Source organism: Sabethes cyaneus, chromosome 3 (assembly GCF_943734655.1).
Source record: "Sabethes cyaneus chromosome 3, idSabCyanKW18_F2, whole genome shotgun sequence".
In the NCBI taxonomy this organism is placed as follows: domain Eukaryota; kingdom Metazoa; phylum Arthropoda; class Insecta; order Diptera; family Culicidae; genus Sabethes; species Sabethes cyaneus.
Genome location: NC_071355.1, coordinates 60,383,545 through 60,527,723, shown reverse-complemented (window position 1 = coordinate 60,527,723; position 144,179 = coordinate 60,383,545). Strand labels below are relative to the sequence as shown.

Genomic DNA, 144,179 nt, shown 5'->3' with positions numbered 1-144,179 from the left:
ATCAGGTCCCACATCGATGCTTTCATTACAGTCACCAAAAAGAACTTCACCGTAACAAAAAGGTTAGACCTTGCCAAGAATAGCTCCGAATTTTGCAGCAAAGAATTCTTCAACACCCAATAGTACATATCCAGTGTTGATCCTAAATATTCCAACCAAAGGTAGATATTCGCACTCAAAGGTAGATGCCCCGCAGCGCTAAATTCTAAGTTGGGAGCCGCTCGAATGCCATGTATCACACCCACGTGATCACATATATCCAAAACGGCTGCGTCACTGATAAACTTTCCGATGAAATCTGCACCCGACTGGCACCCTTCTACAGCCGGCGCTAGCTTCAGAAACACCTCCATACACTTATGTCGGTAGTTCATCTCGCGAGAACTACACTGTCCTAGCAACCACACAACCAAGTCCTTCAGTAAACCACCACGAAATGTGTTAGGAATCACCCTTGTGTCGCTCGATCGGTTGAAAATATCCTTTCTCACGATAAGCACCCGCACCAGATGATCGATGGTGGCTGATACCTGCTCCAAGTTGGTCGTTGAACTATCGAAATCTTCAGTAATCATGAAATTAACACAAAACACGTAAAACAACTCGAACCAGCTCCGATCTATGTGACTTTCCTCTTCACGTAGGACACGATAAATATTATTAAACGCAAGGGCTGCTCCCTGCCTACGATTCGGATTCGAATCCAAGCTGAAGGTTCTCAGCTTCTCTAGGATTACTTTCAAGTTAATGGCAGCCGATGAAGAAACGCTACTCTGCTGGCCGGCTGGAGTCTGTTTGATGCTCCAAACAAGAAATTCGCGAATACAGCGAGCTGCCAGATCGCGCACGCTCGTATCCGTTGGGTGCGATATTGATTCCATTAGTCGGTTAGCCAACACTTCCGTTCCCTTCAGATTGATTTTGGACGGCTGCGTTAGGTAATGTATGACCTGAAATATCAATGGTTCGAACATTTGACACACGGGTAGGTCCGAATCGGTACCAAGCTGTAACATGTGGGAGCACAGCTCGGTCCTGTAAATAGAGGAAAATTTCAAAATTACATCTTCCTAACAAATTTGTCAAAAAATTACCAAAGCTTAATCATCCTATCCTGGTGCTGGATACCAATAACGTACAAAATCAAAGCATGAAGCAACTCACAAGCTGCCATTTTGGTTTTCCGATCGCTTGAACTCACGGCAAGCGTGCAGACTCGCGCAATTATCGTATCCAGCTTGATGATTGGCCGAACGCCCACTCTGCTTAGCAACTGCAACGATATGTTACAATTCGAGTCCAAGTCCCACAGTACCAACGGTCTGTCGGTTTCCTCCTTACAACCACCCTCAGTTTCCACATCTTGCAGTATCATTTTCGTGCACAAGTTGGGTTCCAGCTCGCCAAGAAATAGCAAAACACGACGCTGAAATTTGACCAACTCGGTTTCGGAACTATTCAACGCATGTTGTAATTTGATTTTTTCGATTTTACTCCGAGTTAAATTTACACTGCGCTTCTTTTGAAATTTAGCCAGCCGACTGTTGACGATTCCCGCGTCCTGAATAGCGTCACGAGTTTGCAGATAGCTATCCAGTAGGGGCAGAATGCGTGTGAGAACCTTTTCACGACCAGCCTTCGAAATGGGAGAATCATGTGCGACAACGCGTTTCGTGCAGCTCAGGGCAGCATTAGCCAAAGCGAGCATGCCCTTACCAAGCTTGAACGCGATTTGCAGGACCTCAATCAGTTCGCTGGTATCGTCGAGAAAACATTCCAGGAGCGTAATTGGCGCACCCAGAACAAACCGCAAGCAAGTCAGCTGTAGTTCCCCGGTAGAATGACGAGCCTTGGCGATTTGCAGTTCCATGTAGCACACTAACAGGTTGGTTGTAGCGGCTTTGCCGGACGAACGATTAACCTGCAAACGATAAAAGGAGCGTTAGTCGTTCTCGCAATTAAAATAGACTACAAGTGCTTGTACCCTTTTAAGGTGAAATTAGTGATCATTAAGATATCATCATTTTATATTTGTATTGTTTTGCGAATAGAATAGAAACTGTAAGCGACAAATAACCAAACGCATTGTGTGTGTACATGCAGTTTGACGAGAAATGTTATTAAAAAACGGGAGTATTGTATAACATATGATGAACATTTCAGCTAAAGTCACGCGAGAGCTTAACACAAAATTCGCCTGTATTCTTTACCCAACGTAATGTTGCCATATCTTCCGTTAGATTTCTTTACTACATGTCGAAAAAGCCACAATCTTAGCATTTTGTATGGCACCACTGTGTTACTACGAGCAAGAGACAAAAGAAAGAATACAAGAATCCCCCTGCCGCATGAAATAGATGCACGCTGAAAAATCGATCCGCTCATTTACCGGAATGATTTTGGAATCATCTGGTTTGCAGTCGGCATGCATTTCGTCTTATGTTTAAGAATAAAGTAAATAAAACCTGCCAGATTTTTATATGGAATGGCTTATATGAGTAAAAGTCGTTAAAATGCAAATTTTTGGTGAAAAGTTCGGTGGATGAAAACTGCGCAAGTTTTTACGCCAGTTGTACATACATATTTTTCATAGTGCATGCAGAGTGTCTTTTGCATGCGCAAATGTAGATTAGCTGCTCGTGTGCTTTTATATTTTGTAAATTTTTGCCAGCTGCGGAGATATATTGACAGAAAGTGAGCCAGATATGGATGTGCTACAATTAAATGTTTCCAACTACTGCTTTTCAAGTGAAGTGAAGGGCCGGTTTTGTTTAAAATATGCAAGGAAAATGCGATACGCGATGAGGCTAGTGTTGTGTGTGTGTTTTATGCTTTATGTTTTATGCTGAGATGATGTTGAAGGGCATGTGCTCATAAGCAGTTTTTTCATCAGAAAAGCATTTTTGTCGATGGAACTGAGTTGCATATTAAAGATTAGCGATAATGTGAGACAAATAAACATTTATCCTAGCGAATCTACTGTACTACATTTAAAAAATTGCAACTAAAGAGCCATTAAGACCTATTTACCAACACACTCAAAGCAATCAGGGTAGTCATGAATACATGATGAGGGCTAATTTCTCGTTAACTGTATGTCAGGGTCGGTATAAGCTAAGCTGAAAACTATAAATTTCATTCAGTGTCTTACCTTAAAGTGCTCCAAACCGTCTGCTATCAACAGTCCCAAATCTATCAGCTTTACAAAACCACTAACCAAGGGATGCTTAACTGACTTTTTCACCATATAGTCGAAATAAATCGGTATCCACTCTTCGAAGTACTCGTTAACATTCGTATTATAACGTAATAAATCCTGATACAAGTCCACTAAATTAAAGAATATATGAAAATCCTTAGGTTTCACAGGGACTAGATCAATATTAGGATCACAGAAAAACAGCTCCTGCATTTCGCCGGTTTCATCCTTTACAGTACGCTTTCTAGTGCTCAAATCCAGTTTGTCCAGAATAGCAAACAATTTCTTAATCACGTGCGTATGGACAATTTTAACAAGTTCTCTTCTATCCAGCAACCGATTGGCGCCTTGCGATAATAATCCCTTCCAGAGGGGAACGTAATGCTTATAGGTGACATAATCTTTCCAGTCGGACTTTTCTTCTGTTGCTCTGTTCTGATCGGCATCAACCACCAGCATATGAGAACAACTCCAAATTATGCCTCTCATGACAACTTTATCGAGCAAACTCTCCAAAACCATACCTCCTAGTTTACTCAAATTATCGAATGTTTTCATTAAAGAACTAACAATAAGCTCATGATGCGACGTGCTCAAAAAATGGAAATCTTTAATCAAACCAATAACAATATTCTGCAACGAAGCCAACTGAACACCTGACAGCTCGCTTACATGGCCCATTATGTCGGATAGTGCCTGGACAAAATCGGGTAAATGCTCTAACGAATCTCTTGATTTGTCATCTGCCATATACGCTGACTCGGTTCTTTGCATCACCAGCAGCAGCAACTCGTTCATGTACTCATCCGACATCATTTTACCGCATGGTTCAGCCATCGCACCGAATCCCCGTATCGCAATGCGTACCTCGAAGGGCTTCGAGTCCGCGGCAACAAGTACACTTTTGAAGTATTTCATAAAATGATTTAACACAGCAATGCGTGCCTCCCGATTATCAGGCAAACTGGTTGAGCTGCTCCCGTCGACACTTAATTTATCTCGACGTAATAATTCTTGCGAAACTTGGTAATGAAACGAATAGAGAGCGTATATGCCCACTTTGCGATCTTCGATAGTTGATCGAATCCATTTAGTGGTCAGAATTTTTTGCCAATACTGATAGTCATTGTAAAGATAATATGAAAACAGGAAACCATGGTTTTCTATTATTCGCAAAGCATCTGTAAAAAGCGGTAAATTAACCCAAAATAGTTGATAATCTAGACAAAACGATAATTTACTTCTGAAAGCTTGTCGCTCTCTAACGGCATCATCCCAATCGGACAGCTTCTTCACCAGCACATAAATGCGTCGATACACGTTGGAATCGTCGTCGTAGTTGCATTCTACGGGAGCGAAAAAAATCAAATAGTGATTCAACCCATGCAGAGCACCAGCAATTGAAATCAACGATGGATAGCTCTCTTCCACCAGCTGTTTCTCGAGCACAGCCATTATGATGTTTAAAATCGTTCGCTGTTGTTCCTCAGATACACAGTCGGGGTAGTCTTTCGTTAGCAAACCGATTAGCTCTAGCAAGCTTTGCTGAAAGCGATTGGTCAGCTTCCGTTGATCGAAAATGGCCAACAGATCAGCCAATAGTTGACCTATGTCGCAATTGTCTTTGTTTATGCATTTGTACGTTAGTAAATCTTGCAGAACGGCAGTTGCCAATTCGCGCTCTCTCGCGCTAACCGACGAAGGTTGTATGAAACATACAGATTCTCGAACGATTTCCGGAACATATTTGCAGACTAGCTGATTATGCTTCTGTATAAGCTTGCGAAAGATGTCGAAAATTTCCTCATTTGCTTTTTGGAATCGGCCAGAAGCTTTTATAGAGCACTGAAGAAAAAAAATTACACCACTCGTAGAATTGAAGATTGTATCACACGAATACTCTGTAGGAAAATTGAACATTATTTAACTTCCGGAGACCAATTGTGTCCAATACTTACCGGCCTCAGCAGCGGTGTGTGATTCACCACCAGCAACTAAATCCGCTATGATAACGACAAAATCCTTTGCCTTAGCACTATGCTGTGTATTCAGACAGTTCTTCAGTAGCACAAGATATTTTTCTAAATCAGCCGACATACCGATGTAAATATATGCACTGTGGTGAAGAAACTAATTATTTATCTTTACATGAAAGTGCTTTGCCAAACCATAAAATCATCAAAACATGTAAAATCACGAATATGTATGAAATTGAGAATGGTTAGTAATTCGTTAGTGTAGCCTTATGTTATTTCTTATTGTTTACTATTTACGAATGAATGTTCCATCAGTATTGCCGGTGTCGATATCGATTCTGGTCAAAACTTTAAATATTTTGATATCGATACCAAGGATCCGTGCCAGAGCTGCCACAAATACAGATATTTGTGCATGCATAAATTTGGGACCCATCAATTATTTCAGTAGCTGTGATATCTGGCTCTACTAATGTTCCTGAAATATAAAGTACTTCATGAACTATTTATGTTATTTAAAAGATTAGATCGAGAAAATTAAATACTCCGGAGAAAACAGTATGGTCCCAAATTTATGCATGCACAAATATCTGTATTTATGGCAGCTCTGATCCGTGCCAATATTATGCACATCTGAATATTGCGACATTTGCCCCTATTTAGACTACCCCGATTCACACGATTATCACCGTCGAATCTCGCACCACGATTTCGCTCAAGGAAAATAAAGGGAGAAAGAAGGACATGAAGGAAAAAGAAGTCAGACTCATCAGTTGATTAAGGGAGAAACTAAACGCCACTCTAGTGTCAGATTAACAAAGCAAAATGCGGAATGTTTCATTAAGGGGAAACCGAAAGTGGCTCAAAGATGGCTGGATAAATGGCTACCTTTCGAAGCATGTATTGTTTTGCACCTTAAAAATGCATCTGTATTGGCAGAGCACGCTTTCGCCACGGAATCAGTGCTTCCAGTGCTGTTATAATTTCCTAAAACTTGTCATTCCATTTATCGATCTGCTACACTCAAAATATTCTGCACATAACTAATGGTAAATTTCCATATGAAATTCCAGATGATTATCATGTGCCGCATATAAGCACAATCCGCCTAGAAATACACATAAAAATTATACGGATATGAATAGTATGTGCAATTATACACATAAAAAAGATACGCATATGAATAGTATGTGCAAAAGTCTCGCGTGCTCATAAATTATAACTGTTTGGCATATAAATTTCATTGACTGGGCACATTGCAAAAATCTATGTGTGGGACACATAGAAACTATACGAAAAGTTTTCTCAGTGTATATATCAACAAACGCTCAGCAAAACATAATTGCTAAAGGAAAATAAATTTAACTGATCATATCGATCATTACGTATTCATAAAATCGACCAATGTATAATTTGGAATTAGTTAATAGATATTTTGTTGCGCACATATTTCATTATACCGTGTACCCCCGTTGGTATGACCTTCTTTAATCTGAACATTTTTAATCTGTACCCCGGTGGTATGAATGCGTTCACATTAAAAACCGATCAAGCGTCACACACAATTGACGTTAAAGTTGACCGGTAAATTAAAAAAAAGCAAAAAAATTTAATGCGTTTCCTCTTGCTCAGGAGCTTTGGCAATATAGCTCATATGCAACTTACCTCTCTCCAGCACTCAAAATAGACCATTTTAGTCGAAACTGCCGAGCCCATTTCGTCTTCTACAAACCGAATGTTTAGAATTCGCGCATGTTTGAAATGTTTTCAAACCAAAACCAAAACAAGTTTATAGGGTGAGCGTCTTGCGCGTGTGTGAAAATGAATAGAGTTACCAAATATTCAGATTAAAAATGAACTCGCCTAATCTGAACGAGCTGTTTTTCATATTAGCGGGGGTTGAGTGTACTAGCGGTTTCCGAAAAAGCATCAACACAGTATCAAACTTTCGTCACATCAAAGAGCTTTTAAAGAGCTTTCAACTTTCGCCGCATCGATAAGCTTAGAGTGATGTAAACAAACAAAACGCTAGCGCAGGAATCAAAAGCTGGCCTCCGATATTGTCAATTGCAAGGAAAATTGTACCATCCAAAGTGCGATATCGCTCATAAAAGTGCTATTTTGCATTAAATCGTTTCGGTATCTTCGGCGCACTTTTTCGTTATCTTCCAAGCAATAAGTGCGCCGAAGATACCGAAACGATTTAATGCAAAATAGCACTTTTATGAGCGATATCGCACTTCGGATGGTACAATTTTCCTTGCAATTGACAATACAAACGGATTAATTAAACATCCTAGTGATCCTACACATTATTCAGTTGCTGCTGTTAATCTTGATTGAATCGGAATGCCTTGATAAAGAAAACAAACCATATTTCGGGATGTTTGTAGTCGATGCGGTTGGCTGCACATCAGCTGTGTTTATGTTTGCAAGCTCCTCTATTTGACATATGTTACCAATACTAATGCAATATTCAAATAAGCGTTTAGGTTTTTAACGAACACATGAGATGTACAGTACAGTGTTTGTCGCACTAACACAATAACGTTAGCCACTTTCGGTATCGCCTTAAATGATTATCACAATAGTCTAAATAGTCATAAAGGGAACAATTTTGCTGATTGCAAGAAAAATCCTCACATTTCGATTATCCTGAAAGCTGAACCAAACTACCAAAAGATGTCGACTAACATTTGAAAGGGACGGATAGGCCAACTGTCAAACAGAACGAGTGAGAGTTCATTTTCCTATAGGGCTTTTGCTACACACACATTCAAGACATCTGTTAGGCATACACTGCATATTTTCCTATTCGATGCAGCAAAAACGTGCTGGATAAACTTATCATTTTTTCTAAAATTATTCATCATTTTAAAGCAACTAATAGTCAAAGTAACCGACAAATGTTCCCTGAAATATATGCTGACTTTTGGTAACTAGGGTTTCGGTGCATTCGCGTTAAATCGGTGTCCCAAATATACTGTTTTTTGAAGCAGTATACGGCATAGGCCAAGTTGAAAGTAACGTAATATAAAATTGGTTTTAGCATAAATTGGTTTAGCATAATAATTGTTAGCCGAAAGCAACTGCTGGTTATTGATATTTGTTTAGTTTTATCCCGCCAACATAGGTCATAGTTACATTTTTGATCATTGCTACCGCGTCTTAGCTTATTTGTTGAAAAAATTGTTTTTATTTAGAAAACAGATATATTACCTTGCCATATGTATGAAGCAATTTGTAATTTCTGTTTTAAATGAAGAAAATAAATCATTTAAAAAATTTTGCTCTTCCCAGCCCGTGTATTTTATATGGAGCTGTCACTTTTGCCTGCCCAACAGATCTCCAATACATATGCACTCTGCAAACACCCTATGCTGCTCCAGCAAAAAATAGCTCACTGTTCTGTTCTGTTTGACAGTTGGCTTATCCGCCCCTTTCAAATGTTGGTCGACAGATAACTGCATGATTTATTATATTGTCAGTTTCCCACCCTTTCGTACGCGATGAATTATAACCGTCGCGGGCGAAACCGTCGCCAAAACATTTGTCATGCCGTCAGCCGTCTTACACAAATGCATGCGCGTTAGCTTCTTAAATATTGGTGTGATTTTTAATTCGGACGTTGAAAAATTTTAACGGACGGATTTTAAAACGGTACGATGAATTTAAGAAATAAAGTCAGTTGCGTAATTTCAATAATATGCTTTGAAAATCGCTTTTCAGTGATTTCAAAGTTCATGGATCGGAAGGTAAGTGTGTTTTAGTCAAATCAGCACGAGAACTTTCATTAAATCCATCCAACAAATGATGAAAATTAGAATGGCTTTACTTACTAAGGCGAGAATTAGAAATAGACCCTAAATCAATAGCTTACGTGCTAGACAAGCATAATATATACTTATAACTTACATACAGCCAAGCAGATTCTTTCTGCGACGATTTCAAGCTATCAAAAAAGTGAGCAGCGCGTTTTGTTACCAAAGAAACGGACAATACCAAAAGCATTCCTGGGAACGAATTTGTATCAGTGTTTCTTTGTACTTGTCATTCCTCTTGACAGCAGGGGTACCAGCTATACATATTTGATTGAAAGAAAGAAAGAGATTGAGATTTTTGGAACCCGCTTGCAGATTTCCTCGTAAAAATGTTGATATTTGCTGATTTGTAAGTTTCTTCCAATTTATGGCGACTTATTCAATTTGTGTTCAAATTTTTACGGACCATTTTTTGTATTTTCGATCGATTTCAGCAAGAAATTCAAGCTTTTCTAACAATTTAAAAAAATATGGCATCTCTGGACGGCTGATGTTTACATTTTCTCGACCCGTGAACGGATGTTTTTTTTTTATTGAATAACACAACTTCCAATTTTAAAAATTTTCATTTGCGTCGCAATATGACCGTGCGCCTCTAATAGGAATAGTTTTTTACAAAAGTTAATACAATGAATGATATTCGTCGCCTGAAGGAACAGCAACGAGAAAAACATCCTGGTTTTAGTTCGTACTTGGAATGCATGACACGAGCTTTGTTCACCGGTTTAGCAAGTTTCACTCTGGGTATGTACGGCTAAAGTTAAACAACATTTGGAGTAATTAACCATCAATTTCGACAATCGACAGGTTTTTCAGCAACCTATTTCATTCAGAAGCTAATTGCTCAAAAGCTGCCTTACTCTCAGAAGTCAAGAATATTAGTATCGTCCCTCATAGCAACTGGGATATCTTATAAAATTACATCAGATCGTACTAAAGCTTGCCAAACCGGTTGGTTAGCTGAAGAGGGTAAACTTTCAGCTCCCACTGTTGATAGTAAAGAGCAAATTGATTGAAGAAATTGGACAGGATGGCATCATTCATACGACGAATTTCACCACTTTTCCATCGAGCTGTAAACATTGGCATCCGATCAACTGGTACCTTTGTGACTACTACGAGATATAAATACACTGACTCCAGTAAATACAAAGACTATAAAGGGAAGTTTAAGAGTACCAACAGAGAGATCGCTGGTTCGACCGATGGAGCAGATTCAGATGAGTTCAACTTTGACGATGCCGACTACGACACTATTGCCAACAATGCCATGCGAGTGCAGAAAAGACTGCACAACGAACAAAACGTGTTTATCATTCAACCATACATAAAGTGGGGACCGAAAAAGTCTTCCAGCAAACCAGAACATCAACTTGCGGAAGCGGAAGCGTTGGTTCGTTCAATACCCAAATGGACAGTAGAGTACGCCCTGAAAGTTCCGCTGGAATCGCTAGATAAAAAGCATCTTTTTGGCGTTGGGAAACTGGAAGAAATTAAAATGTGTTTGCAAAACTTGCAAACTTCTGGGACGTTAATCACTTGTGTATTTGTCAGTAAGGGCACTTTGCCTCTGGTGCAAAAGCAGATACTAGAAGAACATTTTAAACTTCCCGTAATGGACCGTTATTCTGTAGTAATACAGATTCTGCGTTTGCATGCCATAAGCACTGAAGCTAAACTGCAGGTTGCAATGGCCGAAATTCCATACATTTGGAATCAGATGAAGGATCATGACTCTATCAGTACTAAAAGTCGTATTTACCTTACCGAATCACAAAGGCACATGCTTCGCATTCGCGAAAGAAAGCTGAAAAATGAACTGGCATCTATTCGGTCGCATCGTGATTTGCTCCGCAATAGGCGCAAACAGAAAGCTTATCCAATTGTTGCTGTCGTGGGCTACACCAATGCCGGTAAAACCTCTCTGATTAAAGCCTTTACCGAGGAAAAATCACTCGAACCGCGTAATCAGCTCTTTGCCACGTTGGATGTAACGGCTCATGCTGGCTGGCTTCCATGCAAGCTGGAAGTACTCTTTATGGACACCGTCGGTTTTATGGCAGATATCCCAACGGGACTGATCGAGTGCTTCGTGGCGACACTGGAGGACGCCATGCTTGCCGATGTCATCGTCCATGTACAGGATGTGTCGCACGAAAATTTTACCGAACAGAAGAAGCACGTTGAAAGTACCTTGGCATCGCTTCGCAAGTCGATTGGTTGCGATAGGGAAACAGGGTCGATTAATATCATCAATGTAGGTAACAAATGCGACCTGATAGAGGACCATGCAGCTCTGCTAGAGCGCCATCCAGACATGTTGCTGGTTTCGTCTAAAACGCAGAACGGCATACACAACCTGTTGCAAGAAATTGAGCGGCAAATTCTGGTCGTTACCGGTCGCCAAAAGATTATTATACGCGTTCCTATGGGCGGCCAAGAGGTGGCTTGGCTATACAAGAATGCAGCTGTAACGGAAACGGCTGCCGATCCTCGGGATAGTCAGCGGCTGCTGGTCGGAGCGGTGATTACCGAAGCCAAACTGCAACAGTTTCGGCATCTGTTTGTTTAGAGAAGGGCTGCGTAAGCCTACGCGTAACTTCATCCATTGATACAATGAGTTGTCCATAGTAATTAAGTCTAGTTTTTGTAAATAAACACACAACTGGTTGATAGCAAAAGAATGAAAAAATATCTTATTGAATGAAAAATTCGACTTTTTGTATTCACGAACCAGGTCCATAACGCTTTCAAAGCGCTCGAATAAATGAAAGTGCAGCCGATTGCATTTCAACATTAAAATTTACGACCACAAAAAAACTTAAATCAATAATTGTTGGCGTCTAATTTAAACAAATCTATAGCAATGGCTGTCATCCAAGCTGTAACATTAACCGAATAAACCGGCGAGTTGTGTCTTAAAGCTAACAAGTAATTAATTTTATTTATCTATTAATTCGTTTAAAGTTTACTACAGTCACAAACACTCAATTCAACCTAACCGTGCTCTACGCTAGGTAAACTACCCAAGAAAGTAACAGATTGAATTTACGTTTTACAACTAAATTCGCGTACTTGCAATAGGGTACTGATTGGTAATTTACATTCGTAACGTGATGGGCCGTTTTTCAATAATTTCTTTGCAGTAAACGTTAGTTTGAAAATACTTCAAAATTGACTGATTGGCCGTGCATAATTGCGCGCACGAAACAAGAGACAACCCAGTGATATTGTAGTTATTTTTTGCGTGCACGGAATGACTTGATTCTTGAACTATGCTGCTAGTACGCCTTATTCTCCCATTTGGCATTAAACAATGGAATATCGACTGGACACTTACCGGAGTATCGCCCTAATTAACAGTTGCAAAAGTACACTTAACTTTCTCGAACACTTCATCCGGCCCAGCAACTGCATCGATAGTTTTCACCAAATCCAGCTTCCTGTAGTGCTCCACAATGGGCATCGTATCGGTGATGTAAGTGTTAAAGCGTTTCTTCAAGCTTTCCAGATTGTCGTCCGAGCGACCACTGCTTTCGCCACGCTTCAGGCAACGGGCGACACATTGATCTTCGGTACACTCGAAAAACAACACAAACTGCAACTGAACCTTCTCGGACATTTTACGATTCCAGCCCTGCAAGTTGTCCTCGTTCCGAGGAAATCCATCGATCAGGAACTTTTCGTTGCCTGTTGTCTACAAAAATTAAACGCATGTGTAAACATTCTATATATATCTATGGAACCTATATAGCTACATTTGCTAACGGTATTGTATTTCTACATATCTGTGAGAATGTGTGAAACGCATGCGCTAAATTAACTTCCGATCAGACATTGTAAGTTTTATTCAAACATGAAAATTAACCAATAAATCTAAAAATAACAACAAAGTGTCGTCACATCATTCATGAAATGAGTAAAGTGAGTACTGAATGACACTCTGCAGAACATAAGATCGTTGCGTTACACCTTACGCAAAGAAAAACTTTATTCTCCCTGTAGGTAGTCAAGGTCAAATCACTTCCTGTTTGGAAACCAAACTAATTTAATTTCTACATCCATGACACCTACCTCTCGGGTTTTATTCATTGCATTCTCCAGCAGTGCACAGGTAATCTCCACCGGAACGATTCGCCCATTGCGGATGTTGTCTTCAATCAGCGCTCCGTACTCGGATCCTTCCCGGTTCCGTTCCTCCCGCAGTAGGTCTCCAGCCGATAAATGCGTGTAACCAAAATGTTGCACAATCTTCTCGCACTGGGTGCCCTTGCCAGCTCCGGGAGCTCCCAGAACGAAAACGATTTTTGGTTTTGCTGAATCACCATTCATCTTGCAGGTACTACTAGACACGGAAACGGTTGATGCACGCTTGGCAAAAGCACAAACACTACTACCACCACTGTAACTGCTTCGGTTGACTAAGAATCGTACGACAACGGCGGACAGAGACGTTGATGATGGTGACCTAGCAAAAACCGTCAGCTGCTGGCTTGGCACAGTTTGCCTTATCAAATGATTGATGCCGGTGTTGCTCACTAAGCGCAGCAAGCCGATGTTGGTCATAAAAGAAATTGTCACTTCAACGATACCACTTGGACTCGGATAAGTAGCTGACTGATGGTATTTTAAGTTTTTGTAACAATTAGTATTCAAAAATATGTACCGAAAAACAGATCTGTAAAAATTCAACACACGAGAACGAGAACTTACAAAATGCCAAACTGTGATAAGTAAATTCACCAAGATGATGCCAGATACTTTTGAAAAAATTTCGACTGCTCGAAAATAGAGCTCTTTGCTCGAAAATTAATTTGTCAGAGATTGTACTAACACGGGGAAAAAATGTAGTTCCTTTTCAACGGTAGTTATGACTGTTTTGCCCTCGGTTTTACCAAAAACTTTCCATCAACATTAGAAATAAGGGCCAATAAGCCAAACGTCAAACAAACCGCGTGAGGCGTGAGAGTAATTTCTTGCTGGAGCAGCGTACGAAACCGAACTCTCACCGGTCTGTTTGAAGTTTGGCTTATTGTAGAGTGACCACACGTCCTGATTTACCAGGTCATGTCCTATTTTCGCGTGCGTTGTCCTGATAAAGAAATTAAAGTACAAAGGTTTTTAAAGTCCTGCTTTGTCAGTCTCTCTAGAATCATAGGTTATCTCGTCTTCATAAATATTTCGTTGCCCAATTTTACACTTTCGGTTTTGTACAGTGGACCCCCGTTCGTTTGAACGATTCCTCATGCAAACTAACGGGGTTACTTTTTAATTTGAACAACTGGCCACCCTAAATATGCTGAAACTCGTATGAACTGGCCGCCCTGCTCTTTGTTATTGTTTTGGTGGTTTGATTCAGTTGGCAGTGGCAAGCAGCGAATATTTCATTCTCCGATCGAATTTCTATCGTAATTGTTGGGAAACGGAATGTGAAACTGATTAAACATACTAGATCAGTACAAACAAATCGTGTTCATGTGCATTGTCTGCATAAGCAAATGATGCCATGTTGAGAATGACATTTGAACCATTTTTAATTTGCACGTCGTACAAACCAACGGGGTTCAAATTAAAAAGTGTTCAGATTAAAAACGGTCAAACGAACGGGGGTCCACGGTATATATAGCATACTTTCAACTGTTTAAACTGCTGTAGACCCGACTACGAGACGTACCACAGTTGATCTCCATGGAACATCAAGATCGTCATTGGGATTATGAATGCCCAATGTTAGACCGGTGGTCAAGTCTATTGCCTGCACACCGACATGAACGAATACTTTGCAGCTTTTCGAGTCCTGGTGATCGGATGTACGTTTTTCCAAGCATAACTATCCACAAGCCCACCTTGGGATCACCTGATCAACGGGTATGGAGCCTAATCTCCTAATCTATAAAATTCTCATCGACGGCCGGTTTTTTCTCAAATATCATCAATATTCGTTCCCTACGAGATGCGGATACACCCTGAATTATTACCTAGAACCAGTAACTGTGCGCTCAAACCTAACGACTGAATATAAGGTACTCGCAGATTTTGTTACGGCGTCTTTCAACAAATTCAAATTGCGTAGAGCAGCACTAGGCGAGCTTTACGGGAGTCTGTGCTACTATGGGTCAAATTTTCAAATTCAGACAATTCCTCCCGAGTTGTTGGGAGTACAACATGCCCACGATTTATACTGTTGTGGATTCCAAGGTAGCATATGATACAGGTAAACGTGAAGAGCTGTTGCAGTTAGTGCACAAGATCGGTTACCCGGGCCAGCTAACGCGGCTCAGGCCTTTCGAATTGCTCTTTGTCCTTTGGGCTGTTTGTTTAGCATCGTTATTGATTTTGATATCATTACTAGAAACTTTGAGACGGTAGTGAGTTTTCGCCCTACGCACAGATCACGATCCGTACGGTATATGACAAACAGTGAATCTGTAGCATAGATCACAAGATTTTGTTCTCTAAACAGTCTCATCAGTCGATCACAGTATTATATCTTACCAGTAGCTGCGAGAAAAAAGGTTATTCATATTGTTCGTATTGAGATTTATACGCTGCACACAACCAACCGTCTGTCACAGAGAACAGACATTTATGTGAGTGGCGTTTAGTGTAATCAACTTATAAGTCGGACTTCTTTTTCCTTCCTTCCCTTCTTTTTCACTTCATTTTCCTAGAGCGAAATCGTGTGCGAGATTCGACTGTGATAATCGTGTAAATCGGGGTAGTCTTAATAGGGGCAAATGTCGCAATAATTTAAGAGCCGTTTTGTTGTGTGACCAGCTTGCGGTAAAATATTGCGTTTTTATTGAGTGCTACTTCGTTTGTCATCGTGTCTTGGTTTGGATTCGACCAGTTTTGTTTCCATTTTTGTTGCGGGGCTAAGTTAAGTTTGTTTTAAAAAATTTGTTTGACGCAGCAAAAAATACGTGTGTGAAGTGTTCGCGATCTCAACCGTAAATTTTATTTAAATATTGCTCTGCAAAGAAAAGTGATTCTTGTAAATATCAGGAATGTAAGCACATGGAAGTGTTCAATTTCGGTGCCTTCCCAGAACCGATATCTATACCTATAAAGAAGGATTTCTGTCTGTCTGTCTGTCTGTCTGTCTGTCTGTCTGTCTGTCTGTCTGTCTGTCTGTCTGTCTGTCTGTCTGTCTGTCCGTATGTTCCTTATAGAATCGAAAACTACTGAACCAATCGGCATGAAAATATGCATGTAGAGGTTTTTTGGGGCCAGGAAAGGTTTTAGTGATGGTTAGAAACCCCTCCCCCCACTAAGAGGGGGGGCTCCCATACAAATGAGACACAAATTTCTACATAACTCGACAACTAATCAAGCAAATAGAACAAAATTTGGCATGTGAGCGTTTTCGGTGACAAGAATTTATTCTATGGTAAACTGAGACCCCTCCCCTCTTTATAAGGGGAATTATAACTCCTCTCCTCTTTAAAAGGGGGGGCTTCCATACAAATTTCCTCATAACTCGAGAACTAATCAAGCAAATGGAACCAAATTTGGCATGTGAAGGTTTTCGAGGGCAAGAATATTTTCTATAGTAAATTAGGACCCATCCCCACTTTAAGAGGGGGGGCTCCTGTACCAAAGAAACACAATTTTCCTCATAACTCGAGAAGTAATTAAGCAAATAGAACCAAATTTGGCATGTGGGTGTTTTTGGAGACAAAATTTTTTTCTATGATGAATTGGGACCCCTACCCGTTTTAGGAAGGGGGGCTCATATACAAACGAAATACAAATTTCCTCATAACTCGAGAACTAATCAAGCAAATGGAACAAAATTTGGCACGTGGGTGTTTTTGGAGACAAAATTTTTTTCTATGATGAATTGGGACCCCTCCCCACTTTAGGAGGGGGGGCTCCTACACAAATGAAATACAAATTTTCTCATAACTCGAGAGCTAATCAAGCAAATGAAACCAAATTTGGCATGTGAAAGTTTACGAGGGCAAGAATATTTTCTATGGTGAATTAGGACCCCTCCCAACTTTAAGAGGGGGGGCTCTCATACAAACGAAATACAAATTTCCTCATAACTCGAGAACTAATCAAGCAAATGGAACCAAATTTGGCACGTGGGTGTTTTTGGAGACAAAAAATTTTTTCTATGATGAATTGGGACCCCTACCCACTTTAGGAGGGGGGCTCCTATACAAATGAAATTCAAATTTCCTCATAACTCGAGAGCTAATCCAGCAAATGAAACCAAATTTGGCATGTGAAAGTTTACGAGGGCAAGAATATTTTCTATGGTGAATTAGGACCCCTCCCAACTTTAAGAGGGGGGGCTCCTATACAAACGAAATACAAATTTCCTCATAACTCGAGACCTAATCAAGCAAATGGAACCAAATTTGGCACGTGGGTGTTTTTGGAGACAAAAAATTTTTTCTATGATGAATTGGGACCCCTACCCACTTTAGGAGGGGGGGCTCCTATACAAATGAAATTCAAATTTCCTCATAACTCGAGAACTAATCAAGCAAATAGAACCAAATTTGGCATGTGGAGGTTTCTGGTGGCAAAAATATTTTCTATGGTGAATTAGGGCCCCTCCCAACTTTAAGAGGTGGTGCTTCTACACAAATGAAATGCAAATTTCCTCATAATTTGAGAACTAATCAAGCAAATGGAACCATATTTGGCATGTGGGTGTTTTTGGAGGCAACCATTTTTTCTATGATGGATTAGGACCCCTTACCTTTTTAAGAGGGGGGCTCTCATACAAACGAAATACAAATTTCCTCATAACTCTAGAACTAATCAAGCAAATGGATCAAATTTGACATGTAAGTGGTTTTGGACGCAAGATTTTTTTCTATGGTGAATTGAGACCCATCTCCCCGTTAAGAGGGTGGGCTTCCATACAAATGAAATGCAAATTTCCTCTTATCTCGAGAACTAATGTATCAAATGGAACCAAATTTGGCATGTGGGAGCTTTAGATGGCAGAAATTTTTTCTATGGTGAATTACGACCCCTTCCCCTTTTAAGAGGGGAGCTCCCATACAAATGAAATTCAAATTTCCTTATAACTTGAGAACTAATCAAGCAAATGGAACCAAATTTGGCAGGTGGGAAATTTTGGAGTCTTGAATTTATTTTACGATAGTTAGAGACCTCTCACCCCTGTGGTAGGGGGATATGGAATCTCATACAAATAAAACAGAAATTTTTGCGAAACTCAAAAACTAATCGAACTCGAGAAATTCGAGACTCTTCCATAAAACATTAGTCAATACAAGACCACAAAAACTATCTATAGTAACACTAGATCATTCAGGACGAGACGGTCGCGAGTGTTGCCGGTGACCCGCCGTCGGAAGCGCCGCCCACTGGGGGGCTTGCAAAACTCGAGATTGTGACAAAGATCATCCGAGATTCATGATTTATGTACAACACAGGTTAATTTGTGGCAATACGAAGTTTGTCGGGTCAGCTAGTTCGCCTATAAATTGATACACAGTGGCAACGAAACGACGGCTGTTGTTACTACAGCAACTTCTTTGTCCAGTTCCGGTTCCTCGCCAGCACCTAGTCTCGCATTAGCTAGTTCAACTGCAGTCAATGGAAAGGCAGACAAGAAGTGTTCGTGTGATCGGCAATGATACCGAAACCGAAATCATGTGTGAATCATGATCTTATGTCGAATTTGTTTATTCCATCCGGATTGGAACTGGATGAACTTTTTGTGTTCATTTGCTCCTATCTGACAGATAAAATTCATCCAGTTTCAACCCGGATTAAATAAACAAATTCGACATTAGTAATAGCAACCGGGTAGTCGCTGTAAGGCCACCACGTAATGGGATGAACACCGATGCACTGTATCCGTTCGGACGTCGTATCGGCTAATGTAGTTTTGTTGCAAGATAAACGGAGCTGTTTTGCCTGTATCGCCGAAAATATTAAACGCTCTGAATACTGACGTCGAAATTGTAAATTTAGCGCAGCAGTAAGTGCTTTTCTATTTGATAATTGGCAAAATATATATTTACCTGCGATGATTGTATTACAGGAAGTTAAAACATTCGTTAGTGTTGGTTCGGCCTAGGTCTCGGCCTCGAGTATGAAAATTCAATTCTCAAGGATGGTATGGACAACTAAATTCAATTAACAAGGTATAAATAACAGTGTCTTTCCTAAGGTCAATAAAGTAAAAAATGCACACGGTTTTCAATGCTTTTTTATTGTTTTTTTTCTAAATTTTTATTTTCTAAAAGCCTTGAATCAGTGTGTTTAAGGTGAAATCCACTAATTATTGGAAACAGCGGAGACAAACGGCATGTTCATACACACTAAAACAGTTCGGTAAATTTTACCGAAATCTAAACAGCTGAACGTTCGGTAAAAATTTCGATCGTACATATCGACGTTTACTGATCTTTAGTAACGTTTGGTAACATAAAAAATTTTACCGAACGTTCTGGTGTTTAGATTTCGGTAAAATTTTACCGAATTCGTTGCTTTTTTCTAAGTGTGCTAAGTGTGTCATGCTGCACATATGTACGTAGCCGGGCTTTAACATTTCTTCTGTTTTGGTACAAATTTTTTTTTTAAATTTTTCTTTGAAGCACGTAAATATGAGTATTCCTATTTCATATAAAACGTTGTTTGGGATGGTAACTTTTTTTTGCGATATTGCAGCTTTTAATTTTATTGTAGTTTTTAATAGTCTTTGCTATTGAAACAATCGTCGTCTTCGCGAGCGGTAAGCTTTTTTTGCACTTCTTGTGCGGCAGCTTGCTAACCGCTGCTCCTAAAACGTAAACTAATGCGTTCACCTCTTTTTTAAAGACTTCATATGATTTCAAGGATAGTGGATGTTGTTTGTAGGTAAATGCCGGTCTTTCGTTCGACTGAATGCCGTCAGTATCGCATTCCCTAAGAAGTGTTCCAAATTGATCTTGTTTACAATTGGTTCCTTCGGCAAAGTTTTGCTCTGTAGCGCTTATTATCGCATATTTAAATGCGCTGCTAAACTGAAATAAATTGGGTGTGTCGTTGAAACTACAGCGTCTTATCTCCGAGAAGAAATTTTCCAGGCAAAGAGCGTTGGTACACAAGTACTAGCTGCTGTATTCCCTTCTTAAAATTTCCCAAATTTTCCGTAATCCGTGGATATTACTGATCCACCCTTTCAAGTAAGGTGGTCGTCTTTGTAATATAGTTAAGTACTTCGATTCTTGATTCTATGACAACATGAGTCGTGAACCATTTTCCAAAGTTTATTTATTACAGCTGTTACCACAACACCAACAACACTGTTGCTACAGTAACTATATGATATGATAGCATGTTTTGATGAAAATGTGACAAGCGTATAGATGAGCTTTGCAACCTTTGACATCAAAGCTCGATTTGTTAGTGATGCGAACGCCACGTAGCGGGAGCATTACCATCTACTCTCAATATGGCGATATTAAGCTTTTAAACATATTGCAGAATTAAGATGAATGTCTGTTCTCTGTGCGTCTGTATCTGTTATATTTCTCAATATTGTCAATTGCAAGGAAAATTGTACCATGCAAAGTGCGATATCGCTCATAAAAGTGCTATTTTGCATTAAATCGTTTCGGTATCTTCGGCGCACTTATTGCTTGGAAGATAACGAAAAAGTGCGCCGAAGATACCGAAACGATTTAATGCAAAATAGCACTTTTATGAGCGATATCGCACTTTGCATGGTACAATTTTCCTTGCAATTGACAATACAATCATGCAATGAACATGATCTGACACGAGGTTGATCATAATCTGTGCAGATCGCGACAAAGTATTTGTCGCTTACAAGCGGTGATGTCAATTAATCTGATCGCTCATATGATCCTTGATCGCTAGAGGCGATATTTTTCCATCCCTGCTTGTGAGTCTTGGAAGATAGATGTGCACTTGAACAAAAGGTGTAGAGGACTATTTTTGGCGAAGTATTGTCAATTGCAAGGAAAATTGTAACATCCAAAAATCGATATCGCTCATAAAAGTGTTATTTTGCATTAAATCGTTTCGGTATCTTCAGCGCACTTATTGCTTGGAAGATAACGAAAAAGTGCGCCGAAGACCCCGAAACAATTTAATGCAAAATAGCACTTTTATGAGCGATATCGCACTTTGGATGGTACAATTTTCCTTGCAATTGACAATACAAAAAAGCAGGGATTGGCGCGCACTACTTGAAGAGATTTCTTTCGAACGTGATGAAAATCGGGAGGCTACGGTGGGCCAGCCATGTCGCAAGGATGCACCAGCGGCACTAGAAAAAGAGGGGTCTCACGTGCTGGGTAGCTCAACCAGATTGCAGCCGGCTTGCGAGTGTCAAGATGCTCAACGAATTGGTGACGAAAAGCCCAGGACGAGTACAATGGAGAAAAGCTCTTGATACAGCACGAGCAACCCCGGACCACAGACAAACAGACATAACACTCTTTTTCCATTCTTCGTACCGATTAAACCGTTGTTTCAAATTTGGGCTTAGTTGGGAATGTCTCCGTTTTGGTCAAAGTGGCGCTTTTTGACGAAAGAAGGGGAATTCTTCATAAAAAATACTTGCTACTTCGAGAGATACCCATGTTGCTATTTGATATTTGGGAATGTCGGCCATAGATGGTGCTAGTGTTCAGGCTAAATGTGAGGTACGATAATTTTTGTTGACTACCCTGCAAAGATGGTGTTTGCCGCAAATCCGGTAGGAAAAAGACGACCAGGAGCGAGTAAGATGGTTGGACCAGGTGGGGCGAGATCTGACGGAGAGTACTCGGTGTCCGAGGAATTGGGAAGCGGTAACCCACAACCGAGTTAACTGGAGAAACATTGTTCAGCAAGCTGTGTCTTAGAACAGCAACCCAAGTAACCAAAAGTTCGAATAACGGTGTCTAACGAGGGCTAAGCAGCTTTATGTATATTGATCTATAACTTGTTAAGCAGCTTCACTTTTAAGTAATTAACCGAACTTTCAAGTTGTTTTGAGTTCGCTGCATAGAACACTAAGCAGCTTCGAAATAAACTGTCAAAAATAAGGAAAAAGCTAATATTTAGCAGCACTGCTATGTTCTATTTTTATACTGCTACCTAACTTCTATATTCGTTGCATTCGCCTGCTGTTGGGTTTGAACCCGGGCGTTCCGCGTTGTAATCCTATCCCGATCCACTGCGTTATATTTGCCGTATACAAGTGGTGTGAACTTTGCCAATAAGTTATTCTTGAGTATAAGTACGTTTTAGAACTTTCAGCAGCTTTGTGCAGCGTGAGTTAATTATAGAACATTAAAGTTCGGAGTCAGGCAATCAAGTAATAGTGAAATATTTACCTACACCCGAGCCTACATCTATGTTTTTGATATGCGCATAGTTGAAAAATAATGAAAAGCATTGCATTCTAATTTATTATATTTACTGATAAGACATGTGCTCTGATTAAATTTATTTGAGTGATGGAGTGAAATGAAAATGTTTGCTGGTTTGATCACTAAAAATGTAAACATAAAAATAATAACAATCATTTCGTGGCCAGAAGCATACAAGCAGAACTTGTTAGCAACTAAGGTTACTTCAAAACTTCATGTAGCATCCTAAAAGCTTTGAAGTATCTATGAAGTACTTACAGCACTTATTAAAGCATTTAGTTCTACGTACACTTGATATACACTACTAATCAGCAAGGAGGGTTTACGGAACTGAAAATGAACTAATTGTGAACTTTTGAGTTCGCTTGTCAAGTAATATTCGAACTTTTGGTTACTTGGGAAGCCACTTAAGTAAGTAAGTAAATCTTCATCAGCATGTTTGGGCAAAAAATGTCCTGATTTTTAGTTGGACCGATATGGTATTGGCCCTTAGCCCTTTTCTAATGTTGATCGACATCTGGTCGGGATGTCGAGAAATTGTTGTTACCTGTCCGAATGGCACGGTTATTTTATGACTAGCTGACCCGACAAACTTCGTATTGCCACAAATTAACCTGTGTTGTACATAAATCATGAATCTCGGATGATCTTTGACACTTCTCGAGTTTTGCAAGCCCCCCAGGTGGGCGGCGCTTCCGACGGCGGGTCACCGGCAACACTCGCGACCGGCTTGTCCTGAATGATCTAGTGTTACTATAGATAGTTTTTGTGGTCTTGTTATTGATTAATGTTTTATGGAAGAGTCTCGAATTTCTCGAGTTGGATTAGTTTTTGAGTTTCGCAAAAATTTCTGTTTTATTTGTATGAGAGTCCATATCCCCCTACCACAGGGGTGAGAGGTCTCTAACTATCATAAAATAAATTCAAGACTCAAAAATCTCCTACATGCTAAATTTGGTTCCATTTGCTTGATTAGTACTCAAATTATAAGGAAATTTGTATTTCATTTGTATGGGAGCCCACCCTCTTAAAAGGGAAAGGGGTCGTAATACACCACAGAAAAAAAAATTCTGCCATCTAAAACTCTCACATGCCAAATTTGGTTCCATTTGCTTGATTAGTTCTAAAGTTATGAGCAAATTTGTATTTTGTTTGAATGGGAGCCCCCCCCACCCCCCCCCCCCCCCACCCCTCCTAAAAAGGTAAGAAGTCCTAATTCATCATGGGAAAAATGGTTGCCTCCAAAAACACCCACATGCCAAATATGGTTCCATTTGCTTGATTAGTTCTCGAATTATGAGGAAATTTGTATTTCATTTGTGTAGACGCCCCCCCCTTGAAGTGTGGAAGGATCCTAATTCACCGTAGAAAATATTTTTGCCTCCAAAAACCTCCACATGCCGAATTTGGTTCTATTTGCTTGATTAGTTCTCGAGTTATGGGGAAATTTGTATTTCATTTGTATTGGAGCCTCCCCTCCTAATGTGGGAAGAGGTCCTAATTCATCACAGAAAAAATTCTTGCCTCCAAAAACACCTACACGCCAAATTTGGTTCCATTTGCTGGATTAGTTCTCGAGTTATGAGGAAATTTGTATTTCGTTTGTATAGGACCCCCCCTCCTAAAGTGGGGAGGGGTCCCAATTCATCATTGAAAAAAAAATTGTCTCCAAAAACACACACATGCCAAATTTGGTTCAATTCGCTTGATTAGTTCTCGAGTTATGAGGAAATTTGTATTTCATTTGTACAGGAGCCCCTCCTCTTAAAGTGGGGAGGGGTCCTAATTCACCATAGAAAATTTTCTTGCTCTCGAAAACCTTCACGTGCCAAATTTGGTTGCATTTGCTTGATTAGTTCTCGAGTTATGAGGAAATTTGTATGGAAGTCTACCTCTTAAAGGGGAGAGGAGTTATAATTCCTCTTATAAAGAGGGAGGGGTCTCAATTTACCATAGAATAAATTCTTGTCACCGAAAACACCCACATGCCAAATTTGGTTCTATTTGCTTGATTAGTTCTCGAGTTATGAGGAAATTTGTATTTCATTTGTATAGGAGCCCCCCCTCCTAAAGTGGGGAGAGGTTCTTATTCATCATAGAAAACATTCTTGCCTCCAAAAACACCTACATGCCAAATTTGGTTCCATTTGCTGGATTAGCTCTCGAGTTATAAGGAAATTTGTATTTCGTTTGTATAGGAGCCCCCCCTCTTAAAGTGGGGAGGGGTCCCAATTCATCATAGAAAAAAATTTTGTCTTCAAAAACACACACATGCCAAATTTGGTTCCATTTGCTTGATTAGTTCTCGAGTTATGAGGAAATTGGTATTTCATTTGTACAGGAGCCCCCCCTCTTAAAGTGAGCAGGGGTCCTAATTCAACATAGAAAATTTTCTTGCCCTCGAAAACCTTCACATGCCAAATTTGGTTCCATTTGCTTGATTAGTTCTCGAGTTATGAGGAATTTTGTATGGAAACCCCCCCTCTTAAAGGGGAGAGGAGTTATAATTCCCCTTATAAAGAGGGGAGGGGTCTCAAATTACCCTAGAATGAATTCTTGTCACCGAAAACACCCACATGCCAAATTTGGTTCTATTTGCTTGATTAGTTCTCGAGTTATGCAGAAATTTGTGTTTCATTTGTATGGGAGCCCCCCCTCTTAGTGGGGGTAGGGGTCTCTAGCCATCACTAAAACCTTTCCTGGCCCCAAAAACCTCTACATGCAAATTTTCACGCCGATTGGTTCAGTAGTTTTTGATTCTATAAGGAACACAGGACAGACAGACAGACAGACAGACAGACAGACAGACAGACAGACAGACAGACAGAAATCCTTCTTTATAGGTATAGATTAATAGATTATTACTTTTTGCATCCAATCCAGCTTTCCACGAGCGATAATGGCGGATATTGAGCACAAGTGGGCACAATCTTTTGACATTCCTTGGAGGAGAGTCGAGTTCGCCCTGACGGAGTTACTATGGATACATTCATGATTGTTTGTTGTTCGTCTGTAAAAATGTAAACATAGTTTAATTTTATAGATCAGCTAAAGAGGAACATAATCTTTTGACATTCATTGGAGGAGCGTCGAGTTCGCCCTGACGGAGTTACTATGGAAACATCCATGATTGTTTGTTGTTCAAGTGTAAAAATATAAACATTGTTTCATTTTGCAGATCAGCTGAAGCGGAACATAATAGAGGTTTTCCGTCAAAAATTTTTTTTTCACTAAATGTTCGGTTTTGACTCTTAGAAATGATACCCATATAAAACTTTCTTTATTAAAGCCTCTAACTACTGTAAAAATGAAAAACTAAAATACGTATATTTCAACCGGTCACTTCTCGGATGTCTTACATGCCTTTTTGTACCAGTGTCCTCTATTTTCACCACTTCGAAACCATTTGTGCCACTCTTTACTCTTGTGGCAAGCAACAAACGAAATGAAAAAGAAGGTAATCATTAGCTTTTCATTCGTTTTATCCTTTTCACTCTACCGCTGATACACATATGTCAAAAACTGTTATGCAATGCTGCCAGAAAATCTGAAAATTTTGATAAACAGTGCAGCCGAAACGAATTTTTTAAAACTCAACATTCGTGATTTGGTGAAAAGAAACTCAACATTCTTGCAATTTGCATTGTTTAAAAAATCGTAGTAAATTCTAGAGTCAACGAAAAAAATATATTTTTGCACCATTGTCACTCGTATTGGGAGTACTTTTGAGAAAAAATAAGAAAAGGAGGGGTATGATCTGACGGAAAACCTCTATTGAACGGATTCAAACTTTTGTAGTGGTTTGTGGCCATAATTTCCTGAAAGCACCGGCTCAGGATACTTTCTACAATCGTGCGAATTAAACATTCGAATGCACTCAGAGGCAAACGTGAACATTGAACTTCATATTAGTCGAACCGTTGCCAAGTTTGCTCTCGAACAGCGTCTCGTTATGATAAGAAACTTTCCGCTGCGTATTTGGCCATTCTCCCTGAAATATCCGAAAACTGCGAAGCCACAATTCATAAAACTTGTTGTCCGTTCAATTATGTTCCTCTTTAGCTGATCTGCAAAATTGAACAATGTTTACATTTTTACATTCGAACCTTGATTCGAACAACAAACAATCATGGATGTTTCCATAGTAACTCCGTCAGGGCGAACTCGACGCTCCTCCAATGAATGTCAAAAGATTGTGCCCACTTGTGCTCAATAACCGCCATTATCGCTCGTGGAAAGCTGGATAACCAGGGGGCTGATATGACGTCACATTTTCGTTGCTCACATGAAAAAGGCGGCAAACGCAAAGCGATTTCACAAAACGAATTTATCTAACCATTTTCACAGTTTCATGTATTTCGCATTAATTGTCTGCCTGAAATTGGCTATGTGATGCTAAAACCTTGACTAAAATCGAACTAAAACTAACAAAATTTAACAATTTATACATCCGACTCGGTTGTCAGCTTGAGCCCATCTATGAAGCTGTCAGCTTGGGCCCGCTCTATGTTGGCTACGTTTTTTTTTGTATAGGTTGGTATTGGAAGTGTCATTCCCGTGTGGATAACCTTTTTTTTTGAAACGGCGATTTGAAAAAAAATGCGTCAGCATTACATAATATTTAAACGTGTCCTTTGTTAGGCATGTTGCTCGTTTTTCGAGCAGAAAAATTGACTTCGACCGATGTTCGACTTATCGGGATGGCATCTCTGTTGCGGTGCAATTTTGATTTGTTGGAATTTTAATCACAAAAATCAAAACAAACACATTTACCTACTTATTAGCTTCGCTTGATAGAATTTAGCTGTGAAAAAGTAAATTGATAATATTCGCCAATTATGGATGACGTTGCAACACTAAAAAGTGAAAACGCCACGCTACGTAAAATTCAATCCCGTCTACTTCAGTGGGAGCAAAAGGACAATGCACTAGCTCCACTGAGTGCTGCTCAGAATGAATTTATTAATCAGCTTGCGGAGTCCCTTGGGGCCGGCAGTATTTCGGTATGTATGTTTGCAGAACTCAAAATCCCCACTTTACTGATAGCTACTGTCCTTTTTCAGAAAGGGCCGACTGAACCGGTAGATGTGTCGTTCGAAGTTAAAACCTCACTGGATGAGTTTAAGCAATCCGGTAGTGCTATCGATTCCACGCAGGATTTCCTTTCCTGGTACAACTCGGTTGATTCGGAAATTTTGGAGCACTTTGATGACGTTTACTTGGATTACTATCAGCAACTTAAGACACGTTCCGGTGAATGTGACAATTTACTGCAAGAAATCGATGTTTCATTGGACGCTCTGAATAAACTTACCAGTGAGTATCAATTTGTGTCGGAAAGAACTTCTTCGCTGCACCAAGCTAGTGAGAATTTGCTGCAAGATCAGACAAAGTTGAACGAAATCGGCGAAGATATTCGGAAAAGATTGAAGTATTTTTCTCAAGCGGAAAGTATTGCCCAGCGATTGCAGAATCCAACGTTTTCCGTTTCGAACGATACCTTCGTGGACATTCTGAACTCGATCGATGAGTGCTTGGAGTACATGCGCATGAATCCCGGTTTCAGTGAAGCCTCTGCCTATGCAATGAAGTATCGAAACTGCCTGTCCAAGGCCACGCAAATGATGAAGAACTATGTAAATAACATTCTTACCAATGCGACGGCACAGATTATGGGCCCGCGTGGGGGAATGACAGTTACCCCGAAGGAAACGGAAGAGCAAGCACTGGAGGCCGCATTCGCTCTTTTCTACGGAAAGTTTCAGGCTTCGGCACCGAAGGTCAAACGAATCACCGCCACCATCGAGGAGCGCTTGGAACGGAGTCCCGAGTATGTCCAGCTGCTTGGCACCTTGCATCAGCACTTTCTTTTGCAGAGAGCGATGGTCAGTGGAAGGAAAGGTTCACGAAAACATAATTATTAATTGGAATTTGCTTTGTGCTTGCAGATTATGAGTTCCGGAGTTGAACTAGCAATTCGGGATCTCAGCAAAAAACACAAAGGCGATCACTGTGCACTGGTTCGATCTGCTTGTGCTTTTATGGTGCATGTATGCCAAGATGAACATCGGTTGTTTTATCAGTTTTTTAGTAATTCGAGTCCGCAGCTAACGTAAGTATAGTTGGTGGGTCCAAATGCAGCGATTTTTGAAAGTAATTACAGGGAATTTATATTGCAGGGCTTACATGGAAGGACTGTGTACTATCCTGTATGACATTCTGAGGCCTTTCATTATACGAATCGATCATCTGGAAACGTTAGCAGAAATTTGTAGTATCCTTCGCGTTGAAATGCTGGACGAACACGTCAGCTATAACCGTAAGTTTTCTCGGTTTAAGTTTGGGGTAAGTTGATTTTGTACTGAACTTTGCCTTCCAGCCGAAGCCTTGGAGGCATTTTCCAAAATAGTTTACCAGCTGCTTCAAGATGTCCAGGAACGGATTGGTTTCCGCGCTCAAAGCTACTTGGAGTCTGATATACTGAACTATCGACCATCCGCCGGTGATCTTGCCTACCCGGAAAAGCTAGAAATGATGGAAAGTATTGCGCTGTCTCTACAGGAGAATTATTTGCGACGAGCGGACTCTCGCAGTTCAATCGTTTCGATCGCTTCACTGGCATCGCAGGAAGTGGAAAGCATTAATCAGCAGGCTGAACAAGCGGCAAAGGCTCGGGCTGGCAATTCACCGGCTGATTTGCACGGCATGTGGTATCCGACGGTACGTCGTACGTTGGTGTGCCTGTCACGACTATATCGTTGCATTGACCGCAGCATTTTTCAAAGTCTATCCCAACAAGCGCTGGCATACTGCATTCAGAGCGTGTCCAGTGCCGCAGGGCAAATATCCCAAAAGAAGACCAGCATTGACGGGGAGTTGTTTGAGATCAAACATTTACTCATCTTGAGAGAACAAATTGCACCGTTTCGTGTTGATTTTACTGTAAAGGAGACAAGCTTGGATTTTAGTAAAGTAAAAACGGCTGCTTTTGAGCTATTGCAGAAAAGAAAACAGCTATTTGCGCTTGGGTCCAACAATGCTCTGTTGGAGTTTCTACTGGATGGAACTCCTCAGGTAGGCTGTAATACCTGGACGGTATGTTACGTAGAATAAATATTAAATAAATATTTTTAAGGTTAAAGAACAGCTACTAGATTCACGAAAAGATGTCGATCGCCAGCTGAAAAGCATTTGCGAACTGTTCATCAAAGATGCTACCAGGCTGTTGGTGGGTCCAATATTGAATTTCGTTGAAACAGCACAGAGCCACTTGAAGCAGACTGCGAGTTCCACCCAACCACAACAGCAGCAGCAACAGCAACAGCAACAACAAGGCATGGCTCTTCGGATGGCAACGTTCGCTGCTCCCCAGCAAATCAGTTCTATCATCCAGGAAAGTATCCGAAATATCAAAACTAAACTTGGTGCGCTTCAACGTTCGATGCAGCTGTATCTTTCCAACAAAGATACGGAATTTATATTGTTCAGACCGATCCGGGTAACCTAGAACTTTGACAAAACAAACACAAAATAGATGTTAAAAGTCTTTTTGGTTTTAGAACAATATTATCGGCTCGTTTGTCAAGTTGGAACAGCTGCTGGTGACAAACGCTTACAGCAAAGATGATCTGACGATCGTCAGTTGTCCCTCGGCGGAGCAGATATCGGTACTACTTTCAAGCGTAAATTTGAGTGGTCTTGGCGAGAATGCTACGAGACCATTCGAATCCAGCGCTCAGCGAAAGGTTAGTTCTTCGTCGCATAGCAGTGCGGGTGGCGGAAGTAGCGGTGGTTCAAAGCCACCGATTGAGAAGAAAGTTAGCTTCGATAGTGAAGCCAATACGATGGTGCAAATCGATGCTCGCTCGGAGGAAAGTGAGAACAGCGAGGTAACTGTAGTTGCAGCCCCCGATAGTAGCCCGTAATTGGTTGGTAGGTTCCGACGGTTTAAAATATAACAATCAATATTATAATATAAATGCAAGCCTTTTGAGAGAACTTCCTTTGCAACATCATAATAAACAATGTACATTCATAAAATTTCATTTGGTAGCTGCACTGGCACTGCTCTATCAAATTTTTGACGATGAATGCAAGCAGAAAAGAAAACAGGAAATAGAGAAACTGAGAATGATGATAATGATTAGACATTAACGACGCCAAAACCTACAGGGGCACTAACATTGATTCGGATCACTACCCAGTGATCCTAGGTCAAAAACTATCTGTTGTGAACAATATACGATATCGGCGCCCGCCACGGTATTATCTAACGCGACTGAAGCAACCGAATATCGCCAAAAGATACGCGTTATATCTCGAAACAGCGCTGCCTGAAGAGGATGAGCTGGATGAAGCCCCTCTTAAGGACCGTTGGAGTGTCGTGAAAACTGCCATTAATAGCGTAGCGGAGAACATCTTGGGTCGTGTGACACTTAATCGACGCAACGAAGGGTTTGACGAAGAGTGCCAACAGATTTTGGATGAGAAGAACGCAGCGTACAAATGCTGGGTGGAGCCACCCGTCTGATTGCGGAGTTATGCAAACAGAAGCGGAAACAGTAAACCCTAAACTCTTCCAGGAAAAGAAGTGTCACCAGGAGGAGAAGCAGTGCGAAGAAATCCAGCAGCTGTACCACTTTCACGACACACGGAGGTTCTTTCAGAGACTCAACGAATGTCGCAAATGCTATGTGCCGTGGGCCGAAATGTACAGAAATAAATATAGAGGTACTTTGACTGACGACCGTGCAGTGATCGAAAGGTGGAAGCAGCAGAACGATAAACACCTGAATGGCACGCAGGTAGAAGGCCATGATAATGCAGCGGAGATGTGCCACCACCATCGATAAGCGAGGCTCAACAAATCAGCAGAAAGGATGACAGTGGAGCGGAACTTTTTAAAAAAGTTCCGAACAAGTTTCCTAGCTGTTTGCAAACTCTGCGATTTTGGTCAGACGGCTGAGCCACACGACCTTGTTAGCAGGTAAGCCTAATATGTTATTCTAATGATGAGTTTCGTTTTAGCTCATCAAGCCCCTCCTACTGTACAGTAAATACATTAGCCGTGACAAGGTTAAATAATGCACATGGAAATTAGGAAGAAAAATTAAATTAATTATTGGATATTAGATGCACTAATGGAAACCCAAATGACGCAATTATATTTCATTCGACGGATTGCTGGTGAGATTGTTCTACTTTTGCCCATATATGCTCCATTTCATTTTATTTTTACACTTATATTTACATATAATATTATAATATTATTTTTATATCGTATATTACTGAGTACCTGAACACCTATGTAGATTGCGTGTGTTTTTGCGCATTCTCTTAAAGTAGGTGTTCAATCAACGTACCCATTTCTACAATCGTAAGGACATGGCCAGGTGTATGGTGTACTTACGGGTACACCGTGTTAGCCACCCATGGTGTGTACGGTTGTCTATGCTATGCATCACTATCCTGGATGCCGCCTACAAAGTGCTCTCCCAAGTCATCTTCCATCGACTGTCGCCAATAGCCAATAGATTTGTAGGAAGTTATCAGGCCGGTTTCATGCAGGGTCGGTGTATAACGGACCAAATCTTCACCCTGCGGCAGATCCTCCAGTAGTCCCGCGTATTGCGAATCGCCTGTTCGAACGTGTAAACCGACAAAAGCTATGGAAAATTCCGGACGAAAACGGTTTCCGGGTAAGATTACTAGACTTACCATGGATACGATGGATATGATCCAGTGCTGTGTAAGAAACTCGGGTGGTGTCGGACCCATTCGAATCTCGTAGAGGGCTTTGACAAGAAGATGGTTTTTCCTGCCTACTATTCAACATTGCGCTTGATGGTGTTATAGGACGAGCGGCGATTGAAATGCGGGGCACTACTTTCAATAAATCCAGTCAATTTATCTGCTTTGTCGACGACGAGGATGCTGTCGGCAGAACATTTTAGGCGGTGAAAGATGTGTACATCAGACTAAAACGCCTAGCAGAGAAGATTGGCGGGTTCTCGCCGAATGAGTCTTTGCACACGCTCAATCCGCAAGTTCCAAACGAGCCGGTACAGAGTCCACACATACATGAGAAGGGAATCCCGAGCCTCGGAGTTGCCACCTGGTGGAACCGTTGAAGAACAATGGCCCGGCATCAAGAACGCCTTCATCACGACGAACCCTCGGCAAAGCGCGCAGCGGGTGGAGGGAGTGAATTTCGGAAGAAACTTGGAGGAAGATCGACGGGCGGAGAAAGGCAAAAGCCGGCATTGAGCGACCGGTTTAGACAGCTATCTGAACGATACGTCGAACTTAAGAGGCCTGTTAAACGCTTGTAAGAAGCGATGGGCGAACAGCTCACGAGCCGTTCAAATGAACCGATTCACAGGAAAAAGCGTTCAACAGGAGGACTCCTGAAAAAGAACGACGGTTCTTCCAACCTACCCGAAGGTTACCGAAAGTGGCATGAAGCTTGGTTCGTGAATCGCAATTTACCGAAATGTCAACCTGGCGGACAGACGAACCGTGAACCATGAGCCGCTTATTTGAATCGGTTCGCGGTAGCAAATGAACGGTTCAGAGCCGCTTACACAAAAGAGCCGTTTTGCCCACTTCCTACAAGCCTTGTCACGGGACAAGAGAGCCCGAAGAAGGACAAACCGCTGCCACCAATGCTGATATTCGATTGTTGTGCTGACCGTACTGAACAGCTTAAGCGATAGACTGAACATTTTAAACCACTTTTGCTAGTTTCAAATGTCTGAGACCAACAAAACCAGCATCGTATGACACCAACAGTTCGTCAACTCGGAGGTACCAGCGCTAGACGAAATTGAAGCAGCCATCTAGAGAATAAAACCCATTACAGTGCCAGGGATAGACTGCATTTCAGCCGAGAGGCTCAAAGCTCACCCGCCTGTGTTAGCCCAGATGATGCAGAAGTTGTTCTGCAGTAGGTATATGGGAAACCACATTTTTCAAGATAGGCTGGATACAGGTCATTTTGATCAAAGTCCCTAAAAAGGAGACCTAACTGAATGCGGCAACTGGCGTGGTATCACGTTGCTCTGTATTTCTCTTAAAGTATTCTGCAAGATAATTATTAACCGGATCCGGGAAAAAATCGACGCTACTCTTCGGCGGCAGCAAGCTCGATTAGGTGCTGGCCAATCATGTTAAGACCATATCACAATGCTCCCCGTTATATGGGAGGAGATCAACGAATTCCTAGATTCTATTCTGCTGGTCTTTAGTTACTATGAAAAAGCGTGTGACCGACTCAATCGCGAAAGCATACGGGTTCACTCAGGCAAAGAAAAACTCCAGATAAGCTAGTCTATCTCAACGAGGTTCAGTAGGAGGCGTTTTCATGCAAGGTGTTGCACAATGGCTTCTTGTCTAACCCTATAAGGGTTACTGCTGGTGTGAGATAAGACATTGCTGCACTTTATCACCGCCAGAGGTGGTATAAACCGCAGCGCAGACCAAAAGACACACATTCTTAAACAACACAACACTCGCCATGCGGTGTGTGTTCGCCCACAAATTCCCTTCAGTGTCTCTTTTGCTAAACACGCTCTTTCGTGTTTTACGCGCACCAGCAAAAGGCAGTCGCAAACGCAGAGTGATAAATTTGCTGCGTGCTTTACCACACCAAGAGCCGCACTCTGCGCTGGGTCAGTTGAAGTGGTGTGAATGAAAAAAACATTATTACTGTTGCGTCGCCTGATCCGTACTAACTTGACATAGACCATATTAGTTGTTCAGTGCAGCGTGTATTTTCACTTTTAAAAGGGCAGAAAATTTGTAAATACAAAACAATTTTTTTGCATTAATTCCGCACGGAGTGTAGCAAAGGGCAACACCAAGTGCTGTTGGGATGATCACTCACTGGGCGATTTTCACCGAGTGCTGTCGTTCGCTCCCACTCCGCTTTCGCTCGTACGCTGTGTGCATATTAGCTGTAGAGGCTTGTTGCCGAATCGCTCTGTGCGACAAGGCATAATATTGGAACATTGGGCGCATAGTGTGAGGGAATGACAGCCCTGATCACCGCTACTGTTTGTCATATCATGGATGCGATAGGAGCCATTGACAGTAGAGCAAATCGAGGGTAGCCTGGGAAACCTATAACGATGGAGCAGCTAAATGATCTCACCTTCAATTTGTTCCAAATCGATATGCAGAAAAAATCAAATGATCGTTCTGAGAGGTACCAAGCAGCAGATTTCACAGTCTATGCAGAAAAGACTAGGTAGTGAACACTGACAATCCCACCATTTTCACAGTAGCTGGACAACAGGTTGTGCAGGTAATAGCCTTTCAATATCTTGGTTAGCTAGACAACAACCGATAGTGGTACCAAGGTTGATATAACCACACGAATCAGGAAGGTCAGAGGTGCCTTTACAGGTTGCAAAACATTTGGCGCTCAAACCAGATCACTTCGTATCAAAACCCGAATCTTCAACTTGCTGTACGCCTGGAACACGTGGTGCATCTTAACGGAGACAATCCAAACACTGCTGGTATTTATCAATCGCTGCCTGCGATATATCGTTCGTGTCGGTGACCTAACAACTGGATATTCAACGAGAAACTACATCGTTGATTGACTGAAGTTTTTGGAGCGTCTTAGTAGAATACGAAACCTAAAAATAAAAAATAAGAAAACTTATCCAATTTAATTCTACTATGTGTATTTTATTCACGACAGATATGTAAGCGTCGGTAGGCTCCGCTATGAAGGTTGTATGGATTTGTTTATTTTATTCGTTTGTTTCTTGTTCTATTTTTAAAAAAGTGAGAAATGCTTGTTCTTGTTAATGTTAACTCCCACAAGATATCCCACAACAGTTAGAAATAGGGCCATATACCCCAAGTACGCAGCCCACCACCCATCGAGTTTCCACCCGCTGCCACCAGGGGAAAACAGGCAGAAAGCTGGACACCGCTCACAGATGATCGGAGGCTGTAGGTGGCGAAAAGATGGCGATCGGGGATTGTTTATGTACATAACGGGGGCAACGTCCTTTTGGCTAAGGGGAATAACCTGCAGGTATTAAAACGGTTTTGTCAAGACACAATAAGTCACTTGTGAATATAATCCCGGTCGAGACAGTCGACAACTACACGTTAAATACGTTAAAGAAAGTGACTATACAAATTGAAGTACCAAGTGACAATTGTTAATAGGACTGCAGGTAAACCTTTTCCCCTTGCCTCTCGATAATTTGCCCTTCGTCAAGTTCCCCGTCGCCAGCCTACTAAAGCCGGAATGCTCATACTTCAAATTACAGAACCCCGCTGGGTCATCTTTGGAAAGCCTTATCGCCAGCGTCGGAGTGTGATCACCGTTACACCGCCAGTAGAATTGGATTGAGTGGCTCCCGATCCCGGCAATAGTGTCCGTTCGAAGATACACTTGGCGGCAAGGGCCGTAGTGTATGCGGAGAGAGTGTGTTGGCGGAAGCAGAGGAACGGAAACGGAGTGGCTGGAGTACGGATTCTGGAGGAGTAAGGAAGGAGTGTGTGGTGGAAACGGGGCCCCGTCGACGAGAGAAATAGACAGGTTAGATAGCTTAAGAAAGTGGGAAGAGTGAAGACAATAACCGTTGTGAACGCTGAATAAATTTGTGAACCTGTATAAACTTGTATTAAGAGTTTTCCATTATCTATCACGAGCATTTCTTTACCCGCGAAAACTAGGATAGGCAGGCCGACCCTGAGGCATTGGTTCAGGGGGTCCATGCTACGCTCGTGGCTGTGCTTAGCGATAACTTACAGATACGTATTTCGCCTACGACTTGCAGGCTTCCTCAGTGTCTGTTTTCGAACTAACAGACACTGAGGAAGCCTGCAAGTCGTTGGCGAAATACGTATCTGTCGTGAATAAAATACACATAGTAGAATTAAATTGGATAAGTTTTCTTATTTTTTATTTTTAGGTACATCGTTGATGCCGTCAACGGCCGATAGCAACAGAAATTTGAAAACGTAGCTGGAAGTGGATCGGACACATCTTGAGGAAAGCAGCAAACGAGATGTGGAGAGAAGCTCGCGACTAGAATTCGCAGGGACAACGTAGGAGAAGCACACCCAGAGGTTCATGGCGACGCAGCTTAACCAACAACATCTCGGCTGTTAACGAGAACCTGTCCTGGAGACAGGTGAAAGCCATGGCGAGTAACCGTTGGCAGTGAAGGTTTCTGATTTTATTGCTCTGTTCTGCCGAGTCGACCGAAACGGACCAGTAAGTTTGTAATAATGAAACCATTAGCAGAGTCTTTCTATCTTTCCAAATTTCTTGAAAATTTTCGAACAAATTATTGTTGTTTTTATATTGGGACCCAGGTAACCAATAAGCATTAAAATAAGCAGTAAATCAGTCGTTTATTAGCATCCCTGGCGTTTTATACTGCAGGTTGTTGTTTATCAGCTTTTTGACTGCATAACTGTTGCAAATTGGCATCCAAAATTCTATTTAAATTCTTCTTGTTGGTAACTAGCTGCAAATAAGCATTGTTAGCACTATAAGAGGGCTAGCAGTAAAGTAGCCGCATATTTTGCCAAAATAGCATTTAAGTAGCATTTAAGGCAACTTAAATGCTTATTGGCTTGCTTTTAAATTGCATTGGAAATGCTTATTGGTTACCTGGGGAGTGTGCTTTACATAGTTAAGAATGCGTAAGACCGAAAAAGTGCATTTTGGTCATTTTGGATTTTACGTCAACTATGAAACCATGGGCAGTATAGCCGAGAAATTTAAAAATTTGCATGTCTGATAAACCGAGTTTATCATACTACAAGCTAATCCTTTAAAGAGAGAACAATTCAGCAATCTGAGAAAACGAATTGGAGTTACCTTAGGAAATTACCGGGGTACATTGAAATCATGTGTTAAATTTCATACGCTTGGATATTCACTATGTCAAATTGAAATGTTCTATTTTACACTTTACACCCATCTCAAATAAATCAAATAAACGGTTTACAGTAAAACAGGATGTTGTATGTGTTCCAAAATGTCAAGCAGACAGTTTTTAACACATTTTTCATATAAAATTTTTCCTAAAGATGGTCTTAGCGGTTCTAGCGCTAAGTGCATTATTCTTTTCAATAATTTTGTCGGATTATTTTAAAATTTATATCAAAATAAGCGCATAAGGTAGGTATATGGAATTAAAATCACTTCCTACCCACTAGCATAAAAGTTATTTATTCTTCGATCATGCTAGTTATGACTATTTGAAAAGTAATCAATATTATTTTTTAACAGGTTTTAACACACATTACTACTCGGAACTTTTGGGCCACGATAGCATAATTGCCCAAATCGTGACCCAACGCAAAACGAAAGATCCTCTATTGGCAGCACTGGTCCGGCATTCAGCGAGAGAAATTACGCACGACGAGAGACGTCGAGAGCGTGAGTGCCGCATATTCTTCTGAATACTGCTTGAGGTCGCTGGTGGGTTTGGTTCGGCTTACGAGTGAAGCAAACGATCCAAGCAAAACCAGCCACTAGCCAGAGCTGACGGTCGCATTTTGTGGTGTTCCGCCGTGGTACTATTTTCGAGTCGGATCCTTTTGGCAAAAATTAACACATCCGGTGCCAGGTGTAATGCAAAGCTGTTCTACCGGTAGCCGTTAGTGATTTTCGACGGGAACTGTTGCCGATATCCTTGGGAAAGTGACGAAAATTGTGTTGTAAAAGTGACCCCCTTTGTTTCGTCGCGCAACCATTGAAAACCATTCCAGAAGCAGTCTTCGTGGTCGTCGTCGTCGTCGCCGTTGTCGCTGTAGTGAGAAGGAACAGAAAAGGGCAAAGAAGAATAAGAAGCAAAAGTCGCTCACCACATCACCTTAATTTTTTTTACCCGTGTGCTGAAGCTTATGCTGAGCGGTGTTCGGCTGTGTGAAAGAAGAAGAAGAGTGAGAATCGCGTATTATGCTGCACTCTCGCGAGATCCCAGTTTTATGCTAAAGTGTGTTGGTACGATCGTGAAGCTGCGAATGTGCGCCTATGTGAGTGAGCAAACCGTACAGCATAGTTTCTATATCCTAAACGAAGTGTTGCCATAGCTGGAAGGAAAATACCTTACGATACACGAAGGCTGATGAGCTGCGAAGTGGCCGTTGGAAATTTTCTACGATGAATGGTTTTGCGGTCTATTGTTATGCTGCGCTAGGATATTAGATCAGCGGAAATGATACCGAACAAAGTGGATATTTCTTGCGGTTGATAGTATCTGGCATTGATAAAGGTTGGTATCGTTCATTGTTTCTTTTTTCTTGGTGTCCCTGTTAATAGTTTCCTTTACTGACTAGCACATTGTGAAAATGAATTATAATGCTGGAATGAAAGATTTTAATTACCGATAATTTTTATCACTGTGTAGAGTTCCACGGGCAATAAGTCGTTAGAAAAAATATCCAATAGTATTGTTTTGTGATAATCAAAGACGAGCAGTTTCCAAGGACTTGAAATTGATTAAAAATCAATGTAGGTATATCCAATGATATTATCCATATTTCATACACCTGAAATTTTGTTTGCTTTGGTTTCGGAAAAAAATGATACAATCTCCTCGTCCCCGGGATTATTTCGACTGAAGTTGATGTCTTGAAAGTACACAATGTTATCAAATGATGTAACATTTTACTTTATATTTTGTAACATTTTGTATACTTTGAAGTAGTTTTGATTTCAAAAGCAGTTTTTGTGCTAAATAATAATTATTTTCATGAAACTAGTTTCATTACATTCTTTCTGTCCGCTAATTATTGGTCTGACAGTCCGCAAATTTAATTCTCTTGTAAATCCTATTTGATTGAAATCAACAATATTTAATTCTCTTGTAAATCCTATTATTTATTGTTGATTTCAATTTATTTAATGGAAACAAATCGCAGGACCGACTAGCTAGAATTACAACATATTGTAGTAGTTCTATCGTTTTCAATTATATCGCTTAAGAAATTATCCAACTTTTAAACTATATTATAATTGCAATCAACAATTTAAGATTGAAAGTCTCAGAAATCGTTTGATACCTCGGGGAGTTTCTTGATAGTAAGCAAGAGCAACTTGTCGTGGGCATGTCAATTCCCATGGGCAGCCGAGTTCCAAGCTAAAATTTAAGCAATTCTAGTGCATTTTATTTTGTACTGCAGCAGGCTTTCACCCATTAATAAAGAAAATTATTATTATTTGTGCTTGCATAGAAACTATAAGCATTCGAATGTCAAGTAGCCTTAACCTGTATCAGCGTAGAATTAGTTTTCAAAATCATGAAATTTTTGTTACTTATGTAGATGTAAAAAACTGGATATGCCTTGTTCGTCATTATGTATACTTTTACCTTGTCGACAAAATTTTTATATGCTTTTTCTGGTCTTTTCAGTCTAATACGGAAATAACTTTCACTTCACTTCAACGTTTCGACCAGTTTAGAAAAGTTTTGAAAAATAGCATTGAAAAAGTCTAAAATAAATAGTCGAAACGTCGTAGTAAATTCAAATAGCTAGATCTAATTTCCGTATTAGACTGAAAAAGCAAGAAAAAGCATAGCAGTAAAAATTACTTTGCTACTAAAGGAATTTGCGATTGAGAAAAAAATATTTTAAAAGGAACATAATTCCCCAGAGCTTTCTTTGGACCTTTCTACCACCGTAAAAAAATTAAAATTTTTAGCTAGTATTTTTGCTGGATTGCTTAAAACAATTGCTTGTATTTTCATAAAAAATGTTTGTTTCGTGATGTAGCTTTCAAACAAATTGGCTTCATCCAGGCATAGCTTAGGAACAAAAAAAAAAAAACGCCATCGGTCAACTTTGGACTTTTTTTGTAGTTTTCCACCGCCGTGGTACTGGTAAATTTTATATAAGCTTCAAATTATATTTTTATCTGACTACAGTAATATGATATACTTCTCATTAAAAAAATTGGTTCAAGAAGTATGAATTTTTCAATTAAATACTGTGCATGGTTCATGAAAATCCTAAAATTTCCATTCTAATTCTCTGGGAAGAGGTCCACAACTTTTTGACTATTATTTCGTTTATAAGACCATGTGTTATGCCCACGTATGAAATTTTTGCGTAAACCTGCACAGAACTGTATACTAATTTTGAATAAATACTGTCATAAGCAGTAGATCAATCGCTTATTCGCATATCTGGAATTTTTACAAGCATATCGCTGTATATTTGCTTTTTAACTGCATATCTATTGTAAATTGGCATCTAGAATTCTATTTTAATTCTTATCGGTAATTAGTTACAAATAAACTGACAATGTACTATAACAAAAGGTTAGCAGTAAAATAGCCGTATATTTTGCCAAAATAGTTAATAAGTAGCATTTAAGGTGACTCAAATGCTTATTGGTTTGCGGTTGAATTGAATTGATAATGGTTATTGGTATCCTGAGTATCGCTTTATTGATTTAGGACAAGGCTAAGGCTGAAAGTTTTTTGATTTCCTTGGATATCGTTTATTTCATAACCAAGCTTCGCAGAATAAGCATATTTTTATGAAAATATAAGAGAATTTCCTCGGCCAAGTAACATATCAGTAAAAAGTTTTTAAAATAATTTTCTTTCTAAAGAAAAGTTAGACAATTTTCGTTCTACCACTGAGTTTGCACCATCATATATATAATTTACTTGTTCCTTATCAACAAACGATACCAATTTTCTTAGTCTGAGAACCATTATGCTAAAGCTATAGCGTATTCTTGGTTTGCCGATCCAGAAAATCACGCAATAGGATATTTCAACCACCGTAAGAGTATCCTGGTGGACGGTTAGAAGAGCTTTAGACCTTGAAAAGGTTGGAAGGGAAGTTGTAGAGAGAAAAAGAACTTGGAAGTGTTATCATTATGCAAAACTGGGCAAAATAACAACGAGTACGGAACGAGCTGGCAATGCTCCTGGGAATCAAAATACAAAACAGGAGGACAGAGATCATGAGGAGTTAAACCAGTTTTTCTGTGCCAATAGGCGCAAGGTTTATGAAAGGATGAACCGATGAACAAGGGTTACACACCAAAGGCTACATGCCAGCCTGAGAGGTCAAGAAGGAAACCTGATCGTAACTGAGCATGAGGTGGTTGACAGATGGAAACAGTTTTTCGATGAGCACCTCAATTGTGATGTAACAGAAGGAGGTGGAACGGAAGTTAATCTAGGAGTGCCCACGGACGACAGTAGCGTCCTATTTCCACAAGGTTAAGCGTGAATTCCGGGGACTGTAGCAAGCGCTGTAAACACGGTTGTGAAAAACTAGCAATTGCTCGTTACTGAGTAATTTCCAGGATCTGGGAGGAGCAGAATAGATGAAAGCAGCTGTTTGTCTCATCTACAATAAGAGTGATCGGCTTGAATGCTGTAATTATCGCGGCTTAACGTTGATAAACGCTGTCTATAAAGCACTCATGCAGATTTTTTCACGCCGGCTGCCACCGCTAGCCCTATATTTTCGCAGGCCTTATGTGCCTTTCCGCAGAGTACAGATATAGTGAGGGCTTATCCTGCTGAACAATCTATAATGGAAAAAATTAATGTCCTTAAGAAGGATGGCATGCAAGCTTAACAGCGTGTGTGCAGGGCATCGCTAGCGGACACTTCAGTACTGTGTTATACTGTACCTTTTTGGCTGACTGATACTTGCTGGCCGCATCGAGGACTGAACACCTGCTTTACCTAAAGTTGCTGCGTTGAGCATCTCCGTTGATCGCTGAAAATGAAGAAATAAAACACCAAGTTTTCGATCTAGGACGCTTTTGATTTCTATATTGGGGTGCACATTAGAAGTACAAAAAAAGGAACGTGTAACAAAAGTGGTAGATTATATATTTCCTTGGCAAACTTTTAAATAATTTAAAAATATTAGACATCGTCTAACTAAAATTCCACGCTCTTTGATTGGTTGGAATAAACATCGTTGATTTGCCGTAGCGCTGATGTTTCCATGACACAAGGAGCGCGGTTGCACAACCGTGAGTGGGAATTTACATTCATTTCAGTTTGAACTCAAGTGATTCCAGTGCAATCGACATGTCCGCTTTCGCCATCGCTCAGGAATGTAGCCACAAGGCTTGGTTTTAGAACGGACTCGGTACTGCACGCTTTGAGCGTCAAGTATTACGGTTCAATTGCAGAATGGCGCGGCAAATTTTGGTGCTATAACCAACACAAATATCTAAAGGAGGGAGCTAAGCTAACGACCGTAATTGCGAAATTGAAAGTCCTTATCAAAGCTTCCCAATGCTGGTAATTGCATAAGTCTTGTTCCATTTTGCTCATTATCGCGGCCATCGCACACATCTAAAGAAGAAAGGCATGTTTAGTTGCCAGGAAACCAATTTCATGCAAACCCCGCTGTCATCGCTAAACGTTTCAAAGTCAATCACTCTATCGGAAAAACCATAATTTGTCATTAAAGACTTATTGAAATTTCCATAACGAAAAGTTATTGGAAAATTTTCAAGTATGAAAACAAATAGTTATTGAGAGGTAAACCTGGTCACAAATCAGCTCGAAGTGGTCGTTAGTTGGAGGCAGTTCTTCGACGGGCTTCTGAATGACGATAAAACAGAAGGAGACGGAACATAAGTTAACATAGAAGTGCCCGCAAATGATAGAGCCGCCGGGAAGGGCCGACTCTGCAGAAATCAAACTCTCTACAAAAATAGCAAAGAACCACTAGCAACGGGACTCCACTTTGGGAGGAGTAGAAACTGCCGGAGGTGTGGTTTGTCCCATCTATATTGGCTCGATTGCTGCAGCTACTACGGCATTACGGTGATCAACGTCGCCCGCAAGATGCTCTCCCGGATTTCGTTACTTCGTCTATCCCCAATTGTAAGAGTATTCGTAGGGTAGCATCAGGCGCGTTTTACGTGGGCCCGTGCTATTACGGCTCCAATTTTCACTCCAACAAATTCCTCAGGATTTTTTTGCGGATTTCAGGGTAGCATACAATACAGTCGAGCACGAACAGCTTGGCAGATAATGAATGAAAATGGCCTTTCGAACAAACTGATGCGGTTGATCAAAGCTACACTGGAGCGACTGATATGCTACCTGCGTGTTTCGGGACCACTCTTGAGGTCCTTCGAATAACGCAAGGGTTTCGGCAAGGGAATACATTATTCTGTATGTTATTTAACAACGCTATTGTAGTTGTGATCCGGCAAGCGGACATCGAAACGAGATGAACGATCTTCAGCAAAAGTAGCACAAGAAAAAGAAAAGTACAAGAATCCTTGGGAGGCTGTAGGCAATTCACGCTAGACTCAAAACGGAGGCTAGAACAATTGGGTTACAAATCAATGCGCCGAAAACTAAATATATGGTTTGAAGAGGTGCCAGAGAGTGCCTCCCAATTGGCTAATAAGCCAGTCGTCGTATGTTCGAATCTCGGCTGGGAGAGGCTGTTAGAGTCAATAGGATCGTAGCTACTGGCCCTGCAATTGTGCTGCACTCTAACGCTGTGAAGATTCAACCACGTAAATGGAAGTGGTTGTTGAGCTCATTTATTTGGGATCTTTGGTCACCGCCGACAATAATATAGATATGGAGATTCAGTAACACATTCAAACTGAAGGTCGAGTATAATTTTTCCTCCACAAGACGTTTCGATCAAGGATGCCGCAGGCGCAAAGCTGACAAAACGCTAATCAAATCGGTAGTCCTCTAAAGACTTGAGACTGTAACTTTGCTTACAAAAGACACACATACACTTGCCGTATTGGAATGGAAGGTCTTACTCAAGATTACATGCCAGCTGGCTCGGCTAGGTTAAAGCCAACTTGCGTGTGTCGCGACAAATGAATTGGCGACGAGTAGCACAGGACCGAGTACAGTAGAGAGGAATTCTTTGTTCTTGAATAATCTGGCGCAATATAATAAAATTGTGACTTTCAGCAACTAACTACTGACTAATGGTCCAATATGCGTCCAACAATCAACAAGTATTCAGTGGTATGATTTTAGCCAATTATGCTATGCCAATTACTGTCGCTAAAGAAGAAGACGGCAACGCTTTTAGTTGCCGAACGGACGGCGGTGAGGTGAGCTATGGCGCCTTTGCTATATTCAAGTCAATAGCAGTAAGGCCCGCTTCCAGAATAGAGCTACCAATATTGATGATTGAAGACTTATTTAGTCTTCTACACTTGCATTTTTATGGTTCTTGTTGCATTTTGTTCACTATGGCCATAGCATATATCTTCGCTGGCAACTCAATTTCATGCAAACCTCGCTGCCATTGTTAAGTATTATAAAATCAATCAGTCGATATGGAGGGGGTACCATATTTTGTCATTGAAGAACCTGCACTCGTACCATTAGACACGGACCATTCTAATTTTGACGCACATTAAACATCTAGCATTGGACGAACAATGATTACAACTAGTTATCGCGTCATAAAATATATTTACTGGATATGCTATTCCTCTAATGACATATTGCCCGATTCCTTTCAGAGCAAATAAATTTATTAGCGTTAGAATACTGTGAAGTGCCATAATTTTTCGTATTCAAAGACAAAGCAAGTGGCTTTTAGAGCTACCGTAAAATACCTACAAAGTGCTTTTATATTTTACTTACCATAAAAGAAGTGCATTATTCTCCATAGAATTTTACTATGCACTTGACATTCAACGTTGCAAACGCAATACAAATGAAAGATTTCCATTACGAACAAACAAAGGGCTAATTTAAATCAAATTAGCAATGCAAGTAAAATCAAACCACGAAGCAGACTTTATTGCGGTGCACTTGCACGGAATGAACAATCTAGAGCATGATGCTGTCATAAAACTAAACTTTCCGGGGCCACACTCAGTGAGCTCCTGTATTTCCATCCGACTGGAATAAGTAATCAATCGTAAAAGTGCAAATTTCCAGATTATGGGATATTCTGTTTTCCGAGGAGCTACCATTTTCTCTGATTTTTTTTTCTCGCCACTTAAAATTGCTCCTAATAAGTAATCCTCCGTTCATCATGATTGCAAGGAGATTAAACAAAACAAATTTCCGTTTGGCTTGGCTCAATCTACCAGCATCCGTCAATTTGAGGAGCATAAAAGCATTTTTGAGTAATTTTTCACCCATCGACACTAAAAATATCATTTCGTTTTTTTACGGGCCAAACAGAGTTGACGCGTGTTACTAGGTATCGCTGCGGCTAAACGATGGCTGGCCATGGCACACAGGATCCCGTCGCGCGATTCGCATACCCAGCAAGACAGCAATGTTTCGCAAGAAGCACTAATACCGAGCTGTTTTCTTTTCTTTTCCCGTTTTGTTCCAGGTCTTGTGCGGTCCCACCACCGGAGTCTCCCAACAGATTGCATCGAGAAAGAATTGAAACAGCGAAAATAATAATAATAAAAAACGGCACAAAAAAGTGAGTGAGATTCCCGTTAGGTCACTGCCGACCGTCCGTCAGCGCGTCCAGCGGTGTGTTCACGGCGAGCTTGTGTCGGCTTTGCCCTTTTGGCTGCCCGTGAGTGGTCCCCATGAAACTGAACCGAACTGGCACCAACACTAGTAAGTTGTTGGAGCTCGCAGAACGCATACCATACCACTCGGCCTGATGGGCGGCCATCAGGCAGCAGAGAGTGAATGAGTGTGAGCCTGTTGGCCTGAGTAGCAGCGGCAGCATCATAGCTAGTCGTTCGTTGGCAGGACGGAGAGAGCATAAAAGTGATGGATTAACACATAAAAGGTGCTAAAAAATTCTTGGAAAACGCAAAGCGGGTTTTCCACTTTGAAGCGCGGTGAAAGAGAAAATGGTCCCGGCGAACTGTGGAGAGCTGTCGTCATCGTGTCACCGCGACCGTCAGGACCGAAGAAATTAGCGTCGTTTAGCCTCTGGAGACCTGTGCAGTAACGACTAGACAAGAGATTGTAGAAGGTGTGAAAGGACGTCGTATATTTCCCTCGAGGGGAATAAAAGGGATTCATCTAGAAAGTGCTACACAATAATCCGTGTGGTCCCGCACGGTTGATTCGATTCGGTTCGGTACGGTGAAAATACCTAAGACAAAGCCGTGTGCCGGTGTGTGGAAGTGGCTAGTTACGGTCTGTGTGTGAATGTGACACTCACGATCCGCCGTGACCACCGTCCCGTGTCGACGGTTTGTGATTCTGTATAGTCAGAGCAGCTAGCGGGAAGGTAGGAGCGCACTACTGGTGGATTGGAAAGTGAATGAGAAAAAAATAGAAGAAGAGAAAATGATAGTACTACCTATACTAGCGTGTAGTGATGAAGTAAGCTCAAAAGAAAGTTGATTTTTGTTGTTATTGCCGTTGTTGGTGTTGTTGATGTTTTGCGTGTTCGATTGCTCCCTTAGCGAGGAGTTGTATTTCGGCTTGAAGGTTTTTGCCTGCTGTAGACGACAATTGTGACACCGAACGCTGTTCCGTGCCGTACCAATCTAGAAGCTACGAGACGAGAGGCAGTGTTTGAAGTTATGTAATCCTTCGGGCATGGATTCTGCCGGGCCCAGTGATTGATGAGCGAACGCAATTCGCTATCGGGTTGGCGCTGTCCAACGTTAGCAGGCGTTTCCGCCATTGGTTTTGCACCAGTAGCGACAACAGCAGCGGTCGCCGCACAGCAGCCGTAGCAGCAGCAGCAGCAGCAGCAGCAGTAGCAGAACTTCAGCAGTACTAGTGTACGATGGAGATTCAACGATCAAAACAGGTATTTCAGTTTTTCGCGTAAATTTAGGTCACTCATCCCTTCTCTTTTTCGTGTTTCGCGTGCACGGCGAAGTCGGCTCTTTTTCATTTGCCTGTGCTGTTCGGTACAGACGTTCGCTTGTTTTATGGTTGCAATATCGTGGAACGGCGGTTGAATCGGCAAGAAAGCTTCTTTTGGGCAACCGACAGATTTGTTGCCCTGCCGGCGGAGGATGAAGGGAATACCGCAACGAAATATTTGACATTATTGTACCCGACATGTCTATGGGTCAAAATGTTTTACCTTTTGCGATGAAGATATTTTATTGTTTGTGTAATGTTCTTTTTTTTTCTAAGGAATGTCCGGGTCGATGACTATGACCATTAAACTTGAATGCAATAAGTTGAAGATACAAACGAAAAAAGGAAAAGTCATCAAAACCACCCTTTTCTTTGTAGCGAATGGCATTACTATCAATTTATATGTCCACTTGTGAATATTGAATATAGAAAAAGTTAATGAAGGAAACAGTTGTTATATTATTGCGGAATCATCATACTAGTTAATAAAGCCAAAGGTATTCATCTTCCAGTTTTCGTTTGCTTGTTTGAACTCGGCTGGAGAAGATTTCTATAACCTCTTTGGTTTTCAAACAAAACATGCTTAGAAATAAGAAAAAGAAGATAAAACTTTATATTTTTAATCATCTTATTTTTCTTTATTTTTATTTTTCATCAGCTCGTTAACAGAGTTGAACTTCAAACGCCTACCAACAAAACAAAAAAGGTTTGTTCCAGTACGTTGTTTAGTAGTCGAGAAAGAGGTACATGAAGTTAAAAAAATACGATTTTACACGAGCGGCGTTTCATAATTTCGAGTTTGTTCCGCGTCTCACTGAAATACTGAGGCGTATGATTTTCTTCATACACTTATCCTGTTCGGATAGTCATAAAATTAGTATCAAAATAATCGGAAAATTCTATAGGGTCGAGAGCTGAAGTAAAAAATTGATGTTTTTTAATACGCAATTCAAACTCCAGATTGTTTACAATGATACTGCAGTAGTACCTCAAGGAAGTCATTTGGGCCCTCTGTCTCTTCATGAATTGTTCCAATATATCGCTTAAAAGATTGCACGAAAGATGTCCTATTTCTCATAGACGTTGTTTCGGGAAAATACATCACTCTATACTTGTTTGGCAAGAAACGAAATATGAAGGCAGAACTAGCTTAAGAAGGTCGTTCCACCTGTCAAGCCGGTTGCAGAGTTACACCCAGAGCGAGCCTATGGATCGATTGATGCTTGTTTACAACGATCTTTAATTCGATCCTTCATGTCAGTTGATATATAAAATGTTCAGTTGAAATTTAGTGATAGAGATAACTGTAAAAATCAAATTCTTCTGCAAGTTACGTGTACATAGTTCCGCGCACTAATTTATAACTTGATTATAATTGATTATAATTCCGCTCAAACTTGTACATAATTCCACGCACCATATTATTATCGTAATAATCACATACACAGAGTGCTATAAAAGCCCTTAGGACAAATTAGTCCTAAATTGCATCAACTACACTATACGTCCGGGCATCTGATACAAATTGGAACCATAGACAAACAGATTTAACAACACATACAAAAAGACGTAACATCTTGGAACATAAGAGGAAAGAATGCGAATGATAAAACATAGCAACAACTGGAATGAGAAATTGACTGCATTTATCACCACCAGCAGACTAAATCTATATCGAAACCGGAATATGGTTGAAGCAGAAATGTTGGGACAAATTTATTCGGATAGTCTCCAGGTCGTATTTACGTTACACGATCACTGCATTTTAAATTTTGTTGCCAAAATCGGTCCGTGTCAAAATCAAGGCATGCCAAAATCGAAATCCCACTGTATACGAAAATTTAATATGAGCCTTCGCCGTTAAATGACGATTTTGTAGGGTTTATTTCTAATTCCCGTCGTAGTAAGTAAAGCCATTCTAATTTTCATCATTTGTTGGATCGATTTGATAAATACTCTACAAGTTCTTGTGCTGATTCAACTAAAACACACTTACCTTCCGATCCATGAACTTTGAGATCAATAAAAAGCGATTATTAAAGCATATTATTGAAATTACGCAACTGACTTTATTTCTTAAATTCGTCGTACCGTTTTATAATCCGTCCATCAAAGTTTTTCATCGTCCGAACTAAAAATCACAACAATGTTTACGAAGCTAACGCGCATGTATTTGTGTAGGACGGCATGACAAATGTTATTCTGCAAAATTTCTGCAGGTCAGGCAAGTTTTCCTGGCTGTAGAATAACGACAATGCCTCGCATGAGTTATTTTCATTTATGAATGACGGAAATTAAAACGATTAGTCGACATTTTCTTCGTCGCATGGAAAAACGTAGGGAATTTGGCTGGTAGGACTTCTTTAATGATAAAAAGCATTTAAATAGATCTCAGCTCACCTTGATTGATCGCGTATGATAGACAACAAACTAAAATATTAGGGAATAACTTTCCCTAATAGTTTTCCATTGTGTGTGTCATAAAAATTCTGATATTTTTAATAATTTGTGTTGGATAGGACGGGAATAGGCAATTACGACGAAGCAGCAACATACAAGCTTTTCCAAGAAGTTGCTACGAGAAGAGCTTGTTATATCTCGTAATCTAGAAGCAATATTTCTCTATTAAAATATTGCGAACATCGGTAGCCGGAAAATGTGGATCTGGCACAGAAAATAGATATTCAAGCTAGAGAGCACTCTTTGTGTAATTTTTTGTAACGATCATTTCGAAATAACCGTTCGATTGCGTAAGTTTTGGCGATTCGCATATTTACTATTGTGGCGCTACATGTATTAACATTCGCCTGATGACCCGCCCAGTTAGCTTCGAGGTACGATGGTGATCTAACAAGCCATTCGTCGTATGTTCGAATCTCGGCTAGGCGGTGCTTGCTAGATAGAGCCAGTAGGATCGTTGCACTGGTCCCGTAATTTTCCTGTACTCTAACAGCTGGCTGCGAAGTCTGTCGATAAAGAAGGGTAATGTCTAAAGACGGTATAAACCCATGGCTTTGCTTTGCTGATGATCCATTTTAGTTTGATGATACCGACACCAGGTAGCTGTGATTCCAAATTTCACGCAAATCTGTAGCCTGTAAGTCTGCTCTCTATTGATTTCTGTATTTTAAAAGGGAATTAAGGCCATTTAAAGTGAATTGAAGCAGTTGTTTTATGTTTCTGAAGACTCACCATTGCCGTTTTAGTTTACAGGCTTGTGTCTAGAGATGGACAGAACAGATCAGAGCTGGTTTATTTAGTATAAGCATCTGGATCTTCGGAACGGTTCATCGGATCTTCAGTTGTTCAGGCAAAATTTTAGAAAAAGCCCCAATATTACAACAAACTTAACAAAAGCGTTTCCCGTACAAGGTAGTATTATGAAACGGCTTCTGTCTTATTTTGTTAAAATACGTTATTGTAGCAGCTACGAAGACATCTCTATTCAAACCTGAATTTGAAATTATTGTTAATTTCAAGCGTGCGAAGAATAGAGCCATTGTCTGTGATCTCGTTTAATCTTACCTCGTCAGTAGTCTGCCTTCGCGACACCAACCTGAAATAGGGTGAAGCTAGATAAGGTATAAAACGAAATTCTAGATAGAACTATCGTCGGCGAAATAGCACTTAGTGATATTCGCAGCAGACTAAAATTCGCAAAGACCCGTGTCTTAAAAGAGAAGATCCACGAATCAGTCATTTTTTACGGATCCGGATCTTTGACATGGATCAGGAGCGGATAACCCATCTCTATTTGTGTCGAATCTTCATGAACCTTGATGAAAGTTCCATGAAGCGTAAGAAGTTGGCTATATTGACAGCTCTGACTCTGGAACCAGTCAATAAGGAGGAAGGTCATATGTCTTCTCAGACCTATTCAGTCCTATTTTTTTTAATTTACACTATCAACAAACTAGTACTATGCCCTAATGATGTTTCGTAACGACTTTCGGGTAACCAGGGGGTAACCAGGGCAGGGTAACCGGAATGTATCCCTTCATGGAATGCATCGAAGAGCAACACGCACAAACCTCAGCTGTACAGCTTCAATACGATCAATTTGGTCATGTATAATCCAAATTTGTATTTGACAGTAATACTCGAGTGATAAACGCAGCAGTGAGCAGTATAAAGGCTCCAGGCAATTCATGTTCCTGAAGTTCTTAGCAATTCCCAACATGAAGCCTGGATTTTTAGAGGCCTTCCTACTTTCTTTGGCTATATCTTACTAAAATGAAATGCTATCTAATAGCCTAGATCAGTGATGGTCAAACGGGCGGGCCGCATGCGGCTCTTGGATATGGTCCGTGAGGCCCGTGGACTGATTTGATGGATGGTGGACGAAAACTATAGGTTAAACTATAGGTGTTCAGGAGCTTGTAGTTGAAGGAGAATGCTCACACCAGTCTGCAAAGCTGTCTAATTGTTGCGATAGCATATGGTTACCGGGGATAAAGTTGATTTGATTGAAGATTTTCAAATCGTCAGCGAAAGACAAACGGAAAACGGACAGTTTAAAATTTGCACCATTGGTATATAAAAGAAATATCAATGGTCCTAGGAGGCTGCTCTGAGGAACAGCAGATGCATAATTCAACGGAAAAATTATCACCAATTTTGATTGGCAGTTTGCCAATTTTCATAGGCAGTTTGCGGAGATGCTGCTCTAAGTGCAACAACGTGCCGTGATGAGTTCTTTCACTTTTAAGTTGGTGGTTTCGATGTTGATAATTGTGCGCATGAGGAAATGCCAAAAACCTTCCAAGATGATGAATTGGACGTATTTAATGCAAGAAGAGCTTGCTTCAGCATTGGGAATTGCGCACCAAACCATTTCCAAGCTAGTGCATGCATCCGGAATAATTCAGAAGTAAGCAACTTGGGATTCTTATAATTTAAATTGAATCCAAGAGACGTTGAGCGTTTAAGAACGACTGCTGTTGCTGCGAAAAAAGATAGGTTTTCTTCATCGCATCGTCACGGTTTATGTACAATGGATTTATTACAGAAACCTAAAAAAACAAATTATAGGAACTGCCCGGTTACGCTTTTACATTGCAACTATACTATATTCTATGACTGTTCAAACGGTACCAACTATAGCTGTCAGTAGGTGCCAGTCTAGGGAAAAAATACTCTTAAAAATAAGAGGAATTTTTTTTTCTTAAAACCAGTTTCCAAGCAACATACGATATTTTTGTCTTCTAGAAAATTACGTGTTACAATGACATGGATAAGTTTCTGTTAAACATATTAAACCAGTTGGAAAAGTCGTTTATATCTCGCAAGCCGCAATGTAGATACTAGCCATGGACATAATTTCTAAACTGCTGACAGTCTTTGTCTTTCTCAATTTTCTAGCCTTAAAACAATTCATTCATGATTTGCAGTGCTGAACGATTTGCTCCACCAACCTTTCAGTCAATTTTCTTGCTCTTGACTGATTTTAGATCTCAAAATTTAGTGTCTTACACTAACTGCTTTTTGTAATTAATCAAAACCTGACTGAAGGAAATTAATTAAAACTTCGGAGCTTCGTTTATTGTAATTTCGTTTGCCGTTGTCGGCAATTCATAATGAATTAATGGTTCACATTCTATGTCATTCACTTTTGTCGAGAGTTAATGAATGTAGAGCAAGTGATGCACTCGAATTGTTGATTTTAGGTCGGCAATGCTGAGTTCATTTTATCTGTAGTAGAAACAGCAAAGAATGAGCAGTACATTGCATCAATTCTAGCGTATTGCGTAAATTGAATATGAGATTTTCAAGCACTGATGAAGGATTTTTCGCGTTTGGTACGAGTTAGACTCAGATTGTACCAAGTTAACGTGTCCTTTGCGTAATGCACTGAAGCCAAACCTGGCCAAAATAATATTGGGACATTATGGTTCCGGATCATGGGCAATAAGTGCCAAAGCAATGCAAAACCTTTCCAAACGCATTCAATTTCGAAACTTGATCTTTTGTTTTTATACGCCAGGCTTCGCAGTTTACTTACTTACTTAGGTGGCTTGCCGTCCTAATACAAAGCCTGTTGAACAAAGTTTCTCCATGTAACTCGATTGAGGGCTACCGCTCTCCAATTCCTCGGACACCGAGTACTCTCCGCCAGATCTCGCTCCACCTGGTCTAACCATCTTGCTCGCTGCGCTCCTGGTCGTCTTGATCCTACTGGATTTGAGGCGAACGCCATCTTTGCAGGGTAGTTGTCCGGCATTTTTGCAACATGTCCTGCCCATCGTATCCGTCCAGCTTTAGCCACCTTCTGGATACTGGGTTCGCCATAAAGCTGTGCGAGTTCATGGTTCATCCTCCGCCTCCATACACTCCGTTCTCCTGTACACCGCCGGAGATCGTTCTTAGCACTCGTCGTTCGAAATCTCCGAGCACTCGCAGGTACTCCTCGAGCATTGTCCATGTTTCATGCCCGTAGAGAACAAGCGGTCTAATAAGCGTTTTGTACAGGGTGCACTTTGTACGGGGACTTAGTCTGCTCGACCGCAATTGCTTGTGGAGCCCATAGTAAGTACGACTTCCGCTGATAATACGTCTCCGAATCTCACGGCTGGTATCATTGTCCGCCGTTACCAGTGAGCCAAGGTAGACAAATTCATCGACTACCTCAAACTCATCGCCGTCGATCAATATACTACTGCCCAAGTGGTGTCGTTCGGCCTCGGCTCCGCTGGCCAGCATGTACATTGTTTTAGATGTATTTACCTTTAACCCAATCTTTTCTGCTTCGCGCTTTAGTCTGGTGTACTGTTCAGCTACCGCCACAGATGTTCTGCCGATAATATCCATGTCATCGACAAAGTAGACGAATTGACTAGATTTGTTGAATATCGTGCCCCGCGTGTTGATATCCGCTCGGTTCATAACACCTTGTAGCGCTATGTTGAACAGCAGGCATGAAAGACCATCACCTTGACGAAGCCCTCTGTGTGATTCGAATGAACTTGATAATCCACCCGAAATCCGAACACAGCACTGTGTATCATCCATCGTAGATTTCATCAGTTTGATGAGCTGCCTGGGGAAGCTGTTCTCGTCCATGACTTTCCATAGCTCTTTCCGGTCGATGGTATCATGTGCGGCTTTGAAATCAACGAATAAATGAGGCTTCGCAGTCAGTTGTAAGATTACAGAACAATTGGGGGGAGAGTGCTACGATCCTATTGACTCTCACAGCAACAGCCTGTGACCACTGGCTTGTTGGACTTGTGTTGTACCTCGAGCCCAACCGGGAGGCATTCATCGTTCATAAATAGGCACACTGATCTTCCACACAGTTTACCACAGTTTGCCCACAGTGGTCCACAGTTTACCAAATAACTTATGGGCCCTTATGCTGCACTTGCTTTTAGCTTTTTTTATTTCTTGTATGTCTTTAGTCTTAGCACGTTCAACGTTACTCTACAATTTCCTTGGTCTTCTCAAACGGCAGCACACTTCTTACTGTCGAAACTTGTACGATTTTCTAGTTAAGGTTTTGGCCCGGTTTGCGTTCAACATCCTTCAGAGCCACGTTAGGAACTGGTCCGATGCTCACATCTTGATTTTCCCCAATTGATCCAACAACACGCTGGGAATAGTGTATCATTTATGCGCTTTTTGGGAGAAATGCTACACAGTTTCACTAAAAACTCCGTGAACCGGCAGTTAAGACACACAAACTTGAAATGTAAGCAATGATAAGCAGTAATGGTCAGCTATTAAAACGGTCATATACAAGGAACAAAGCCTTTTTTCGGATTACCCAACTGGTCGCTTAATGACGTCTAAAACTCTGCGCTGGGCCCTTTTGTGATGTCAACAAAGTGTCAGGGAGACCTCAAACATCAGTTCTACTTGACGAGACAGGCAAGCAAGGCAAAGCCGTGAGCTTAAACCGTCATTAGACATTATTCTTCTTTATCGACAGACTTCGCAGCCGGCTGTTAGAGTACAGGAAAATCACGGGGCCAGTGTAACGATCCTACTGACTCTACCTAGCAAGCACCGCCTAGCCAAGATTCGACCATACGACGATTGGCTTGTTAGATCAGCATCGTATCTTGAAGCTAACTGGGCGGACGAAACAGGCAATTTCGCCCACTAAAACACTAGGTAGAGTCCCAAGCATAGCCGACTCGCCTATGCCCGCAAGTAGAGGCGTTCCGGCCCCGCGCGGACTGCACGAACTGACTCTGAGTTCTGAGATCTCTCTACCAAAGGTCGGAATGTCATATTGTAAATATGATGATGATGATGATAAGAAGAAAAATGATAGATCGAATTTGTAAATGTGCTTTGCCTTGGATATTTTGTACTACTTGAGTTGTAAAATGTAGTATAGTGAAGAAGTGGATGATTCGTCAGCCTCAGGTCCTCAGGTCCTCAACCGCGCGCCTATTATCATTTTTCCAACACAAACAACTACAAACAATCCAATAGAAAGGCAAATTTTGGACCGTTAGTGGTTATGAACTTATCATGGCAAATTTTATCTTACATCCCCCCAGCATTGATGCACTATCCCAAGATAGGTCTACAAATTAAATTGAGCGCAGCTTGACTTGGACGTTCACGGTAGTCGATAGAAACTTTAAGATATAGAGTCGCACCCGACTAAAGAGCTAGTGCGCAGTATCAATAACGGGAATCCTTTGTCAAACCCAAAAAACCGATAGCTAGAAATTTTATTATTGTGAATTAAATGCAATAAAATATAAGAATTTACTTAATTTTCCCATGCCATGCTACCTTAGCATCTCTATGGTTGTCCGTAATCCTTGTAGAATGCGCCGTCGGCATCCCGCTTACATCTCCTTACTAACTCTAAGCCTCCGACTAATCCAATCAAACCGGCATTTTTGGAGATATTTGTGACAGTTGTGACAGATAGGGATGAGCCCCAGAAACATTCATTCTTAAAAGGAATAAAAGTACTCTCTGAACAACGCAACAATCACATTTGGTAAATTTTTACCCCGAGTCCCACTTGAAATCTTAAAAGTATTTTGACATATGCCCACATTCAGAATTAAACGTGACCGCTGTTCATTTACTGATTAGTTAAAAAACCCTACACCACGTCAAGGTTCAGTTTTATCCAACCCATCGACATCTCTATATCGAACTGCAGTAAACGTCAGCGACAGCATGTCCGGGGCTCAAAATTTGACAGCGGGCACAAATCAGACTGCTGGCAGTTGAGTGAAACGCAGTGCTGATATGCTATCTCATTTTCGCACACGCGAGATGTTGGCGGCAAAAACATGGTTGTCTGCCGATGGGGTGGTTTTATCGTAGGGATATACAAGGAACAATAGCGTACCAAAATCATGGTTAGCCATTCTTGATCGCCCTATACCACAATATGAACTCAGAATTGTATTAAACACGCGTGGAAAAATCTGAAAACATCAGAGAATTTTGTTTTTCGCATCGAGTTGCCAACTTGTCCTAACTTATCCTGGTAAGAGGTCATATCGTTGCCAATGTAGAATCCAGCATGAACGAAGGGTGTAAAGGAGTTTGAGAGTACACTCATGCTAATGTCACTTGACATCGAATGACCTGATTTTGCCGAAAACTCACCACCCTCCGTTTGTTACACTGACGTTATACATAATGTCCGGCAACGACGAACCGAAAATATTTGTTTTCTTGCCAGATATATCAATTTCTGTGCGAATAAAAACAAAACACCGTGCGCCTCCATTACATTTTTGCAAGTTTATTTTTGAGTTGGAACCTCAAAACGTGGAAAACCAGAAATATGTTTTTTCAATTATAAAGATATTTTAGTTTCAAGCCGATGTTCTCGCTGAAAAGCTCATTAAAATACCTTTTATTTAATACCAAAAAGTCACAGAATGAAAAATGGACAAAAGTGTGATCATACTTCAGAACTTAGGCATCTAGGCGCTAAATTAAAAAATGCATCTGAAATTTTATGAAACGAGCAGAATTTGAGTTTTTAATACACAGGATATGAACACAATCGGAGCAAATTTTGATAGTAATTTTTTCATGGAATTGCAATCGCAACCGAAATAAGCGGATATAAAAGCGCCTGAAATGCCTGCATTATTCTACAATATATTTCAATAGCCATTATTGTATTGTATCAGACTAATAGTTAACACTCAACGCACAATTTCAGTTTCATTCTATTGCAATGATCGCTATCGCATCGAATATCGCACGGGCGCCAGTTGTCTGACGCGATGTGGTAACAGTCGGCTAGCCAAAACAAAAAAAAAACCATCGTACCAACCACATGGTGCTAACTTATGCGGAATTCCCAAGGCAAAATCACCACATCGGCATCGCTCGAAATGATGCGAGCCGGGCGGTGCAGTGGCATGGCGCAGGGTGGTGGACCTATCTCATGTATGCAATGCAAACCAAAACCAATCGCACTATTCGGATGTGCCGAAAGTAATATTTATTTTGACAGCCAAAGCTCTGTCCCAATCGGCTGCTGCTGGTCACATTAGCGGCAGTCACTGGTAAGATAATAAATAAATTGGTGGTTGGAAGAAAATGTAGCGGTGTTTATTTTTATGAAAACAATACTGTGTGAAACAAATAATTTTGTAATGCTGCTTCGAAACTTACAACACTGATGCACCAATTCGGGAACACAGGAACGTAAATCGAAAATGTCATTTTCTTTCCAAAAGCTTTTCAAGTCAGGATGTTCACAATTGGTGCCACAAACTCGTACATTGTTAGTTGCTATTAAAAGTTGGCTTCATTACTTTGTTCTTGAAACGAGTTCTGAACTGTTTTGTTTTCGATTGTCGCCAACTTTATAACTTCTAGTCAGTCGTAGCTTAACGCTGATGCTCGAAAACGATATAGTATGTACCTATGTACTTAATTCAGCGATCGGGTTACAAATGAAAGCGGTTTCATTTTCGGGAAGTTTTAAACACAACGACCATGGCGTCCCTCTAGGCGAATGAGTCCCGGTTATTGTTGTTGCAAAAGTCCCCGGTGCGGTGTACGAACTGGCTTGGCTTGGCTTGTGCTGTCAGAGAAAATCGAACGAGCCTCGGTTCCGCAAGGCTTGCTCATACATTAGATTTTCGCACTGTACTGGTGGCTGCATATCCATGGGCCCACACATATGAGGTCGGGCAGTCTTCAAACGAAGACGCGGTCTGACGTGGATGAACGGCAGAGCTCGGCGGAGGCCGGCTCTGGTAGAGAACGAAGGCAAACTTTGCGCTTAAACTTTTTAATTTGTTTGGATATGAATATGGATAATGGATTTCTCGAGAACGGCGTACAAAAGCGAGGACAGTTCATTGCCTGATTCGTGCGAAATTGAATCGACGTTGAAGGCTGGTGGTACATGCAACCGTTCTCGTCAAGCAGCATATTGATTCATCATCGGGGATGGTTTTCGTTTGGTGAAAAACCGATACACTCGAAGCGAGACGAATTTTATAACATGCACTCGAATGTATTGCTGCTGGTATTGTTTCTGACGGGAAGATGAAAACTTTGTAATTGGATGTGCTAGTATTAGTACATAGTGTACACATTCGACAACCGAATATGTTTGGCTCACTCGAGAGAAACGACCGTGCTGTGCATCACATACAACTTTGTGCATTTGCAAATTGAATATATCTCGAAATGTTGGATTGAATGCTATTTCATCGATAAACTTGCTCCGGGCGATGCGTTTTCAATCAGAAGTTTTTTTTCTGCTTATCAGCCTATTAGTTTGATTATTTGGAATGGAAAATGTTGATGACAATCGCCTGCAGCGTTCTCAAGCCAATGCTCGAACTATCCAATTATATTTTATTAATCTGTTTTGCCTACTATACTTCCGATGAACATTTCCAATCATACTAATTTCTAGAAAGCAGTTTTTTTCTGGAAAGGTTTTGTCCTTTGTTTGATTCAGTTCTCTGACTGAGTAAAGTTCCAATCAACTGTGTTGTGCAGTATTTCAACGGATTGAAGGATCAATTCCTAAATGATTTTTGAGCTGTTTGTTGCGTTAGATTTGTTAAACCTGTCCCCCAAACCATCGAGGACTTCGTTGAACCGCATTACCATAAAACGGATAGGTTCTGAGGTGTCGTTCGGGAGCCTACAAGTTCTGTTGACTCAATATGGCACTCAATGTATTCGAAAATCATTCAAGCCAGGAACATGACTTGAGCGTTGGTACGTCGTCTTTCAATAGTCTCCAAATTAACGGCCAAACGGCAACGTTAGGTTTCTGGGATCACGCCATGGAAGAGTAAAAAACAGACCTTACAAGTGAATAATACAATGATTGAAAACAGTCTGGGTCACGGAACTCCTTAGCGATTTTAAAAATAAATCCGAGTTGCCTATTGGCTCTGGAGATAATGTTATTCGAGCAGCAATCTTCAAATTTGTCCAGTAGGCATTGCAGTTCAATGCAGTCGCAGTTCATCTTAATTACCTTAAAGATTTTATACGTCGTTGACATAAAAAGATCGGCAGAAAGGTTCCCGGAGAGCCGATGGTTCATTTACAAAAAGAGAAAAGAACAGTGGTCCAAGATTGCTCCCCTGAGGTACGCCAGAGATGTTGCAGAACGAGACGAAAAATGCGGGCCCGATCTTCACACTCAGCCTACGATATGTTAAGTACGAGTGTAACCACTCGCAGAACGGAGCGGTAACTCTCAGCTTCTCAAGTTTTGCAAGCAGGATACCGTAATCCACCCGATCAAACGCTGCTTTCAGGTGTATAATGCATCAATTTGCATTCCTTCATTCATGTTACGCTGGCAGAACGAGACCAAACTAACAAGATTCGTAGAGACTGATCATTTTGGAAAAAAACCCATGCTGGTCTGAAGAAATGTGGTGCTGACAGCTGACGAAAAAAGCGTCGTTCATGATTATTTCGAGCACTTGAGAGCTGCAGCACAACGATGTAACAACGGTGCACATCAAATTGCACCGCGGAAGAAACGCTGTAGAAAATTACCTAAATGACCGATCCTTTTCAAACTTGCAGACAACAAAATATAACCCATTAGTAAACTTTTGGCATACACTGAAGTCGCTTTTTACGCGGCTTTTTTGACCGCGACTATTTTTACGCGAATTTCGCAATTTACGCGATTTTCGGAATTTACGCGGTTTTATTCGCGAATTTCGGAATTTACGCTGTGTTTTTTACGCGATTTTCGGAATTTACGCGGTTTTTTCACGCGAATTTCGGAATTTACGCGGTTTTTTTACGCGATTTTTGGAATTTACACGGATGTGCTCAAAACGTCTATTTTTTCGCGTAATGTTGAAATCCACAGTTTTTTTTTACGCAAAATTTTGGTTTTTACGCGATTTTCGGAATTTACGCGGTTTTTTACGCGAATTTCGGAATTTACGCGGTTTTTCTACGAGAATTTCGGAATTTACGCGGTTTTGATTTACGCGGGACGAATCCTTCGCGTAAAAAGCGACTTGAGTGTATTTGTTTCATTTAACTTCAATACCATAACCGAATGCTCGCACCTTACGCTTAACTCCACTCAAAAAGTTTTTTTCAACCTAGCTGCAGCTTCATCTGTACGGAAATCCACTTTTTCTTCATGTCTTCCTCAGACTTGACCTCCTTCGGATGCTGTCGTGGTGCCTGCTTCATAATAGCGTAATATTTTTCGATGGGCCTTAGTTCCGGTGCGTTGGAGGCGTGCATGTCCTTGGGTACGAAAGCGACTCCGTTGGCTTCATACCACTCCAATGCATCCTTTGAATATTAGTACGAAGGTAGATCCAGCCAGATATCGTAGGGCCCTCGTGTTGCTTCGACAGAGGAAGCAGATGCTTCTGTAGACACTCCTTGAGGTTGATCTGCTCGTTTACAGTCCCGGTAGTCACGAACGGCGCACTTCGTTTGCCACATGATGTATTTCTTGGCCAACTATGAAAGTTCCTACATCCTTACTTTCTCCGGAACATCAAACTTGTGCTGGGTGGTGAAGTACAATAGCCCCGGAAGCTGCCGGCAGTCCGCCTTGACGTAAGTCTCATCATTCATGATGAGAGAGTTGAGGATTTTCCAGGTGCATGCGCAAAATAAATTCGCGACGTTGCTTTTCGGGTGACGCCATTTTTTCCCATTTTCGAAAAACTGACCACGATAAAAATAGAGTCTAAACAATGCACTCTAAACTACTTCTACTCAAATTTTCGATTTTTCAGTGGTGCAATTTGATGTGGGACACCCTTTAATCCTTCGATATTTTCATACATTGCGCTTATCGCCCTTCTTGTGTACAGGGAACACAAGTGAATTTTCTCACGGGGCAGGGACGTTAGACTGCTGGATTGAAGCACTGAACAATAGTGAAAGCTGTCTACCGAAACCACTTTTTGAGAGTGCAAGACGGAATATCGTTAGGTCCTGCAACTGCAACTTACCCAATATTTTAATTTTCCGATTCCGAAGGTATCATTGCATTCATTGAGTACCCGGGCAAAGTTCCATAACATAAAAAATAGCAAAATTTGTTATCCTGTGATCAAGTTTTGATAGCAGGATTTGGTAAAAACTTGTATGAATTAAGTGACAACATAACAAAAATGACAATAAACATCACTCGGCATGATATCAAGTTTATACTATACACAGTTATCAGTGATAGTAAATGAAGTCCAAATTTAGTTATCGAATTTCTTCACTATTGAGAACATGTGTTGTTATCATGATGTTATCTAAATAACAAAAAAAAAGTTCTTTACCATAGTCTACTATATCGACATTTTGTCTCGGCTAACTGCCAAAAAACTAAAAATAATTCTCGCGTAACTTTTTAAAAGGACCTAAGTAACTCTCCTAAGAGACTCTCTTTGACGTCCCTCTCTTCTGATTATTACAGCAACATGAATGCATTCCAACACAAAAATTCCTCACGTTTAGCTAGATAATGACGCTAGCAACCGATTCATGCGAAGCTGGTGTTTTAAGGTGCATTTGCATTACCGTGGGAGGTGAAAGAGAAGAGGCACGAAGAGAATCTCTCGTTGTTACTTGGGTCCTTTTGAAAAGTTACGCGAGAATTGTCTGGAATTTCAATGGAGGTCTCGCAAAAACCTCCACATGCGTTTAAGTGTGTGATGCGTGTCCTGCGAGCTACAGCATTGGGGGAATAAAACAAAATTAGGTACCTAATATAGCCTAATATATATAGGTAGTTTAGTTAGTAAAACAATCGGGTACCAATCGAAAGAACGTGCGTGCGAGTCCCACCTGCCATCTCGCCGTCATATTTTTGGTCTATATCGCAATTTTCCAGTTCATCCTATTAATCATTCTTCGCATCAGCCACTTCCTCCCTCTCCAAGCTAGAAATTTTACCGACAGCTGCTCAAGTGTCTCATCAATCGGGGATAGGTCGATTCGATAGAACAACTCAGCTTATAGAATATTATTTTCTGCTGTTCTAATGCTGTTACGATCACTTCTTAAGACGACAAATGCGCTCCGAAAAACTGTTGCGAGTGAGTCTTCTCGTCAAGCCAGGTCTCCGCTAAGACGAGACGTGACGACTGACTTCTTTGTCTTCTTTTCAGCAAACTTTCGATACTTTTCACACGTTGCCTAGCAGTTTTACCAAAAGTTATGAACATGTTGTTCTTGACAACACTGCTGAGTGTCCTTTTTGTGTTTTTCATGCATGCAAAGCAGTCCAATTCCGCCAACAAGGGCTGGTCTAAAATGGTCTAAAAATCTGCTACGAGTTGACACGTCTCGTCTTAGGGATTCCGTTTAAACGAATACATCGAAGTTGCAGCAATAAAAAGGAGATCGATTTTAGTTCGAAATCCGCGCACGTTCTGGTAGTAAATCAGTAGCGGATTGCACATCTTAGCTGCGATACAGAGCCGGAAACGGAGTCTGCGTCATAGAAAGCAGTGATATAGCAGTTGTTGCACTTGCCGGGTGTGGAATCTCGGGAGCTCCATTCCGTACACCCACACACGGGCCCGGGACGACTGTTGTTCGTAGACAGGAATGATTCGTCTGCGGTAGGAAGCTCGGGGGCTACCATAATACCGAAATCATTGCATTTCGGTGCAATCTCAGATGTCGCCAGAGATGCGATGAGCTGTTCAACGTAAAGCCGGTCATAATAGATGGAGAGATCGACGTGTGAGCCGACGCTTAGGCAACTAGAAACAAACTGTGTATCAGCGATAGTGAGGAAATAATCACACTGATACTTGGAAGTTTACGTTTTGAAGGCTTCGTTCCGTACAACTGCACGCAGGGCCGGGCCGACTGATCAGCTTCTATTTTGGTCAAGGGAATGGCCTTGAACGGTTCATCGCACTGCAAAGGGGAGCATTTTTAATTACACCTTCAGAAGACGTTGACCTCTAAGGGGCAGGTTGGCAACCCTGAAGTGCTCGTCATGAGGACGTTTCGTCGGACGTTCGCCAACAGCAACTCTAGGGGCTAGTGGTGTAGAGACAGTCTCTTGCACTTTCTCAAAAAAAATTGTTCCATTTGCTTGCCGTTAATCAAGATGGCCTGCTGCAAATCACTAATGGCCTCCTCATGGGTGGCAGACATAGAAGACATAAAAAACGAGTCATTTTCATCAATTCCCACTGGCACAGACAAGAGATTCTTATGCTTATGCAGTACTTTCATAACAGATGACTTCAATCGTACACATTTCGCACTAGTGACTTGCTCGCAAAAGCCCATGCTGGTGATAGTTCCATCAATCACTTTGACCGGTTTATCGCAATGATCGCAAGCAGCCCTCATAGCGAGCAACCCCTTGCCGTGATGAACGACCTCAAGTCAAATTACTTTGAACACAGCAGTAAGCCACCTCAAATCAAGTTACTTTGAACACGATGCGATGCTAAACCACCTTAACTTAGTCTGTGTTAGTCGATGTAGTGGAATCGACACCTGTAAATAATAAGCACGATTAAGCGATATTCCACAGCCTCTGACAAAAGCAAACTTAATATTAAATATCACTACAAACAGGGCCGCTGCTAGCCCATTTGCCGCTCCAAGTAAATCCTCAAAATGGCGCCACCAGAATTTACTCGTAAAAATAAGGTAGATTTATTCGGATTCGGATTCGGATATCCCGGAAAAAAATAAAAATAACACGAAGATGAAAATTATTGTAATAGTTGGATACAAAATGCAGTAAAAATAATAAAATTTATCGTCAGAAAAGATAACCAACCCGAAAATAAAATAAGAAACAAAAATATGAATAAAATCCCGGTGTAGTGGTTAGTACTCACGCCTCTTACACCGAGGACCTGGGTTAAATTTCCAATCCTGCAGAAGTCATGAATGTGTTAAAGTGACACATTCAAAAGTGACACATTCACATTGTTAAAGTAAAGTGACTAGAATTAATCAAAAAAAAATTCAATGTTCAATGTTCACAAAAAACCGTTGTAGACGCATTGCTTCTACTACAAAACTTAATGTAAATTTTTTTCGGGTATTGCATTTATAACGACGTCAAAATTACAAAATTGTTCATTTGACGCTTTCTGTCCGCCTTTAGAATTAATGTTTGCTTTGTTAGGAATATTGCTTTTTATTCCTAACCATAAAACAAATAGTAAAAGTATCGCAATGTGTCAAATGCTTATCATTCGTCAAATAATATGTTTAAGATTCCTGCAGGCGTTTTAACGATTCTGTCGAAAAAGATTATTTTTCATGCTTCCAATATCACAGAGAAAACTGAGAGCATTTTTCGATGCTTCTTTAATTGTTCGAATCTAAACTTAAAACATAGGTACAACATGTAAATGTTGATTTCTAGTACTTTCTAACAATTGGAAAAATGTTTCAATAAAATTAAATACTAAAACTGAGTTAAAACCGTCTACTTTAAATTTCAGAGTAGAATTGGTTTGTCATTTGCTTTATATGAAAAAAGTTTCTTCTTGTGGCAAGAGTGGATACAATCCTCGAAAAGAAGCGGTACATCAAAGTTACAGTTAACCACCATTGCTTTTGCATAATTGTCGGATTCTTGTAATCCATTATCAGAATTATAAACTTTTAAAAATAAAAACGTTCCGTTCAAAATTCCTGTTGTTTCAAAAACTTTGTCCTCAGGCCTTGCTGCTTCATCGAATGATAAATCTGCTAATTGCTGATTTTAAAGCGATTCGAAAACCTCTCCCGAAAAATTTGTAAATAATTTAATAGCGTTAAACGACTTTCCCAGTCCGGTTATCTGAGTGTTTTAATTGTTAAGCGTTGTTACAAATAGGTTTTCATCAGAATAATCAAGGCTGTAATGTTGTAGCACTGCAATTAGGATTTTTTGTCGGAGTACAAATGGAAAGCGGAGAATGGTGAGGCGTATGAACCATAAACTAAAAATACGAGATCCGCTAGAAGATTTAGCGTAAGTTAGCTAGCTAGTTAGCTAGAAGATAAATCGGGGGAATACGGTGGGCCGGTCAAGTCACAAGAATGCCAAACGACTATGCAGTAAAGTCTGTTCTCTTCAAGACCTCCATTGGCATTAGGAATAGAGGGACTCAACGTATCAGATGGCTCGACCAAGTTTAAGCCAATTTTCTTCTGTCTAGATGCTTAACAAGTGACCCCGCGACCAAGTACAGTGAAAAGTAACTCTAGATACAGCAAGAGCCATCCCGGCTCTATGCTGCTAAAGAAAAAGGAGGAGAGTTTTATATTAACCACTTATTTATTTAATGCTTCAGTTTTTTTAATGTAGCCGAAATGGCGCCCCCCTCAATGTGGCGCTCCAAGCAGCTGCTTGTTTTGCTTAAAGGAAGCGCCGGCCGCGACTGCAAAAAAGACGGTTTATTATAGAGCCGTTAGCAAACTCAACGCAAACAAACTAAACAGAACCTTGAAGGTTAATAATATTTTAATTTTTGGTGAAATGGTAGTCGAAAAACATCAACAATTTCTTTTTTTTTTTCAAAAATTTAAAATGGCGTCCCACGCTGAAGTTAAAATTCAAGAAAGTTTGGTTTTAGGCCAACACTCATCAAAAAGTCATCAAAAGAAGCCAGGGCAGAAGAATAATTAAGAAACTGCTGTACCGTGGTACCATTTACCTTTTTCAGCATTACCATATGACCAATTATTTAGAGAAACAACTTCAACAGTGGTTGTTATTTGCAGCAGAACTGGGATTTCGTTTTCAAAACTAGAGTACTATGGTTATAGCAAACAGATGATTTTCAGGTGCTCACGCAACAGTTCTAAAGCCACTTGATTTCATCGCAGCAATAACCATTGCCTATAAGCTTAATGATAGTCATACGATACGAAGTAAAAGGGGACATAAAAAATACTTATAACTGACCGTAAAACACCCACAAAAGTATTCATAAAGTTGCGAAAATTTAGCTTTTGTCGCTGGAACGATTCTGTAACTGTAGTAAAGAATCCCGTGAATTTGAATTGCCGAGCGCACAATCAAACTGAGCGCTTGTAGGAGTTATTTAAATCACCATAAAGCAGACCTAATTAGTTATGTCACATTTCATACAAAACAGTTCCAACGAAAAGGGACCATTCAACAGTTCCTTGAAAAAAAAGAACTATCGAATATTGAAGATGCTCCGGTTTTGTACTTATGTATTTTACTTTAAATTAAAAATTAGATTCGTATTTTTTATTTGGCGCTTTTAGGTTGGAGTGATCCCATTGTTGCTTTTAGATATTTTTCAAATTCACGTCTTTTCAACCACTGAACCGATTACATCATAAAAGAGTGTGTGGTACATTCAATGACATTGAAATTCACAAAAGCATCGATAATTGTCTCGATACTAGTTTTGAAGAAAAAGCCCGATCGTTGCCAAAGTACGCTTTTCTAAGGTATCGAATCGTTCGGAAATATATTTTTTGTTTGCAAAAAGCTGAAAAGAATTCCATCGTTTATATTACAATCGACATTTATGAAGAATTGTAGTGCTAATTGAACCATTTTGCCCCAAATCAATACGCGCATAGAAAAGTCAGTTTCTGTAAATGTCCCTGAAAGTCCCTTTTTTGTTTGTAAACAATGCTCCAACCATTTTTTTTTGTACTAAAATTGGTGATCAATGCTTCCTACTTGAGCATTAACTGCGTTGAACAAAAGTATGAACTGAGGATGAACTAACCGGAATGCCAAAACGACTATAAACACTAGTAGTATAGTTTCTATAACGAGTCTGATGATAAAAGCGAATATGTTTTCATTTTCATCTCTCGCGTACAGATCAAAGAAACGTCTGCAACCTCGTGAAAGCGAATTGCTGATATTTTTTATGAGAAGTAATTTTTCTCTTGTGCACATTTTGATGGCTAGTTGCGAGATTTCGAGTGGACAAAAGATACGATGCTGACTACTTTTATAGGTTTTCACACTGGACTTTGCAATCTCAGTCAATAATAAGGATTGCTGCTATGCGACTGTGTTGGTGGTTTGTTGGCATTGGAAAAAGATTTCGCTGCGAGATATTTTTTCTCGATGAAAACATATAGCATCCCAGTTAGCATTTTCGTATGTATATAAAAGATAACAGTCAGCACTACGTACAAATATATATGCTAATAAATCGTATTTGATGCGCGAAATTGTCTTATTCGTACTATTTTGGATGCGATATGCGTTATTAGGAATATTTTCAAGCTTTACGACTATATAAGTATTTATATACGATAATATCCGATTAAGTGCGACTCGCTTCGTACTCCTATACAATTTTGTAAACTCGTATGTATGTTAGTTATTATCGTCATATTCGATAGAAAATCAACTTGGGCCCACTTTTTCAAGCTTTACTTGCGATTTCGAATTTGTTGAGAGATATTTACGCTAATTTTCGTACATTGATATACGAGTTGGTGCTAGCTGGAATATCACGTAGGGTATGTTGTTGCTTCGTCGTAATTGCTTATTCCCGTCCTATCTAACACAAATTATTAAAAATATCAGCATTTTTATGACACACAATGCAAAACTAATTAGTCCCTAATATTTTAGTTTGTTGTCTATCGTACGCGGTCAATCAAAGTGAGCTAAGTTCTATTTAAATGCTTTTTATTACTAAAGAAGTCCTACTAGCCAAATTTCCTACGTTTTTTCGAGCGACGAAGAAGAAAATGTTGACTAATCGTTTTAATTTCCGTCATTCATGAATGAAAATAACTCACGCAAGGCATTGTCGTTATTCTACAGCCAGGAAAACTTGCCTGACCTGCAGAAATTTTGCAGAATAACATTTGTCATGCTCTCCTACACAAATACTTGGCTTCGTAAACATTGTTGTGATTTTTAGTTCGTACGATGAAAAATTTTGATGGACGGATTTTAAAACGGTACGACGAATTTAAGAAATAAAGTCAGTTGCGTAATTTCAATAATATGCTTTAATAATCGCTTTTCAGTGATTTCAAAGTTCTCGGATCGGAAGGTAAGTGTGTTTTAGTAGTATAATCAATATATATAGAATGCCAGTGTCGCTGCAGTGCGCGTGGTAAACATCACACATGTTCAGATAATGTATTTACATTATATATGCAAATGTGTGTGTGCCTGAGATTCATCAAAAGGGGAATCTCATTGTCAAACTTTGACAACCAGTTTAAAATTACAATTATGGCTGCCAAGTAATGTGATTGGAAACTTCGCTTGCTTCAAATTTCTGAAAAAATCAGTGCAAAAGGGCGCAGTTGTGGGATTCTATTCATCCGGACAAAAAGAAAAAGAACGTTTAAAACTATTTCACTGGCATAAAAACACAGCGGATAACGCACTGATGACAGCACCAACCAGCGCACAGATAAAGAACAGATAAATAACAATGAGCAACTTTGACAACGAAGTTCCCGATTCACAGACTTGATACCAGATTGTTAGCATCATGTTTACCACAATGAGTCCTATAGAAAAACAGCGACACTGGCATTCTATATATATTGATTCTACTGTTTTAGTCAAATCAGCACTAGAACTTTTGGAGTATTCATTAAATCCATCCAACAAATGATGAAAATTAGAATGGCTTTACTTACGGGAATTAGAAATAAACCCTATATGTGGCAGAGTGTGCGTAAGATAAATGTCAGCAATCTCTAATGCAATGCAGGATAGCTAACACAAACGTACGTATTTAGTTTGACGATCACAAAAGTTTTCGATACTTTTCGATTCTGACTAAATGGATCGATACTTAGAAAATATCGAATAGTATCGGTAGTATCCTAACACCACTAATTGGTAAGAACAGTAGATTACCGTGCCGAATTCCATTAAAGACAGCACTGCTAAAAAAGCTAAATTAAACTAAATCAGCACTAATACAGCACCCGAAGCGATAAAAACTATTCTAGTCTATCAGAGCCTGAGTCAGAGCTATAATACTTTTCAAAATTTCAGTAGGAGAATTGGATAACAATATCGCTCGTTGTAGGCTGTCACGATCTCAATCAACTAATGATTGTAGAATTTTGCCCGGAAAGTTCCTCAGTCTTTTCGGGAACTAAATGTGATTATCACGAGGACTACCCGACCTATGACACGGATCCACATTAATTTAGGCGCAGATCCCCAGAGTGTTGAGGTCTGGTTACTTCTGTTTTCTTATCACGTTAGATTTTCAATAGTACTACTATACTAGCTCAGTGCTTGATCTTGTTCGGAGCTGCACCTGTTTTTATCTCTCAAGGTCAGACATCGCTTTTCTTGCCGGGATTCTCAACAATGAAAGAGAAACAAAGTGCCTTATTTGGTTATTTGGAGCCCCACCCTTGTAAGGCCGCGTATGCTGAATCTCTTATATCAAAAAACATGTATTTCATAAAGAACCGGCCAAGCGTCCAAAATTAAATTACCGAAGTCCGAACCTTTCACAGCAGTAAAAAATCATCGAACTTGGTTCGAAGTCCACGCACATTCTGATAATATATTAACAGTGGATTGAAAGAGTTCCCTTCCTGGATGTGCTTATGAGGTGTCGAATTTATCTAGTTCGTAATTTCAAGAAGCTCGTTCCGTACTAGGTACTACTGTCGTTCGCTAATCGAAATGTCTCGATTCTAGTGTCATTATGTCCGAATCCTGTATTGACGTTTTAAAAAACATAAAGCAAGCAACCCTCCCTGCCGCAATTCGAATGTGCGCCGGCTGGTTAAACTTGCTGGGCGGTTAGACTAGTGAGTGTAGCGAGGCTAGGGAGGCTTATAGTAGGAGGCGATGAAACCATGAATCTTTAATCTGAAGTGACTGCGATCGAACGAAAAGGCTTTTGCTTCCTGACCGTGCACTAAAAAGCATCCAAAGCTGTCATGGAATTGTAGACTCCTGTCTACGAGCTACAAACGAAGGGGTCCATCGTCCAGCGTCAATCGTAGTGCGCTGAATTATTCGGTTTTAGCCTCCGTGAATCTCAAAACTTATACCAAAGGTCTTCCTAGCATAGTGGATAGCTCATGTTGTATTGCAAACAGTCTACTGATGAAAAGTAATCATATTGCTCTGCCCGAGTATCAATCTTTAATGCTGTCCACTAGCAGTTCAAGTTTCTTAAAGTCAGAGTCACACTTGCCTCTCAATAGCCTCACAACTGCGACCGGTATAGTTGAACTATTGTAATATCGCTCGGCTGTTTGTTGTAACATGTAATGCATTTCTTTTTGTCATACCGTCATTGAGTGAGCGGAGTCAGTATTTTACCTTTGCCCTTCCTTCAAAAGGTTCCTCTACTTCGCTCCTCATATGCCAGCGCTAACTCCAATTATAGCCGGCCCTGGCGCGTCCTCATTACGTTCCTCTGACCAGTACATTAACTATAAAAGTGACTTTTTGCACTGTCAAAGAGACTTCATCGGGTTATATAGAGCTCAGCATGAAGGAAGGGTAATGTGGGCCCTGAGAATAAACCCATGCTAAAGTCGCTTTGACATCGAATATGGTGATTCTACTAAGATTCAACCCCACGACCCACGACCAGTCGCTTGTCAAAGCAGACTCGGTAAACTTGCGGCTACAGAGCCCCTTTGTACCTTTGATCAATTGGAAAATGTTGGCATCATGATCAACGAGAACCAGATGCTAGCCCTGTAATTGTCCTTTACTCTAATAACCGGCTGCCAAGTCTGTCGATAAAGAAGCGTGAAGTCCTCAACAGGACGTTTATACCCGTGGATTTGCTTTGCGTTGCCCTGGTGGTTGCAGCTCGGGTATGAGAAATTAGACAAAATGGAACACGGATTCGGATGACGTAACGAGTTGCATTTTTAAGATCGTGGCCAATGCGGATAGATGTGAAATTTACTGAAGGAATATTTGAAGCTTTCTCGGGAATTATAATCTTTATGATTTCTCAGCATCCCCAATATGCATACATGAGCTGACCACTATGAGTCAATCGTGCGTTGACAGTTGCAGGTCATGAATAATGAAGCATACCAGACAGAAGCAGGACTGAACATATTTGGAAGGGATGAAACGGGATTGGATAATGGTGCAAAATACCATTGCCAGTATAAACAAACTTATGATGCATGCAGATTTATTAAAAGTTTTGTAAAGCCTTTATAATTTCCACTAATTTAATAAAATCTCTTAAGATTTTAGTTTTCCTGTACATTTATTTTTGATAAAGCTCAATTATGCACTGGAACTGGAACAAATAGGAATGAGGAAGTAAGAATGAAATTTTGTTTCTAAACGATTGTCCTAAACTTTATTCATAACGTTTTTAGTGTTTTTAGGCTATCTTCCGAAATCTTGGATTTCAAAATGTCGGAAATAGATTTTTAATTTCTACAAGTCATCTCGTCCATAGTTATACCCATGCAAATTGCCGGGTCTTTCGTTTAACTTGGGTCATCAAATTCTACACAGCAATCAGCTTTCGTTCCGTCGTGCCAGGATGGATGGTAAGTCCGGCCAAAATAGGACGGAGCATACGATTTGCTTTAGAAATGACAGCAGATTCTCTCATGTAAATTTCTGGATTGAGTTTCTTGGTTGCAATGAAAGTGGCGCTTTCCAAGTCAGAGATACAGATAGCTTGACATACCAAATAAATCTTACCGAACTTGACTGTTTCATGTGGTTGAAAACATCAGCCAGATTTCTCTTCCTGGTTGCTGTACAACACGCCTGTCCAAAAAGCTGTTTGAAATGTACTTTGATGTACTTTTTATCGTTCACCACCATGCAATCGAGCTTCGTTAGCATCGTCGTGTACAGCGTCCGGGATCGTGTTTTACCATCTTGTTTTGTTTATCGTTCTTACCTTCCTATAAGTCAACAGTCAGAATCTTTTTGAGCTCGATGCACGACTGTGGACGACACTTCCAGCTTGTTTGCAACATCTTGGACGGTTGGAGAGGTTGGAGTTCCACCTCGAAAGCGCTGGCCCCTTGTTTGTCGTTGTTGCGGCTTCCAGCTATCCATTTTTCTTCGATCCAGACTTGCTGGTTGTCGGCAAACGTTTCTCGAACTCTTTTGTTACCTAGATAACAGTTGAATTGATCATTTGAAACGATTTCGCTGTTTCGTCGTGCGAGTAGTCCAGACTTTCACACGATGCTCAGGGACAATTTTGATGTGTTGTTCCTTTTGCTTGGATGCCATTTTGTTGATAACTGAAGAGCAAATGGCAAAATCAAAATAGATCATTCTGCACGCATGCACCTGCAAAATGAAAGGTGTTCACGTTTATTAAACGTACGAATGAAAAAATGCGTTTAGTTTAAATCGACCAAATTTTGATCGTAACATCCTTTACTGTACTACAAACCGTAATTGTTCACATTGAAGAAGTTTACAAATAGTAACTGAAACACGCTGTGAAGATTGCTTTAGCGTAGTAGAATCAAATGGAATTTTTGCATAACGTTCTCACTGAAATCATTCCAATCGCCTCCGCCAAAAAACAATCGAAACACAACTAATAAACCCCGAATGGACTACTGTTAGCTCGCGGATCCTCCACCCATCAGTTTCCCAATCGGCCAGATTCTGGTGATGTTAGATAGCGAAACACGGAATGTTTGACATTTAATCTATGATACCGAATGTGTCTGAATTGTCGAGAAATATCCGAAGCAGAAAAGGTCATGTGCCGATATTGTTACGTTTGCAACTACTCCCATGCATACGAATACGACGACGACGACGACGATGACGACGCGGCGGTATGTTGAATATGCGAAACGGGGTCCCGGCAAACTGCAAACGGCTACAGCAGCACCCTATCTGCGGCTCTGCTATATCCTTCGCAGAAGTTCATTTCAAAGAACACAGAAACCGAAGGCTAATCAAACCGCAACGATTCCGACTAATCAAACAGTGTGCACTGGTGGTAACTAAAACTGATTAGCTCGATCAAAACCTTGATTCTCGGCGGAGTCAGTCGGCAATGGCTGGCGGACTGGCTGGCTGGCTGGCCGCATGCTCTCGACTTGGTTTGGTCGCACGGCCGCAAACTTCGTCGTCGTTAGTCGTGATATCCCTGCGCTGCGTGTACCTCGTCGATCCTCTTCGTCCGCTTGCACCACTTATGGTATGTACCTTTTAATCGAAACTGCTGCATTTGAATGATCATACAGATCTCCATTGATGATGATGATGATGATGATGATGATGATGATGATGGGAGCCGCGCAACTGTGGCTTGCGGTCGGGTCGCTTTTTTTCCGTTCTCCGTTTTTGCATGGAGTTCGTTTGTGCCACGGACATAGGCACACATACTACCGCGCCTTTTTCCTTCCAAGTCAGTTCCAAAGAGGAACAAGAAGGCTTGCATTAGCCACGACAGCAACAGCAGCAGCAGCAGCAAGCAGGCAGCCTCAAAAGTGTGAGGCAAGAGGCGTTCAAAGGTCTCCACGAGCGTGGTCTTTTTTGTGCTGGGTTACTTTTCATACGACTATATCGCTCCCAAACGAACACTTTTATATACTCTTTGCAACAGAAACTGCAAGTACTCCACAGGGGATAATTCGCAGAGAACGTCAATTAGTTTCAGACTTTTGTACCGTAAATTCGTTGTCCTGCTTTTCGGATTAAATTGTATTACAGGGAGAAAAAGCCGGCCCGCCTCCTACCTACAAGTGTATTGATTTGCATACGACAAAGTTTGCATCAGGTTGAGGAGGACGTATGCAGTGCATGAACCCTAGTGTGTTGATGCAATGCACGGTTCGTTGCCTTGGCTGAGGAAACGACAACGACAACGGCTGTGACTTGTTCTATGTAAGTGCGCACCACACCGGTTCTCGCAGGTTGCCACTCGGCAGAAAAGCGCCTAATTGCTTGCGTGATGTTTCGAATCCTTTTCGACTCTGAACCTTCCATCCTAAGGCGACAGTGCAGGGATTGTTTGGTTTTGAATCGGAATTCGATGCTTTGAAATGACACCTTTCATTAATTATCTGCTCGCTAGGTGGAGAAACGCATTAAATTGAATTGAACCCGCCTCTATAGTAGAGTGATTGTAGCTGATAGAATGCGGATGCTGAAATGGTTTATCGAATAGAATTGCCAGCGATGGAGTGATTCAGATAATCATAATTTATTTATTGGATCGTCACTGCTGATTGCCGGATAGTTTCGAAACAAAAAAAAAACAACATTATCGGATCTAATAAGTGGTGTGAATTTTATGATTTTACATTCTTCGGTGAATGATTTCCAAGTTATCGCTGCCAAGCCGAGAGAAGTTTTATGTCGATCATACAATGAAATATCGTAAACCTATTGGAATTGCAACTTCAAAGTTGGCAATTTACACTTGTGTAGCGCATCACCGTATTGTCTTGATTGCGATAAACTTTTTTTTGCAACTGCTCTTGGCAGCATAAAAGAGCATCGAAGATAAAACTGTACCATAAATTACCTTATCTATCTGACTTATTGGTTTGTAACTGGCATAAGTAAAAAGAAGAGCCGTAAATGTATGACTCATCTTTGGGTGATATTTTCTAATCAGGTTAATATGATTTAGTGAATGGTAGGACTTTGATTCTGGTTTTTTTTAAAGTAACTTTTTTTGCCTTTGACTGACATGGAATGTTTTGTCGTTTTGAACGGTACCCGAGAAAAAAACGACTGCAATGAATGGCATATAAAGTGAGTTAACAATGCTGCGACCCACAAAGCATTGCAAACTATTAGTATGAAGATAGCAGCTTGGTTGGTTGGTGGCTGGGAAGGCAAAGTAACGGTCTCAAATTCCATCTTGATCGTATTCAACCCTAGTCATCAACGTCGATAAGATTTTCTGATGTGAATCGTCAGGTAATATGTAGTTAAGAATGCATTTTCACATGTTTGGGTAGGTAGGGTTTATTCCTAATTCCCGTCGTAGTAAGTAAAGCCATTCTAATTTTCATCATTTGTTGGATGGATTTAATGAAAACTCCAAAAGTTCTTGTGCTGATTTGACTCAAACACACTTACCTTCTGATCCGTGAACTTTGAAATCACTGAAAAGCGATTATTAAAGCATATTATTGAAATTACGCAGCTGACTTCATTTCTTAAATTCGTCGTACCGTTTTAAAATCCGTCCATCAAAATTTTTCATCGTCCGAACTAAAAATAACAACAATGTTTACGAAGCTAATGCGCATATATTTGTGTAGGACGACATGACAAATGTTATTCTGCAGATTAGGCAAGTTTTCCTGGTTGTAGAATAACGAGAATGCCTTACGTGAGTTATTTTCATTTATGAATGACGGAAATTAAAACGATTAGTCGACGTTTTCTTCTTCGTCGCACGAAAAAATGTAGGAAATTTGGCTATTAGGACTTCTTTAATGATAAAAAGCATTTAAATAGCTCTCAGCTTACTTTGATTGATCGCGTATGATAGACAACAAACTAAAATATTAGGGAATAACTAGTTTTGTATTGTGTGTCATAAAAATGCTGATATTTTTAATGATTTGTTTTTGGGGCGAACCAACCAACGGTTGAAAGCCCCATCAAATAGTAAATAAATAAATTAATGATTTGTGTTGCATAGGACGAGAATAGGCAATTACGACGGTGCAGCAACATACCCTTTTCACTAAAATAAAAAATGCGTTGCACGCGTAGTTTTTATTTGTTAAGGCCATTACAAATATTTTATAAAGTTTTTGTCCTTCCGATATTGGGCTACTGAAGGGGGGGGGGAGGCGAACAAAAAACAAAGAAATTTTTTAATCGAGCAAAAAAATGCGTTTTAAGCATTTTTACTTAAAGTTTAAACGTGAAGATCAAATCCATTCTTGCTTTTCACATACATCGTAATATTTTCCAAGCAATCCTACAAGAAGAAAGACAAAAATGATAGAAAATTTTTTGTTCCGATTTTCAGAAATTCCATTGTTCGACTTTTCATTTCTGTTGCGTGTTGCGTGTATATCATACAAATTATTTTTTTGCCCCCCGATTTTTCATGCCAATTTCCAAGTAATTTGCATAATTTGCAATGGCCTAATCGTTTAGTTACTAGTACTTACTTAGGAGTGCTGCATTTGCAGTCTTCGGGACAACTTGTAGCCTACAACTACAACCTTTAATTTTGCCGAAAAAAGCATTTAAATCTGTCAGAACATTTTTAAGAAATACAATAACAACCCGATTTTGTCACCCGCTTGCCGAGTTTAGGGGTAACAAAAATGGGACACTAGCAAAATCGGGACATTTTTTTTGTTAATAATGTTAATTGGACTACTTATATTCTACGTTGACCACTTGTAGGAGATTTAAAATTCCCTTCTACGTCTCTGAGGACATTATATGATTAGACCTTAGAACTAATTTAACTTTCGAACCAAGCATCGTAGAACAAAACTTTTTTTACAAACATGTTAGCAAATTTTCTCAGCAGTTTTGGAAAAATATTATTTGGAAAAAGTTATTCCCGGCATTTTTAACGGTGTTGAAAAACTTTAAAGAAAAGTCGGAAAACTATGCTCTGTACCGTGGAACATTTTCAACATCTATTTTTTCATTTGTCAATTCCTAGATTTTGCAATGTTTTTTTTTGAAATTCTTATTCAGCAGCGTTTAGAGTTATGAATTTCTCAAATAAGCAATACTTATATAGGGTCTTTTTCTAATTCCCGTCGTAATAAGTAAAGCCATTCTAATTTTCATCATTTGCTGGATGGATTTAATGAATACTTCAAAAGTTCTTGTGCTGATTTGACTAAAACCAATGTTGGAAGTGTGACTCTGCACACGCATCCAAGCAAGTTTACAACTTTGCTTGAACTATCATTCTGAGGTTGTGCCAAAACCTAACAGGCTGTGCCCGAACTCATTTGTAAGTTTTGTGCGCGGATCCTGTGCTTCGGTTCGTACTTGAGTATATGTTTGCGATGAATTAGGCGATGTTTGACGGTCGGATTGTATGCGCACTGAGAAAATCGAAATAGCAGGCAATGCAAAACCTGCCTGCCTACTGTACACATGAGAAATGATTTACTAGGAATATTTGTTTCTACAGATTAGGTATGACTACTGTAGCTTTCGTGTTTTTCGACCAATTTTTAAACCTTTGTTATAGTATTTGTTAGTTAAATGTGCGAATTACATAAATTTTCAACGGAAGATTTTTGCGTACAAATGAAAACCATTTGTAAACAGTGCCATAAACATAAAAACTGTCAAATACACATACATAATGAGAAGTAAAGCGGTTTTTCATGCTATGTCAGTTCTTGTACAAGCTTAGGACCATCGTTGCTTTATTGTCCAATGATTGAACAGTTAAATTTTAATACTATAAATGATTTTTTATTTTGCTTGAAAATGTTGACAAATAGTGCATAGATGAATATCATTAGCTATGAACAGCATGATATAGCAATATAACTATTTTAAACGTTAATTAGGCTTATACAAATTTGAAAAAAAGTTTATGTCGCCCCCCCCCCCCTTCCAAAATTTTCGAAAATTGAAGGGGCAAAAAATTTTACGTTGCATTCTTTAGTGATAAGCAGATTTTTTACAGTTCACCGAGTTTACATCTCTAAATTACCCAATATGTGCAAAGCTAAAGTAATTATCCGCTTAGCCTCGATCAACTTTCCTTCACCAACTAAGCTTTTTGATTCCCAAAGCCGAAAATTGGATGTGCTTGAAATCAGACTTTTGGCTCCATTTACTTTAAATCTTATTCCATTTTATTTTAACTTTTTTTAAAAGAACCGAATTAGATTGAGGCATCAATAAACTAAACAATATATTAGTGAAATTTGGTACCGCTTTTGACGGATGTATTCCGAATTGCAGGAGGGTTATTTTATGCTGTCATCAGTAGTAGATAGATTAAAATAAAAATACAACAAATTAGGCACTCCGGAATATCAGCTTTCAGTACTTTCGGGGCTCCAATTGGTCGTTTTATTCCGTAGTGTCCAAGAACTTACCCTAATTTTGGATGTTGGGGACATAAAGCTTACAATTTTAGCTTACAAATACAATATTTTATCATGCATTGAATGCATGCAGAAAGGATGTTACTGAATTGTTCGAAACTTTTCGGACTATTGTCATGTTGTGATTATCATTGGGATCAATGGTGGCCCCGACATTAACATCAAATCAAGTCATGTTAAGTTATATTGCTTTTGTACTGTGCATCTTCATCTGCTTTAAAATTGGAGTTTTAGTATGGATTATGGTAATGTGCGAAACTGGAATTAAATTGGAATAACATTTTCATTGCTAGGCAGTCGTAACGGTTTATCTCTCCAAACATTTCAATGATTAGTTCGGTTTGAACTAAAATTTAAGTACTGTACAACATTTTGGACTAAATATGCATTAATATGGAAAAATAAACACTGGTTTCTACTCCTTTTTTCGGTTTTGAAGGTTTGATTAGTGATGTCCAAAATTTTCAATTATTCGACTACCGATTAATCGGCGAGCGTTGTCTGCACTAATCGATTAATTCAACTATTCGTGCTAGTAGTATTCGATTAGAAATATTCGAATATTTCTTGCAATAATTCGATTAATCGGACGATTATTAACGATTAGTGGCCATTATTCGGGGATTATTCGCATTCACATTATTTCCTTTGAACTATTCGATTAATTCAACTACTCGTGCTGGCAGTATTCGATTAAAAATTATTCGAATATTTTTATAGTTATTCGATTAGTTGAATTAATCGAACGATTAACGGACATCGCTAGGTTTGATGTTATTATTTTTTTCTTGCCCAGCCCCACCCCCCCCTTGAGCAATTTTTCGAGACCAGGACATAAACTTTTTTCCAAATTTGTATAAGCCTTAGTGAGACATGTTTCTTATCTGAAATGCTAACAAAATTCCGGGTTATAGCCCATGTTGTATATGACAATGTTCAACTTGAATTTTTGTTATTAAATCTTGCCTTATGTAACGCCATTGTTACAAGAAATTATCCACAACTGATGAAAGTGAGTAATTCGTGCACTTTGATAGGGTTTGAGCGTATATGTATTCTAGAATTAGCGTTTTATTGGACGCCGTTCAATCATTGAGAGTGAAGAGCAAAATCAAATCAAATTACCAAAAAAAAGTTGACGTTAATGCCCAACCCCGCCAATTGGCGGGGTCAGTTCCTTGATAAAAATCGACCAGTTCATAAACTTTTTATCGCAAATTTCCTTTTTTATCATGAAGTACAACTCAGCTACTCACTAATATTTTTTTTGTTCATTTATTCCAAGAAATAAGCAATTTACAACAATTTGAATTTCACTCTGCAGAGCAAAATAATTTTTTATTGAGTTTTCTGGCATTTTTCAAGTTTCGCACGAAATATTTGTTTCAAATTAACGTAATAAAACAAACAAACCACTCGAATAGTTAGATTAGACTATAATGAGAAGGTATGGGTGGATATCAACATGAAACGAATAAGCATAGTAGAGTTATAACGATTTTGCTGAAGCCCGCCAATTGGCAGGGTTGGGAACTAGAGGGTTAAAGGGATTTTAAATTATAAATATTTTATAAAACAATTTTTTAATAAGTCATGTGCTACTACATTTGTTATTCAATACCTTAATAATACTAAAATATGTTATTCTAAACTCTGGATACAGTCATGTTATTGATTTGTTATTCAAATAACACAAGTAGTTATTCTTTTGGCCTTAAAGGAGCAAAATTTTGATATTATTTTTTGGTATTTTACCAACTGTGTCATCCAAAACAAGAACAAATTTTGATATGAGTTATTAGATTTCCAATAACACATTTTGATATTATTTTGCTCTTCGCTCCTACTCGGGTGGAATCGTTCAATGATAGGCAAAATACACTATTATTGTAATTAAGATTCTTTTCTGGTTTAGGTTGTCTCAGATTGTCGACAATTGCTCTATCAGACCGTCGGCAAATAAAACTAGCTGAAAGAATAAGGGGAGAAAACACCAACCCCTTGGGCAGCTGCCCTAAGTGGTTAAAACTTGCAACTCGGACACGCCAACCCAATCAAATGAAAATAAAAAATTTATAACAGGATGAGTTCTAAATAACATTTTTTTTATAACAAAATCTGCTTTGCATTTTGCTATAAACTTAGGCTCGTTTAAAATAACAAAAATTGTAACAAAATCCGCTCTAGGCATATCACAAATATATCAAATTATGGTTTTATTTGATCTAGTTTATATCAAGATGTCAAGATCAAAAACCAGCATTCTGCCCCTGCTTTATAACTAAAATGTAACAAAACATGTTATAAATAACAGAAAGAGATAGAATCTTTGTAAAACATTTTATGTACCGCAAGTTTTCCTAACATATTTATAACAAACTTTGATAGAAATATCAACTGGAGCTAGAATTCTGTAATAGAATCATTTGATGGGGAATCCAAATCCTAGTAATAACGCTAATCAAAAGTCCTGAATCAATAGAAAAATTTAAATCATGATTCATAAGTCAAATCTTTGAAAGTTATGCTACATTGAATTGATTTGAAAATACTTCATACTTTTGGCATCACTAGTATGAATCTTTCATTTGTGTAAAGAATTAAAGATACAGATCAACCCTGCAGTTAAGCGTTCCTCAAGGTTATGCCAAGTCCAGAATATATTATAGAATATATTCTGATATATTAAATCATATATAAGTTCAACGAGCATTTAAACATTAAATTCTGTTTATTATGTATAAAAAACGTTTTAGTTTTGGCTAAATAAACCGAATACCATAATTTTAAACAAAAGTCAAGCGGGAAAATTTTTAAAAGCTTCAAAGCAGTAAAAAGAAACAAGTGAATAAACAAAATTTAACGCGAAAATAAATATTTTTGTATGATTTAATGGCCGTATTGTGTGTTAAATAATTAAAATTACATTTTAATCACCAATCGTAATTTAAATATTCATTAAAGCGCATTGACATCAGATTTGCTAATAGCATAACGGTCAGAAGAACGTTATCGACACAGTTTCTTTCACCTTTGCTGTGCTGTGTGCACCCACAAATCAGCAATCCATGCTGAACACGTCGCCTCAATTCATCGCAGGTACATCGCGTGCATCGTCGAAGTACATCGCATGATGTTACCAATGTTTCGTACCAAAGTGTGAACCTTTTGATCAGAGTATGCGGTCCGCAAAAAACTTTAAACGCTGCGATGAGGCAAGTTTGAGTTGAACGTGAATCAAAGAAAAATGACTTCGATTCAACTTGGGTTCAGCATATGCCAACACTGACTAAAACACACTTACCTTCCGAACCGTGAACTTTGAAATCGGTGAAAAGCGACTATGAAAGCATATTATTGAAATTACGTAACTGACTTTATTTCTAAAATTCGTCGTACCGTTTTAAAATCCGTCCATTAAAAATTTTTCATCGTCCGAACTAAAAATCACAACAATGTTACACAATACACAATGTATTTGTGTAGGACGGCATGATAAATGTTAATCTGCAAAATTTCTGTAGGTCAGGCAAGTTTTTCTGGCTGTAGAATAACGACAATGCTTTGCGTGAGTTATTTTCATTTATGAATGACGGAAATTAAAACGATTAGTCGACATTGTCTTTTTCGTCGCACGAAAAAACCTAGGAAATTTGGCTGGTAGGACTTCTTTAATGATAAAAAGCTTTTAAATAGATCTCAGCTCACTTTGATCGCGTATGATAGACAACTAACTAAAATATTCAGGAATAACTAGTTTTGCATTGTGTGTCATAAAAATGCTGATATTTTTAATAATTTGTGTTGGATAGGACGGAAATAGGCAATTACGACGATGTAGCAACATATCCTGGGTATACTTTGAGAACGTTTTTTTTTAAGAAAACTCAACTAGAACTTTATATGAAAATGTTGATCGATGGTGACGGAAAATGTAGACGTATAGTACATGGTAATCGTGTCGAAGCACCTGAATAATACAGCAAAAAGACAGGGATTTGATTACACAACCACAACCAGTATTTCAGAACCTCCAACTTTATCTGCCTGACAGGGTTATTAAACTTTTTTCGGGATGTACCATTTCACGGAAAATCTTTTCGTAGAAAGTACCATTTCGCAGGGGTGACCCAACTGAAGGAAAGTAATAGAGGTCAGTAGATCTAGGAAAATAAATAAACCTTGATAGAGGTGATCTCTACGGCGAGTTGCCCCCCGCAGTGGCCGGCGCTTCCGATGGCGATGGTTTTTGGTGGTCTTGTTATTGATTAATGTTTTATGAAAGAGTCTAAAATTTCTCGAGTTCGATTACTTTTTGATTTACGCAAAAATTTCTGTTTTATTTGTATGAGAGTCCTCATCCCCCTACCACAGGGGTGAAGGGTCTCAAACCATCATTAAAAATATTGCTGCCTCCAAAACCCCCCACATGCCAAATTTGGTTCCGTTTGCTTGGCTACTTCTCGAGTTATGAGGAAATTTGTATTTCGTTTGTATGGAAGGCCCCCCTCTCAAAAGGGAGAGGGGTCATTATTCCCCTCCTAAAGAGGGGAGGGGTCTCAATTCAACATAGAAAAAAATTGCCTACAAAACCCACATGCTAAATTTGGTTCCATTTACTTGATTAGTTCTCGAGTTATGAGATAATTTGTATTTCATTTGTGTGGGAGCTTCCCTCCTAAAAAGGTAAGGGGTCTCAATTCATCATAGAAAGAATTCTTACCTCCAAAAACACCCACATGCCAAATATGGTTCCATTTGATTAATTAGTTTTCGAGTTATGAGGAAATATGTATTTCATTTTTGTAGGAGCCCCCTCCTAAAGTGGGAAGGGGTCTCAATTCACCATAGAAAAAATTCTTGTTTCCAAAAACACCCACATGCAGGGATGGTTCGATCACTTTGACTGAATTTTGATTCATTTGAGAGTACCGCCTCAGCCGAGCAAAATTTGACAAAGTGATGTATGGAACATTTATAAAACTGGTTTTTATCTACAATTTTGCTGAACAAAGTTTTGCTATAACTTTTGTAGTTATAGCGCTAAAATGCTAGTAACTCTTTAGTGACTAAATGAACGTTCATTTAGTTACTAAAGAGGTACTAGCATTGTAGAACCGTAACTACACATGATAGAGCAAAACTCAATTCAGCAAAATTGTAGATAAGAACCAGCTTTATAAATGTCCAGTATATCACTTTGACAAATTTTGCTCGGCTGAGGCGGTACTCTCAAATGAATCAAAATTCAGTCAAAGTGATCGAACCATCCCTGCCCACATGTAAAGTTTTGTTCCATTTGCTTGATTAGTTCTCGAGTTAGACAGAAATTTGTGTTTCATTTGTATGGGAGCCCCCCCTCTTAGTGAGGAGAGGGGTCTCTAACCATCATAAGAACCTTCCCTGGCATTAAAAAGCCATACAAGCATATTTTCACTCCGATCGATTCAGTAGTTTTCGATTCTAAAAGGAACCTAGGGCAGACAGAAATCCATTTTTATAGGCATAGATTTGTATGGGAGCCCCTCCTCTTAGTGGGGGGAGGGGTCTTTTGCCATCGAGAGAATCTTCCCTGGCCCCAAAACCACCCCCTACATGCAAATTTACACCGATCGGTTCAGTAGTTTTCGATTCTATAAGGAACATAGGGACAGACAGACAGAAATCCATTTTTATAGGTATAGATATATAGTTATGACCCGATTTTGTCACCCCTATGATGAATTTCAGGTATCAGGTATCAGCATCTTTGGCTCGAGCAGCACGTTCCTCACAATCATGTGGAAGATTTGTGCCTTGCCCATCTTGCCCGTGTCATCATTTACCTGATGAGGACGGGAAGGAAAACAGGAGGAATAGGAAGGGGTGGATGAGGAATTTGGACAAACACAAACATATATATACCGAGAGATTTTTGTACCCCCGAGGGGATACTGCAATCCTTGGTAGTTAACTTATCAAAAGTACACCCCCCGGGGGGTATACTCATGATAAATAAGAGCTTATAGCTCAATACCGCTTTCGGTAAGGAACATCAAAATGTCTCGTAATTTTAGTTTCCTAAAATCCGATTCATTTAAGACGTGGGATCCAAAGATCCTATGACGCAATTGTGCTACTGCAGGACAGTTGCAAATTACGTGATATGCTGTACCGTAGTCGGATTCACATAAATTACAATGAAACGATTCAGCTCGCTGAATAATGATGAATTTAGGAGTGACAAAAACGGGACAGTGACAAAATCGGGTATTTTTTCAATTTTTATTTTTTTGCAGATAACTTAGAACGAACTATATATATTTCATTCTGATCACTTTTAGGACATTTCGCATTTGCTTCTATCTCTCTGTGGATATTTGTCACCTTTTCACACCACAGGTCCCAAAGGAATGAAAACACGCGTTTTTAATTGCGCCAAAATGGTTGATTATATGTACTGGTTAACTATGTTCAGAGAAATTTCACAGCGTAAAAAGCTCTTTCTTGTGGCACGAACGATTCTTTGATTAACCCCCCTAAAAGTAAGATAGAAAGTTTATTTTTCAAGCAGTAAGAGATAGAACAAAACAATGTTCTACAAAATTTTTGAGAAGATTATTATAAAGAACTTTGCCAAAGAAAGTAACCGTCTAGCTATTATAGTTGTGGAGATAAGAAACAACTTTTGTGGAAACTCCACGATAATCAACTTGTTGAACACAGTTTTTTTCACAGCGTTTTAACACATTTGATATGTTTGAAAATGGTTTTCAAACTAAAGTTTTGATAAATCAAAAGCGTGACAAAATCGGGTCAAAAACGTGACAAAATCGGGTCACCACTGTATAGTAGATATCAATTTAATCCCAAAAATCTTCGTCGAATAATCAAACTGTGTTTATCCCGTTACCCGTTAGAGGTAGTGCAAAGCTTAAAACACGTTTTTTTCGACTTACTGATTTGTGCTACGGGATATGGGATGCTACGGGACCATCCATGAACGACAGTATGGTCTATAAATATTTTATTGAGTTACATTTTCTCCATTTCGGTCCAATACATGATTCCATGCTTATAATATATTATATTATAATACTTCTGATCTCTATCGGAAGAAAACTAATTCAAGTCATTTTGTCGTCCTCTTTTAAAGTAAGTCTTTTCTCAATTATCAAACTAAACTATCTAGAGAATATAGGTGGACATGGTGAAAGTTCCGTTTCGGTAATATGTCTTAAACATTCACAATTTAGGTTTCCTTATATTTCCTTACAGTATATTTGCCATTTGCAAGTGACAAAGTAAAAGAGATCGAAACTATTGTTATTGGCATTCCATGCTTTTTGCTGCACTAAACAAAATCTACTGTATAATGTTAAACATTATTTTTCGTAATATTTAGCTTTGCTATGCTTGAGAAACATAATGACTACGCGAATCAACCGCAAAATGCGCTCTGAAAAAACATTCAACAAAGTATTCGCCGGTGGGAAAAAATCACATTACATTCCAAATATCTGAATCATCTATTATATGTTTATTATTATGGTATAGCAATAGGTTTTAAAATACACAATACTATAATAAGACAAATTTTCCTTACTTTTTATCTTTCCTTAACGTGTCTTAAAACTAATTTAAAATTGCATGAGCTCAACGTCAATACATTTATGCTACCTAGAGCAGCCATTCGAATAAAAACAGAATTGCAGTAGATTCTATACGTCCGAATGTCTTGGTTGGCTTACATCAATCCTCGCCTGCAACAACGAACTGAAGCACTAGATTAATCATATTCAATGCCAAGCAACTTGAGTTTGAATTATACGACTGAAAAAGACAATTTGTTTACCTTCTCCTCAGCGGCGGCTACCGACCGGCCCGGTTCCTGCGCTCCCTAGATAGACCGATCCACAATGGTCGGCCGGCACAGGTACTGGTGCTGAGCTGAGTGAGTAGAGCTGAGCTGCTGATACACTGGCTCCGGCTGTATATGGCAGTGGGAATGGAATTCCAGAAAGAATGTTTGAGTGTGTTGTAAAGTCTCTACCTGGCCGTTGACGTCTTGCGAGTTGCGACCGACCGCCTCAACACAAGAAGAAGGTGCACACTATCTAAAGACACACTCTCTAATGGGCACTCTAATGGATCGCTTTAGCGTTTTTTTTTCGCTCCCTCCCGTACGTCCCGTGTCATGGTGTCCGCTTTTCCAACCAGCCAGCGCAGCCCGACGATGATGGCCGGAGTCGGAGTTCGGTGTTTGTAGTTTTTTTTATACACCATCATTCCGCACAGTACCTGCGAACTGCTCTAGACAAAGAGTGGAAAGTGGCTCTCATCCACTATTATTCCGTGTATATCGAGATTGAGATAGCCTCCGCAGAAAAGGCAAAAATGCCTTCGCCCGTTCTCTCCGTTGCGCTTACTCATTCATAAGCCTTGTTGGTTGAGTTATTTTGAATGCTTGTGTATATGTAGAATGGGCTGTAAAACTAGTCGTAAACGACCGAGGCTGCGAGTTCGAATGTAGCTAGGGTTTTTTTTAAAGGCAGGAACTTCGAGAAAGTGTAGTAAATTGTGCGTTTTGTTGTTATTTGCACGGAATGCAGTGGCACTCGCAATAAAACACCTAGTAATCGATCGGTTTCTGGCCTATGCAACGGGTGATGCAATGAGGATTTGAATCAATTTCCTTTGTCGATTTCGCAATAATGTATTTATTTTTGCACAAAGGATCATTTACTTTTGAACAAAGAATCCAGACAATCGAAACGGATGCGTTTTGCGTTGTCGTTCGAAGGCCTTCAAACTAGTGAATGTAGAGGTAATTTCAGTGGGGTTCGTAGACGGTGTAATCATGAAATAAATATGTGAACATCTAAAGATTCGCTAGCAATAAATCAAGAGCCAATCAGCGTTTGTTCCTTTTTGGTTAAGGGTATTTTAAAGGAGTCATTTCGGACAATTGATACTTAAAATAGTCATGATGAACCACTGTTTTGTTCGCTTGCGTGACCATGAATTACAGAAATATCAATAACCAAAAGGGTGTGAAAATATGAAAACACTCAATAAAACTTTAAGGTAGAACTATGTTTTTGTGTACTATTGTTGGGTGCTAATAGCTCAACCAATTCCGAACGACTTTTGATGGTTTGCGTGCCAATCGGTTTATAAAAAGTATAACAATTGCGTGCTTTTTCAATTGTTATATTGTGATAAGTAATCAAAACTTTCAAGATCCAAATTCCCCAGATATTTTCTGCCGTAGTCCCCAGTCCTTAGACATGACCATCAAGCAATTGTATGGGCATGCTGTTAGAACATATTTCAAATTAAAGTCTAGTAAGGATAAGGCGATGAAAGGAAGATGATGCACAAGCAAGAGTTATTTCTCGTCTTTTCACGTTATGTGATGAAAATAGAGATATCCATTAATCGCACGATTAATTCAAAGTCGAATAATTTTTATTTGAATACTACTAGCAAGAACAGTTGTACGATTGAACTGTGCAGTGTTTAGAAAACTTACAAGGTGCACTGTACGTCCACCTTGCTCTCATTTGAATAAAGAGCAAAACTATCCCTTAAACTATTCTGTGTTTGCTGTCAAACAATCAAAATGAGAACCAGTGAATTTGAGCGCTGAATTTTTTTTGCAAGCTCATTCGCTGACTGATCGTTAAAAAAATGCTAGAGGGTATATTATTGCAACCGAGTGGTATAACTATTAGCGGGCACTTGATGCAAAAAATTATTGCACGCGCTTTATAATACAGCTCTATGTCACCCGCTCGTACATCCTTTGAAGTTTTTTCTAATACGCACTGAAACACTACACATGGTGTCTTTACAAAAGTTGCGGAACACTAACTTTATTGAATAGAGTAGCTCTCTGTCTTTTATGGTCGGCGGAATGTAAGGATTGGTTTGTTAAATAAAGCACATAAAAATCAATGTTTATCAATAACTTAACAACCGATTTTTTCAGTCTTACGTAATCAAAGCAAAGTCTTGGCGCTATATTTCGCCAGCGAACAGGGCACAACCGCGAGGTTAGCTAGGTTACCAATAAGCATTACCATAGGCAGTAAACCAACCGCTTATTAGCTAGTGTGGCATTTTTTACAGCACGTTGCTCAATATAAGGTTTTTGACTGCATTGCTGTTGTAGATTGGCATCCAACATTCTATTCTAATTCTTCTTGTCGGTAACTAGTTCTAAATAAGCATTGTTGGCACTATGTAAAGGTTAGCAGTAAAAGTAGCTATATATTTTGCCAAAGCAGTTTTTAATTAGCATTTAAGGTGACTTAAATGCCTCTTGGCTTGCATTTAAATTGCATTGGTAATACTTATTGGTTCTCTGGGTAATACTGCGATCTTATTGATTCTAACAGTCTCTCCCGGTCAAGATTCGAATACGCAACAACTGGCTTGTTAGACCAGCGTTGCACCTCGAGGCCAACTGAAAGGCTGTAGCAGTGCTACCAATTTATTCTAAAGACGGTTTAACGGTACTAATAAAAAATACAGACCTTTCAACAGTTTTTTTATTTGTGACGTGTTCGGTTTGAGAGGAAAGCACTACATCTACAAAATATGACAACTTTCACTTGGCAATTTTTTAAGGATCCTCGAATAAAAAACGGCTTTAAAGCGTGCAGTTTTCAAATAAAAACGATTATTGCTCGTCAAACATGCATCTTAACGATAAACGACCGAACCGTATGCAAAGTTATTAACCATTTTGTTCCAAATTATCTTTTTTTTTAACTAACCAAAATTCACAGCTAATATAATCGGAAGCATACTGATACACACTCAACCCAAAGTAACAGTTCCAAAGCCGGATGGTTTTATTTGAATTTTGTAAAGGCTTTATAGTGATAAAAATCATTACCTCTGGTTTTATTATGGTACTAGCTGACCCGGCAAACTTCGTACTGCCACCAATTGAATTAAATGCCGTAAATAGTAAATTTTGGATGTACTCAAAGTGTAGGTTAAGTTTTGTGCGTTTTTGAGAAGTTTATCTTTTGAGGGAATGGTTAATTGACTACCGAATTTTCATAAAACATCTGTTTCTTACAACTGTGCTAAACCATTAGTTAGAAATGGCAATCAAAATCGTAAAATTTATTGCCAAATATACGCTAAAAACATGTGGAAAATGTTGATTTTTCAATTCTCAGTACCCAACAGTTGTGCTGAGTGTCAATTTATTTTTTGTAGACTTGATGTTATTATATAACGCCTAATTCCGTCTACTGCAGCTAACTGTCTAATGATATACAATATACATTCAAAACTTTTTGAGAACAGAATCATGTTCTTTTTTACGCAAATTGTTGGTTTATTAAACATATAATTTGTTGACACTTTCGATTTCCTCTATCGAAATCAGAGCCTTGTTGTGATTGCCACCGTAATTTTTTAATTTAAATTTGATATTCATATGTATGAAATGAGAATGTCAATTAGATTCATTAGATTTTTAATTTTACTTATCAATCGATTGGTAAGAATTTACCGAATGAGTTATACTCTACTGAAAGTCCTCAAACAATTACCTTTGTTAGTATATTATACCAATCCGATAGGTTTCATTATTTCTCAAAATATAATCAATGTTATTTGCTAATTTCATTTCTTGCTGGGCGCCTCAAACATACGAAAATGCAAATAAATGTACGCCTTATCTTAAACCCTTTTTTGTCTTCTTTATTACTTTGGTATTTCAAAACAATTTGAAACAGAATTATAATTTTATGAGCCTTTTTGCACTTTTAGAAGTCTAATCAGAAGAGAAAAGGACAAAAAATAATTAACGTTGTTTTCAATACGATTTATTCTAATGGGTTACATGTACTTTTAGTGTTAATTTATTTCAGCTAATATTCTTTTCAAGTACACTTTTCAATTAAATTTAATACTTGACGGTCATATAGCTTCATATCTAATTTTTAGTCATTGAAATATTTGTAAACATGCATTAGAAACGCATACAACGTAGAAAGTTTCCAGTTCTGGTTAATTTCATTAATTTTATAAATGATGTGAAAGAATTAGTTTTAGACTATTAGGCTCTTTTATAAACTGAACCCCCAACGCATTATACAATATTTATTATTTTTTAAATTTGCTAGCCCATAAAACTGTTTATTAGCAAGAATAAAGATTCTGTTTCAATATATGTATATTACAAACCATATTAACGGACAACTACAGCAGACGGAATTAGGCATTATCTATAGCTATCGAATTTACTTTTACAAAAAAAATTGACAGCCAGCTTAACTGTTGAGTGCTGTAAATTGAAAAATCAACATTTTCCACATGTTTTCAATGAATATTTGGCAATAAGTTTTAGGATTCTGGAAAGATGACCATTTCTAACTAATGTTGATTTCAGATAATCGCCGCCACCGCAATGTTTGTTCGATTTAATCGACGTTTTTCGGCGAAATAAGTATGAAGATTTTTAAATACCAGTTGGTCCGGACGTTCCGAGCTACTACTGGTCTTCGCTCATCTTCTGCGGACAACTTTTTCGTCCATTAGGTTCTACTTGGACTTGGAGAAAGATAAACCAAGCAGAACCTAATGGACGAAAAAGTTGTCCGCAGATAATGAGCGAAGACCAGTAGTAGCACGAAACGTCCGGACTAACTGGTATTTAAAAATCTTCATACTTATTTCGCCGAAAAACGTCGATTAAATCGAACAAACATTTCTAACTCAGTTTCTAAGTATTTCAGTATTCAGTATTTCTAACACAGTTGTAACGAACAGATGTTCTGTGAAAATCAGGCACTATTGACCATTCAATCAAAGTTACCCTCATCAACATGTTTGTTAGCTCAGCAACGACGCTTCATATTGAATGCGACGCCAGTTGAATTGCACCGATAATAATCATAGTAGTCTAAAACATTGTCTATGCGACAAATGGCGGGAAAAGTAAAATATCGGTTTTTTACTATTTTTCAGTTTTTCGCGTAGATTTTTAATATTTTTTTTGCGTATAAACCTGACGCAAACCAAAACACATCAACTGGAAAAAGAATCATGCAATTCCGTCCTGCCGTTCTTGAGTTTATCCCTTACAAACAAACGAACCAACTTGGTTTTATTATATAGATTACGCATTATCAAGACATTGCGGGTCATAATATACTTTGCTATAAAACCCCAATAAAACTGGTCATAAAACAGATTTCTTGTGATTACTTATATTACCGTGATAAAAGTAGCTGACTGCGTCACATCTAATATCAGTTATTTCAATTTTTTATGCGAGGTCATGTCCATATTCTAGTATTGTTTTAGCCCGCAAACAAAAATTCAATTCAAAGTAAATTGTGAGTTGCAGATAGAAAGTTATCAACAGTTGGTTTTCTTGCCATATCAAGCAACTAAAATGTTTTTGTTAGAAATTGAATAAATTTATTTTGTTCTCAAAAATTGCAAAATTTTGATGGCGCGTTAAATTTATTCACCTATCGTACAAATATGCACAATAAAAGTTAATGCGCATATACTGCACAACTACGGAAACGAACTGCTGAAAATTCATTATACATTCTATCAGATATTTTATTATGACCGCTAAAAATCAACTCGATCAGGATGATCTGACAGTAAAAGTGTAACTTTTTTGTTCACGGATGAATGTTTTCAAGTTAACAAAGCTGGCTGATTGATTTTGCTTTTTACCAAGCAAACATTGTGCTTTATAGCTATATGCAACAAAGCGAAAAGCTTTATTAATTCATGGCTATCAAGCAATGAAAAGCATAATTACTGCTTTAAGTTCACTTAAACTTATAATTTGAACTTGAACTTATATTTGAGATTATAAACACCTTCTGAGGAAGGTAGTTTTATAGCGGTCATCTGAACGTTCTAGTGGAGGTCCTAGTTTTATCAGCGGTCTTATTAAATTGGCCATGAAACCCACTTAAAGAACGTAATAAAATTTAAATTGCTGCTCGAGACCAGTTACCTTCCTCAGTTTATAAACTTGATCGCTCGTTTCGACGGGGACAATCTGGATATATTTTAGGATTTACAGAATTGAATCTAGAACAAAAAGTGTAATATAATTTTGTTCATTATTATTTTAGATTTTTGTTTTTTTCGTAAATGATCAGGTATAAGAAAAATGCTTTGAAATTTTGTTAACTAATTTTATCGCATATCACTTGCACTGATATCGGAAAAATCGTATTTAATTTTGCATTTGCATGCCAGTAGAAAGGGGCATATTTTTGAAATTTCAAAGGAGTTCGACTTGAATTTGCTCAAAAGTAGATTTTCTAAAGAAATTGGTTGGACATACCGTAAAAATTGTTTGTGTGAACTATAAATTAAAAAAAAACTCTTAAAACGAGTGTATAGAGCGTTGAGCTTGCCGCCCATTTGGCATAAAGTCATTATGCATAACCTCATTTGGTATAATTCCTCAAACATCATCGTATAACCAAACAATTGCTTTCCTAGATGATTCAAGGCGAGACAGCCTCTGGCCGCAAATGTTTGCTGGTGACTGTCGGAAGCACCGGCTACTGCGGAGGTCCAGCCCCCCGCAGAAATCATATCTGTTTAGGTTTATTTGTTTTCCTAGGTCTACTGACCTCTAGTACTTTCCTTAAGTTGGGTCCGAACGAGTGACAGCGAGTAAGGATGAATCACACTTTTTGTAAGGAGATCGAAAGCTACGGACTTGATTTACCGCGAAAATATGGTCTCCGAAAAAAATCGTTATGCCAAATAACGATTATGTAAAATAATCATTATGGCAAAAGTTCCTTATGTCAAATGGCGTTATGCGAAACAACATTATGCAAAATGGGTTTATGCCACATGGGGTAACTTGGAATGTTAACACTTCTAGCACAAAACTGAAGTGGAAGTTCCAACAATGCAAGGACCGAAAGCGGTTAAAAAATTATACTTTTCGATTTTGTCTCTTGTTTGGTAGGTTATTTAAGGAAAAATAATAACGTATCATGAAAAACAATATTAGACTCGGTTTTCCCGATTAAACTTTAAGGGGGCATAGTACTTTTTACACCATATTTTTTGCCTTATTTCAAATATTTTTTTCTCGATAACGCGAAAAGCGAATCGATTCGGGTTTATTACTTGCTAAACATTGCACTTTATACTAATATTTGCAGTTTTGTTTGCGTATGTGAACCTCTTCCCCTCTCCCCTACGGCTCCTTGAACATGATCATTCGAAAAAAACATGATTTGCGGTACCAAGGATTGGCGCTGAGGGTCTTATCCGAATTGAAAAATTCCAAAACAACCTGAAAGAATATTAAATTATCTCGTGTTTGACCCATCCTTTTTTTAAAATTCGAACGCATAACAAAATGGCGGACATTCAAACATAAAAGTAAGGTTTTTAGCCGAAAAAATTGACTTTAAACATTTCTAAAAAATACAAAAATTGTAATATCGAAAAAAGGATGGGTCAAACACTAGATAATTTTGTTAGCTTTGAAACAAAAAAAGAATCATGAGAATTGCTTCAGCCGTTCTTGAGATATTTATGGTACCGACTTTCAAAACCTGGTTTCGAGAAAAACGACGTTGAAGTTTTTATTCGCTGTGTAATCGCTCCACACATGCGCGGTACAAATAGCTGTAACTTTGTCAATTTTTGGAATTCATCGAAATGACTTGAAACACATAGGGTCAAAATGTTAATCTTTCGAAATAATCAATAAAAAAAATTTCGATTTTTTTAAATTGAAAAAGTACTATGCCCCCTTAAGTAAAAATGTTTAAAACAGTTATTTTTTCAGCTTGTTCAAAACAATTTCATTGTTTATTTTTCGCCCCCCTCTCCTTCAGGGTCACAACATTGGAAGAACAAAAACTTTACTTGTAATGGTCTTATCTCATGTATAAAAAGAAGTAGAAAATTTCAAAATTATACTTTATAGTTCATTTTTTGCTATTCGAATTTTAAAAAATGTCGAAATGTGAAATCGAATTCGAAAAAATGATGTGAACATAACGCATTTTTAATTCATTTTTCCTATTTAGTGCTGTTTGGACAAGTAATAGAGAGTTAGATAGAATAGATATATAGATAGATAGAAGATTAAAAAAGGGAATTAAATTCAAGAGAGAGAAATGCCGAGAAAGATAGATAGAAAGAGATAAGAGATAGATAAAGAAAAGATAACTTGAGAGAGAAAATCAATCAAAATCAATCCGAAGGCACATACATAAAAGTACGGTGCTTAAATCATGGAGTTGAAAAGAAAGAGGTAAAGAAAGAGGGAAATAAGAAGAGAGAATAAGATAGAAAAATAGTGAGATTCAAACTAAAAAACAGTAGAAATAAAGAGAAAGACAGAGAGATAAAAAGAAAAATACAGAAAAATATAGAGAGATAATGAGCATGAAAGAGAAAAACAGAAAGAAAAAAGAGAAAAAATAGTGAGACCTGAAAGGACTAAAAGAGAAGCGAGAAAAAAGAAGGGGAGGAAGAGAGATATAGGGAGGGAGAGAGAGAGAGAGAGAAGAAAAAGAAATCAGCGATAGATGATAGAAGAAAGAGATAAGAGAGAGAGAGAGAGAGAGAGAGAGAGAGAGAGAGAGAGAGGAAAGAGAAGTGAGTGATAGAAGAGTGAGTAGAGAGATGAAAAAGAGAGAAAAAAGAGAGTGGGAGAGAGCGGAAAATGGAAATAGCGAGAGAGAGAGAGAATTTTATTTTGAATAGAATCAATATGTGACAAGATGGCATTTGTTTTAGTTATTATTCACCATTTCTTTTGGTAGAAGGAGTATTTATGCACGAAATTATTATTGCCTCAGCGTAATGGCAGAAAAATAAACTATAATTGGTACGTTCACCATTGCCATTATATGAACGATCCAAGGTATGATTCACTTTTCGAAGGTTATCATAATTAGACCATTACCATTTTGTGCTCCCAGTGTTGTGGTACTGAAGGGGGGGGGGGGGGGGGGGGCGGAGGGCGAAAAAAAACAAAGGATTTTTTTGCTCAATTAATTTTTAAGGATTTTAAGCATTTTTATATAAAGTTTAAACGTGAAAACCAAATGCTTTTAATATATACGTTATTAATATTTTCCATGCAAAAATCTACGAAAAAAGACAAAAGATTTCAATGCGTTTGTTTCTAGTAGTTTTGGTCAATTGAAGGGCATTTTACTCTACATTCTTCGGAGTTGAGTTTTATTACGTTCCTCTAGTGGTTTTCATGACCAATTTCATAAAACGGCTAATAAAACTATTAACCCTCTAATGGGTAATGGGCATTTTACTCTACATTCTTCGGAGTTGAGTTTTATTACGTTCCTCTAGTGGTTTTCATGACCAATTTCATAAAACGGCTAATAAAACTATTAACCCTCTAATGGGTAAGGCCGTCTGTAGACGGCCTTCGCTTTTGGTGCTCCAGAGTTACATACGAAATTTGTTTTGAATTGACAATATGCAAAATGTGTTCAGAATAGATTTCTTGATAGTTTGATATTAATATCACAACATTCTGACTATGCACTCAAAAGTTATCATCTTTCAAAAACAAAAATTCCGAAAAATTTCGAACACAATTAATGCGCGAAGGTTCCCTTTTTTACTTTTGCAGAAAGAGAATGTCTAAAACAAAATGATTGACCTTAAAATTTTTTTATGAATAAATTTCATGCTTTATTTCAATTTTGTAATGCATTTGAATTGAAAAAATATCTGGGTAGAGCGTTAGACATGAAAAACGAAAAAGAGAAATTGGATTTTTTGTAAGCTAGCGCTCCTCCAGATATTTATATTGGCATGAAAATCAGAACTCAAGATTCTTTTGAGTGTACTTTCATAATAAAATAGTCATTAGCTTGATCGCATCGTTTTTACGATGTTGCCCGTTAGAGGATTAACTCCATCAGAACTTCCTAATTACCGCTATAAAACTGCCTTCCAACCAAGTGGGCCACCCTTCAGAAGGTTTTGTAACCTCTATGAGAAGCACTTTATAACCAGAAGTAATCTTATCACGCTCTCAGAGGCCATATGGTCGATTCCAGGTCCCGTACAGGTTCCTTCGAAATCCGTTCCGTGCTTGAATCAGAAAAGAAACTCTCCCCGGGGCCGGAATCGACCATATGGCCTCTGAGAGACATGAGATGATCGCCAATCGCTATTTTGTCGAATGCTGATGTTTTTTGATATGCGACACGACATACTTTACTGCTGCTGAAATGTCCCTTTATGGGAACCGGTTTCGGAGTCATAGTGTCCCACTGGATCCGGATGGTGCGGGCCATGGCTCGTAACTGCGGCAAAGTAACTGATATGTCCACAGTCGATGATATATTTACAAACATCAACAGATTTCAAACAAATTTTAAATATTTGACAACTTTATCTAAAAAAGCCATGTCGCAGTCCCCCAAGGAATTCCGGAATAACTCCGGGGCCATAAACCATATGGCCATTATCTATAGATATTATGAAAATAGAAAAGATTTTCGGGAAATCACCCAAATTTGGTGAAAAAATATTGAAAGATAAAAAAGTTACGACCATTTTAGTGAATTTTGCGATGCTAAAAATGATGTAGACCTTAGAGGGGTTAATAAAGCTTTTCACTACAAAGCTGTAAAGCATACTGCCTGTTCTGGTAGAAAGCTAAATCATTCGGCCAGGTTCGTTAACTTGAAAATACATCCGTGAGCAGAAAAGTTAAAGTTTTACTGTCAGATCATCTTGATCGATTTGGTTTATAGCCACCCATATCCCATAGCATGAGTAATAAATTTTCATCACTCCCCGTAGTTGTGCAGCATATGCGCATTAAATTTTATCGTGCATATTGGTATGGTAGGTGGATAGAATCAACGCGACATCGAAGTTTTACAATTTTTGAAAATTAACTGTTTAAAAAAATAGATATTTTTAATTAGTCAATCTCAATTTCTAACTGTGACAACACTAAACTTCATCTATTGCAGTTAAAAACTTTCTGAAAACAGTATCATTGCATCATAACTTGATCATAAGCATCAATTACGCTGCACAAATCTATCGTTATACCAATAATTTTTTAACATCTTCAAACACTTTTTCTCTATCACAATCTAGGCTTTATTTCATAAATCTCGATAAGTGTAAATGGATTCGTTATTCTGATATGTATCCGGTGTCATCAGATCTTTATCTTAATTTAATTTACAAATCGATTCGAAATTGAATTATATTACCGAACCTCGATACTTAACTGTTAATCTGAAACAACCGATTACGCTAATATGCTATTATTTAGTATGTAGACTGGAGTCGCTTTTTACGCGTTTTGCTTTTTACGCGAATTTCGGAATTTACGCGGTTTTTTACGCGATTTTTGGATTTTACGCAGATTTAATCTTTTTTTTCGCGTAGTGTTGAAATCCACAAAGATTTTTCTACAATAAATTTTGGTTGGCGAATGTTGGAATTTACGCGATTTTTTACGCGAATTTCGGAATTTACGAAGTTTTTGTACGCGATCTTGATTTACGCGGAACGTATCCTTCGTGTAAAAAGCGATTTTAATGTATACTTTTGCATTAAATCCTCTTTTGTCTTTTTTTATTCTTTGGTAACAAAACAAAATAGTTTAACACAAAAAACGTAATTTTATTAGCTTTTTCGCAATATTAAGGAGTTCAATTAGAAATTAAATAGACAAAAAAATATTAATGTTGCACTCATACGATGTATAATTGTTGTGTAGTGCTTTACTTTTGCAAAATTTGCATACATATACTTTTATTGCTAATTTATTCTTGGTACATAGTTAAGTACCAATCACGTGTTTAATGCTTAAAAGGCATTATTCGTTTTACGACCGTGTCATATCTATAATTTAGTCTGTCATTTTAGTGTAGAGACCATTTGTAAACTTGCGTGCGTCGTAAAAAGATTGTATTCATCCATTAATTGGATAAATGAGGTAAAAGAAGTTTAGTTTTTTAGGTTGTTAATTTAACCGATAAATTGTACATACAAACCAATATCTAACGTTCATTATATTCCAATCTTGCAAAGTTAGAAAAAAGTTTTATCGCAAAATTAGTATGACACGTTCTCTGCAGTGGCATACCCGATTTTTGAATCAATTCATGCACCCCATCTAATCAATTTTGCTTTTTATTCCTTGTTAATCCCTCCAAAAATTGTAAAATTTTTAATTCCTGTAATCTCTCACCGGTCCCTGACCACGCCACCGATCGAATCGTGTCGTTTAGCGTTTCCCGCAGTGCCCGGGGGCAAGCGAGTGAGCAACTTACACTATCGCCCCGGCGAGCTTCTCGAAACTGAACGGCACTCTGAAGACTGTAGGTGTATATTAACACCACCGTGAAAGAATACAGCCAGCGCAAGTGTTGGGGCCTGTTTTGCCTGTAGCACTAACTCGCATTCTCTAATTGCAGTGAATATTAATTTTATAGAATTAATCCGGTCGTGCCTGTTCGCCTCCGCCAATGGGTGCTTGAGCCTAATGTAATAATCCTCCGGGTCGCAATCGAAAAGGATTATTAGGGTCCGGCGGTTTGGTGTGGCGCGACCTGTTGTGGGGGAAAGGTTAGTGATTCAAAATTAGAACTTCTAGATTCGAGAATTAGCATAATACACCGTGTGCACCGTGGTGGACCCAGCCACCAGCCACCCAGCCTTCCGGTGGTCCGGCCTCTGTTTATGGTGTTGTCAAACGGAGAAAGGATTAAAATATCGTGGAAATTGTGTGACTCAAAATCTAATCCTTACGATGTTGTGCTTCCAAGGAAAGCAAATCGCAGATGATGATTATATTCCTGGAATTGCGACCAAGAGATGACAGTTTACTTAGCCTTTGCTTATAATTTATTCCGCAAAGTTGGCAAACATTTCTGTTCTTGCTGGCATTTAGATTTTAGCGTTTGACAAATATTTCACGCTGCACAGTGGGACGGCTTCAAAAATAGGCGGACATCAGCTTTTGCGGCGAAACTATTCAGTATTCCGCATTAGTGTCTTCGCAAAAGTTTCTTGGTTTTTAATGTATTTTTTTGTTAGATAAAAAAAATTGCATTAAGGGGGTGGGTCAATAAATAGAGAAATTAACTTTTTTATTTTAGGTCCAAAATAAACAGTGTCTGAGGAAAAGTGGTACAGGACATTATTTAAAGAGTATTTGGTGAAGGAAAAAAGTTTCTATCCCTCAAGGGAAAAAAGATATTGAGCTACACAATAACAAACCCCCTTAATATCAGTTTTCCTAATGTTTCTTTGTTATTTCCGTTTCTACGTACTTTTGATGTTCAGCAAAGTTTAAGATATAGTAAAAATGCATCTTTTTGCTGAAGAGAGCGTAGCTCTAACCTTATGGGATTTTGAGCTGTTACAGTTTTTATATAATTTTCTAGTCAATTTTAAGGTGATTTATTTCAAAAAGGCGCAAGTATGCGCAGCCAATCTCAGCGACTTTAAGTGTTATGATGTAGTGGCTTTCATTTCATGTATATGACACGGTGGAACACGGTGGAACATTTGAGCAAACTGCGACTAAAATATCGCGTTTTACGCCTGGAAAATTACATAAAATAGCGTAATAGACCAATACAAATGGTTTACCCCATTTAAAATAAAAATAAATTTAATAAAATATTATTTGAAAATTCAATGATACTATATTTCTAAATAACTGTTCATTTTTTCACCGTTAGCTTCGAAGGAGTCAAGAGTACCGTTTCCTAAAAAATCTGGTTCACGCAATAACTTCAACGCTGCTTCAAAATGTTCAAGGTGAATATTAGTCATTCCGAATTGCATACGCTTATGTTCACAGAGTATCGACAAACCAAGATATATTTAACCGCTCAATGCTATAATCTGATCCGATAATTTCATCAGTAGGTAAGAACACAAAACGGAAAAATGTCATTTATAGCGAATTTGTTTATTCACTCCGGGTTGGAACTGGATGAATTTTATCTTCAGATAGGAGCAAATGAACACAAAAAATTCATCCGGTTTCAATCCGGATTGAATAAACAAATTCGCTATTAGTGAAGTAGCACTAAAGTTATTGCATGAACCAAATTTTTCAAACGTTAAACGTTACTTGACTCCTCCGAAGCTAACGATGAAAAAAATGAACAGATATTTAGAAATATAGCATCATTGAATTTTTAAATCATATATTATTAAATTTATTTTTATTTCAAATGGGTTTATACCATTTATATTGGGCTATTATGTTATTTTAATAATTTTCCAGGCGTAAAACGCGATATTTTAGTCGCAGTTTGCTCAAATGTTCCATCGTGTTCCACCGTGTCATATACATGAAATGAAAGCCACTACATCATAACACTTAAAGTCGCTGAGATTGGCTGCGCATACTTGCGCCTTTTTGAAATAAATCACCTTAAAATTGACTAGAAAATTATATAAAAACTGTAACAGCTCAAAATCCCATAAGGTTAGAGCTACGCTCTCTTCAGCAAAAAGATGCATTTTTACTATATCTTAAACTTTGCTGAACATCAAAAGTACGTAGAAACGGAAATAACAAAGAAACATTAGGAAAACTGATATTAAGGGGGTTTGTTATTGTGTAGCTCAATATCTTTTTTCCCTTGAGGGATAGAAACTTTTTTCCTTCACCAAATACTCTTTAAATAATGTCCTGTACCACTTTTCCTCAGACACTGTTTATTTTGGACCTAAAATAAAAAAGTTAATTTCTCTATTTATTGACCCACCCCCTTAATGCAATTTTTTTTATCTAACAAAAAAATACATTAAAAACCAAGAAACTTTTGCGAAGACACTAATGCGGAATACTGAATAGTTTCGCCGCAAAAGCTGATGTCCGCCTATTTTTGAAGCCGTCCCACTGTGCGCTGGCTCGATTTTAAAAAGAACATTGTTTACCGGCCAAGCATCTGCGCCTGTGAATGATGAAGCTCACCATAAAGTGAGAAATAAAAATTAAATGGTGTTTAAACATCGTTAATCATCTTGTCACATACAATTTTGTTGAGCAGTTCGAAAATTCTCATCCGATGAAAAATGGCACGTGAACTCCAACTTCTTAATTGTTAATTTGAAATATGATATATTTATGATCGAAATTGACATATAAGTCTAGTTTATAATAAAATCTGTCAAAATGATTTGCAATTAAATTTCCTATAAAAGCTATTTAAAACCAATCCAATGCGTCTGTTAACAACCTACGACCGGGCCGGCGTGAAACCCTCTTTCGCTCCAACGGTGTTAAATAATTTAAAATCTCCAAACAAAGTGCTTACTTCATTTCGATGCTAATTTATAACACTCTAAGTGAAAATCAATAATTCCGCTTAAAAATTCATCCCGGAATGGTCGAAAAGTTCTACTCTGCCATCACCTTTCGATCCATATTTCTGTGATCCCGCTCCGGTCCCAGTCCCCAGTCCCAGTCCCAGTCGTCGTTTCCTCGTCCCATCCGATCCACCGGATAGCTGAGGCGTGAAGCAGCCGAAGCGTGTCCATTTTTCATAAGATTTATTCCGGATTGAAAAAGAACGCCCACCAGCACTCGAAGACTGCCGGGCGCGACGGCAGAAAACCGAAAAGACAAACCAACCACACCAACCTTGGGGGCCTTGGGGAGGAGCGTGCAACGGGGCTTTGGGCGGGTGGCTTTGGGAGGGAAAAGGTAGGAAACGGAATCGAACGGAACGGAACAAACGAGAAGTCGAATATCGAAATTTTTGCAATCAAACTTTACGGATGAGTTGAAAAAGTGACGGAATACGATATTAGTTAGTGTGCCACTCATTGGTGGGCTTCTGTTTTAGACGGATTTTTTTTTTCGCTCTCCTTCGTTGAGGGTGCTGCTCCAGCTGAATGCGACCTTTCATGCTTCGGCCTTCGGCTTGATTGCTCGAGCTCAAGAGTGTACGGTTTAGTTTTTGTTGATACTCATTAGGTCGAGTTGTACAGAACTTTATTGATTGGTATGTTGTGTCTAGAGGTACTGTTTACGGTTGTACACTATTATTACGCGGTGAAATTGCTTCTTTAATTACGGTCTAAGTTTCGCTTACTTGGCAGAGTCTGTCCCATGGTGAAAGTGTCGGCGACTCTAGAAAACTAGAAGGACGTATTAAGTTACCGTTTGAAAAACAACTACTCTGTTCGACGACAGGTACACGCAAAGCTTGCCTCAGTCAGTGATTTTCAATGCAATGTTTTCGGATGTTATTGTACAACATAAAAAAGCTCGTTTATTAGTGGTGTCACGGGGTCTGCGGCTACTGTTACAAGGTTTAGAGCGGTAATTTATTCACCAGTAATGAAGCTCAACCAACAGCGAACAGAAATATCCTGCGTCATTTCAAAACTTAAGAATTGGAAAATCGTTTATGAAGCAGCAGCACAGCAACGGTCCGAGAACTGAGCCTTGCGGTAAATAGATAGAGCTTTACGACAGATTCGGCACATCTGAGCTGGCGCAACAACCAGTATCTCTATCTATTTTCTGCCTTGTAGATATGCATACAGTGTGTTAATAGCCGTTGAGAAAAAATTGAATCGAACTTTCTGTTTTACCAACCGCTTTCGCTGTGAAATGATGTTGGAAGCTTTTGAAACATCTTACAGTAGAACCGCCAGGAAGATTTTTATTCTATAGAGCGCAGGCAGGACTTCAGTTGACTACGTTATCCGTACAAAGCCCGATTCACAGCTGCAATTCGCCGTTTAACTTCACGACGTAACGGCTTATATCGTTGTCACATGTCACGCGCGTACTAAGGTGTATGAATTCCTTCACTAATTCATATCGTTCCCCATCCAGTTCCACCTTAACAGCAACACCATTTGGACTCCCAAGTTCCCTGCGAGCAACCATGTACTTCATTTTGGCGATCTTAATAGTAAGTCTCAATCTCGCTACTTCCCATTTAAAAGCCCTAAAGCCCTTTATCACTGCTCTACGGTTAATTCCGATGATATCGACGTCATCCGCAAAACTAAGAAGCATTCTAGCAATGTTGAATAGCAGGTTAGAGAGTGCGTTCCCTAGGTTCAGTCCATCCAACGTCACGAAAGCGGGGAAGGTCTTACCCGCTATTTTGACGTATGGTTTTGACCCATCCAGCGTCGCACGAATCGGCCATATCGTCGGAAAACCATGCGCTGGCATTATCTGCCACAACTCATTTCGTTTGATTGAATCGTACGCCACCTTAAAGTCCACAACTAGATGGTGAGTCTGCAAGTTGTACTCCCGGAACTTGAATTTTTTAGCGGTAACAATAGAGAAAATGTAAGATCTATTAAATATGTAAAATTAAATGATTTTTAATTTATCATTTAATACAAGTATCCATGCGAGAAATGTGTGAGAATTTTATATTCTCATCCAGAATTCTAAAAAAAATATTTAGCAACTCTGGCCACACCTCGACCTACTAAATCAATGGAAAAATGCTTAAAGTGCACGGGATTCAAACACAAGGCGAAAATATGTAAAGGACCATGCTCTACAAAACGGAGAAGAGTTACCTTACGGCCACAAGATGAAAGCTCAGCAGAGTGGTCAGCGGAGTGGGCAAGCCGATACCACAGAAGGACATAGGTCACTAGTAGAGGCTCTACCTAATTTAGAAGCTGAACTGTACAACGAAAGCTCCATCTGCGTTTTTTGCAAAGACGGTCGGGAATCGATCATTGATGTTGTAGTTCGTCGTTGAAGGCAAGCTTGCACTGGAGAATTGGCGACCACCAGGAAATCCGGCGGACAATGATTTTTAAGTGGAAGGGCACGGCAAAATTCCTCAATAAAGAAATTTTTATAGGAGCACCGCGGCCGCGGGTGGCTTCTTGAAACTAAACACAGACTAACAGAACTAACAGAAATCTAAGCACGGGCCTGTGACATAACCATGCCACGAAACCGAGAGTAAGAACAGAGCAAGGTAGGAAAAACGCAGGGAAACGTCCCGAGTCGCAAGAGGTGTGCATAAGTCGATCTGTTTTATGGAGCTGTGTAAAAATGTTGATGCCAACCATTGCATAGTGGTCCAAAAGGACGAAACATAGAACTTTTCTCCTAGAGTCCCTTGCTTTCATTCTAGTATTTCGGATCTTCAGCACTTTTGGTCGTATAATTACTTCCCATAATCTGAGAGTGTTAAAAGTTAGTCATGGTTTACTATAAAAAAATAAACAAATAACTTTTATGTAACACTAGTTAACTAGTTAACTAGTTAGCAGCAAAGTTGTAGAAAATGTAATAACAAGCAAATTTGCTGAAGAAGTAAAATTTCTATCTCTATTCAGTGCAGAACTATAGACCCTTTTTTAAAAAAGATCTTTAAAAATAAGTTTTTCATACTATACTTTTCTTGGTTGGATTTTACAAGAACACATTGTTCTAAGTAATTATCAAAGTACTCAAAACACACGTTTTGACAGAAGACGGCAAATCTCTAGGACATTTACTTGCTAATTTATCGCTTGCATATTCAAGCTTTATTTTTTTTTGCTTCAAAAGCCTACTCAAGTAACGCTCTTTAGGTCCATTTAGTTGAAGCAACCGGATTACGACTGAAATTAGTCAGATTTCGGTTACCACAACAACTTTGTAACAACCGTACTAGTAGGGTATAGGATAAAATGGGGCAAGTCGATACATCAAATTAGTCTTGATCAGAGCTTGATGTCATAATCAGGAACATTGCGACAGCGGAGGCAACCTGAGCAGGAGCCAATACCTCATCCATACCTAATGAGTATTTGATTTGATATTCATTAATAATCGCATTTTTATAAAAAACTAGCTGACCCGACAAACCTCGTATTGCCACAAAATAAACTATGTTGTCCATAAATCGTGAATTTCGGTTGACCTTTGTCACAATCTCGAGTTTTGCAAGTTTCTGAGGAGTTCATTCAATCTTACATAATTCATTTTGGCCGAATAGAGCATCATCGCATTACGCCAAAAAACACAATCGTTCCTGAATACCCATTCGATCCCATTTTTATCCAAAAACCACGACCAGAGAAATCTGTCTCAGTTTGCCCAATCGACGATTTCTTCGGGATTTTGAGTTCCTTGGTGTACAAAAATAACTGGAGAACCACGAATTGCAAAAAGTTGATTGGTAGAATCAAGAGCTGCATTCGCAAAGTTGACATGACGGCCGTACAACCTGTTTCGACGTCAAACGAAAGCTTCGCCGAACAGCCGATTACTGACCGTTTTCAAATGTACACTATTTTTTTTTTCAACATGTATGTTTACTTTCGGTGGATCAGATCTTCTTCATGTATCTTTGTCTTTTTTTGACAGGTTGAGAAAAATATTCCAAAATTTTAGTTGTCACCCGTTACAACTATGAAAGCATCACAGTCGCCTTAAATGCTACTTAAATGCTATTTTAGCAAAATATACAGCTACTTCACTGCTAACCTTCTTATAGTGCTGACAATGCTAATTTGCAGCTAATTACCGACACGAAGAATGTGAATAAAATTTTTGATGCCAATTTACAACATCTATGCAGTCAAAAAGCTAATATACAACAACGTGCAGTATAAAATGCCAGATATGCAGATTTGCTGCTTATGTTAATGCGTATTGGTTACCTGGTATGGGTGGTTTAATATACAAATTTGTATTTTATTTGCATCAGAGTCCTTATCCCCCTACCACAGAGGTGAGAAGTCTCTAACCATCATAAAACAAATTCAAGACTCCAAAATCCCCCACATGCCGAATTTGGGTCGATTTGCTTGATTAGTTCTCAAGTTATGAGGACATTTGTATTTCATTTGTATGGAAGCCCCCCCCCCCCCCCCCCTCTTTTCTCCTGCTCGGGAATGCTATGCCAGACTGAAAGCGGAGTTCAAGAGGATTGGACTAAAAATATATGCCTTGAAGACCAAACACATGATAGAAAGAGGCTCAAGAGTGATAAACACGCGCCTGCCATGGACGGTAACCGTTGATGGTGACAAACTAGAAATAGTAGATGAGCTCGTGTATTTGGGATCGCTAGTGACAACAGCTCGTGTATTTGGGATCGCTAGAGACAACAGCACTAGTAAGGAGATCCAGCAGTTTTATCAAACGAGAAATTGGGCATTTGCCCTTCGCGAAATGCTACAATTAAGAAGCGTACAAAACCCTTATTAGACTTGAAGTTGAAGCTGTAACGTTGAGGAGTGAGGACATGTGCGCTCGGCTCGGCACGGAGCCTAGTTCGAGTGGAAGGTACTAAGTTCGATATATCTGCGGAGTACAAACTAAAAGCGGAGAGTGGCACAGGCGTATGAGTTACGAGCTACAGCAACTGCTTGAAGAAACTCCCATCGTATATCTGGTGAAAGTCGGCAGACCGCGGTAGGCCGGACTCGTCTTAAGGATGCCGGATGACAAGTGCGGCGAAAACAGTTCTCCTCAACTACCGGCACCGGTACTAGGAACAGAGGGGCCCAAGACGCAAGATGACTCGACCAGGTCGAAAGCAACTTGCGACTTCTGAGACGCCTGAGAAATTGGCGACGAGTGGCCCCAGAAACAGTATGAGTCACCCCGGCTCTATGTTGACGACGGGTACATTCGAAAAACTCCTGGAAAGGATAATCCCTAGTAGAGTGACAAAATACGCAAAGTCAAGGTCTGTCGAAAATGCAGTTTAGTTATCGAACAGTGAATCCGGTTAGGACAGTAGAAGAGTGAACCGAAGAATCGTCTAAATAAAAACGGAGAGGAAATCGATTTTGCGCTCTGATAACGACGGACGGTAAGAGTCCCAAGTAACAATTCTAAAGCCACTTTGTATTACTTGAATTTTGTGAAGGTTTTATTGCGGTATCAATCATTTCCTATGACTTCCTGGGTAGAATTCTGAGAAGTTACTCTCAGAGGTACTGACGTAAGATACTAGCATGGGATAATGGTCAATGAAGATTACGGCACGAGTTCCACAGGGATTAATTCGTATATCAATGTTTTGGAACACGGCGTTTAACGGGGTGCTAACTCCGCAGTTGTCTAGAGGCATGGAGACTGTGTTGTTTGCCGATGACCTCGTGGTAACGGTAATAGGCGTACCTTGGAAGGAGGTAGGAATGCTATCGACTGAGGTTATCTTTGGGCCCTATTCTGTAAGTCACGTCGAGTGTCACTTTGCTCGATTAGTCGACTTTTGGTATTATGTAAGTCACACGCGACCCGATTTTGTCGAGTAACTCGACTGAGTCCACCGCCAAAAAGCTAATGACTAAACGGTTAGCAAGTGACTAGCTAGCTTTGTTTTGGTCGTGCGTTGAGCCGCTATGCTGACCGTTCTTCTTGCACTCGACACTCGACAGTGACTGAGTCGAGCCGAGTTGTTCGATGTGACTTACAGAATAGGGCCCTATATGATCAAAAAGTTGATACAGGAGTGAAGCTGTAAATAGCACACCACAATGTAGAGTTTGAAATACGTTGATGTGGTAAGCGCGTACTGAACAATTTTAACAGTCATGTCGATTATTCCTGTAAAATGGTACCAAGAGCGATCATCATGTTATTCAGCAATTCAAAACACCCATTCATTCTGTGCTCTGTCAAATCGGTATTTCGAGCGAAAGTGGCTAGTATTCTTCGATCCACCAGTAATATCAAATAGACCAACAATTCGATCGAAATAATTTCGTTCACAACAAAGATCCGTCGGAATACAGAACAAAAGTGTGAGGCGTTGGCCAAGTGATATCAAGAGATGATGGAAAAAAGGACGACGAACCTTTAGACTTATTCCAGATCTCTCAACTGTCTGAGCACTGCGGTTCGGACAAGCAATATCGCCGCTTTGTTCCAGTGTTTTATCCACCAACATTTCAATGACGTTTGTTTTCGTGCCTCGCTCATTGCAAAAATATTTTCTTGGTGGTGAAAAGTTCCAAAGCAAACTAGGAACAACTATATTCTACATCTTGGATTTTCCTGAACTTCTTCAAACATTCCTCAAAAATTCATAGTAAATTGTTTAGGCAATCCAGGAAAGTATCATTACGAAAGAAATTTGCCAAAACTATATTCTATCTCATGGAAAATTTTCAAAATATATTTTATTGTTCACCGATTTTTATTCTTTTAATGGCGAAAATTGCACGATAGTGTTATTCGTTATTCCTGAGTTACAACCGAAAAACCTATTGACCGGTTTTTCTAGGAAAATAGGAGTCGTCTGGTGGAAGACCCTGGTGTAAAACAGGAAATTAGAACATCCACAAGAATCGATAAGCGTGAGGTCCAATTCTACAAAAAATCCGCGTTGCTCGTTGCGGTATGTTTTTGGAGTCATGCCGTTTTTTTGCCAATATTAATAAATATTTTTCTTTTCCACACCTCTACACACTCATTGGCTTGAAACGTCAAGTTTTCGCTAGCTGCAGACTTATTCACGAGCGTAGGCGTGCGCGAAAGAAAAGTACCCAAGTGAAAAAGATGTCATCCACAATCTTTAATTTCGGTGGATCATGTTTGTTTACAGTTCCGAGTGAAGTGAAATGCAACTTTTACGCTAGTGAAAAAGTTGAACGTTTTGTATGGGATTTTCACTTCGCTCGGAACTCTATACAGGGCTTAACGTGTAAGAATTCAACATTGTTTGCATTCGTGCCTTGCTCGTTGCAAACTTGTTTCTATAGCGGTGGAAAGCTCTAAAATCTAAAACAGACTAGGAACAGTTATGTTCTACCTCATTTTTCTGAACTTCCACCTTCTTCAAAAATTCATATCTTAGAAACAAAGCATCGTAGAGCAAAAAAAGTACGAAAATATCAAAAGTTATATTGTAAGAATGTTATAAAAATGGCGTAGCTTGCTTTTAATCTTGGTATCTATGCATGCTTTTTAGATTTATGTAAAAAGCACATTTCCAAGAAAATAACTTCTAAATTAACTAGAAACCAATCGAAAGTTTTTAATTGTATTACGATAAGAGTAGCAGTATCACCCACCCGGAGCCTAAACTGAATCGTAGCGCCTATTTGTATCCAAGTGTCAAGGAGGAAGTATCGATTGAACGGAGCTGCACCGCCGCGCGGCCGTCCGTTTAGAAGCATCCAGTTTATTTTACCGATATGTATGACCCAGTCAGCATACACGGCACGGCAAAATTTGAGTATTGACAACGGCAAAATTGCATGACTTAAATGGTGACACTACCAGCTCGAAATTGAATTTCGAATCGTTTCATATCACCCGCATGCATGCAGCGCAATCGGGAGTCGTGTCTGGTTAGATGGGAAGTGAAACAGGAACTCGGCCCCCGCTTTCCAACGTGGTCCCGTTCCCGTGTCCTGTTCCTGTCTGTACCATACTGACAAGCGAGCATTATCGGGGTCAATTGGGATATATTTTGCGCCCGGTAGCAATCACACATACATGCACTCAGATCCATTCGATCATCATACCTCGGAGTTGGTTGGTTGGTTGGTTGGTTGCCTGGTTGGTGGACGGTAATTGTCAGGTTCAGTTCGCTGAAATCGTGTCTGTTTTAATCGATTGCTTGTTGTGTTAGTCAGACCGACAAGTGGCATTTTTTTTTTCGAATACCGTCGAAATGCAGCGCAATTTGATTGAAAATTGACGTGTCGTTAACCGACTGAAATTGTGAAGAAATTTGACACGAATCGGCTGGATGTGACAATTAAACACGTCAGCCGGCAGGTTGTGATGCGTATTTCCGTGATGGTTTGAGACAGCAGTGAATCAATTCTGTTTAATAAATCTACTTTGTACGTTAACATCATGCCCTGTTGAATCACAGACAGAATGTAGCAAAATGGTTTTCAAGAGGCTCAAACTGCAAGTCTTATTCCTGAGGGCTTATGTACAAACAACCAAGGCTCTGGCGATGGCGCTCGTGTACTTACAAGAAAAGGGTAATTATTGTGTAACATCTAGCAGCGGTTTCTGCTCCTGACAACAAAGGAAACAATTTCTGGCCACAAGATTAGCTCTGAAGATTTGTATACATTACTTGCGAAAGCCCTTTCGATCGATTGCATCTAATAGGATCGTTTTGCTACGGAGATCACCGCTGTTCAGGTCGAACGAACTGATTTTCTCACGTCCGCCTAAAATTAATCTTTCATTTATTCAATAGCGTGCTTAATTGTCTGTTTACGCTTGCCATGGTGATGAGTTTGTCGGCTGTGCATCCGTCGCACGGGGAACGTCCGTGGCGAGGATGGGCTGGTCGGTCGGTCGGTTGGTCGGTCACAGATGAAGCCCGGCTCAGCTCAACCAACCTCCGACAGCCATCAGCAGGTTTCCTAACGTAAACTGAAGCAGTGAGCATCGGCTGGCAAATAAATTATTCATCTTGATTACTTCTTAACGCAATCGACATTTGACACTGAAAAGACTCAGCCAAACAAAGCCAAACCGGCCTGTCAGTTGTGCACAGTGCACGAGCAGAAGGGGACTTCGACTGTACAGGCAAATTGAAGATGAGATCTAGGATGAGATAGACTCTAGGTATTGCATTGTATTATAATATATTAAAGTGTTTTATGCAATACCATTACGAGTACTGTTCCATCGCATGTCGTAAAGTATTGGTGTGGACAATTTCTACCCAAACTTCGTACTAAAAGTCAGTCAATTAATCATATCCTCTATAAGCCAATAGTTTTCAACCATAAATCAACCAATAATCGCATTACTCCGATTGATGGATTGTCGCAAATTAGAATCGAACCACAAGCACATTTCTTTTTTCAGTTCTCTTGCACCTAAAAAAGTTTTTTTTTTCTAATGATGTTCCTCGAGTTTATTCAAGTAAAGTTGGGTAACTTACTGACGTTCATTTGATTGATAAAGATCGTAAATTCAGTTGTATAATGGACACTTGATAGAAAGTTTCTTTATGAGTGTAACTGGGTATTGCGGGCATTGAACCTCATCATACGAATAATTTTAAATCTCCGGTAAAAAGATCATCTTTGGTTTTTTCTTTGTTTGCTGTAATTATATTTTTATTTCAATCAGCTCAGGTCTGATTTACCCCGGTTCCTCTACACCGAAACGTGATTCCGAAATGGTATGTTTGCTGCGGTTAGGAGTGATTTTCCCCCCCATGTTTGTGTACGGCCGCCAGCTCTGCATGTTGTGTGCTCGGCATACAATATGGATGAAGTCCGATATGGCTGCTTAAACCAACCGACCATATATGATTTCTTTTCTTTCCACGAGTGGTGGATAATACACTGAACTGATGATAGTGGCTGGCCCGACAGCAGCCCATTGAAACGAGAATCGAACAAAAGGAGCAACCCCAAAATGGACGGATGGGACCGCTCTCCGTCGAATGACGACGGCGACGCGCTTGGCTGCGCACTGGTCGACACAAACAGGTCGGTGAAGTTCGGTAATGATACTTAATGCTTCCTAAATATTTGCAAATTGACACAGAATAGGTGCGATGAATAGCCAGCAAAACACCCATACAGAAAAGCACTACACCGAGAAAGATTAGGAAAGACGAGTTCGAAACAATTTAGTTGGACGTTTATTTTTAATGCCTTTGCTGTGGATTGGATTTTGTTTGTGCTGGCACGCAAAGCAATACCTTTACGTACCTACACGTAACTAGCAGACATATCCCTTTCTTGCAAACCACAGGTATCACGTAACTTCATACTGAATTTGTTTCTCCCGACCCCGAGGGCCAATTAGGAGATTAATTAAGAACTCAATAGCTAAAGCTGATATCGAACAGCAATTTTTCCTATCAATTACCCTGCGATACGGCTCGAAGTGGTTGGTATCTTGTACAGTTTTTTTTTTCTATTTCTCGGATTTACTTCTATCGCTTGCTCTCACACAGTGACTGGCACTGGGTACTGGTATGCCAGTGACACCATCGTACCGCATCGGATCGGTATGCTACGTAACGAACTAATCCTGGAACAAGCTTTTAAATGTGCTTCCGCACCGGGATCGCCTGTTCCCGGGCGGGCGGGTGTCATGTTTCGATATTCTTTATTGTGCTACTCACCCTCGAGTCTGACAATTCCTGTGTGTGCCTCTCGGTGTGGCGGCATCGGTAACGTATCAAGGCTTTGATGTTTGAGGTGAAACGTTTTGTATGATTGAAATTATATTTTTATCAGAAATAATATCCACATTTATTTACTGCGAGTTTTACAACGGATTATAGAATTATGAATCGTCGTTTATACAAGCAAAATGGACAGATTTTTGATAATGCTCTTTGCTTCTATTTTTACTCGAAGCAAGCTTCGCTAAACCCAATAACAATTGCTTCTATCTAATCATTTGCCTGGATAAATATTTTACATCAGTAATTTCATCAATTTTTTATATTTGATCCTTTTCGGTAAATTTAAAATCTCCATTTTTTACATGCCCCTGAGTCCCGATATCATCGTTTTTGAATTATAAACTTTTACATAACTTTTGAACCGGTTCAGTGGTTCATTTTAATGATTTTAATATCAAATGAAAAATGTTTTGATGAGCTTTCCAGGAAAAATACTGGTTGGAAGTCTAATTTTTTTATGATTGTGAAAACTTATATATTTTTTTAATGTTTTCATGGTTAAAATTTACAGTTTTTTTTATATACAGCTGTGATAATGTAATGGAGACGCATGGTATTTTGTTTTTACGTGCAATAAAGAACGAAACACCAAGCGTCTACATTGCATCATCGCAACTACACTACAATTTTGGATGTGGTATGTAAAAAATCTCAGATTTCTTGAAAAAATATCAAACCGAACCTCTTGTTGATCACTAAGCCATAAAAAAACAAAACAAGAATATGAGCCAAATCTTTTTAAGTAGTGAGTATGACTAGTGACCACACCGGCTTGAATCGACCATCTCCGAATTCATGCAAATTTGATATAGGTAATTGCTCATTCCAACTCTGCATTTAGTTTCCCAAAGTTTTTTTTGTGGATTGATCAATCACTTTTGCTTCTCCATTGTCATAGATTTGAAAGAACACTTATTTTGCACGTTCAAATTCTCTAAATCAAGAGTTATGTAGAGTTACACCTTATACGCATTTCATACATTTTTGGACGTGCAATAGAATTGTGTCATCAATTTCTATTTAACTTTTTACAGACATGTATTTTTTATGAAAAATGCGAATGCGAATGCAAACTCTAGATTTTACTTTCTGTTCATAATGCTTGAAGATTGACCAGTCAGGTTTACATTAGTTTAGTAGTAGTTCGTAGTTTATTAGTAGTTGCATTTTAAAAATTTAAATATCTAGTATTAACGAAAATTTGTCTGGATCAGGGATGGAAAAAATTCGCCTCTAGCGATCAAGAACAATCAAATTCAGGTTGAGTAGCAATCAGATTTAGATTCATAGACATCACTATTTGTAAGCGGTATCATCATCATCATCATCATCATCAACAGCAATCTATGAATGCCACTCTTCAAATATTTTAACGACAAGGTCGTCAAAGTACATTTATGGTACTCAGTATGGCACCGAATATCACCTTTCCCTTTCCTTTTTCAGTGTACCAACATGCTCCCATAGACTCGGGAAATCATCACAAAAAATAACATTAGTTCAACTAACCTGCGGGCCGTAATAAAATCTTGCAACTCAAAGCACTAAACTTTGCATTCTATAGGTTCTATTACTTTTTGAGTCATAAATTATACTAAATACTGAGATTTCTGCCCAATTAAAATTCATCACTATATTTGCACTTTTTCGCCGTCGATTTTTCGTTATTTTTTTTTCAGTCGTTCCTTTCATCACATCACTCCTGAAACTTAACTTGAGACACAGAAAACTTTAGTTTACCATCCGAACAGTTATTTAGTAAGATATTATAATGAAAACTTTACTTCGTTTCGTTTGCAAGTCCGAATCCACGACCTTCGTTGCTGTACGAATATATAACAAAATTTGTTATATTTAGAGATTATTTCAAAATTTGTTGTAATATTTCTAACAGGTCTTGTTATAATTGTGTTAAAATATAACAAAAACTTCTTTGCCTTTTCCTGCTATATCGACATTTTGTTTCGACGAAATTGTCTAAAATAGTACAACTATTTTCGATAGTTGCGCCAACTTCACAAATAGCACAGAAACAACTTTCACACGTTTTGAAAAATTGCTCCTCCTTTAACCGGGATTGAACTCATGACATATCGCACAGAATGCAACTATTTTTTGTTGCAACAAACTTTTGTTGTCACTTTACTTTTAAATCAAATACGAATATACGTAACAAAACGTTTTTATTAACTTTAAAATTTGTTTTACCCAAATTATAACGTTTTTTTTTTTTGGACAAAAAGTGAATCACGCCGCAAAAGCTCAAATATATATGTCCCGGTATAATAGGTTTGCCAGATACGTCAACAAAATTCATGTTGGTCATATTTTCATATGTCTTTGCTGGTCATACTGGTGCAATAGCCAGATTTTACCTTGCCATATATATGAAAACATATAAGCTGACAGGGCTGCCTGTCATATAAATTGGCCAAATTTATATGGCATAGTATAATAGCTCTTGCCATACCTTGCGTGTCATATTGATATATGAGCCATATTTCATATGGCACCATCGACCATACAGTAATGACCCGATTTTGTCACCCCCATGATGAATTTAGGGGTGACAAAAACGGGACAGTGACAAAATCGAGTATTTTTTCAATTTTAATTTTTTTGCAGATAACTTAGAACGAACTACATATATTTCATTCTGATCACTTTTAGGACATTTCGCACTTCCATCTACCTCTCTGTGGACATTTGTCACCTGTTCACAGCAGTCCCACAGGTATGAAAACACGCGTTTTTTAATTGCGCCGAAATGGTTGATTATACTGGTTAACTATGTTCATAGAAATTTCATAGCGTAAAAAGCTCTTTCTAATGGAATGATCCATTCTTTGATTAACCCTCCTAAAAGTAAGTTAGAAAATTTATTTTTTAAGCAGTAAGAGATAGAGCTAAACAATGTTCTACAAAATTTTTGAGAAGATTATTATAAAGAACTTTGCCAAAGAAAGTGACCTTCTAGCTATTATAGTTGTGGAGATAAGAAACAACTTTTGTGAAAACTCCACGATAATCAACACAGTTCTTTTCACAGTGGTTTAACACATTTGACATGTTTCAAAATGATTTTCAAACTAAACTTTTAATAAATCGAAAGCGTGACAAAATCGGGCAAAAAACGTGACAAAATCGGGTCAAAAACGTGACAAAATCGGGGGTGACAAAATCGGTTTACCACTGTATTTATATGCTAGTGTAATAGTACCTTTACGAGTATATTTCAGCTTTCGTGTCTTTAGACTTTTCTGCTAATTTTAGCAGGATCCGACCACAGACAAGATTTTTTAAATGATGCGTAAAAGAAACTTTTTTTAGTAACTATTTTGTACTATGACTTTGTGACTATGTAACCTTGTAAACAAAACATAAACCGAGAATATAAGGGATAAGATTTCATTTTATCGTCCATCTATATGTTCTATGTTGTATTGCACTGTTACGTTCAGTTCCAAGCATCTAGCAACAAAATAAAAGTTTGAGTAAACGAGAGATTCTCCATAAAATTCTACTACATGCCATAGTTGTAGCATTAACTAAAAAACTGGTTTTCTCATACATGATTCTACAATGACGTTCAAAACTAACTCTTTAGGTTATTTAAACAAAGACTTCTGTCAATACGTTCTGTAATTTCTAATTCTAAGTGTATGAGGTTCAAAAAATATGGCTTAACAGGAGCGGCTTGTTACTGCATCGAGTATGCTTCTTAAGGTACGTTTAGATTAGACAATTTTTAGCAACATGTGAAATGCAACATGTAGAATGCGACATGTTGCTAGTAGTTGCTCGCATTACTCTTGGGGAAGACCAACCGGCACCAGATTTAGGATTTTTACATTCTGACCTAAAACGAACAATCTGACAAAATTTGGTCCAAATCCGTGAAGGTCGATTACATCTCGGATACTTCGCGCACAGTTACCCTAATACGTATTATATAAATTTTACATTTGCAATGACTTGAAAACGATCTTAGAAAAAAGTTTATGTGACATAATTTGTTCAAAATTATGCGCAGAATTTGCGTAAAATTGAGCTTAGAATTTTATTTTAGTTTTACAAAAAAGCGGCGTAGGGTTGCGGAGCACCTCGTCATACGTAATCATGATTCACACTTTATTTCGAGTTTATAAAAGAATTATATCCACGCGTACTCAAGTTTTTGGCACGAAATAAATCTTTCACTTCTTGCATCCATACATGTACACCCATTTAGACAGATAAAATATTTCGAAAGGCGTGGTACACAAATTACGTAACGCAAAAATTTCGGTTTTGTGACCCCCTCCCTTTCCTATATAACATTAAGTAACGCGTGGCACAACCCCCCTATTAAATTACGTAACGTTAACCAAACCCCCCCCCCCCCCCCCCTGGTACTTAACATTGAATGAAAATAGCATAAGCCGCATATTCAATTTAATTTTTAAAGAATTCAACCAAATCAGCAAGGGCTTCATATTAAAAACCACAATCGGCCATTGGCCTATGTTAAGCTGAAATGGTCTTGAACCGTAATATGTAACTGAAATTTAATAGGATTATCTCATTCAGCTACAAACCATAATTTTCTACCAGAATTTTCATCAGTATAAACAGTGAATCGGTACTGTTTTCCGCCTCCAACACATCGTATCCTCGTTTGGCAACTGCCTTTTTAGTATTCATAAATTTGTTACGTAACTATTCTCATGACTCCCCCTCTCCCCTATGTAACAAGAAGTAACGCAAGCTCGACCCCCCTCCCTCCCCTCTAAGCGTTACGTAATTTATGTACGAAGCCAAATTTATATTTTTTACAGACACATTATCTTGTTCAGCGGCAATTCGTCATACGAAAACCGCATTTCGTCATAAGGAAGTTTTGCTTTCGTCCACCATGGACAAACACATTTGTTTACAAAAATTTATGCATGTATTCGTTATGCTGTGTGCATGAGCTATTCAACTAGCAGAAAAGAGTGCAAGTAGTTTGAATCACACCTTAGATATCAATGTTTTTACTCCGAGTAATCTGTTCAGAGGTGGGCACTATTCCGCTAATCCGCTAACAGCTAATTAGCTCAGCTAACATTTTGGTTAGCGGTTAGCGTTTTCGCTAATTTTTAAAACCGTTAGCGTTTTTGTTAGCTTCCGCTAAATTTATGTGCCGCTAAATAAACCGCTAACTTTTTTTAGCAAGAGGAAAATTGTTATGAAATATGAAATTTTTCTTTTAATTTAACTGTTTAGCTATTATCAATCATATAGATCTGGATCGAAAGACCCCAAAACTTAATAAACTTTTGTATGCGAGCACGGTTGATGGACTCATGAAATAAATTAATAATTAAAAAAGATATATTCTTAGAAAACCTCAAGAGAAACTTTCCGATTTATTTACTTCATTACATCGCATACATTATTTTAAAAATTCATAAGTATTGAAGCATCATTTCAAAAATATTATGAAAATGAAACCATTTGATTTTTTTTAATGTGGTTTTAACCAGTGTGTCATTTACCACGCAAGAAAATGTAACCAAGTTTACGCAACAATCCAGCAAAATTATTATCTGGAAAACAATTTTTCGCAAAATTTTCCGTGGAAGCGAAAAACTCCATTAAATTTCCAAAATATTTTTTTTGTTTCTTATTCTTGTTTTACAAACTGACCAATACGTGCTTGTAAGGGATTAAAATTTCACGATAGTATTATTTTTTATTTCTGAGTGATGACCAAAAAGGTCGAATTCCTAAGATATTCATAGACAGTAGTCCCCTAAATTAGGCGCTGAGTGGTGCTACATGCCCACTGTATTTTCTTAGTTTCCTGTTAGTCAATTTATTTGGTTTTTGGTAGTTAACAAGCTCATAACGGACTCTAATAATATACCCAGAATCAGTTTTGTTGATCGATAGATAGCTGATGGACGAACAGCATCACGCATCGCCTTATTCGGAGAATTTCTGAACCACTGACAATTCATATCTCAGGAACCAAATGCGTGGTAGAGCAAACATTTTTAAATGAAAATGTAAGTAATTTTTTTTTTTGCAATCCAGAAAAAATATTGTTAGGAAAAATCTTTTAAAAAAAAATCCACAGAAAAAACTATGTCCTGCCTCATGGAAATTGCCCTCGTAATTTCATTTCATCCATTTTAAATGTGGTAATGTTCTTCAAAACATTTTTTTGTGAATGCCTGAAATTTTTTCATGTTTTTCCAGTACATATTTTTTCTTATACCTTTGCAACGAAGATTTTCTTTTTTTCAAAATTGGTTTTTTAAAAAGTATTGCTAAATTTGTGCTGTTAACAAATTTAGCGATTTGCGTTAGCTTCCGCTAAATTTTTGGTTCATTTAGCTGTTAGCGGTTATCGAAGTTAACGTTTTTCCAATGGCAAAAATGCCTTTTTCTGTGTTTTGAAGGATATAGTAATAAACAGGAAAAAAATATTTGATAATCACATACGAGGTGTAGAATCTGATCTTTGTGAAACCTGCGGTATAAAAGAGACTATCAGCCACATAATTAAAAAATGTCCTTCATCTGCTATGCTGTGGTCTTGGCTTAGCGATGTATTGAAAAACAAGTTTAAGATATCGGTACTAGATCCAGACGAAATACTTTCATTCAGCATTGGAAAAAATTGCAAACTCAAAGCAGCACTTTGGTTAGTTATTGAAACCTTAGCCTATAACATACTCAAACGTGGAAAAGGAAGTATAGATGAATTTTAACAAAACATACGAATAATTAGGTTTAACAAGAAAGATTTGTTCACAAAGCATTTCAGGATTTTTTTGCTTATATTTTAACAATTATTAAAATTAGGGGTAAAGACTAGGATTACTGAGATTAAAATGGTTTATGTATTTGTTAATTTGTTAAAATCCATGCAATAAAAAAAACGGTTTTGGATTAGCGGTTTAGCTGTTAGCGAAGCTAAAATTTCGGTTAGCGGTGCCCACCTCTGAATCTGCTGATGTGCTGCTGATGCTCTTCATCATATTCAAAGCGGATAGTAAAACCAAGAGGACTTTTATTTCTGAAAAAATGGTGCAAATAGTGGTTTTCTTACATTATTATTACATTTACAATACATAAATATTGATGCCAAGTATTAGTTTGAATGTAATTCCTCTCAAAGTTAGTTATAATGCTTGTTTTTCGTGGAAAATAGACGAAGCCGTTCAGCACCCTATTTGCAAAGATTTTTCTTTCAGTGTAATTTTTTTCTGAAAAGACAGCTAATTTACTACAACTTTCCCTTTGACGTCATTTTCATAAAATAAGTAGTTTTCGAGATAGGATTTTTCGAAAAAAATAATCTCATTTCTAAATACGTTTTCCTTTTTATTCCTTTTTAAAAGTTACTCTTGACGAAAAATATGTTTCATGGAAAATAAATCCGTCCGCGGTACCAATGTATTACCAAATTTCATTGCAATCAAAAATAGTCCGATGGCTGTCATTAACTCTTTTTTTTAATTTTGCGACTTAGTCCGGTCTGGATTTACACGGACCAAATTTGGTTTGAATCGGAGATCTTCACTTCGGATGGAAAATAACACATATGACACATTCCAGAACAGACCATGGAAGATAATGTCCTCGTCAATCAACTATTTTACAAGGTATTTGCCAAAAGATTGGTAAAACAAGCAACAGTTCACACTGTAAAAATGAGTGCTAATTGTGTCCCGTAACGCTGAAATGTGTCATATAAGCAATGAATGTAGTTAGATTTTTTTTCTTGTAAGCAATAATTATTTGCTAACGTGGACTGCGACTCCAATTAAAACTTTGCAACCTTTCTCTGAATCGTGACTTTTACGTTTTCTAATGAAAATACAAATGAAAAAATGTTTAAATCACGCCGATTTTTCACCTGATATTAAACGACTCTAACTTTCCTCCAATTAATAGTAATTGCGATTCAATTCTTGCAATCAATTTGCTATTTATAAACCACACAAAGCCAATGTTATTAATGATCAACAATTTAGGTTTTATTGCTCTTTTGTTACGGTTTTACCAATTTTGCTCAGCGTTTAAGCTTCAAGTGATGGTAATAAAACCCAAATAGTTATTTAGGGGTTGGATATTTGCGGAATAAGTTAGTTAAAGTTCCTTAAAGAGATTGCAACTTCTAACCAAAAAGAGACTGCTAAATGTTGCATGATTACGGGTAACCAAATCTCCCCAATTTCAACACTGCTTCCAGTCCAAGTTCCCAGTTTCTAATTCAATTCCAAACCAATTCATAGTTTCATCCAATTTTAAGTTAAGTAATGGTGAAAAACTGCAAAGAAAAGTCAGCAAATTATGTTCCGTCACATGCCAATACAGCAGATTTTCGCAAAAGTTAACTCTTAGACAAGTTATTCGTTCGAAAAGCAAGGCGAATATTAGATGCAACGCTAAAAAAGTTGATTTTTTCCTTAACTTTTCTGATTTTGACATTTCCTCGACTGATCTGGAACTGGAGATCTGGCATTCCCTCGATTAATGGGAGCACCTCCATTTTGAGGGGAAAATACTCGTTTTTGTCAAACCCTCTTATTTTCTTTTGCTTATATCTCCGAAAATATTAGGTTTAGAAAGACACTATTCTCACATTTTCAAAGGAGATTATCCAAGGAATTCGAAAAAGATATGATGTATTTTTAAGCACTAGTGCTGCCAAATATATTTTAACTCTAATCTAGTTAACTAAACTAAACTAAACTTTTAACCCTAATCGAGTTAACTAAACGAGAAAACTAAATTTACATTTTTCTTTCAATGAGTGCAATTTGATCTTAAAAATTCCAGCTTCATATTTCGCAGATTGTTTACATAAGGGTCACTCATCGCCTCGAGGTGTCTTTTACCGATCCCGAGGTATCCAACTTTTTACGAGCCATAATGGCGGACGTGTTCGTAATATTTGAACAGCATTTTCGACATTTCCCTAATACATCGCACGTTTTCTTTCCGTACATTCCTTTAGTTTTACATGAACGCGCGGAAACAAGACGCAAGATGTATTAGTGAAATGTGAACGATGCCGTTCAAATATTACGAACAGGTCCGCCATTATGGCTCGTAAAAAGCTGGATAGCGTTTTAAAGCAAGAAACCCGCCATTTTTTATGTTGAACAAAGAGTAAAATTACCCTTTTTTGAAGCAGTGAGTTTCTGTGCAATGTAAAAATACTTTGCCATATAGTGAAAGTATGTCGGGTAGAAGATCTATATTTCGCCAAGAGCCATATTTCGCCAGTTGATGAATCCAAAACCTTTTTGCATATTTTTGGTAGACTTAAAAGAAATTATTTGACGAATTGTTAAAATTTAGGACGTCAATTTTAGCAATTCTTCAAATAATTTCTATTAAGTCTACCAAAAATATGCAAAAAGGCTTTGAATTCATCAACTGGCGAAATATAGCTCCTGGCGAAATATGGATCCTCTACCCTATATGGTATATAATGAAGTATTTCCTAACAGTGTTGCCAACTTCTTAACTAAACAAAAGAGAAGCTACCAGTGTTTAGTTGTCCATATTAATAAAAATTTAATACAAATACTGTGCAAATTTTGTACAGTACTTAAATTTTAGTTCAAACCGAGCCAATCTTCAAAACTTTTCGACCCAATCACATAAAGTAAGGTTCCTGGTAGAGATGAACCAGCTTGATAATAGCAAAAACATACTATCAAGAAGACTGGCATCTCTTCCTCGCACCCACACAAATGGCAAGTAACAGAAGCAACAGCGCACCCCTTCCGACAAAAGTTGAAGCTGCGTGTACATGTATTGGTGGGAAAAGATGTGTACGAGCGTGGCAATGCATTGCATACGTGTTTGTATACATCCATATTCTAATATACACACACTAGTATGTGGTAGTTTAACTTTAACTCGGCAGAGAGCATTGCTGTTACTGCCTCTCGACTTTTGACAGAGCTGCCAGTCTTTTTGATAATAGTGAAGTGCCACAGGATCACCTTAAGGAGCAACAAACGTATAACTTGACCTTTATTTGAATTTTGCGTTGAACTTGCGTTACCTTATGTTTTAGAATATTCCAAATCCGTCACTCACTAGTTCAGAGCGCGGTAACCACGAAATAGTATCGTAATCTAATCATTTTGTGAAAATGGTGTTTAGGTCCTTACAATTTTTTTACTTGGAACGCAAGTGCTGGGCTATCGACATGCTTTAAGAAAAAAAATCTCTGAAACTATTCACATTTGAAAGCGCTTATTTCTTAGTTAACCTTTTAGTCATATGAATACAAGGCATTCCTCACATAAAATTGGTGATAAAAATTTCATTTTTGTTGTGCCTGAAGCCAAAAAAGCCAAAAACCGATTTGCAGAATATTTACTTAATTCAAAAATTCATATCTCATGAGCCAAATAGCGTAGAGCAAACAGTTTCTTGTGAAAATGTAAGTAAATTTTCTTCTTTTCTTCTGCTGTCCGGCAGAAAAAAGAAACAAAATAAGAAAAATGAAGCAGAAGAAAAAAAATGGAAAAGAGCACGAAGAAAAACGTGACAAAAACTGGACAAATGGGATAGAAAAATAGGGAAAACGCAAGAGAGAAAAAGAAGTAAGAACAAATTCTGTCACAGGAAAACGGCGAAGGAAAACGAAACAAAAATTGGGAAAATGTTAAAAAGGAGAACATGGAAGAAAAAAGTAGGAGCAAAAAATTAGCAAAAAAGATAAGATTGGACAAAAAAAATATTGAAATCGAAAGAAAGCAGAAAAATGAAAAAAAAGGAAAAAAATAAAAAACACGAGAAAAATGAGAAAGTAAATGAGAACAAAATCGACAAAAAAGGATAAAATGAAGAAGAGTAGGAAAGGGGTTAAAAAGAAAAAAAAATACGAAAACCTGGAAAAGAAGCCACAACGGGCAGAAAAAAGAAAAATCAAGAGAAATGGGAGGGAAAATGAGACAAATAGAAGGAAACCAGTACAGAAAGAGAAGAAATGTGATAAAAAAGGTGGCAAGACGAAAGAGAAAACGAGGGAAAATGGAAAAAAGGGAAAACGGAACACTGAGCAGGGAAAATTGAACAAGTGAAACCCAAAGAAAAAGAATAATAGCGAAACATAAGAAGAAAACAGGTAGAGCAAACGAGGAAAACGGCATGAAGAGGTCAAATGAGATGTAAAAGGAGAAAGATGGAACAGAAAAATAGAAAATCAGGAAATACCGATCAAACACCAGAAAAAGACGAAATACGGTAGATAATAAAGATAGGCATGAGGGGAAAGGGAGAAAAGGGAGCGAAAAACATAATAAATGTGACAGAAAAGAAAGGAAAAGAAGGCAAAAATGTCTAAAGGGGAAAAACGGAACAGACGAAATCGAAGTACGAGAAGGAAAGGAGACAAAAAAGAATTTGAAAAAGATGGAAACTTGAAACGGAAAAAGGCATAATGGAAGAAAAAAGACGGAAATAATAATTCAAAAAACGAGTGAAAAACAAGAAGAAAAACGGTACTGAAAATAATAAAAAACGGGATTGAAAATAAGAAAAAATGAGATAGAAAAACTTAGAAAAACGGAGCATCGAAACAGAAAATATAGGACAAAAAAAAGAAAAACGATAGAAAAAGAGGAAAAACGAAAGGAAGAAGAAAGTCTAACATAATTCCAATTGTAAGTTTAATTTAGAGTCAAATTTAAAGTCTGATTGCAAGCTCAATTTAAATTCAAATTTCAAGTTCAATTTTAACGCCAATATTTAGTTCAACCTCGAGCTTAATTTCAAATCAAATTTTAGTTCAATTTCAAGTCTGATTCAATTCTAATTTCAAGCAAAATTTCAAGTCCAATTTGAAATATTAACTTCAAATTCTATTTTAAGTTCGATTTCATGTCTAATTCCAAGTAAAACTTTCAATCCAAAGGAATCCAAATTTAAGTACTAATTCCAGTTAAATTAAAGCAACACTTGAAACCCAAATTAGTCCTAATTCAAGTCTAATTTAATGTCCTATGTCAAGCCCGTTTTATAGTAAAATTTCAGCTCTAGTTCCATGTTTAATTTTTATTCTAATTTCAACTTTGTTTTTAAGTCATTCAGCATCAGAGAACCCAGACCCCAGAGTTTTCAACATAATCGGTCGATTTTTCTGATAATTAATAATAGATTCACCATCCTACGATTACTCGATTTTCCAGACTAAAATAGAAAGGTCGGGTGCTCCACCTTTTAATTTTTTTTTGCATTAATGCAGATTTATGAATACAGATTACTGCCCATTTTTTCGGTACTTCGAAATTAGTTTGAAATCTTGCAGGATGATTACTCCCAATTTTTATTTTCCTGACTAATATTGAGAACAAAATTAACATTCATATTTCCAACTTGTGAATTACAAACATCTTTTTTTTTAATTTCAAGCGCTTATGCGTTAAACTTTACTCTTCTAAACGATCGAAAATAACTGTTAGAATTAAATACTTATATTTATTATTCTGGTTGATACCAATTTCACAGAGAAAAGTTGATAAATTACTGCATTGGAACTTTACCCTGCGGCAATTTTTATTCAGTGCCGTTAATCAAAAGATATTTATTTGATGAGTTTTAAATGGTTAGTCAGTTTACTTTTTAAAAACATTTCAATGCCTAATCATCATCTTCATTACATATCAGTTTTCCATTTCTAGAAACTCATCACTTGAATAATATGGTTTAATTATCTATGAAGACAAAACACGTTTTACAAAAATTATGCAATTTTTAATAGCGAAAATTGAAGTATTAGGTATGATGTTTTCAATCATCTGCGCTTCCCATGTAACATCAAAACTCCGCGGCGGATGTTCACGACTGCGATCACTTTACCGTTTATTAAATAATTGCCGCGTGCTGAGTCAATATGCAGTAAACTTTTTAGCCGAATCTGCATCCGTAATCGGTCAAATATAATAATCGTTCACTCAATTAACCACAAGCGAGCCGTTCCCGTGTGCACGGCGAATCATTATCTTCACGTCTGCAATATCACTCCCCTCCCATTAAGCACTGAACTCTACGCCACCGCGCCACCGTACAACGAGAGATCACAATTTAACAAGCATTTTTTTCCGCTTCCTTTTTCTTTCGCAGATAATTCGCAATCACCGGAACAGTATGCAACGAGAGCAGCACCACTTCCACCATTACTACTATCAGCAGCAAGAGCAACAGCAGCAACAGCAGCAGCAGAAGCAGTCGCCCCAGCAGGGCAACCGACGGCAGAACAGTACTATCCCGAACTCGATTAGCAGCGCCGAGTGGGAATGATATGCATTGGCAATCGTTAGACCCAACCCAGCAGCACAGGTGGAAAGAATCCGAATCGACAGCGACCAGATAGCAGCAATGATTCGAACTCAGCAACAGAAGAAGACAGTATTTGGCAGTGGCGGCAGTATGAAAAGGAGGAGTAGTAACAGTAGCAACAGTAACAATAACAATCGTAGCAGAAGAAGACGAAGGTTTCGGTTCCCGGCGGCCAGCTGTTTCCATTGGAGCGTTTGGAGCAGTGTGGCATTTTTGTTGATGACGCTCCCGTCGCTCAATCTTGCCATAGCGCCCATGTACGAGACAGCGTATGCCTGCGAGGGCAAAACTTTGATGATTGAGTGCGAAAATGGCGATCTGATCAATCTGATCCGGGCCAACTATGGCCGGTTTTCCATCACAATCTGCAACGACCACGGGAATGTGGATTGGAGCGTTAATTGTATGTCGCCGAAAAGCTTGCGCGTGTTGCACTCCAAGTGCGCCCAGAAGCAGAACTGTTCGGTTCTTGCTTCGACCAACATGTTCGGAGATCCGTGTCCGGGTACGCACAAGTATCTGGAGGCGCACTACCAGTGTGTTTCGGCTGCACAATCCTCAACGACAACCAACCGACCGAGTCCGCCGTGGTTGAAGACATCGCAGCCGATCGTATGGAGCACCTCAACGGTGCGGAATCCGGTGCTCAGCAAGCTGAACTTTTCCGACCCATTGGCGGGTTTCGGAGTAACTTCTTCGGCCGTAACCAGCAGTGGCGTTACGACAGGAGTGAAAGTGAAACCAACGGCACCCTACAAGCAGCAAACCTTAATGGTGAACAACCAACAATCGTCGCCATCGTTTCGCCAGAAGGGATTCGACAACAAAAGTGTGAACGATGATCTTGCCATCATCAAGCAGATTAGTGATGCGGTCGGCAGTGGTGGTAGAAAAAATTCCGGTGCTGCCCCCGAAGACGATGAAGATTTCGGTGACGATGAAGACTATTTTCCGACACAAACGGCAGTATTATCCAATGTTAATAGAGAGAGCAGTGGCGGTAGCAAAGGCTACGGTGAAAGCAATGTTCCGATTGGTGGAAATCCTAGCAGTAAGAAGAATGATAATCACGACTCACCCAGCAGCAGCAGTAGTGGTAGTAGCAATAGTGGTAGTAATAGTAATAGCAATAGCATAAGCGGTGGCATCGGTGGGAACGATAGTGGTAACGCTGTGAACAATGTGTTAGATGTGAGTCATGCTTGCGGTCCGACGACGGCACGCTCCTTGTTCTGGAATGTGACACGCGTGGGAGAAGCGAATGTACAGCCCTGTCCCGGTGGGGCCACCGGTATTGCCAAGTGGCGATGCGTAGCAATAGGATCACTGACGCCCGAACAGCGTCTGCAATTGCAGCACGAGCAGCAACAGCAACAATCATTTCTAGATGATAATAACAAAAGTGATATTAGTTTTAATAGCAATCTTAGCGGTAGTAGAAGCGGAGGGGCCGGTGGAGCTGTGGCCACGTGGTACTCATATCAGCCGGATCTAACGCAGTGTCGATCGCTGTGGCTCAACAGCCTGGAGGTCCGAGTCAATCAGCAGCAGGACTCGTCGCTGATATCGATTGCGAACGATCTGTCGCAGGTCACCAGCAGCAAGACCCTGTACGGCGGGGATATGCTGGTCGCAACCAAGATCATTCAAACCATGTCCCAGAAGATGCATTTTGACATCGAAACGATCCCCGACCAGCGGCAAAGAGAAACACTGGTTTATGAACTACTGAATAGTGTGGTAAAAACGGGAAGCAATCTATTGGATCAATCTCAGCACGCCAGCTGGCTGGATTTGAGTGTCGAGGATCAAATGCGGGTCGCAACGTCACTGCTAACGGGATTGGAGGATAATGCATTCCTGTTGGCCGATACCATTCTACGAGAGCGACACGTAGTGCAAAAAGTTAAAAACATTCTCCTATCGATACGGGTTTTAGAGACGCGAAACTTTGTTAAGAACGAAGTTTTCCCTGACTCGAGCCAAGAGCGTTGGCACGTCAGTGACGATCTGATCGAGTTGCCCAAGGCAGCACTGATCGAGAACAGTGAGGGTGGCTTGGTTCGAATAGTTTTCGTAGCATTCGATCGGCTCGAGCAGATTCTGAGGCCACAATTTAGCAACGTTCACCAGTCGCGGGTAGATCAGAACAAACTGGAACAGGATGACACCGGTAGCAATCCGACGGCTGGCGTAAAAAGTGAAACATCAACCACGCCTCGACAGCGATTGCTCAACAGTAAAGTGATTTCCGCAAGCTTGGGTAAGGGACGCCATATTCAACTTTCCCAACCCATCCGAATGGTTTTGAAACACTTGCGAACGAAAAACGTATCCAATCCTACGTGCGTCTTCTGGAACTACATTGACCACGCATGGTCCGAGGACGGCTGCTACGTGGAACACACCAACGCTACGCACACAGTTTGCATGTGCAACCATTTGACCAACTTTGCCCTGCTGATAGATGCAATCGACGAAACGCAACTCTCGCTACTCTCCATCATTGACGACGATATTAAAATTTTAATCTACATCAGCGTGGCAATCTGTCTGGTGATTATCGTGGTGGCACTGTTTTCCCTAAAACTATTCAACGGTGTGTTTGCGAAGGTACGCAACAGCAGCCGGAGGCACCACCAGGCATCAACGGCCAACAATAATGCGGCCGATTTGCATTTGCCCAACCACCTGCAACACCATGGACTAATAGGCACCGGGCAGCATCATCATTTGGGAGTCGGCGGTGGCGCCGATCATCTGGACGTCAGCATCCACCAGCATCAGCTTCCGCACCAGCAGCAGCAGCAGCAACAGCAGCAACAACAGCAGTACAGTAGTGGACTAATGGCCGCCGACAGTGGTCACCTGATGCGTCCAGCGCACCACCACAACCATCATAACAATAACAATTTGGTAACAACCACGTTCAACAATCTGGCACCCGGTGCCGGCGGTCCTCCCGGTGTAGGACCGCTCGGTGTCGGCTATGAAACTGCCACCCACCATCGGCTAGCGGTACAGGAGCGACTCAATAACAATGTAAATTCCCCCAATAATCACGCTTTGACATATCGCGCTAATAATAATAATCAAATCAATTTATTACGTTCAGCAAATCAGCAGCCGCAGCAAACTACTGCTGCTACCTTACAAACCACATCATCAACATCTATAATCGCCACTGCCACCGGGCATGGGATCGGTGGCGGGGGCGGTGCCAGTATAGGTGGCGTCAGCAGCAGCAGCAGCAGCACCGGTGGCAGCAGTGGCGGTGCTGAGATGGCCGTGTACAATTTGACCGAAACGGGCACTGCCACTGCCACCTCGACGTCGTCCAGCGTGGCGGCTATCAGTGCGAGCAGCATACCGCTGCTGCATCACCACCATCATCACCATTTGCACCATCATCTGCATCAGCATCACCATCTGGGCGATGGTGGTGGCGGTGGCGGTGGCGGTGGCAGAGGCAGTATCAGTGGCGGAAGCATCGCTAGTAGCGGTAAGCGGAATTTGTAACGAAAGCCGAGCGAGAGAAAGCGAGAGCGAGAAGGAGTGTGACAGTGACAGAATGGAAGAACGGAAGGACGAAAGAGTAAGACCATGTTTAGGATGTGCTTAGTCTATATGTAGAATTCTTTTTTTCCGTTAAAACTTGTACAGACCCGGCGGGGGAACGATCCTTTTCCCCCCGCACACTGATATTGCTGTTCGAAGCTCAATAGAAGCAGAAAAAGAGTGTGGAAACTCGCGTTGTTATTGTGTAACGATACAATTCCTATTGGAACGTGAAGAAAACTTAGCATATAGCATATATAGGAAGACATGTGTTTCCGGTGACGTGCTGCCATTGGTTGATGAGAGATGATGGGGGTATAAATTGCTCGCAATTTCCTTCTTGCCTGAATCCTTCCGCGGTTCTGCTCATATATATACGAATGAGCCGATTCCGCTGGATGTGCTGTTCCTAAGTCTTGTTTCGTTCCATGTACAGAAAGCTTAGATTGGTTGTTAAATTATTTAGATTTCTTGCCTGTAATCGTCGGACGTGAATTATGCGAAAATGTGATTTGCTTTACCGCGATGGATCGGAATTGACAGAATGATTGATGTTACTGGGTTGTGATTTGAATGTGATTGTCGAAGCGCGTTTCGTAAGATTTATGCCTGCTTTCTTGAATGCGTAATGTGTGTGTAAAATGGTAATCGAATGGTCCGCCGCGTGGTTTACCTTTATTTCCGAGCACTGGGCCACTAGCACTCGATTTTATGTACAGTTAACTTTTACTCTATTTCACGATCAGCAAAACGCCAGTGTACCAGTCGGACTCAAACAGCAAATTTTCACATGAAGCACAGCATTATGTAGATCATTGTTTATATTCGCTAGCATGTTAGTTGTTTTTTTAGTTAGCTTCTAAACGCACATAATCCTAACACGCTCTCTTACCCAGTCCATCGACGATCTATCATCCCGCAAAACGATTCAAAAGGTAGCTATAACTTCGTATTAAGATTATCGAATATTGAGAAGATGCGAAAGAGAACGAGAAAGCGAGATAGCTAAAGATCCGTACATTTTTGATTACAATACAATCGGAAATAACGAGTGTCCAGCGCTTAGCGTCGCTTGGATGTGATGATGGATGTGTTGGGACAGGGCTTTTTATTACCCTGCACTGCGAACCTTTCTCGGAGCGGAGAAAGGTCATTTTCCTTAGGCCGCTTTTTAAAAACCAGCTCTGTTGCCAACCCATCCGTCAGTTGAAATGAAAAAAATAAATAATAAAAAAAACAGGAATGGTGTACAATGTGAAAAGAATCGAACACAAACTATAGGGTTATAATGTATCACAAAATGAAAACGTCATTAGGTTTAGCTGCCACAAGATTTATTGTTTATTTTACATATGATTTTTTAAATTAATATACACAGGATGCCCTTGATTAACTGATACGCTACTTTGTAATGTATCGATGTCAATATGAAAAAGGTGAAAATATATAAATATGAGGAAAACATTTGTTTCCGGTTACTTCTCGAAAGAACTTTCCTTTTTTTGTAGCCCTCTTTAGCTCAACCTTTGTCGGTGACTTTATGTATTTATTATTATTGGAACTTCTGTGGTCTTCTGGGCTGCCGTTGTTGGTGTATGTGTTCGGGTAAAAGTGAGTCATCCTATGTTATCAGGACCGGGAACCGTACCCTTTTTCCGTTATATAGGTAATCCGATTATGCAGGGTTAAATGTAAAGGACAATATCACACAATACTAGAATGAGCTATTATTGCTTTTATTGATGGCTTTGGTGACAGGGTAATTGACGTCAGTAAATGATGACAATAATTCACATGTTGACTATTTTTATTGCGCTATTGAAATTTGAAAATAGGAGTACGTTACCGCGGAAAAAAGTATTGAGTTTAATACTTCTTGTTGCTAAAAGTCAAGTAATCTTTGCCTGCCTGGGTACTTGCGGAAAAGATATAAAATAGCTTAAAAACGAACGAAGTCAGAATACGTCTGACTGCTGAACAAAAACTGAAAAAAAACTCACAAACAAGTTTAGCATTCATAACGAATGTAAATTAAGTCGTTCTTCCAAGAGAATATTTTAGAAATGCGAAAGTGCAAATAAGGGCAATACGAGTTTTAATGCCATGTTTTTGACTCATTTCAAATGCATTTTTCTCGAAAACGCGACAGGTATTGATTTGTTTTTTTTTTTTGCATTCTGAACTTCGCACTTTACACTAATATCAAAAATTATAGACCAACCTCATGTTTATGTCTTGACCTTTAAAATTTTTATAACGGTAGTTTAACGTTTAACGTAGGGAACGATAGAAGAAAGCAATGAAACAAAGATGTTGATAGGATCCAAAAGAAAGGATCAGGCTTGAAGGGGAATGGCTTAGGAAACCTTGGTAAGGGAAGGTCATTGAAGCAACGCTTAAGAAGTCATGCAACGCTCATTTTTATCCAGGCTGTGGGATCGCGGATCGAACCAAACTATAATCGGAGCCAATTATAACCGGATTCGAACCCAGTTGTCCCAGGCCCGCTGGTAGTGATGAACCTTTGACCCACAGCGGACTGGGCAAAAGAAAGACTCCACAACCCTTTATTAAATGTGCGACGTACTTAAAACTTTTACACACAAGATATAATCTATAATTGAGCTGTAATAATATCATATTGAATTGTTAATTTTATGCAGGGGGAGGATGTGGCATCCTGGTATTTATAGCATATTAGAGGATTTGTCTGGAATGTGTAATGAGCAGAAACGTAAAATGTACTAGTTGCTGACCAAAATCTGAAGACATTTGACATAATTTCTTGCGACCAGTCATTCGGCAGATTTCTAGTACACACGCACCGAGAAGAAATACCAGAATAACGATAACATCGCTTGCTCGTCGTGTCGTACACACTGCGGAGTGGCAAAGGCATGCTTCAATATTCTATCACCATGCATGACAAACGGTGTACTGGTTTTTGGTATTCTCGTTTGCCTGTCATTTCTGTACTGTGACATTTTCTGCGACTGGTCACAGCAAATAAGAATGTTTGCTTATTATCATGTACGTATTCGAGCTAGTTTCAACGCATCAAGAGATAGGCTCTCTCGATACAGAACCAATACGAAGCGACGGTATTGGCTGAGATTCTGACATGGTACTGCATACTGGCACATGTACACTCCAAATATTATGCACATAACTAATAGTAAATTTCCATATGAAATCTCATATGATTATCATGAGCTGCATATAAACGCAATCCTCCCAGAAATACACATAATAATTATACGCGTATGAATAGTATGTGCAATTATACACATAAAAATATGAATATGAATAGTATGTGCTAATTTTTCGCTTGCACATAAATGATAACTGTTTGGCACATAAAGATCATTTACTGGGCACATGGCAAAAATCTATATGTGGGACACATAGAAACTATACGCAAAGTTTTCTCAGTGTAGAGAAAAAATGTAACCGTTTCGGTCCCTGTAATGAGTGTTATTGACACATTTATTGGGTAATTTCTGGCAGCGCACAGTGGGACGGCTTCAAAATTAGGCGGACATCAGCTTTTGCGGCGAAACTATTAAGTTTTCCGCATTAGTGCCTTCGAAAAAGTTTCTTGGTTTTTAATGTATTTTTTTTTTGTTAGATAAAAAAATTACATTAAGGGGGTGGGTCAATATATAGAGAAATTAACTTTTTTATTTTAGGACCAAAATAAACAGTCTCTAAGGAAAAGTGGTAGAGGACATTATTTAAAGAGTATTTGGTGAAAGAAGAAAGTTTCTATCCCTTAAGGGAAAAAAGATATTGAGCTGCACAATAACAATGATGCTATATTTCTAAATAACTGTTCATTTCTTCATCGTTAGCTTCGGAAGAGTCTGGTTCACGCAATAACTTCAGAGCTGCTTCACTAAATGGCATTTTCTTCCGTTTTGCGTTTTTACCCACTTGATTTGTAGATACTCTGTGAACATAAGCGAATGCAATTAAGATCAAAATACAACATATATGATGACTAATATGCGCCTTGAACATTTTGAAACAGCAAACGGGAAGCGGTACTCTTGACTCCTCCGAAGGTAGCGATGAAGAAATGAACAGTTATTTAGAAATATAGCATCATTGAATTTTTAAATCATACCTTACTGAATTTATTTTTATTTTAAACGGGTTTATACCATTTGTATTGGTCTATTGTGTTATTTTATGTAATTTTTCAGACGTAAAACGTGACATTTTAGTCGTAATTTGCTCAAATGTTCCACCGTGTTCCACCGTGACATATACATGAAATGAAAGGCACTACATTACAACGCTTAAAGTCGTTGAGGTTGGCTGCGCATACTTGCGCCTTTTTGAAATAAATCAGTTTAAAGTTGACTTTAAAATTATATGAAAACTGTAACAGCTCAAAATCCCAAAAGGTTAGAGCTTCGCTCTCTTCAGCAAAAAGATGTATTTTTACTATATCTCTATATCTTAAACTTTACTGAACATCAAAACTACGTAAAAATGAAAATAAGCAAGTAAAATTAGGAAAACTGATATTAAGGGGGTTTGTTATTGTGCAGCTCAATATCTTTTTTCCCTTAACCCTTTATAAGGCAGTGGCAACTATATTGCCACCAACAAAAATTTTTTATTTTGCTTCTATAATTATATTGATGTCATTATAGACGCAAAACAAATATTTTTCGCTGCTGGCAAAATAATTGCCACGGCCTTATAAAGGGTTAAGGGATAGAAACTTTCTTCCTTCACCAAATACTCTTTAAATAACATCCTCTACCACTGTTTATTTTGGTCCTAAAATAAAAAAGTTAATTTCTCTATATATTGACCCACCCCCTTAATGTAATTTTTTTATCTAACAAAAAAAAATACATTAAAAACCAAGAAACTTTTTCGAAGACACTAATACGGAAAACTTAATAGTTTCGCCGCAAAAGCTGATGTCCGCCTATTTTTAAAGCCGTCCCACTGTGCAGCGTGTAACTAGCACAGAGAGAAAGTGTCGGAGTCAGTTGACAGCTTCCCTCGTGAATGGTATGAGCAGGCAGTCGTAAGATAACGAACAGCAAGACATTACAATCACCACCAGTGATCCACAGAGCCTGGGAGGACGAGTGGGGTTTATTTCAGTTATAATTGACACCATGGTAATCGCGTTGCTTCAATGACCCTCCCTTACCTAATTTTCCGCTCTTTCCCCTTCCCGCCTGGTCACATTCTGTTGGATCGTGGAAACACCACCCAGCAAACATTTTCGTACGTATATCAAAGTAACAAATATGATATATGTACCGATATATATCTAGAAAAATCGCATTCGATGCACGAAACCAGCATATGCGTACTGTTTTGGAGGCGATATACGTACTGCAAATTATATGAGAACAATTCACATTCATAAGTATTTGTATACGATGAAATCCGACTCAACATGATTAGTTCCATAATGCTATACAATTCTGTGGCGAAAATCGTTTGTGAATCAGTTACTATCATTTTATGCGAATAAATGTAAACTAGGGTGCGGTTTATTAAGCTTTATGTGCGATTTTGAGTTTGTTTAGGGATATTTAAGATGATTTTCACACATTATTATACGATTTGTGGTTTGCTGGGCATTGTTTCATTGCAATAAACTTGTATTGTTTCTCAACGATTTCTGTTCTCTTATCACCAATCGACTGAAAATGAAGTCTGTTTTTGGACCAAAGTACAAATGTTATTAAATTTACATAGTAAAAAAAGATACAAGCGATGAGAAAAATCAATTTTTGAGCTACCCCCGAAAAAACCCGGAATACCTCCAATGTTCACTGGTTACCATAAATCTCGAAAAATTTCAGAAAAACTAGAATATTTTTCTCATTGAATGTAATAGGCTTAATCTAAAAATGTCGGTTCCGAACTGTACCGATTCGTTTCCGTTCTTAGCAGTAAACGAACCAGTTTTGAAAGAAAAAGATTCCCTCTTCCCCTCTTTACCGGGGGGTAGGTTCCTCATAACTCGCGAACTAATCAAGTAAATGGAACCAAATTTGGCATGTGGGGAGTCTTATTAGAGACTTCTCGGCCCTGTGGTAGAGGGATAAAGACTCTCATATAAATAAAACAGAAAATTTTGGCGTAACTCAAAAACTAATCGAACTCGAGAAATTCGAGACTCTTCTATAAAACATTAATAGTCAATCACCACACACCACACAAGATCACAAAAACGATCTATAGTAACACTAGATCATTTAGGGCGAGATATAAATAGGTATAAGTTAGAAAAATTTTCTGATAGTTATAGGTCTTATAGTTTTCGAGTTATATTTTTTATTAAAAAAAGAGAAAAAAATTGAGCCCTTTCCAAAAGTAAGTCTAGCCAAATTTTGGAAAAACTAAGTATGCAAAGTTACTTTTTTGCATGAACTCTTTACACATACAAAGATTCGTTGAATTCTGAGACGTTCATGCCAACCTTTGGTCGAGTTGGCATGAAATTCGTCTTTTGCCAAAAATCTCCAGGCTGTGCCTGTATATAGTAGAGGTGGGCAAAACGGCTCTTTTGTGTGAACCATTCATTTGCCGCCGCGAATCGCTTCAAATGAGCGGCTCATGGTCCGCCAAGTTGACAAAAAAAACCTTAAAACCGTTTATCCTTAAAAAAACAAACAATTACCCGCAGGGCTGTCATTTGCTCACACTATCCAGCTTTCCACGAGTGATAATGGCGGCTGATGGGTACAACTTTCTGAAGGGCACGTTCGGTTTTGACATTCAATGCAGGAGCGGTTACTACGGTTGTTTGCCGGTTGAGTGGAACTTCTTTGCCTCTTATAGATGACACGCGACGTGGTCTTCTGTTGTAATTGACACTGCGTTGCATCTAATATACAGGTCTGTAATGACCATCCACGGTTTCCTTTGAAGCACAAAATACTGACCCCACTTTGGTCACACGCGGCAGGTAAGATCTTTTGGAACAGAAGAACGATACATCCCAAGAAACATATTTGTTGTATAGTAAATTAGCAAGCACTTGTTCCATTGGTACAACTATACATCAGTTGAATAAACTACTTTTAAACAAAAATGCTTCTCGTGATATCATAAGGGATTTTGCGGCTGCCTTGCGTGATTGGGATAGGCAATTCCAATGAAATGACTTCAGATGACTCTGCAACAAATAGGCCAACTGCTGTTTTCCTGAGTGCTCATGACGGCCGTAAGCCCGTGAGTGAAATCGAGGGCGAAAAAAAAAGTAATGCAAAATTTGTGTCGCAGTGCGCTCACGGGCACCTGATTCCCCACGAATTTTTTGACTCGGAAAAAAGCCATGCAGGAAGACTATGTGAGGATGAGCGTGCGTGAGTGTGTGGGTAGCAGGATGTCTGCACACACACGCCTACGTGTGCGGTGTAAGCGCTGAATGCTATGTTTCTCATACTCTTTCGCGTGTGAGTAGCCATGGTTGATTTCTCGCTCGATTCGTACCGCTACCATGATGCTTTTTGAATGTTCTGAATCAGAATTTCTGATCACTTGAGATACAGTTAAATGTTTCATTGCGAGCTGTTTACCGAACCAACGAACGGTGAGAAGTGTTTTTAGGCTACAGTCGCCTCCACGTTTGTCCAATTGTCCCCTAACACCCGCTGTTCTCGCATCCCCGTCCACAATGCTCATCCAACGGGTACGGGGTCTGCTTTGAAGACGTCTGGTTAACTGCTAAATATTGTTTGCGCTGGTCTCTCATCTGGTATCCTTTCTACGTGGCCAAATTTCGTGATTCAAGCGTCTGTGCAACACTCCTTCTATGTCACCAAAAATTTGATCACAGGACCTTACATTCAAAAACGACAAGTGCGCCTCGGGCGCTCTCTTTCAACATCTTAGCAACTGATAAAGCGCGAGTGTCGTACTAAGTTGCAAAATACGGATCAATTTTTCTAGGGGAGCTGAATCTCTCCTAGCCCCCCCTAGTTCCGCCAATGATCTCTATCTATCACCACCGCAGTTCCAAGCTCAAAAGGCTACGAGGCACACCTGCTCTTCGAATAGCATTTTCCAATTCAAAGCACAAGTAGCAATGAAAGTTTTATTATACTCTCATGATAGTTCATATGACCAAAATTGGAACATTGAATACAACGTTAAATGTTACTTGGGAGTAGTACTCACTTTTCTTCCGTGATTTTTCATTCGTTTTTCTTTTTTTCCTGTGTTTCCTTTTTCATTGTTCCTTTTTTATTCGTTTCCTTTCCTATTTCGTCTCATTTGCAGTCCTGTTTTCTCATGTTTTTATTTATTTGCATTTTTTCCTCGTTTTCTGTCTTTTTTGTTCTCAGTTTCGCTTTCATTCGTTCCCAGTTTTCGTCTTTTCCAAACTATTTTTATCTCCTTTTCGTCTCATTTTTCGTCTTTGTCTGTTCCGTTTTCCCTCTTTTAGATGCCCTGTTTTTCCGTCTTTCTTGTGCCTTTTTATCCGATTTTCTTTTTTTTTAACTCCCGTTTTGCGTCTTTTTCTCTTTTGCTTCATCTTTTTCTTTAGTCCAATTTTCCCGTTTTACTTTTCTTCTATTTCTGTCCCATTTTCCCTTCTTTTGTCCCATCTGTCTCCTTTTATATCCTGTTTGACTACTTTTTCTCGTTTGCTTCGTTCCACCTATCGGTTATCTTTTTTCTCTCTCACTATTCTAATTTCGCCTTTTGATTTTTCTTATTTTCTGTACCGTATTACCTTTCATCTTTCGTTTTTCCTGTTTTTTCTCTCTCGTTTTTAATTTTTTCTTTCTGCTGTTTCCTCTTTCTTTCTTCGTTTTTTTTCTTTTCCTGTCCCGTTTTGCACTCTTTTCCTGAGGAGTCCTGATTTTCCTCTGTTTTTTTTCTTCCGTTTTCTTTTTTGTTTGCAGGTTCGTTTTTCCTCTTTCTTTATTCGGTCACGGATTTTGTTTTTTTTGCTTTTCTATTTCGATTTTCGTTTTCATCTGTTCTGGTCTTGCTGTTATTATGTCCTGATGTTCCTTCTTTTCTGTCATGTTTTGTTTATCTTTTCTGTTTATCCCTTTTGTCCTCTGTTTTCATGTTTTCATTTCGTTTTCAATTATCAAATTACATAGTTTAATAATTAACAAACATTTGTTTTAAATAATTTGGTATTTTCAAAGAACTTTATTAGTACCGTTTTTCTCCTGCTTTGGCAAGTTTATCCGCTAGTTCGTTTCCGGCAACCCCGATATACACTGGGATTCAGCATAGCACTGTTGATTGGTTTAGTACAAACTATATTCAATTTATTTCTTCAAGGAGTGCCTAGATTTCCCTATTTTCAATGCTTAAAAACTACTCGCAGAATCTGAGAAGATGACGACGTTAGAAAATTTTGTTGCCACGCTATACAATGTAACAAGCATTACAATCAGCTGAGAATGGAATCTGGACAGTTTCTTAGCAACTGCCGTTGTTTCTCTAAAAATTCCGCTACCAACCATTGTCACCGTTGATTGACCCACCTTAGACGGCTTAGATATGTTCGTGTAGGAAGTAGTTTGTTCTGCATAACTCGCGAAATAGCTGTTTCGCTAAAGCCAGTGTTTGTCCGACTTTATAGTCGTGCCTTAGGGACCAATCTATATTGATGTTTACAATGTTCCATGGTCTGCTACCCGCTCAGCACAGCTATACACGGGAGGGTTTTATTGCTAAGTTCTCTGTACATTGTAATTGTTCTTTTAACTGCAGGGAAATTATCTTCATTATTGAGGGTTATTGGTGAGTTTGGGAAAATAAGTTTAGCTCTCTTCAGGAGTCGAATAGCTTTGGTGATCATAATGATTGCCAACAACATGCTCGAATGGCAATTTCCCAGATTCTATGCTTTATAGAGTTTATTGGGGTTCGAGCGAAACACAAGTGAAGGTTTTTTTTTAATTCCGGCAATGTATAGTGGCTTTAAGATTTTGATTTGTTTGTCTGACTGCCTCTACTAAGTATTTCAATTCCATATAACGTTTGTGGGTCAACATCGGACTTGTTTATGAACGAGTTTTTCTAGAACTCCCGTTCATTCGATTTCCAATTATCTTTAAAAAATTCAGGAGACGTTTTGCGTTGATCGCCTGATTTCAGTGGTATTCCGTCGGAAGTTGAGAACCTTATGAATGTGAACACCGAGACTGCATGTCACTGATACCTCAGGAGCATTTTATCTATTTATATTAACTGCACACAGTGCTGGATGCTTCCATTTCCTGCGCAAATGAATAATGCTTGACTTTACGGAGATGATCATTTGAAACTTATGTATGACGACTGACGACGATGAACCTCTCCGAACACGACTAATTTTGTAATGTCTGTTGGCTATATCCTATGTTACTAAAAGTGTCTAATACTTTGAAGTTATTTACCTTGTAGAATAAAGCTTCAGCCAGTCGGTTTTTATGCAAATTTCGGACCTTACGCGATATCGTTTTAAGCAAATTTTGATATTTATGTGGTTATCTACATGATTTTTGGAATGTACACGATAGTTCTACGTACAACGTAACAAAGTATCTTTCATGTAAAGTGACTTACAAGCTGTCTTTAAGCGGCTATAACTTTTTTTTTTGTATGCCAGAAGGGCACTGGGCTCAAAAATGCCACTGTGACAGTCACGAAGATTGTCTTATTTGTAGCTGGCCCCGATTGCTGTACACAGTTTACGGATTGCTCATACCCATTGATGGAGTTGAGCTAGGTTGTAAGACTGTGCCCCAATTAGGTATTACATGGTTAATAAAACCAACTACCTTCTTGGGATGAACTTTCCATACTGAGTATGGAGTTAATAGCTTCCGAAGAAGCTGAACCTGGAAGACGCAAGAGCACCACAGGAGCAGAGCAAGTGCGCTGAACTTTCTAGTTCTAAATTGCAAAAGCGGCAAATGTCGGTTAAGACCTTGCCAATTCTCTTTAAATAGTAAAGAGTGGGACAATGTCCGGTGAGGAGTCCCGTGATTGTGCGTAGTTCCCTACGCGTTAACCTTCCTAATGCATTAGAAAAAAGTTACATATTATGCATTAAGGGTCGAAAACGACCCAAGTTTTGAAATTGCTCTCATTCATCCATTTTCAATCCGAATTTCGTTTTATTTACCTCGTTTGAAAGCTATGGCCAAAAACTAGCACCCAAGGTATGTTGGGGAATATTTGTTGACTGATGGCCACTTCTGCGTCGGTTCCGGAACACCCACTACCAGGTCCCGGGGAACATTTTTATATTTTGAGATAATTCATTTTGCGGCACATCAAATCACATTGGCTTGATAAAATAAGATTAATGGAAGTACAATGGGAACATTTTGGACCCAAGCGGCCATTTCCTCATTGGTTCTGGAACATCCGGTACCCAGTTTTTGAGGACAATTTTAAATTTTAGGATGATTTATCTTGCGACACGTGAAATTACATCAGCTTGATAACGTAAGACTATTGAAAGTATAATAAAGACATTTTGAAGGCAAATGGCTACATCAGCATTGGTCCCGGAACATCCGATACCCGGGTTTTGGGGCCATTTTTGTATTTTAGGATAACCCATCTTGCGACACATCAAATCACATCGGCTTGATTAAATAAGACTGATGAAAATACAATAAGGTCATTTAGAAGCCAAATGGCCATTTTACCATCGGTTCCGCAACATCCGGTACCTGGTTCCGCGGGATATTTTTGGATTATGAAATAATTCATCTTGCGGCACATCAAATCACAACGCCTTGATCAAATAAAACAGCTACAAGAGCTATGGGGACCATTTGGAAAAAAATGGCCATTTCATCATCGGTTCCGGAACATCGGGTGCACGGTTTATGAGAACATTTTTGGATAGGATAATTCATCATGCGCCACATCAAATCACATTGGCTTGATGAAATAACACTAATGGAAGTACAATGGAAAAATTTTGGAGCCAAAATTACCATTTCACCATCGGTTCCGGACTATCCGGTATCCGGGTTTTGGGGACATTTTTGAATTACAGGGTAATTCATCTGCCCCGAGTTACCCCGTTTTACGGTTCATTACAAATACCGGGTACCGGATTATATGCGACTGACGCCCCATTATACTTCCATTGTTGTTTTTTTATCAACGCGATGTGATTTGAGGTGCCGCATGGTGAATTATCTCAAAAGCCAAAAATGTCCCCCGAAACTGGTACCGGATGACCCAGTACCGATGGTAAAATGGCCATTTGGCTTCTAAATGACATTGTTTTACTTCCATCAGTCTTATTTTATCAAGCCGATGTGATTTGATATGTCGCATTATGAGTTATACTAAAATACAAAAATGTCCCCAAAAACCGGGTATCGGATGTTCCAGGACCGATGCTGATGTGGCCATTTGCCTTCAACATGTGTTTATTATACTTTCAATAGTCTTATGTTATCAATGAGATGAAATTTGACGTGCCGCAATAGAAATCATCCTAAAATTCAAAAATGGACTCAAAAACCAGGTACCGGATGTTCCGTAACCGATGGGGAAGTGGCCATTCGGGTCCAAAATGTCCCCATTGTACTTCCACTAGTCTTATTTTATCAAGCCAATGTGATTTGATGTGCCGCAAAATGAATTATCTCAAAATATAAAAATGTTCCCCGGGACCTGGTAGTGGGTGTTCCGGAACCGACGCAGAAGTGGCCATCAGTCAACAAATATTCCCCAACATACCTTGGGTGCTAGTTTTTGGCCATATCTTTCAAACGAGGTAAAGAAAACGAAATTCGGATTGAAAATGGATGAATGAGAGCAATTTCAAAACTTGGGTCGTTTTCGACCCTTAATGCATAATATGTAACTTTTTTTGCTGTGGCTCTCCTAGATGTCGCTGAAAGCTGAAACTCCCCCACAATGCTAATTTTCCAAAGTTAGGAAAAGTCAGAAAATTTCAAGTCTCTAGCTCGTACCGTTACTGAGTATCAAGCTTTGTAAGTATGCCGATGGGTCGAAAACGACCCCAATGCACTAGGAAGGTTAAGGTAAGTAGTTTGTTAACTAACGGGTGGAAACTAAAATTTTGGAATTTTTTCGCGGCTCTTATACTCAACAACAAACGAGCTCAGAGAGAAATGAGAGTATGTATGTATTAGCTCTCTCTCTCCTCTTTTTGTTAATATTTTTTGTTTTGTTTATGCTTGCCAGGTTTTGCTAAAACTGGCGTCGAAACAAGAAGCGTTTCGGGACCGGAAGCACGTTGTACACTTCTATGAACTGCAACAGAAATCTCGGCAAAAAGTATACGGTACAACATTTAAAAAGCAAATATGTTGCGGCTTCGACTGTTTACCATATCCTAAGATGCCCAACAACTATTTGCAAGCAAAGTTGTAGAAGACCAACCAAAATTATGGACGCAGAAGGACATCGTTCTCTTTCTAGTTTCCTCAACAACAAGCCAAACAACAAGGTTTGGCTATCAATTAAGATGCAGCAGACGAATGTTTGAAGAAAATTTTGATCCCGTTTCTACAAAAAACACCATGCAGATGGACAATACGTGTTTTGGCCGGATAGAGCATCATCGCATTACGCCAAAAAACATAATCGTTCCAGAATACTTATTCGATCCCATTTTTACCCAAAACCCACGACCCGAAAAATCTGTCTTAGTGCGCCCAATCGATGGTTTCTTCGGGATTTTGAGTTCCTTGGTGTAAAAAAAATAACTGAAGAGCCATCAATTGCAAACAGCTGATTGGTATAATCAAGACATGCATTCGCAAAGTTGACATGACGGTCGTACAACGCTCCGGTTTCGACGTCAAACGAAAGCTTCGCCGAACAGCCGTTTACGAACCGTTTTCAAATGTACACTAATTTTTTTTTCAACTTTGGATAATGTATCTTTAATTTCGGTAGATCAGATCTTCTTCATGTATCTTTGTCTTTTTTTGGCAGCTTGAGAAAAAAATTCCAAAATTTTAGTTGCCACCCGTTACTGCAGCGTCTGGGTAGATAAACTGCTTAGCTTGTCTACAGCCCTGCGCTTTATACCAACTGGATGCTATTTCTAGCTTTTCCCAGGTCAGTAATTCGCTTTTGACAGCGGATATGGAGGTGCCCAGAAACGGTTCGGGGCCAATGAACCGATGAGCAGATCCTTGTCTCGCTAGTCTGTCGGCATGCTCATTACCCTCGATTCCGCAATGTCCACGTACCCAGAATAATGAAATTTTGTTCTGGCGGAAGAGCTCCCTCAAGGTTGTGATGCACTCCCAAACTAAACTGGATGCACATTTGGTGGACTTGAGAGCCAGTAGTGCAGCCTGGCTGTCCGTAAAGATTCCGATTTTAGCATACCGCCATCCGGGGTGAGATTTTGCCACGGGGGTGAGATTGTGTCAAAATCCAAAAATGTTTATTTGTGAAAATTTATTATATCTATAGAAACTGGTGACCTAAATTCAAAATGATGATGAACATAACATATTTATTCATAACTTAGAATGGAACACAGATAATATTAGCAAACTATTTAGCCTAAACAGGGTTTCAAAGTTCGCGATCAAAAATACGCGGAAGTAACGCTTGTAAAAAATGTCCCGCATAAACCAACTCAAACAAGAAATCGCTTCA

At 39.1% G+C, this 144,179-nt stretch overlaps 5 protein-coding genes across 7 annotated transcripts in view; 3 read left to right on the top strand and 2 right to left on the bottom strand.

The window, feature by feature from the left end:
- Positions 1-5,368, bottom strand: part of LOC128744768 (DNA-dependent protein kinase catalytic subunit-like) — a 15,025-nt gene extending 9,657 nt beyond the window's left edge. The window contains exons 1-5 of the mRNA XM_053841998.1: positions 5,158-5,368; positions 4,441-5,100; positions 3,152-4,380; positions 1,095-1,921; positions 1-1,035 (exon numbers count right to left, since the gene is read on the bottom strand). The exon at positions 1-1,035 is cut by the window's left edge and continues 5,960 nt beyond it. Of these exons, the coding sequence (XP_053697973.1) occupies positions 1-1,035; positions 1,095-1,921; positions 3,152-4,380; positions 4,441-5,100; positions 5,158-5,296 (3,890 nt within the window). The 5' untranslated portion in view covers positions 5,297-5,368. The remainder of the gene's footprint in view (positions 1,036-1,094; positions 1,922-3,151; positions 4,381-4,440; positions 5,101-5,157) is intronic.
- A 4,553-nt stretch (positions 5,369-9,921) lies between these two features.
- On the top strand, positions 9,922-11,651 carry LOC128742529 (putative GTP-binding protein 6). The gene has a single exon (XM_053838925.1). The coding sequence runs from the start codon at positions 10,027-10,029 to the stop codon at positions 11,566-11,568; it is 1,542 nt and encodes a 513-aa protein (XP_053694900.1). The 5' UTR covers positions 9,922-10,026; the 3' UTR covers positions 11,569-11,651.
- A 95-nt stretch (positions 11,652-11,746) lies between these two features.
- Positions 11,747-13,699, bottom strand: LOC128741925 (UMP-CMP kinase). Its single transcript, XM_053838050.1, has 2 exons — positions 13,071-13,699; positions 11,747-12,693 (listed from the first exon to the last, which is right to left on the bottom strand). Exons 1-2 carry the CDS (start codon positions 13,560-13,562, stop codon positions 12,349-12,351), a joined length of 837 nt encoding a protein of 278 aa, XP_053694025.1. The 5' UTR covers positions 13,563-13,699; the 3' UTR covers positions 11,747-12,348.
- A 13,429-nt stretch (positions 13,700-27,128) lies between these two features.
- LOC128742280 (conserved oligomeric Golgi complex subunit 3) lies at positions 27,129-30,321 on the top strand. 2 transcript variants are annotated; one of them, XM_053838602.1, is made up of 7 exons: positions 27,129-27,357; positions 27,418-28,239; positions 28,303-28,466; positions 28,534-28,673; positions 28,734-29,428; positions 29,490-29,852; positions 29,914-30,321. In XM_053838602.1, the coding sequence occupies exons 1-7, from the start codon at positions 27,193-27,195 to the stop codon at positions 30,277-30,279; spliced, it is 2,715 nt and encodes a 904-aa protein (XP_053694577.1). In that variant the 5' UTR covers positions 27,129-27,192; the 3' UTR covers positions 30,280-30,321. The 2 variants fall into 2 exon arrangements, with proteins under 2 accessions (XP_053694577.1, XP_053694576.1); XM_053838601.1 differs by having other exon boundaries at positions 27,129-28,239.
- A 7,554-nt stretch (positions 30,322-37,875) lies between these two features.
- LOC128741420 (latrophilin Cirl) lies at positions 37,876-131,021 on the top strand. Of its 2 annotated transcripts, XM_053837226.1 has the most exons (4): positions 37,876-38,613; positions 45,674-47,071; positions 125,796-129,053; positions 129,127-129,296. In XM_053837226.1, exons 3-4 carry the CDS (start codon positions 126,051-126,053, stop codon positions 129,187-129,189), a joined length of 3,066 nt encoding a protein of 1,021 aa, XP_053693201.1. In that variant the 5' UTR covers positions 37,876-38,613; positions 45,674-47,071; positions 125,796-126,050; the 3' UTR covers positions 129,190-129,296. The 2 variants fall into 2 exon arrangements, with proteins under 2 accessions (XP_053693201.1, XP_053693200.1); XM_053837225.1 differs by having other exon boundaries at positions 125,796-131,021.
- The last annotated feature ends 13,158 nt before the right edge of the window (positions 131,022-144,179 follow it).

Bases quoted from the DNA above. Each gene is read 5' to 3' on its own strand.
- LOC128742529 (XM_053838925.1), top strand. From the start codon at position 10,027: ATGGCATCATTCATACGACGAATTTCACCACTTTTCCATCGAGCTGTA.
- LOC128742280 (XM_053838601.1), top strand. From the start codon at position 27,193: ATGGATGACGTTGCAACACTAAAAAGTGAAAACGCCACGCTACGTAAA. The intron at 28,240-28,302 runs GTCAGTGGAAGG...TTGTGCTTGCAG, and splicing joins TTCTTTTGCAGAGAGCGATG to ATTATGAGTTCCGGAGTTGA. The intron at 29,429-29,489 runs GTAGGCTGTAAT...AATATTTTTAAG, and splicing joins TACTGGATGGAACTCCTCAG to GTTAAAGAACAGCTACTAGA.
- LOC128741420 (XM_053837225.1), top strand. From the start codon at position 126,051: ATGATTCGAACTCAGCAACAGAAGAAGACAGTATTTGGCAGTGGCGGC.
- LOC128741925 (XM_053838050.1), bottom strand. From the start codon at position 13,562: ATGACCAACATCGGCTTGCTGCGCTTAGTGAGCAACACCGGCATCAAT. The intron at 12,694-13,070 runs GTAGGTGTCATG...TAATTTTTGTAG, and splicing joins CAATGAATAAAACCCGAGAG to ACAACAGGCAACGAAAAGTT.